At 41.0% G+C, this 121,896-nt stretch overlaps 2 protein-coding genes and 1 non-coding gene across 3 annotated transcripts; 2 read left to right on the top strand and 1 right to left on the bottom strand.

The window, feature by feature from the left end:
• Positions 1-5,266: 5,266 nt before the first annotated feature.
• ADSS2 (adenylosuccinate synthase 2) lies at positions 5,267-37,370 on the top strand. Its single transcript, XM_055419726.2, has 13 exons — positions 5,267-5,581; positions 19,193-19,295; positions 20,113-20,181; positions 22,051-22,101; positions 22,986-23,052; positions 23,333-23,440; positions 24,470-24,551; positions 27,263-27,389; positions 28,564-28,718; positions 30,098-30,222; positions 31,459-31,556; positions 35,126-35,275; positions 36,578-37,370. Exons 1-13 carry the CDS (start codon positions 5,399-5,401, stop codon positions 36,628-36,630), a joined length of 1,371 nt encoding a protein of 456 aa, XP_055275701.1. The 5' UTR covers positions 5,267-5,398; the 3' UTR covers positions 36,631-37,370.
• A 2,761-nt stretch (positions 37,371-40,131) lies between these two features.
• Positions 40,132-88,644, bottom strand: SPMIP3 (sperm microtubule inner protein 3). The gene is made up of 5 exons (XM_055418840.2): positions 88,519-88,644; positions 69,024-69,092; positions 59,163-59,258; positions 52,158-52,330; positions 40,132-40,356 (listed from the first exon to the last, which is right to left on the bottom strand). Exons 2-5 carry the CDS (start codon positions 69,077-69,079, stop codon positions 40,265-40,267), a joined length of 417 nt encoding a protein of 138 aa, XP_055274815.1. The 5' UTR covers positions 69,080-69,092; positions 88,519-88,644; the 3' UTR covers positions 40,132-40,264.
• LOC129551836 (U6 spliceosomal RNA) lies at positions 85,254-85,360 on the top strand. Its single transcript, XR_008685150.2, has one exon. It is a non-coding gene; the product is annotated as a U6 spliceosomal RNA (small nuclear RNA).
• Positions 88,645-121,896: the final 33,252 nt, after the last annotated feature.

Genomic DNA, 121,896 nt, shown 5'->3' with positions numbered 1-121,896 from the left:
TCTGATTAAATTTATTCTTTGTAACTTCAGTTCAGTTCAGTCACTCAGTCGTGTCGGCTCTTTGCAACCCCATGAATCACAGCACGCCAGGCCTCCCTGTCCATCACCAACTCCTGGAGTTCACTCAAACTCATGTTCACCTAGGGAAGGCAAAGTGGAGGACATACAAGGGTGAGATCCACCCCAGAAGGCCTAACAGGGTCCTGCTCAGTTACACTGGGTATATGTCATTCTTACAAAGGTTTAACAAGCACAAAAATGATTATGCAAAGCAGAGTTAAAAGTAATATAAGATCAGTTTGTATTATGGTTCTAAACCAGGAGTCCAAATTTAAAGGTAACACTAAATAGGTTTAAAACAAACAAAAACAGACAAAAAAAACCTAGGGATCATCAGGTGATATTTATTGTAACCAATGGGCTAGTTTCCTGATCTTTGATGATTGAGTTTTTAATCTCTCCAGAGGTATTTAACTATGTGTAACAGGTAGTATTTGCTACTGAAAAAAATGCCTTCTTGTTCAGCAAGTAGGTAATAAGGGGATATGCAATTTTCCAAAACTACTTTAGCTAATGAGTCAGGTGATTGTTGCTGGGCTGCTATGCTTTGGCGGTGGAATTGACTAGCTCTCCTAATGTTAGGGAGTTTGAATAATGCTTTCATTGGAACTTATTCTGACCCAGAGGAGAAAGTCTCTCCCTATGGAGGCAGACTCAGAGTCAAATAGGTTTCTTTTAAGAGGTGAATGAATGGGAAGCTTCAAATGTTTTACTCTGCAGCTGATGTCAAGTGATTGATGAGTGAAATTAGCAATAGAGCTTGGGGCAAGTGAAAAAATGTGTTACAGGATGGACAAAAGGGTTGTGAATAGATTGATGTCTCTAGGAGCAAACCCAACAATTAGGTAAGTGTCCCCCTTTTGTAGTAGATTGAAAATGTGGACAAGAGCATTGTCTTTCCAAGAAGAGGGAGAGGATAAGGCAATAATAATAGAGGAAAAAGTTACACAGGTCTGGTCCAGTCATCTTGGGAAAAAGATGTGTCCTTCAGCTCTTATCTACTTCAGTTCCTGGTCAATTTGATTCTGTGGTCTTCAGAGCTTGTTATAGGATGGGATGCAGGTGGGGTCTTCTTTGGCTATGAAGATGGTTTATTGTTGTTTAGTCGCTAAGTTGTGTTGGACTCTTGCAACCCAAGGACCGTAGCCTGCCAGGCTCCTCTGTGCATGGGATTTCCCAGGCAGAAATACTGGAGTGGGTTGCCATTTCCTTGTGAGATGTTTACCCAAGGTTCAAGTTTCTGCTGTTTCGGTGCATCTGGGTAGTGAGGAGGACCTTTGTGTCCAAGGAAATTCACAAATTTTATTCTTATTGATTCCAAACCAGAAGGGTTCGAAGATGTTGGAAATGTTAATTTGGAGATTTCTAATCAGATATTTGAGGAAACAAGAAGACTTTAGGATCTAGTCCAGCTTATAGGTATATAACAAAACTTTAAAGAAAATTAACAGGACAAGAATCTAATATCTACAAAGGTGCAAACATAATTTCTCTCTCCGTAATTTTCTCCCTTTGATCAAAAAAATCAGAGTAAAACTAATTTGTTTGTATTATATTTGACCTGATTATTTACATAAATGTAGCAAGAATAGTGACTGACCACATAAGTTCTTTTTAAGATTACTGTGCTGGAAGCTTACAAGCAAGGTGCTAGGCTTAGTTTTTCCAAGCAATTCCTTAAAATTGGTCATATCTGAGTCTATGTATCTCTCTCAAATATGACATTCCAGTCAAAGCCTTGGCAATGTAGTTAATATTTCCTGTTGTATACTGTTATAAGAACAGGTTTTCACTGAATTCATGTGAATAACTACCTTTACTGTCAGGAAAAGAATATTTAAGAGTCCCCAAATTCTGAAGGGACCAGGTGGGAAAAGATGAATATTTCATCTTTGTTTATAAGTACTGTCAGTGACAGATGCTTAAGAGAAAGATTCCTTAAATACAGAAAAGTAAAAATGAGGCGACGAGCATAATAAGTCATAGATTATAATCTTCCTCTAAAAGACTTCATTCAGGGAAAGTAGAACATTAGGGAACCAGCATAAAAATTTGTGTGAATTATAGTCATCCTCACTTGTTCTTTCAGTTCAGTTCAGTTCAGTCGCTCAGTCGCGTCCGACTCTCCGCGACCCCATGAATCACAGCACGCCAGGCCTCCCTGTCCATCACCAACTCCCGGAGTTCACTCAAACTCATGTCCATCGAGTCGGTGATGCCATCCAGCCATCTCATTCTCGGTCATCCCCTTCTCCTCCCACCCTCAACCTTTCCCAGCATCAGAGTCTTTTCCAGTGAGTCAACTCGTCACATGAGGTGGCCAAAGTATTGGAGTTTCAGCTTTAGCATCAGTCCTTCCAATGAACACCCAGGATTGATCTCCTTTAGAATGGACTGGTTGGGTCTCCTTGCAGTACAAGGGACTCTCAAGAGTCTTCTCCAGCACCACAGTTCAAAAGCATCAATTCTTCAGCGATCAGCTTTCTTCACAGTCCAACTCTCACATCCATACATGACCATGGGAAAAACCATTGCCTTGACTAGACGGACCTTTGTTGGTAAAGTGATGTCTCTGCTTTTTAATATACTATCAAGGTTGGTCATAACTTTCCTTCCAAGGAGTAAGCGTCTTTTAATTTCATGGCACTTGTTCATTCAGTCTCCTGTAATTCTTGTTGACCCTGGGTTAGTGGCTTTATGAATCAATCAATTTTCCATTAAAGCTTTATAAGTTTTTACCTAGTTCAGTGTTATGATCTTAAAGTTATCAGAAATCTGCATTCTAATTATTTGGCGGCGGGGGGGGGGGAGGTGGTCTTTTCCACGATTATCCTTGAAGATGAAGCATTTTCATAGGAATATTTTTGCAAAGCATCAGAGTAAAACAGTAACTCTCTACGGGGACAAAAGACTTAAATGTCCGTTATTAGAGATCCAATAAGAGCTCATTATAATAGAAAGGACAAGGGAATTTGGTAAGTTCTATGACACACATTTTAAGATAATAACTAGAATTATGAATGGTGCATGTGTGTGTGCTAAGTTGCTTCAGCTGTGTCCGACCCTTTGTGATCCTAAAGACTAGCCCACCAGGCTCCTCTGTCCATGGGATTCTCCAGGCAAGGATACCGAAGTGAGTTACTGTGTCCTCCTCCAGGGAATCTTCCCAACTGAGAGATAGAACCTGTGTCTCTTATGTCTCCTGCACTGGCAGGCAAGTTCTTTACCACTAGTACCACCTGGGAAGCCCTTATGAATGGTAATAATACACCAGAAATATCAGATTTCAAGGAATGTTATATTTATGAAGCATTTATAACACAAACCTATACAGATGCAATATAAAGAAGGTTTAGTACTGTTTACTTGACAATGCTTCCCATGTAATTTCCCAAATAAGTTAATTAGTTTAATATCTCCCTTTTTATAAATAGAGAGACTAGATCCTCTGAGATGCTCCAGGGGCCCTCCAAAAAAATCCCAAAGTTAGTTTAAGGTCAAAAAGACTTCAATTATAGCTTGATTTGGGGAAAGTTCTTCAAAAATATCAAAAATTTTGGACGTGACTAAATTGGATCACAGATCATTATAAAATAATATTTAACTATTCATTTAACTAAAGTGACAAAAAGATTTCAAAGGTTAGAGCATTGTTGCTGGGGCAAAGGAGGAAACTGCCTTCCATTTTTTAAAAGCAGGAGATAAAATTCCTATGTGAAAAATGTCTTCCCTTATCCCAGAAGAAAAGTAATATCCTTATCTTCCTTCTTCCTTGTTAGGCAATCTGCTCAGAGTGGGTCCCGCATGAGAGTTTTCCCCTTTGGGGCTTCCTGATTCCGTTTAAAATGAGCTTTATTTTTATAGTATACTTGCGAATCTAATGGCAACTGAAACACTAAACACTACAAAAAGGACCTGGGCTCTGGACTTGACCATCTAGGTACCAATTCATTCCTCACTAGAGGTAGTAAAGTCACTCAGTCGTGTCCGACTATTTGCGACTGTATAGTCCATGGAATTTTCCAGGCCAGAATACTGGAGTGGGTAGCCATTCCCTTCTCCAGGGGTTCTTCCTAACCCAGGGATCGAACCCAGGTCTCCTGCACTGCAGGCAGATTCTTTACCATCTGAGCCACCACGACATTGAAGTCGCTCAGTCATGTCCGACTCTTTGCGACCCCATGGGCTGTAGCCTACCAGGCTCCTCCGTCCATGGAATTTTCCAGGCAAGAGTACTGGAGTGGGTTGCCATTTCCAACTAACTTTTAAATCCTGTAAAATAAGGATAAGATAGTATTACCTACCTCATACGGTTGTTACTGTATTCTGGCATACACTATAATGACATCGGCATTTAATTCTAACAAGAAGGTATAGGACTCTACGTGTTCTGTAGATTTTCAGGCCTAATGACCTCTTCATTACTGCTTTACATTCGAGTTTGCCCTTTTTTGATGCCTGTTGGGCTTCCCTGGTAGTTCAGATGGTAAAGCGTCTGCCTACAATGCAGGAGACCCGGGTTCAATCCCTGGGTTGGGAAGATCTCCTGGAGAAGGAAATGGCAACCCACTCCAGTATTCTTGCCTCGAGAATTTCATGGACCGAGGAGCCTGGTAGGCTACAGTCCATGCGGTCTCAAAGAGTCGGACACGACTGAACGACTTCCCTCCCTCCCTCCCTCCCCTTCGCATCTCTGTTCTTACTTTCAGACCTTTACTTTCCAATTCTAAATCTATAGTATGTTCCAATTTCATCCCATTTGTATTTTGAAATTCCACTCTTCGTATTTTGTATACCGTATCTCATTCCTTAATAATAGCAAATTAAGAAACAACTTAAAAACAAACATTTTTCACAAACTGAAACGTGCAGATGGCAGACACCAAATCACCGGAATACTCCACTCTGACCCGAGCGCTGCCGGGAGTTGTAGTCTGACGCACTGGCACGTACCTCCCCGCCTCTCCAGTTTGAAAAGCCCGAGAAAGGGCTGGGGGGCGGGGCGTTGAGGTCGAAGCGCGCTCGAAGCCCCGCCCCCGTCCTTTCCGTTCTGGGTTCGCACTGGAGGGGCGCGCCCGGCCGCGGAAGGGGCGTGGCTTTCTCGTGGGGCGGTGCTGCCAAGGCCGGCGTGCGCGGGGAGGCCCTGGTGCTCCTCTGAGAGGGCGGCGGGCGCGCGGGGCGGGCCTGGCGGGAGGGTGGCGACCCGGCAGGCGGGGCGGGGGCGGGCTGGCTCTGGCTCCTTCTTCCTCCGCATGTGGCTGGCGGCCGCAGGGCAGTTCAGTTCGCGCACTCCAAGCTACCCGCGTCCCCTTCGGGCTCACCTCGTGTCTCCGGAGCCATGGCGTTTGCCGAGACCAGCCCGGCGGCATCCTCCTTGCCCAACGGCGACTGCGGCCGCCCCAGGGCGCGGCCTGGAGGGAACCGGGTGACGGTGGTGCTCGGCGCGCAGTGGGGCGACGAAGGCAAGGGGAAGGTGGTGGATCTGCTGGCTCAGGACGCCGACATCGTGTGCCGCTGCCAGGTGAGGCGGCAGGGCTCTGACGGAAAGCCGGCCCCTGAGCTCGGGCCCAGAACTCGCATCCACCGTCCGAAATAAGGTGTCACCTTGAGGTTCTTTCCTCTTACTACGAGCTGCGGCGACGTGGAGAAATGGCGGGAGGTCGGAGACCCCTGACCTGGGTCTCGGGCTGCGGGCTCGTGATGGTTCAGGAGGAAAATGCGGCTTGACTCTGGGAGCCTTTGAGATGCGCTGTGCCTGGGGAGTTGCAGTGTTCGGTCCGAGGACCAGTGCTCAAACCCAGGACTGGGGTCGGGGTGGAGATGGGAGACGGTTCGAGTTTGAGGAGCTACCGCCCGAGGCCTGCTGGCGACTCCGGTCAGAGACCCTAGGGGGCCGCAAAATCGTCCCCGTCATCACCCATCCGCCCAGGGGATACCAAGTGGGCCGAAACGCCCAGAAATCGAGACTGGCCACTCCCCCACCTGCAGGCCGGAGCTTGCCGAGCTTTGCCTCTTCGGGTCCACTTTGTTTACAGGAGAACCCACCTCTGGGCTTTAGGGCGGTTTGTAATGGCCCGTGTAATGGCCCCGTTTTTTACCCGGTATACTAAGGAAGGTTAATTTTACTTGTTGGTCCTAAAGGTAGAAATCCCAGCTCTTTTACGAGTGAGGCAAGTGAAAGAACACAAGTGTCAAGTCTAGTATTTAGAAATATTTACATTGTTAACGCTCACACCTAGAGTGAACTTTCGGGAAATGGAATGGTAATATACTTCCTACCGGGAGACACGTGGTTTTCAGTGTAAGCTTTCTTCCTATTTGTCCTTTGCTTTGAAGCAGCGAAGAGCCTAGGCCTTTCTAGAGGCTCATAGGTAACTGTACGAATTTCGAAATTCGAAATAGTTGAGCAGTAAGCCCTTTCAGAACGAATGGTAATGTAATGTGTTAAGTTAACTGCTGTTTAGGTTGCAAGAATGTTTCTTCTTCACGAACTGTGTACATGGCATAATATAATAATGCTGTGTGCATTCTAACAAGTTCGTAGGCCTGCTTGATTAGAAGTGTTCTACCTAAAATTGAATACCATTTTGGCAGGCAGAAAAAAGTAATCATAGGTACATCAAAAGTTAAATGTGAAAATCTTGTTTTTTGCATGAGGAAATCCATCCTGCCTGTTTCTGGGTTAAGAAAGCTGTTGCACCAATTGCTTCTTAGTATTACCACTAACACCACTACCACTTCTCTTCCAGTCTTTTATTTTTCCACCTCTCTGGCTATGCACATAGGTTACTTCATGACACTCCTAAAGGTGTTGCCTCACACTGCTGTAGGAGCTGCTCCAGAGGACTGACCATCACCTTCCTTTTCTCTTAAGATCCTATATTGCTGTGCTGTGGCAAAGTATGGGAATACCTAACTCTTTCTGGGCGGGAGGAGAGGTTGAGACCCCTTTATCTACTCACTGTCATTTCTGATATCTTCCTTATACAGAAATGGTTGTGGTTTAGTTGCTAAGTCCTGTCCGACTGTTGCGAACCCGTGGACTGTAGCCCACTAGGCTCCTTTGTCCATAAGGTTCTCCAGGCAAGAATACTCCAGTGGGTTGCCATTTCCTTCTCCAGGGGATCTTCCCAACCCAAGAATCGAACCCAGGTCTCCTACATTGCAGTCAAATTCTTCTATACAGAAATAGCTAACATAAATAACAGAATAAATATAGGTTGTAAGAAGTTTTGGGGGATGTAACCATTTTGCGTTTATTCTAAAAGATCCTCAATTTTAATAATCACTTTGAAAAGAAGTAGAACTCGCTTATTGGTTGGAGAGGGTATTACCATGTTACTGTAAAAAGTAGTCTTGAAGGAGGTCATGGGCTGATCTGATCTGATGCCCTTGGAAAGTCTGGAGAGAAGTGATTGAGAAGGAGCCAAGTTTGGCTTTAAAATGTTAGCTGAAGATAGAGGAGAAACATGAGCAGAGTTGTTAGGCAGAATTGACTCACCTGTAAAATTTTGACTTACTACCTTCCTTATATAATTTTAAAAATTTATATTCTTCTAGTGTTTTAAGAACCCAAAGGATTCTTATGTCTTGTTAATGCTGATTGATAAATAATGAATAAATTTAAGAATATCTTAAATTTATCTTGATTCACTTTGGTAACTATATAATTTGGTCAGTCCCAGTAAAGTGACATCTCTTAGTGAAGTTCTCCTGACATTTAAAACTGATAGTTATGGACTGTTGAAATTCTTAAGATGTATAGAGAGCTGGGAAAAGTCAACTTTTTGAAAGGACATTTTGGACTTGAATTGCTCTGTTTGATTGTTTAAGTTTTGTGTATTACTGAAAATAATATGCACTTTTTAGACTTTAATAAGTATATTTTGTCATATCCATGCCATAAACTCAAATTTTATAGTGTTTCTCCAGAAGTGGTATACACATAATATGTCTCTAATGGAATCATAAAATAAGGAATTTCTCCCAATAAAAATACAGTTTTTTAAAAGAAAAGCTGACATTGCATTTAACTATTTTAAATATAAAATGTCTTTTTGGAAAGAATAGGTGCAAAGCTTGTGGCATTTTCATCATCATTTTAGATTTGGGATTTATAGGAAGTTATAACTTGTTAGATACTTATACTTTAGATCCTTAAATAAGGACTTGCATGGAAGGATGACTTAATAGGTCTTGTAAGAAAAAGAGAAGAATTAAACATAGGACCAATTTCTGGCATAGTTCATTCATCCAATAATCGCATAATAAATATCTATAGGGAACCACTTAGCCCCAGAGCTTTAGCTGACAAAGGCAGGGCTTGTGCTCACAGGGAGTTTACAGTCTAGTGGATAACTGTTACTTAGAAAAGTATTGCCAGGGTGGGGATGGAGAAGGGTGTTAGTGTGGGTTTTTCATAAGGTTAAAATATGAGAATAGGAAGGTCTCTTCCTGGCAACACAAAAATAGTTTTATTAGAAGGTCTATTACTGTCCTTCCACCCCAATTCCCTCAAAGTAAATTAGTCTTTATTTTCTTTATTTCGTCAAATAGAAACTACAGAGATTTTGACTATTGTACTTTATATCAGGCCTTAAGCATGGGCTTGTTTATTGTTCTGGTGAAAGTAAAGCTTGGTAGTCTTGGCTATGACAGGCATGAGGTTAGTTGCCTGTGATCGGGGTAGCTAGAACATAGAACAGTGTTTCCTTTCTTTGTGGTTTTCCCCAGGGTTTTAATGTTAATATAAAGAGGAAATACTAAGTAAAATTAATTATAAAGGGAAAGTATGTCCTGTCACATGCTGTGTGTAAAGTTGGCCATAAAACTAAGCACAATGAAAAAAATGTAGCTAGATGTGGGTATCTGCTGAAGGGTCTGAAACCAGCTATTAGCAAGTGATAAAGAAATGCAAAAGACATACCAGCAGCAACTGAGACTTTCTCCTTGAAATACTCAGAAAGGTTGAGAGATAATTTAAAAGAAAACAACTTCAGTGTTTTTTTTAATGCCTTAACCTTATACAGCTAAAGTTATCTTCTAAACCACCTTCCATAATTTTGAAGCTGGTGGAGAATTAGCATTTAAGGTAAGCCGTTCTTCCTGTTTTATAACAATTGCTGTTTCTTTGTCTCATATCAGGATTGTTTTCTGTATATAGTATTTATCAAGATCGTACATAAGTGATTACCACTGTGTGGTGTACTTGGTTAAATCTTACTTTCTTAAATTATTGTGCTTTCCCTAATAGAATGTTTTCCAGGTGGCGCTAGTGGTAAGAACCCACCTGCCAATGCAGAGTCGGACACAACTGAAGTGATTTAGTACTATTAGAATGTAGGTTTCTCAGAAAGAGGACTCATTCCCTTTTTGTTTTCTTCCTTAGCACCCAGTACTGCATGAGGCAGTGTGTGCTTAGTCGCTCAGTTGTGTCGACTCTTTGCGACGTCATGGACTGTAGCCCGCTAGGCTCCTCTCTCCATGGGATTCTCCAGGCAAGAATACTGGAGTGAGTTGCCATGCCCTGTTCCAGGGGATCCTTTCCAACCCGGGTCTCCTGCATTCAGGCAGATTCTTTACCATCTGAGCCACTAGGGAGTCCATGTGAGGCAGAGACGAAGTAAATACTCAACAAATATATATTGGGTGACCTGGATCACCCTTAGAAATTTCTTTGAATTCCGTAGTTTAGCCCTTTCCCGTATTATTTTAATCCGTGCTCAGTCGCTTTAGTCGTGTCTGACTGTGACCCTGTGAGCAGTAGCCCACAAGGCTCCTCTGTTCATGGGATTCTCCAGGCAAGGATACTGGAGTGGGTTGCAATGCCCTCCTCCACAGGATCTTCCCCACCCAGGGATTTAACCCACATCTCCTGTGTCTCCTGCATTGCAGGTGAATTCTTTGCTGCTGAGCCACTGGGGAAGCCTTATTATTTTTAATATATTCCTGGGCAATTTAATTGACTATTGATGTGAGCTTAATGTGGAATCCCCAGTGTTCCTTGGATTAACATTTGTTACATAGTATTTTTAGCTAGTATTTTTTTATGTTGTACTGTTTTGTTCAAAGGCTTCACTCCTTTAAAGTTTTATCTCCTGTATCTATGAGAAAATAGATAACTGATAATTGTATAATTTTTGTTCATTTCCTCAACAAATTTCAGTTGACTGCCATGTGTTTCTATTCTTTGCTGAGGACAGTAGATCTCAAAGTTTGGTCAATGAGGATGTCCCAAGTTGTTCACTATTTAAGCTTACTGTATTAGTATAGATAGTATGGTTTAATTTTATTTTTGAGGCATAAATTTTTTAATTATATGAAATTATCTTCAGTAATCTGACCAATATTATTCTGTTTCTTTAATTTTGGTGAGAAAGGGTGGATTAGTTTGGTAGTTTTAAGTATATTTAGGAAAAATTGTTGCCTAGAACAAATCTAGAGTGAACTTGTAAATTGATAATATACTTAATAGCTTACTTAACAGTAATTGGATAAAAGTCTGCGTATGTTTTGGGGACTAAGTCAGTGTTGACACCAGAGATTAATGTGGATTAGCTACATAACAAACAGTAAGTGAAGATTGGTGATGTTAGAATCTTTTTTATCAGTGGAAAAAGGGACGTTGAGGTATTCAGTATTGTCTGGGGAAACCTTTTGAAAAGAACAATAAAGTGTGTATAGCACAGGGAACGCAATGTTTTGTAATAACCTATGGGAGGAGACAGGGACGACAGAGAATGAGATGGCTGGATGGCATCACCGGCTCGATGGCCATGAGTTTGAGTGAACTCTGGGAGTTGGTGATGGACAGGGAGGCCTGGCGTGCTGTGATTCATGGGGTCACAGAGAGTCGGACATGACTGAGTGACTGAACTGAACTGAATAAGGGAAAAGAATCTAAAAAAAAAGGTATATATGTGTGTATAACGAACCACTTCACTGTCTACCTGAAACTAACACAACATTGTAAATCAACTTTGTGTTGTTGCTAAGTCGTGTCCAACTCTTTGTTATCCCTGAACTGCAGCACGCCAGGCTTCCCTGTCCTTCACCATCTCCAGGAGTTTGCTCAAACTCATGTCCATTGAGCCGATGATGCCATCCAACCATCTCATCCTCTGTCACCCCATACTCCTCGCGCCCTCAATCTTTCCCAGTATCAGGGTCTTTTCCAATGAGTCAGCTCTTAGCCTCAGGTGGCCAAAGTATTGGAGCATTAGCTTCAGCATCAGTCCTTCCAGTGAATATTCAGGGTTGAAGATTCCAGCTTGTGCTTCATCCAGCCCAGCATTTCGCGTGATGTACTCTGCACAGAAGTTAAATATACAGCCTTGATGTACTCCTTTTCCATTTTTGAACCAGTCCATTGTTCCATGTCCAGTTCTAACCATTGCTTCTTGACTTGCATACAGGTTTCTCTGGTGGCAGGTAAGGTGGTCTGGTAGTCTCATCTCTTTAAGAATTTCCCACAGTTTGTTGTATGCTTCAATTAAAAAAAAAAAAAAAGGGACAGTTAATAGAGGACAGTTCCCATGGCTACTCTGGCTCCAAGATGGAATGGTTCTTTACGTTTACATTGAACCAACGTTTAATTATATTTAATTCAATGTAATAAAATTCCTCTCTAAAAAATAGGAGGTCCCATGGCATTTTTTAAAATGGGACTTTTGTCTGTATTATGTTTTAAAACCCGATTAAAGGAAGGGTTTTATTTACGAGAGAAGATTTTTTTGACTTGAAATCTACAGTTCAGTGTCAGTGTGTTTTAAGAAAACATCTCCGTAAATGTTTTAATGATCAGGGGAGTTTTTATCTGGCCTGTGTAAAGAGCTGCATTACATTGGTTTATGCCTGTTGTGGTTGCACGTCTGATCCTCCTGTCTATGACTGTGGTTATCTCTGACCCTTGTTAAGTGTGTGTGTTAGAGCACGCACACGCACCTGGAATCTGGAGCTTCTTAATCAGGAACCTGAGATCCTCCAAGTCTATTCCTCTTTCCATTTTCCTTGTGAGTTGTTTTATAATGTAATTTAAGGTACAGAATACAAGGTACCTGAGATTTTTGTCATCCATGTGACACTTATCTGTGTATGAAACTGGAAGGTAAACGTAATACTGTAAGGTAAGGCAGATATCTTAAGCCTTTAAGAGATAGCTGAGCAGTGCACTTGGATGTCTTTGCTAAATAGAAATTCAGATACCCTGTATATGTTTTCCTATCTAGCGTGTCTGGTTACTGTTGAATAGTTTAATTTGATCAGCTTACTGCTGGTAATTTAAACCTGTTCTACTTTGGAATCACAAGCTAATTGCAGTTAATTGAGTGTTTTTATAAAAGAACAGCCATCCTTGTTTATAATACCTTTATTGCTGCAGATTGCTGTGTTTTAGTTTTGGCAAATAGTGAAATCAACAACGGGACCCAGGCCGGAACAGTCTTTACCGAGAAAAACAGCACAGGTAATCGGGACCAACTCAAAGCAAGACTAGGCTTCTAAGGAGGTTGAAGACTAGATATGAAGTGGGAACCCTTTTTTGGTTGCTAGAATAGTTCAAAGGCATGGGTCTGAGGCATTGCTACTCTCTGCTGTAATCCATAGTGTTTATTCTGACCTTTTTTGCATTGATGTTCATTTTGAGCTCTGTGATTACAGTATAGTATTCATGTATTCAGAGGAACAAGGACAAAGAGAAGACACAGACTATTTTGGAGGCCAAACCAAGTGGCCTGAGTAATGCCTCTGGGCTGTGTGCATGAAATTGTTAGCCCTTAACACTGTTGCTATTAGATAGAAAAGAGACACCATTGTTTCAGGTTTATGACATTGACTGTGTCCATCTCCTCTCACAGCAGAGACTCAGTTGGAGTGATTTTGGAAAGAGGAAGACCTAGTAGCAAACTAAGTCAACACTCAGGAGTTAACTTGTGCAGACTAGTGTCATTTCATTCCAATCTTACAAGAAATTTTTTTTTCTTTTCCTTTCCTTTCCTCTCCTGGACCTTAGAAACTTACATATAACATTTCCTGATCCAAACTTATTCTAGGCTTGATAGCCTCTGGTTCTGAGGAACTATGGAAAGAAAATTAAAAACACTTGTCTTCTGACTTTCTTAAGTTTAAAGTCAAATTGGGGGGAAAAGTATACATGAAAACAGTATAAAAGAGCTAAATATTTTTATTTTGAAATATACAACCTAAGACCTCAAGAAACAAACCAACCAGTGGAGCCCCAAAGTGGCTTCATATTGTTTGGCAAGTCTCTTTGAGGAAAATCATGTTTATAATGCCTTTTATGATATTTAAGAGAACAGTTACAAAACAACTAAATAATGATATATTATCCCTGTGTCCTCCAGTACCATGTTTTAGAGGTTTATTCTTGACGGCATAGATATTAAAATTTAGAAGTTAGTTTTTAATTGAAGTATAGTTGATATACAGTATTAGTTTCAGGTGTATATAAGTTAATCATCTTATACCAGTTGTTACTAGTGCAGGATGTGAATTTAGAGAATGGGCTGTATACATACCATCTTGCAGTGACTTTGTTTTGTAAATAATTTGGATTCTTTACAAACAATGGAAAAGGGACTGTCTTAAGCAAAATGGGGCTATGTTTAAAGGAAGACCTAGATGGCTAAACCTTGGAGTGGCCTGGCCTTAGGCAGCTCCTTGGATCTCAGCAGGCAGAACTGGCCGTTTTTCTCTTTAGGATGCTGTCTTAGGTGATAGGCATCGCTCACAATCAAATTCCTGAGAGAAGCATGATTGGCTCAGGCCTGGATCAGGTTTCCTTGTCTGGGTCAATTACTGTGGCCAGAGGGGATGATTACACACTACCATTTACAAAGTAAATGGTAAGGGGGAGGGGAGGCAGAGGGACTCAATGTACTGAAGTATAACTGCCCTTCAGTTCATTTCATATGGGAAGATAAGAAATGAGGAAACAGTTCAGGGTTATTCTCATTTGTAAGTTGTTTTCTAATATATTGAAGACCTTTCATGCTTTTCTGGAGGGAAAATGTTTGGTGTTAAATAGGTTTTTATTATTTTAACTATAATTAAAATAATGAGACTTAGCTGTATTGGTTTTTAAACCCTAAAAGTGTATACAGGAAACTTTGCTCTTCATCTTGGAGAACATAGAATTTTAGTTCTGCTCTCCCCTACCTCCATCATAGATTATTTCAGTGAGGTACAGTTTTGGGGTTTTTTTTGGTCATTAAGAAGCTTGTTTAATATTTACATACAATCTTAATGTAAGAGTCAAAGAAAATCAGTAAAATAAACACCAAATTCGAGGATGTTTTTGTGATTGTGCTGAGTGCTGATTGGATGACTGGATTTTTTCCTTTTACATATTCTTCACTTAAATATTGTTAATTTCCTTTTGTTTTGAAGAGGTGTTAGAATGACTTTATTTTCAAAGAATTGTAGAGTTTTACTTTTCTAAAATTATCATTGTTGTTGTTGTTCAGTTACTAACTCTTGTCCAACTGTTTCTGACCCTAAAGCACACCAGGCTTCCCTGTCCTCCACTGTCTTCCAGGGTTTGCTCAATTTCAATTCCATTGAATCGGTAATGCTATCTAACCATCTCATTAATTAGTCCATATCAAATAAGTACTAATAGTGTCTAGGACTTTATTGGTCACTGGGGGGGAAGCAAAGAAGTACTGCTGCTGCTGCTAAGTTGCTTCAGTCGTGTCCGACTCTGTGTGACCCCACAAACAGCAGCCCACCAGGCTCCCCCATCCCTGGGATTCTGCAGGCAAGAACATTGGAGTGGGTTGCCATTTCCTTCTCCAAAATTGAGCCCTTATATTTAAAGAGTTTATATTCCTCATCTTATATCCCTGCTGAATTTTACATTTGTTCTTGTTATTTAATGTAAGAAAAATATATAAGGCATTATAAACTTATGTTTTTCCTCAAAGAGACTTGCCACACAATATGCAGCCACTTTTAAGCCCCACTCATTTGTTTAATGGGGTTTTAGATGGTATATTTCAAAATTAAAAATGTTCAAAAGTGAAGACATCTGAGATTCATTAAGAAGTATTTTCTCGATTGATACGGTTGATCTGCAAAACAGCATTAATTACTGTTCCACAGCTCCTTGTTTCTATAACAATTGAACATATTCTGTTTTTTTAGTTAAGTAGTATAAAATATACAGCTGTGATATTTAGAAGTATTTGTTAAATGCTGCATGAGTGAGTGGGATCATAAGTGTTACGGGAATTTAGCAAAGCAACAAGAGGTAGTTACATATAGCTATTAATATAAATATGTGGTTAATGTTGTATCTGGAGGGATACTTTTCCAAATTTGCTTTGAGGCATCTGTTAAAAGTAGAACGAAAGATATATTTATCTTCCATCATTTATCTGGCCTTCCCAGCGCTAGTTAGGAGAAACATTAAACATAATTAAACATGTATGTTCTTGCTACTTATCTAGCTACTTACTACAGAGAGTTGTCCATCTGAGAAGCTGTTCCATCGCAAATGTGGGAGTATGCAGTTCAGAATACAGTTGGCCCTCCATATCCATGGGTTCTGTATCCAAGGATTCAACCAACTGTCAATCAAAAATAAATTGAAAAAAAAGAAAAATCCAGAAAGTTCCAAAAAGCAAAACTTGAATTTGCTATGCTGGCAACTATTTACATAGCATTTATGTTGTATTGGATATTATAAGTAATCTGGAGATGATTTAAAGTATCCCTGAGGGTTTGCATAAGTTATATGCAAATGTTGCACTATACAAGGGATTTAAACACTTGTGGATTTTGGTGTCTGTGGGGGTCCTGGCACCAATCTCCTGTGGATACAGGAGGACTGTATCTACCCTGGTAATGTGGTCATGGGTGTTGGTGGTTGGGTGAGACTGGCAATGGTAGTTCTATTGAAACCTCTTTGTTTTGCTGTCTGCTGCTAACATGTGACCCCTCCTTGGACCTGTGTTTCAGAACAATTTCCTCAGCTCCCAAGAAGAATTTTGTATATTCCACACAATTTATGGGCTTCCCTGGTGGCTCAGGTGGTAAAGAATCTACCTGCAATGTGGGAGACCTGGGTTCGATACCTGGATTGGGAAGATCCCCTGGAGGAGGGCATGGCAGTCCACTCCAGTATTCTTGCCTGGAGAATCCACATGGACAGAGGAGCTACAGTCCATGGGGTCACAAAGAGTCGGACACAACTGAGCGACTAAGCACATTGCACACAAAATTTATACATATTTTAGGTTGGCATCCAAATAGGCATTTGAAATTTGAAGCTTCATCTGAGGCTTTTTGTGAAATGACCCTATACTAAAAGTTTTATCATATATAGATTTGTCAAAAAATGCCTTATGAGTAGCTCTGTCTCAGTTCACCTCAGGACTCTTCTGCACAGCAAGTGTTTCAAGATTAGAAGCTTTTATACCCCAACCCTCGCAGGGCACTAGTGACCAAACATAACTAGCTAATACATGCATTTTCTCCCTTAACTCCTCAGCAGGATAATTTAGGGTTATTCTTGAATATATTTAACCATATTTTCCTACTCAGTCAAACAATTTAAGTGGAATTTAAATCATATAGTAATCCTTAACAAGGCATTGGTTATTGAACAATCTTGGTTAACGTTTGAATGAGCAAGCTGTTCACGAAAGTGTGATTTCAAGCCTTTTGCAGCTGAACTTTTCCAGCCTGAACCACCACCTGTGTGTAAACTTGGAGAACTCAAAGAATTAAACCAATATATCGCCCTAAAGTCATTTATCACCAATCACAATGACCTGTCTCAAATATATCAGCCACTATCTTTCCATCATTATGTCCTGTCTTACTAAGATATTATCTGAGAGTAGTAGGCTTTGTTATACACAAGAACAACTGAGTTAAAAATTATTTCTCCAAATTACTATATTAGTATATCTTTAAAAACAGCTGTGTTAAAAAAAATGTGTAAAGAGACTTATTTTAAAAGTTCACATCAAAATTACAAAGTAGATAGTTTGTTTTATATTAAGCAAATGATGAATTAAAAAGAAAACTGGTTCTGCTTAAATAATAACACTTTATTGTTTGTTTCAAAGTCACCAGTACTTTACAACAGTTTAATATGAATTCACTAAATTTAGTGTTTTATAACAATTTAGAGTAAATAGTTATAGTAACAAATTAACATTTTCCTAAGATTTGAAGAAATTTTAATGATTTTTCATACTCTGAAAATATTTTTTCCTGTAACTTGGGGGAAGTTTCCTAAATCACAAAAAGTTGTGATAAAAAGGCTAATATTTGTATGAGGGAGGGAATGAAAGAAAAGCCATAAAAACCAAGTAAGAATTGTCCTATGGGTTTTTTAAGAATGACTAAGATCAATATGTTTTTTTTTTTTTTTCAGTATATTCTTTGGTTTATGTAATACATGTTTTAGGATTCTGTCAGAGTTGGTGATAAACTTGCCAAGGGTAAAATAATAATAAAGTATGTACCAGGAAGTAGATTGAACATTGTTAATAAAAACAAAAGGTTGGAAACAACCCAAATGCCTTTCTGGGACCAGTTTAATAAATTTATGTGTCCTTATTAAAAAGAATGCAGTGTTGCTGTTGAAAGGATGAGGTTTTCTCTTTGCAAGGTTATAGAATGAGCTTTAATATTTGTTAAGTAGAAAAGCAATTTGCCCAGGTATATATCTTTGCTCCTATTTGCATAGGTGGAATATGCAAATATGTGTTTGTATATGCAGAATTACTTGGGGAAGGACGCAAAGCTGGTGGTAACAGCAGCCTTGTAGCAGGGAAGTGCAGAGTATGAGAAAGACTTCACTTTTTACTGTGCATCCTGCTGTGCCTTTTGTATCCATATGCAGATGTTGCCTACAAATAAGTAAATAGTAAAAAAATATATTCACCTGTTCCTTTTATGGTGTCAAGTAAAGGAGGTATTGCTTAAATCTCTGCTTCTGTCTTCCTGTGTCTTGTCACCTACCTGTTATCTGGTAGACTACAGGCTACCACTGCCAAGTCTTTTTTTTCTTTTAAACATACGTGACATAACTAGTCTTTAAGCAAGGAATTCTTTGTACAGTGCAAAACACTGTAAATAAATATTTGCTTTGTTGAAGATTTTTTTTTGCAGAACCTATTTTTCTAGCATTTTTGTGAATTCATGATGACGGTAAAAGTACGTAATTTTGGTAACTTGTGATCAAGTTAAACTAGTCGTGTCCTGCAAAGATGTTGTTAAACTTTTTGTTTGTTCAGATATAGTCCTAGTTTGTTGTTTATTTTTAAATTATTGTTAGTGTTCTGTAGATATTTAAACATAATCAAACTGATTTGTGTCTTTTCCTCATGCTTTTTAAACTTAGAAATTAGAAAAATTGTCTGGTCAGTTAATACTGTCTCATTTGTACCTGATTTTTATAATTCAGTTTCATATTTTGTTTCATAGAGTAGAAATTTCACCATGGATTTGTACTATGATGCTCAGCTTTAGAATTTCCAGTGTATTACTTTAGCCAGAGACAAGCAGATTCAAGAAATTGGTCACTAATCAAGCTCACAAGACTGATTTTAAAATTTTAAAATTAGTCTTCAGGATAACTAATAGTTGAGGGAATTACTTGGGTGATATCATAGTTGATAAATCCATATAAGAATAATAATTTTAGTTCACAGAGTTGCTTGTCACACTTTTAGGACAATGAGAATTATATGAATATTTCTACCAAGTTAGGATAGATTACTTTTTCTATTTTAAAGGTCAGTGTCATGGATAATTAAGTAGATTGCTACATGTTCCACATAGTGCCAGAAACAGAATAACATGCTAAGTTCCCTGTACTTTGTTCATATTTTTCTTTCTTTTTAAGATGGGATGTATCTTCCAGAAATCTGAGTTCTCCAATTTCTAGATCCTATTAGGAATAATCACTCAAGTAGGGAAAGGAGAGAGGATGACCAAACTGTTGTAAGCCTCTAGAGAATAAGTATTCGTGACAAATACTTGGGTTGCCTCAAGTAACATTGTCATTTTAGTAGGAGATCTTTAATTCACTTTGGAAGGAGTTATATTGCTTGTCATATTCATTGTTAGGTTTAGTTTTCCTAATCTTGTATTTCAGGGAGGAAATAATGCTGGCCATACAGTTGTTGTAGATTCTGTGGAGTATGATTTTCACCTTTTACCCAGTGGAATAATTAACCCGAATGTTACTGCATTCATTGGTAAGTATGTAAACTGAACTTAGGGATTTTCTTCCCCCAGTTGATAATAGTGTTTATTTTTCATTAAACTTATTTAATCTCTAATCAAATGATTTATTGATTGCTTATTAATCCTGACAGTGGTACCTCCTGGAATATACCTGACTTTGACTGTTTAACACATCTTTTAGATCTTTTAGCCCTAATACTTTTTGGAATGATTACTTTGCATTTATTTCTTATTGGCATTCTTAACTGTGTAGCAAAGTGTTGGATCATCAAATCAGGTTTCCAAGCACTATGAAGCATAGTAAGAAAAGCGAGAAGTCTGTGTTTCATGGATGGATTCTGAATGCTTGAAACATAAGATGAAATCTGACATTTTCTCTTCTAGTCTTTTGTTTTTAAAAATGCTAATCACAACCCAGTAAATTGATTTTATGGCCACTAATTGGTTTGAATCCCCAAGCTGAAAGACTGTGATCTGGTTCAGTTTGCCTAAAACTATATAACTGGTTCCTTTCAAAATAACAGTTTCACTTCATTTCAAAGAAATTTCAAAGTTTATCGAGGGTAGTTTTAAGTGTTTCATATTATGTGTATTATATTCTATTGTGTATTTACATTTACTACTGTTTAAGACTTGGCATCATTTCTGTGGTAACTCCCTGATAAATTAGAATGTTTCACTAATCAAAGTGTGTCACTCTTCTGCTATTCTAGATAAGGGTTATTGTAAATGTCTTTGTTTAAATATCATTATGTATTACAAATATAGATGTTTAAAGTTGGGATTTGTTTATTTGTGTGTATGTGTTTTTTTTTTTTTTTTTTTAAGGAAATGGTGTGGTGATTCATCTACCTGGATTGTTTGAGGAAGCAGAAAAAAATGTTCAAAAAGGAAAAGGTATGAAAGAATGAGTCTGCTTTCTCTGGTAACCAGTTATTTGGTTTTTTTTGTAGGGGGTAAAGTTTTAAAGGGACTCTCATTCCAGAAAAAACTTCACATTTTTATCTTCTACTTTAAAATTGCAGGTTATTGTAGGACATAATTTTTATTTATTTTAATAAATTTTTATTAAATTTTATTTATTATAATCAGTGTTCTAAACAAAAGACAAGCATAGCAAGTTCATTGTGTAAGTCCTGATTTTTTACACATTGGTTATCTGCAAACCTTATCTTTAGGTAGCTAGAATTACTGTATGTTGGTGACACGACTCTAGGAAGTTCTCAGGCTCATTTTGTCACTTGTGCTTGCTAGCATCCTCTTCTGCACAAACCAAAATTAGCTTAAGGCAGTTTTAGGAAGCCACTGTAGCCCATTTTGTACACCATTAGCCTAATTTCCTAGAGGATCTAGAAGTCCCTTGGTTACTACAACCCAGGACAAAAGAGGGTTATTTGGATCCCACCCTCCACTTCCACCTTAAAAAAAGACTTGATTTCTTGCCTTCTCTCATCTTTTCTGGAGTTTTGGAAGTCTGTTTATGTTCAATTTGGCTGCCTTTCTAGGGTTTGAGGGGACTGTGACAATACAAATAAAATATAATTGAGAAAAATCTTTAGTGTAGTTTCCCCTTAACTCATATTCAATGTACTAAGTCCTAATAAATTTTTAAAGTTTATCTTTCATGCATAAAAGTAGCAGTCCATCCATCCTTAAGTGTTCCTGACAACTAAATCTGACTTAGAAGGATCCTGTCTTGCTTCTGTCTCTAGCCTTCCCTGAAATTGTGCCTGTTTGTGTGTCTGCTGTCTTTGGTTGGTTGGGTTGAGGTTCCCATGCTGCTCTCCACTGTTCTGCACCCTCCTTTACAGTTTTGCCCTACTGTCTTTCCTTCTGCCCTGCCTAACCCAGCTGAATCCGCCTGACTGAATTTCTTTGTAATGTTTACTTTATAATATTGCCTAAGCTAACTTTCAAATACATATGTGTTTACATGTCAACAACTTTGGGGGGGCTTAATATCTTCTTTATAAGGAATATTTTTAAAACAAATCTTGGCATATTATCAAAAGTAATTAATTTTTTACTATTCAAATACTAATTTTGAAAATTAGTATTTGGTGGCTTATCCTTAGAATACATATAACCTGGGCTGGGTGGCTAATCCTTAGAATACGTATAACCTAAGGTTCTGTCTTTAAAGAAAAATATCTAAATTCATTTATTTATTCAATCAACAGTCATTTTCTTTGAACATTTATTGGATGCCAGACCCCGTGCTATGAAAACTCATGACCCCTACTCTGAGGCATTCACATTTAGATGGGAAGATACATGGATCTTCTTATAATTCAGTGTGATAAGTGCAGTAATAGATAGTACTTTGGAAGAATTAGTGAGAACATTTTATTATTTTGTTTAATCACATTTTTTGTAATTGTCTTGGGAAAGGGCATCATTCCCAAAGTTAACTCCCTTTTCTCAAAATTCTCCCCATGCTCTGCTCCTCACCCCCCACTGCTGACAAAATGATATTTTGTACCATTTGTGTTTTTGGATGCTTAAAAGTATTTTATGTGGCTATGGCTGGCTTGAGTTTGGAACAACTTAGAGCAAAACATTTAGAAAGATAGAATTTGTGAATGAGTTTATATAATGACAGATGAGAAAATTCTTGTTAAACATAGTTCCTATGCAGAAGAAAAGATACTAAAATGATTACTTCAGTGAAAAACACTTTAAACATTGTATTTCTAAGGAAATTAAAATTTAAAAATTATTATACAAATGTTCAGTTAAGCATGTCTATTCTTCCCTTCTTTCTAGGTCTGGAAGGCTGGGAGAAAAGGCTTATCATATCTGACAGAGCTCATATTGGTAAGGGGGATGTAGTGCATTTATATATAACTGTCTTTTTTATCAGAAACATATGAAAGCATTTAATAGATGATTTGATCTTTAATTTTATTGAAAACTAAGTAGCGTGAATTGTAACAATTGAGTTCAAGTACATGAAATATTAATTTTTTCCTTCTGTTTCTGATAAGGACTAGGTTAAGATTACCTATTTCTGAAGAATTAGCTAATTAAATGAATAAGCTGTATTTCAATAGGCTTTGCTACTACTTTTTGAAAATAAACCATATTAAAATACAAAGCATTTATTTGCACATATTATTAACCTCTTTATATCTTTATGGCTCGTTTATTGTCAACAAGTACATTGGGACCTTGCTTTTTATTCATTGTGATTATGTTCCTTTTAATTGGAGTGTTTAAACTATTTACTTTTAGTATAGTTAATTAGTGGTATGGTTGAATTTATATTTACTCTTTGTTTTCTATTTGTTCTTTGTCTTTTTTCTTCTCTCCTGATTTCTTTGGGATTTGATTTTTTTAATAGTATCTCCACTATTAGCTTATGAGGAAGAGAAGAGGGAGATGATCAACATAACCCCCAAATTTCTAGAGTCCAAAACTTGCAGAGAATATCTTAGTAAAATGAGTTTTATAGAATTGTAGGGTAGGGTATTCCAAAATTACTGTCTTAAGGAGTCATTTGTAAAAATAGGATAGATTTCAATAAATAGGAATGAATGATCAGGCATATTTTCATAATAATATACCACTTAGGATTGTATTTGTCATAAAGAAGCTAGGCTGAAGGGATTTGTAACTTAAGTAATTTAAAACAAAATACATTTTGCTTTCCTACATTACTTTTGATTCAGTGACAACTGATTTTGTTTTTCCTCCCTCAGTATTTGACTTTCATCAAGCAGCTGATGGTATCCAGGAACAACAGAGACAAGAACAAGCAGGAAAAAAGTATGTTCTGTTTTTTGTGGGTTTTTGTGGGTGGGTGTGTGCAATTTTAAGCATATCTAGTCTTTTTTTGTTTCAATTCTAGGCCAGAAGTTTAAGAAAAATAACTATTAGACTATCCTGTTTAGATTTCAGAGAAAATCAGTAAGATCATGAAAATAAACGTAAAGGAAATAGCATAAACAGAAAACACTCATAGTAACTTAATTCTTTGTGGTCAGCTGATCATTAAGAACTGGATCTTTCTTTTCTAACTCAGAGCTTGTTTTGATCTATTTTTAAGTTTGGGTACCACAAAAAAGGGCATTGGCCCAGTTTATTCTTCCAAAGCTGCTCGGAGTGGACTCAGGATGTGTGATCTTGTTTCTGACTTTGATGGCTTCTCAGAGAGGTAACTATCTTGTATTTCAAAATGGAAAGAGCAAATGGATTTTTAGAATTTTTAAAACTCAATATTCAAATTGATAAAAATCTATATTCTAGTTGATTCGTGGTGGTTGGCTTTTTCGTTTCTTTTGAAATACTAAAGTTATTTTTTATTACATTTGAATTGGTCCTTAATTTGAGATTAACTTCATGAAAATAACATGATGTCGATATCATATGAGTACTCCCAGAAAGACAAAGCCAAAATTATATTACAGGATTGGAATTTAGAATGCTTTACTGAGAAATAGACATGTTTCCAGGGGGATGTGGCAGTGCTATGGTGTGGTCTCCATATCCTAGGGTCTTGATCCTCAGATTTTCAAGTTTTAAGACACTGTTGTGTCCTTTCACCTAGAAATAATTAGGTTATCAGGTACTTGTGAACTAACATGTGTCAAGCTCAGCTTGAAAAATAGGAATGCCACCTTGACATTTAATCACTGTAGAAAAATCTCCATGGGAAACCTAATAATTATCAGTAAACTATATGGTGACTCAGTGATGAGTTAGTTGGTTGCATCTAATAACAGCATCAAAGATCACTTGCTGTATCCATTTTCAGTCAGCAGTTTGTCTGTCTGCATTGTTAGAGCACCTCCAGTGAGAATATTGGAGACAAGTTGCTAATGTCTGTCGCCGACTCTCCTGAAAACATCATTTTAGACCATTCCTTTTTATCTTTCACAGAGTATAATATAATTAATTCATATTTAAGTCTTGTGGTTACAGATTTGAGTCATTCCCTGCTCCTCCTGCCCCTCACACACATCACCTTAATTATATTGTTGATATTCCTATCAGTAAAAAATATTTTGAGTGTATCATTTATTCATATGACTGACCTTAATTAGATTCTGTTTCTCAGAGTGTAACTTCATTTTGGGGATTGTTATTAAGACCACTTAACTCCAGAAATCATTTGAATAGAATGAAATTATTCAGAATATTTTTAAACAGAGATAAGGTCTTGATTTATCTCTTTTTTCCTCAGGTTCAAAGTTCTGGCTAACCAGTACAAATCTATATATCCTACTTTGGAAATAGACATTGAAGGTGAATTACAAAAACTCAAGGTAATGCTTTCTGACATTTATAATGTCCTTGTTAAAACTTGTTTGCCAAAATAGCATCTAGATCTTTCATTCATTCAGTCTTTGTATTAGGAACTGAAAATACGAGATTGAAGAACATGTGGTTAATAAGTGCCACACATATATGTGTAAAGTATTTTAGGTAAGAACTGGTAAAGTGAATTTGTATTTTTAAGACTAAAAGCATACAGGCCTAAAAGGATGTGGCATGTTTGAGTAACTTTACATGATGTGGCTTTAACAAAACATCCAGTGGGGACCAGGGACAAGAAATAAAGTACTTGAAAAGGAGCCTGACAGGCTATAGTGAATGAGATCACAAAAAGTTAGACAAGTAGGAACCAAATCATAAGTCTTGTGTTGCTCTTATATGCAGTAATAGGAAAGTTAGCTACTCAAAATTTTGAGCAGAATAAAAGGACTAACTTTATATTATATAAAAATCACTCATAAGCATTTGGAGGATAAATCAACTAAGGGACAAGTGAGAGATGATAACTTTTAAAGCTAACCAGCACATTTAGGACTGATACCCCAAAGGTTCAGTTAAAGGGACAGCTCTAAAGCATTGTACTCTTTAGAGACATAGAAAATGATTGACCAACGATTAGGACCACAGTTGGTGCCTAAGTTATTCAGTAATCAAGTTGCCTATCCTCTCCACCCTTCCATTCCTCCAAAATCTTTGGAGTTTCGAGCTGCTTCCTTTGTGTCTCACTATTACTCTTTCTTTCCTGTGAATAAGTATGACATCAGTTCCAGAACTGAATAGGAATTTACATACCTTGTATGTCATTTTAGAATTGAAGCAGACCTTAGGTCTACGTACTCACTGAATTTCTTTTGAAAAAGTGACCTTCAAGGGACATTGTGAATGTTAGGTATTTGGATTTCAGTATATTGATTGTTGCTTAGAATAGACTGCCACTTTGTTTTCTTTCTGTCATGAACAAATATTTTAAATTTATTAGTAGCAACTTGAAAATATTTACATGCTAATATACAGGTGTATCTTTTCAATTCTATTTTATACATATTCCATATGAATGTGAGGTAGATGAATAATAATGACCAGAGTTAGGTAAGAAGATTTTTAATAGGTAATGAACAGTATTCCCCCCTTATCCTTGGTTTTGCTTTTTGTGGTTTCAGTTTCCTATGGTCAACTGTGAAACAACTCTTAAGTTTTAAATTTGAGTAGTGTGATGAAACCTCTTGCTGTCCTACTCCATCCTGCCGAAGACATCTATCATTCCTTTGTCCAGTGCAAACTGCCCATTAGTCACTTACTAGCCATTTCACTTGCCAGATTGAGTGTCCTGATAGCACAGTGCTTATATTCAAGTGACCCTTTTAACTTACTAATGGCCCCAAGGTACAAGAGCAGTGATGCTGGCAATTTGGATACACCGAAGAGAAATCATACAGTGAAAGTTCTTGACTTTAATAAGGAAAGAGAAAAATATGCTGTGGTTGCTAAGGTCTACAGTAAGAATAAGTCTTCTATCCATCAGATTATAAAGAAGGAAAAAGAAATTTGTGCTAGTTTTGCTGTTGCAAAAGTATCAGTGTGTTACATAATTTTTATTACAGTATATTGTCATAAGTGTTCTATTTAATTATTGTTTATTGTTGATCTCTTGCTGTGCCTCATTTATAAATTAAATATTATCATAGTTATGTATGGATAGTAGAAAACACAGTGTATGTGGAGTTTGGTGTTGTCTGTGGTTTCAGGCATCCCCTGAGGGTCTTGGAACATATTCCCCTAGGATATGTGGGGGGACTGCTGTATGTTGAACCAGGACTTTAAGGAACATGATGAATGGTACAGTCATTTCAGGCATTAAAAAAAAAAAAAGACTAAAACAGGAAGAAGCATGAGACTGGGGACTAAGAGCCAGAGGGAGGTTATATGTCCATCAATAGGTATAACATACTCAATGAGTTCATGAGTGGATCTTGGAATTTCCATACTGGTCTGGCTAAACATTTAAACATGGTTGAAACTAGATTTTATTGCAGTAATACTATAGGCCTTGGGGGAACTCTTGTTTATATTTTTAATTGAATTTCTAGAATTAAGCAGTATTATTAATACTTTAAACATATTTTGAGAAAGTTTTATGTTTATGTGAGTTAGTATTTGATATTACTAGTAATACTGCTAAGGTATTTTACTGTAATGGAATACAGTGGGAAAAGAATATTAGTAATCAATTATTGATACTTGCTTGCTTGACAATGTCACTGGTGGCCCTCACAACATTTTGAGAAAGACTTTGAGGCACTTATGGTTATATGGACTCTAAGTGCTGCTTTTTTATTACCTGCAAAATATAAAAGCACAATATTCAGTTCTTTTTATTTTCCTAAAAGCTGGTTTATGAAGTATGAGTACTGGGCTGTTCAGAAGATTGTTATCATCATTTGAAGTGAGGTTGAAGTAGAACCTTTGAATTTCATTGTATCTCTACTTTTCTCCAAATAGTGTCTCTTTTCTGGTTCTGGAGAATCAGCATGAGAGACCAAAGCCAGTCCAAATGTTGCAATAGGGTGAGCATTGTCACCAATCCCTTTCTCCTTTCCAGTTGTCAGTTTTCACTGTCAAAAGTTGGGTAATTTTTACTCAGATAGTTTACATTGTAAATTTATTAGTATACATCGAACTTGGATTTTGTCTTTGTATATAGGGTTATATGGAAAGGATCAAACCAATGGTGAAAGATGGAGTTTATTTCCTGTATGAAGCTCTCCATGGACCACCAAAGAAAATCTTGGTAGAAGGTGCAAATGCAGCACTGCTAGATATTGATTTTGGTAAGTGAGACACACACTTATGGGAAGCATAACTGAGTCCTGAATTGCTTAAGATATGCATAATTAATGTTAGCATTAAAAGATTTTAGAATAAGGCTTTTTGCTTGTATATTCAGGAATGATAAAAGTTTGTCATCTTATCCTAACCCTTTCTTTAAAAAAGGAATAGTTTGTGTTTTGCAGTTCATTAGAAAAATGAAATCACTCTTTGGGTCAAGGGATTTTTGTTGTTGTTTGGTTTACAGCAATTCCAGACTGTATTTCCTTGGAACTGAAAGATGATTAGGTGAAAGAACCTATAATTCAACCTTTTAAAAACTATCGAGAGCTAATAATATATATTGTTACTAAGCATGCACATCCTAAGATCCATGGAAGTCTGTTTAATTAACTCCCTGGATGTGAGATTCTGAGTTTAAAAATCTGATGCTTATCATCTTCAAACTACTGCCTTTGTTGGCCTTTCAAGTTAAACATTATCTCTCAGTATAAGAATGATTGTTCTCAGCTGTTACTAACATTTCATTGACTTTTGACTCCAAGTAAGCCAATTAAAGTGTATTTCTGTACAGTAGTTACATATTCTTGATACCATAATATGCCTATCCAATCTGGAAAGAAAGCAGTGTCTAATTAGCATAGGGGATAGTTCAAGAATGAAGAAGATCTTGGGGTCAGGGTTGGAGGGGTAGGAAGTACACCTTTGCTTACTCTTGTCATTTCTGGGGTTTATTCCCTGAAGAGAGACCAAAAGGTCATAAAATGTGGAATACCACAGAATTCTTAGTGTACTCTTGTCACTCCAGGCTGCTGGGGTATCCGTATCAAGGGAGTAAAATAAATTTACTCTGGTTTAAATTAACAGAAAAGTATAAAATATAAATCTACGTAGTAGGATAACACCAGAGTTTTGGCATTAAATTAGGTGAGTACCTCCTGGACGGAACCGAGTAATTGCATCTACTCAAGGAGCGTCTGTAGTATAGCACTGCAGCGATAGCTTAACCACCTATGTTTTTATCTCTGCAGACAAAAAGAATCAGGAATAAAACATCGAGGCTTTGAAAGGGTGGTTCCATAAGTCTGTCAAATACCTAGAATATACTCAAATGCAGAATTTTAAAAAATAACGTCTATCACTTGTGTATATTTTACTGTTTGTTTCTGTTTTTAGGAACTTATCCTTTTGTGACCTCTTCGAACTGTACAGTTGGAGGTGTGTGTACTGGCTTGGGTATGCCCCCTCAAAACGTTGGAGAAGTGTATGGAGTTGTGAAAGCTTATACAACTAGAGTTGGTATTGGTGCCTTTCCTACAGAACAAGACAATGTAAGCCTGTTTCTCAGTAAATCTGATTCAAAAGTTTGAAAATGAAAAATCATGCTTTTTTCTTAATTATTGTGTTTTATGCATTTCACTTAATTTGCAAGATAATCAGTGCAACTTTAAAGAAAATTACATATACCTTTATTGTTAGTCCCAACAGATTGGCAATAAAAGGGGAGAGATTAGTGGGCACTTAAAGGTAACTGTAATTGCAGACAAGTGAAGGTGAGTTACTAAGGGGATTAAGATAGTAGAGGAAGGAGAATTTTAAAATAACAGATATCTTTCACCAAGAGCTTATTAGGAGTCAAGGTTGAGGGAAGTGATCTCCAGACATTGTCTAATCATAGCCCACTCTTTACTTGGTGGTGACCTCAGGCCAGCCACTGTTTAATTGCTGTAAACTTAGAAGCTCTTTGTATCCTCACAACAACTCTGGGAGCTGGATACTGTTAGCATCCCCATTCTTCATATGGGGAAACTGAGGCCTGGAGAACTGAAGTAACTGCCCCAGGCCACACAGATAAACAAGACTGAAATCCAAACCTGACAAGGCAGTATTTTACTTGTAATTGCATCCAACTATGTGTGATAATGAAATGATGGCTTTAATCAGAAAGGTGTAAATTAAGGAATAGATAGATGATAGATGGGAAAATTAGGTTGTAGGGAATGGGCTTCCCTGGTGACTCAGAGGTTAAAGCGTCTGCCTCCAATGCAGGAGACCCGGGTTCGATCCCTGGGTCGGGAAGATCCCCTGGAGAAGGAAATGGTAACCCACTCCAGTATTCTTGCCTGGAGAATCCCATGGACGGAGAAGCCTGGTAGGCTACAGTCCACGAGGTCGCAAAGAGTCGGACACGACTGAGCGACTGAACAGAACAGAACAGAACAGGGAATGGCTGTACCTTAGAACTTTGAGCATTGTTTTCACCCTTAATTTTCTTCGAAAGGACATTGTGGTAGCAACTACTAGATGGGACTTTGCCTTATGGTTTTCAGGAAAATCATCAAATTACAGTTCTTAGAACAAATTGGCCAAATTTATCTATTTTAGTAAATATTTATTAGCAGCTTAGTTTTTAATATGCAATATTTATATATGTTAATCTAAATTTTTAGAAGTTACCTGTATAATGTAAAAAAATATTGGTCTTAAAATAGTGGTTAAAAAAGTCAAAAGTAGATGTATTTCAAATAATGCCTCCTTCACATAAAATCTAACTCTGTGAAATTATACCGTCCAACTTAGTTATTTTTTCTGAAAGATATTTATCTTAAGAAACTTTATGCCTTGTTATATGATCTATAACGTGTTATATGATCTACTAGATTTAGAGTATTGGTATTCTAATCCTAAAGTTTTATTTTCTGTTCTTTAGGAAATTGGAGAATTATTACAAACAAGGGGTAGAGAGTTTGGTGTAACAACAGGAAGGAAAAGAAGATGTGGCTGGTTGGACCTTGTTTTGCTCAAATATGCTCATATGATTAATGGATTTACTGCGTGAGTATTCTTAGAAACACTTCATAAATGACAGTTCATGACTACAAGTTAAATTTTGTGGAGTGCAAACTTGAGGTCGTGCACTAATACAAAAATTTCACTCTTTAGACTCCAAATGAAATTGCAGTTCAGAAGTGGACCAAAATACAGGGGAGGGGTGCATAAGGAGAGAGACCCTAGTTTTTCTCCCTAGACATCCAAGGTTTGGGAGAGAAAATCTTGATACTCTTACATGCATGTAAGTTTAGAGGGAAGTAAGACAGGCAGGAAGAAAGGTGAGTAGGTAGATAGATGGAGCAGCATAGAGTATGTATATCAGAGGGGCGGCAACGTAGCTGAGTTAGTGGGTAGGTTTGATTGACATCTAACTTTCTGGATTCAAGTATCAGATCCATACATGATGCTGTGTGACTTTGGGTAAGTTAATCTTTCTGTGCCTTTTTCATCATCTTTAAAATCTAAATAATAGTACTATCTACATCAAAGGGGTATTTTGAAATCTAGATGAGAGTATATAGCATGCTGCCTGGTACACTAAAAATGCTCAGCAAAAGTTGCTATTAATATTGATGCATACACATAATAAATGTAAAGATGTACTCATGTTTGTAATAATCTGTGGACAAGAATCTCAGACCTAGTGTTTTATCTAATTTCTATAGATTTTCCTAGAAAACTGTTTTCCAGCCAATTTATTGGGAGATTTTGATGTGTTATGAAGAGATCCTCACTCTCCTTTGATAATTTCTGACCAGAAGGGTAGTGTTAAAGGAGAGTGAAGAAATGAGGATTGATCGCATATGTGTATGTATCATACATGTATCTTGTCATTCACGTGGAATAGTCAGTTTTGCTGTGTCAGCCACAGAATGCATCCTTTACTCCAGGCAGCCCTCTCTGGATATGTATTAGTTGATCCTGAGAAACTAAGTGAAAGGATGTGGATCAGTGAAAATCTGTTACAGTTATTAGAAAAGTGACTCACTAGTAGATCAGTTAAGTCATTGTTTAGAGGAAAATATATCCGTATATTGCCCTGTAGTGTTTTATGTGTGGTGTGCTTTAAAATATCATTCTAACCAGTTTTCAGAATTGCTTTGGAACTTTTAGCTTTGTAATTTTTTTTTTTTAATTTTTCAAAATTTTTTATTAATAAAAAATTTTGAAAAATTAGCTTTGTATGAATTCTCCTTTACTCCTTCATCAAGTTGTTGACATCTTTTCTTCCAAAATTAGGTTGGCACTTACCAAATTGGATATTTTGGACATGTTTACGGAAATCAAAGTTGGAGTTGCATACAAGTTAGATGGTGAAATTATACCTCATTTTCCAGGTACTCTTTTATTAGGTGTATGTATCAGAGCAATTCATAAAACTCTTCTGTATAATTTATGACGTACAGCCACAGACTTGAAATGCCCTTTGCGAACACTGCAAGTATACTTAACTAGCATTTGTTTCATAGTTGCTATGGATTTGGGTGCTGTGTCATGACAGGCTTGTGTTCACACTTGAAATAGGAAAGAAGAGACATGGTACCAGTGGGCCCATTTATGCTGCTCCTGAGTCTTATCTTCCCTACTTTGAAAGTAACCTCTCTATAGGCATTCCTTGAGAAGTTTGAGATAGGAGAAAAGAGCCCTGCTTGTCAGGGTAAGCAGGCTCTTAATACATTAACCCACTGTGTCCTTCAAGCTACAGGAATGATTTTTTTCTAACTTATGTGTCTAAAATAGATGGATGTAAGGAGATTTCCTACTAGAGCCAGTGGATTTCTTCAGGCATATCTTTAGTTATATGAGTTCTTCAGTTACTCAGGAAGTTCCAAAAATGTTTCCATTTTCCAGAAATAGAAACTGTTAAATTGTTTAGTCATCTTGGAAGACTAAGAATATGTCAAATGAAGGAATATTGACTAGCTTAATGGGACTTGGTAGACTGGTAGGTTTTTGACCAGTCCTTGGGAATTGAGAACTGCGAGTTCTTACAAGATGTTTAAAGTCATTATTTGTTAGCTGACATCTGGGCCATCTCCAGTTTGGCTTCTTCTGACTATTCTTTTCCTTGATTGTGGATCACTGTGTCTGTGTCTCGTGACTTTTGGTTGAATATTGGACATTGTGCATAATGTGTTGTAGAGCCTTGGATTCTTTTGTCTTACTCTGAAGAATATTGGGTTCTTGTTTTAGGGGATAGTTGAATTACTGGCTTGTCATCCTGAACCTTGTATAGCTTGGTGTTTTATACTTTGTTCGTATAGTATATGGAGAATGCAAGGTGTTCCCAAATCTCTCTAACCTAGTGTGAGACAGTCTCCAGATTGTCTCTGTGGGTCTTGGCAGAGCTTAGTTTTAAGCTTTGTTGAGGGATGGATGTGGAGGGATGGGGGAGCGGGCAGGGTGAGGGAGAGTATGTGGTAGATTTCAAGCTAAAGTTTGGTTTTTACTTTTAGTGAACAACCTTTCTGTTGTCTCAGCTGGATGCCAGGAGAATTAACAAGGTGTAAAGAGATCTTTCCAATCTGGCAGTGCTGGAGCTCCAATGTACCCTGTCCCTTCCCTTTCACCAGCACTGCTTGACCTCTAGAATTTTTGTCCCACTCAGCTATGTGACAGCTGCTATCCGGTAAGCCTTCCATGGGACCATGCGTGTATGGTTGAGCTTTAGCCATGGTACCTTCACACCCATTTCTGGGGGAGGAATACCCTCTCTGTAAAGCTCTCTCCTCTCTGTTGCTTGCCTTTGATGATTCTAGGTGCTTCAGCTTTCCTGAAATCTGATATCTATGTTCTCAGGTCAGTGGGACCACCATTCCCTACTGACTCCAGTGTCCTGACTTGCCTTGATCAAGGAATTGTCCCTGGCAGAGAGTTAAGTAGTTTCAGGAATTGCTTGAGTTTTCTTCCTCTCAGAGACCACAGTTTGTGCTACCTATTGACCACTGCCTGGAAAGAGTTGTCATGTATTTTGTCCAGTTTTGCAGTTATTTACGCTAGAAAAGTTCATCTAGAACCATGTACTCCATCATGGCTAAAAGGAGAAGCCCCACTGAGTCTCTTGATTTCTTCTATGGTCTGTCACAAGCAATGTGACTTAGTGTGGTTCATCACTTTCTCTAAATGTCCACGAACATTCCTAACATGATACATTTTCATTGTATCATGGATCTAGGAAAGACTTCTCATATCCAGATATTCTCTTATTAAACTTTTTATTCCACCACTTGAAGAATCCTTTCATCCTGTACCTTTAGGATCCAGTTCTGTACATACTCCTTTTGCTCCTACTAGTAAATATTGGCTCAGTCCTACAGATCCTTCAGAATATATTTCCTCTCCTCCTTTAGCAGGCCCCATGACTCTTTGGCCAACTTACGTTTGCATGTCAGGAGAGGAGACCCTGAGAGTCTTCTGCATCGTCCTCAAGCCAAGGGAAGCTTCAGCCATTCTGCAGGCCATCAGCAAATCTATAGAAGGATTCAGCCAGATGTTTCAAAAGTCTCAGGGTCCCACTTTTTTCTCAAACAGGATCTGGCCTTGTCATAGCAGATTTGCTGGATTTGAGAGTTCAGCTTTCTCTGGAGCTCTGCCGTCTGTATGATTGAGTCCTAAGCCTGATCCTCAGCTCTTCCTGCTCTCTACTGTAAGAGATGAGATTCTCTCTAGGTGTTTTCATTAACCTTTCATTGTCTTTGTCCAGTTCATGAATGGTATCCATCTAGAGCTGTTCAATTCCATGTTTCCCTTGTGCTCATTTCTCAGTATGTCAGCTATTGCCAGTGCTTTACTTCCCACCGCAGCATCCCAGTTCACCTTCTGTGGACAGTTGCACTACTCAAACATGCCAAAGACTGTACTCTCTCTACCACTAGCAATCTTCCTTATTGCAAGCCAGCTGGCCAATGATCCAGCTTCAAGGTCCTATTCTAGAGCCTTCTTCCTCAGACCACTCCTGGCACCAGTTGTCTTACTTTTGGTTCACTGGGAAACAGACTGTGATACAGAGATGTATGTGTAGGTAATTTGTTCTCGAGCTCTGAGCAGCAATGTCTGTAAGGGAGCGGGGGAGAGAAGTAGTAGGATTAAGCGGAAGTTGAACTGCCAGAAGTTCATGAAAACCCTCAGTTGGTCCCATGGGGAACTCTGGGACTAGAACAGTCCTCCAGAATAGTCCCAAGTTAAGGTAAATAGGCAGGTCCTTCGTATCCCCATTTTGATTAGTCATTGGTATGGGCTGCTCCAGGAAGACCGCTGAGGAGATTGTGAACTGTGCTTTCTCAGCAGTACTCCCATAGCTGGGGAATTAGCATGTGAATCCTGAAGAGGGAAGTCTGTACAGTGTACCATAGCACCCACCATACTACCTCCAGTCAAAGACACTGTTCTTGTTTAGTACATTTTCGGCTTCTATTAGGGAGTACGGAGAAACTGGTTAGGTGAGATAATGAAGAAATTTTCCTGCTCAGTCTTTGTGTACAGTCACAGAAACAGTAGAGGATTTCCCGGGTGAGAGCACGTATGCAAACCTCCTTTCTGTGACGTTGCAGCCATTATACAGATCCATAGCCCCTAGTCCGCTGTATGGAAGCCTAAGAAGCTCTGAAAACTGAAAGTTGTAAGCTTGGCACCAAAACTCATTTGACAGCAAAGCCTGACTTGAACTGATGTTAGAATTAAAAACACTACCCACTTAGAGTGAATAGTCCTATTGCTGCAAAAATATATTTGATTATGAAATACTAGATGGTGTACTTTTCTACCTCCCTAAATTCTGAAAAATTATAAATTTCAAAACATTACTTGGCTCCAGTGTAAGAGATTATGAACCTATGATGTATTAAAAACTCATTTGACAATAGGCAGTGTACACCATGGGCAAATATATTTATTCTTTAACTTTCAGCAAACCAAGAAGTCTTAAATAAAGTTGAAGTTCAGTATAAGACTCTCCCAGGATGGAACACAGACATATCAAATGCAAGGACTTTTAAGGAGCTACCTATTAATGCACAAAACTATGTTCGATTTATTGAAGATGAACTTCAAATTCCAGGTAAATATACTTTATGAACAACTATTTTTTCTGCTTTTGATTTCAGCTATCTTTGAAATAGGATAAAAAACAGCTTATTTCTCTGTGGAGTGCTTATGATTTGCACAGATGCCCAGGAAAAGATAAAATATCTTTCTGTAATCCTTCAAGACAATATATTACCTCTTATCCTTTTTGACCCTGTTTTTAATTCTGTTAGTCTTTTTGTTTTCTTTTTGCCCTATGACATTCATTCTTATTCCTTTCTCCCTCTTAATAATAAATCCTTGTGTCTTTACCACCATCAAAACTGGTTTGTGATTTCTTTTCCACTTGAGGTTAAGCCACCCTTGAGAGTTGGTGAAGTTTCTTGACTAGATATTTGGAAATAACAGATGCAGAAAATAGTAAATCCAACTTGAAAAAACTGAAAGAGTAAAGAATAAAACTTTATTTTAAAAAAAGTAAGCTGGCCAAGGAGTTCATAACTAAATTATGGTTATGAACTAGTTATATGAAATCTGTCTTTTAAAACATTGCTTTTTTCCCTTTGGTACTGTTGGAGATTTCAAAGACAAAAGGTAGAGTGGAAAATATCCTCTGTATAAAATCTGTTATGCACTTAACCTGATTTTATATTGTTGATTATATTTGTGGTTCATCTCCGAACATGAATCTTGTTTTCCATATTGCTTGCTGTATCTCCCAGCTTGATATTAAATCTTGTAAGCATGTTTGCTCATTGTACTTAGTCAGTGTCTTCTGAAATATAAAAACCAGTGAGTTTAACAATGACATCTGTAAAATGCCATAAAGGTTTGCCCATGTAGTGCCGATGAGGAGAGATTCCCCTAGACTGCTACAGTAGCCGGCTTCTCAGGCTGTGCAAATTAAAACAGTATTCTCTTGCAGATATTTCTACGTTTTGTGAGATGTGGAAGTTACAGTGTCACTTCAGTGTCCTCTTACTGTCATCCATTTATTAAAGATGCCTATCTTTTCTAGTTAATTAGGAATTTGACTAAAGGTTCTTTAGGTCTCTGCTGGTTTGGACCAATATTTTACTAATCACTAGAAACTGAACAGTTGTAAGTATTGTTCAATTAAAACAGGAAAATTTTAAGGCATACTACCCTGTCCTGGATGTTGACTGCACATTCTGTTTAGAAATTGGCATAACTGCTAATAGAGAAAAAAGATAGTGAAAGACATGGGGGGAATGTTAAATGGTAACACTGAGAAAAATGGGGGGTCTGTTAATGCCAAAGATTGAACATTATACATGGATTAATACTATTCTTACACTCTTTTTCTCCCTCCCAGTTAAATGGATTGGTGTAGGTAAATCCAGAGAGTCTATGATTCAGCTCTTTTAAGGATTTCCAGTGATGCAACAAACACTCCTGGAGAGGCGGGGAAAGGACTTTTCTTAAATATTGCGTTTATGATCTACAAATTCCAAGAATAAAGACATTGAAGTGAGTTTTAAGCCCTACAGTTGTTTCCAGTCTTTTGAGATGGATGGCTGGTGTGGAGATACACTTTGGCATTTTCCAGTGTCAGCTTCCTTAGCTGGCATAATTGCCGAATCATTTGTTGCTCCTGCTGCTCATGGTGCCATGTTTTCTTTTAATGTTTAGTAATAATATAATCAATGTTGTTTGAAATCTAAAATAGAATTACTTTCAGTGTAGTTTTTCTTCATTATTGTTATTGTGTGTTCATAGGTTTTACCTCTTATTGAATGGTAAGAACAATTAATGCAGTTTTGCACAAATATTTTTACATTCTGATCATTCATTTCTGTCACTGTAACCTTTGTTGTTTGAAAGAAAATGATAAGAGAGGAGTCCTGTAAATTTTTGTAATGCTATAAATTCTGTTTAAATTGTGAACTGTTTATTTTCTGCTGAAACCATTGCAAATTTGAGCTTTGGTGGTGGGAGGGGATTATATTCATGAGTCCTCTAATTTGTACAGAACACAAAACTTATTTCTCTTGTGTAAATTATTTAACATATTGAACATTTAGTTAAATGTTCAAAGAAAAAAAGTGTTCCCTAAAATAACAATTGTAATGTTAAAAAACTTAGTCATTAAAAGATCAGTTGTGATATTTGGTGGATATTTTTCTTTAATTTCAGACATTAATTCTGAAATGTATAGCTTTCTTACCATTATTTCTAAAGTCAAATGGATTGATATTTGAACATTGTGCCTGCCAAATTTGCCTACAGAGTCATCTATAAGTGTCCAAATGAAACCAACTTGTTGGTCATAATTTTGATCATGCCTTTATTTCTTCTTTCTTGGAAAAAAAAAAAAGGTGTTATTTTGACTATTTGGCTTAACATACTGCATTGTAGATTATCCTTCAATGAACTATTTTAAATGTTTAAATTAGGTGCCACTTAAATTTATTTTATTATACCATCAATAGCTGATTAAAAAGAACCAACTATTTCTAGTATGTTTTGTGTATTGTGTTTTTGTTCTGATAAGAGAAATAATAGTGATACTACTAGTACGTATAAGACAGAGTTTTACCTTTATAGTCTGTGGGGGTAAAGTGAGGAAAACTCAACAACAGAATCTTTGAAAGGCTCTGAGTGTCTTTTATCTTTACTAAGTGTATCTTTATTAATAGTTTCTAGAGTCCGTTATCTTGGCTGTAAGCATCACATTATTAAAACGTGTTTTTAGTAATGGTTCAGAAGCAAATAAAGTGAGCTGTTTGGGGACTTCCCTGGTGGTCCAGCGATTCTGCGTTTCTATGGCAGTGGGTGCAGGTTCAATCCCTGGTCAGGGAACTAAGATGCCACATGCTGTGCAATGCAGCCAAAAAGTTAAAAAAGTGAACTGTTACTAATTACATTGGTTGAGAGAATATGTTCTTCAGATACAGTTAAGTCTTTAAAATCATAGGCAACTGTATTAAAATAATCTTTGTTGATCAAGTATATATGCTAGGTATTAGGTATGTGATAAGTAAGTATACAGTCTTCCTAAAGTTTATTGTAGTGGGGAGAGCATGCTAAACAAACATATGCTAGGATGGAAGAGTACCGGAGTGCTGTGCAGGAGAACCTAATCTAAATTTGGAAAAGGTCAGAGAAAGCCTTTATAGAAATAGCATTTAAACGGACCAAAAAGATAAGTGGCTGGAGTACAAAGTAGTCAATATGCAAAGACCCAGAGACTTGAAATAATTTGGAAAGTTTGAGCAACTGAACAAAATAGCAAGGGACTGGTGAATCTGCTGAGGCTGGCAAGAAAAAGCAGAGGAAGGTAAAGCCAAACAACCAAACCATGTTTTATATGAGGACTGTAGGCTAATGTGTATATACTTTAGGAGGCATAATGACTGCATAGAACAACTGCTAAAACAAAACTCTGAATTGTAAAATAAATAAATGACAGAACAAGATATTTCAGTGTGGAGAGGATCTGCCTAGTATGTATGTTTATATATATTAATACAGTTAAATGGGGATGCCTTCCCTTCACAAATGAGTATATGAATTTAATGCCATTCCAACCAGAATCACCATGGTGTTCCTTGTAACTGGACGAAAATTATTGAAGCTTAGGTGAAAAAAATGAATATGTAAGAATGTCTAAGATATTTTTGAAAAAGGAATGTGTTGAGAGAGGAGGTTTTTACTCATCAGATACCAAAGCAGTATAAAGCTACTAAAATAAAAGTATGTGATACTGTCATGGGAAAGAACAGATATGTAAGGGAAGTGGACTAGACATTCCAGAAATAAATGCAACATATGTGGGAATGTAATGTAAGTACTCCATTTCACTGGGAAAAGAATACATTAAAAAGAATGAGAGCAAAACAATCTCAACATAGAATAGAAATTTATAATAGAATGAAAAAGTTTATAAAAGTAATATCAGAAAATATATACTCTTAGAGCCTTCTAAAAAAAACAGGAAACTTGGAAACCCTAAAGAAAAAAATGTACAGATGTGACCAAATTAAAATTTTAAAACACTATAAACAAAATTTTTAAAAAACAACTGAGAAAAGTAAATGTTTGGAAAAAGTTAACATATATCCCTAAAACACAAAAAACTGCAACAAACAGACCACTGACAACCAGTAGAAAGATAAGCAAAGCTTTCATTTGGAAGGCTTCTTGTCCTAAGTTCTGTGGAATATTTCTTTGAAAAATACTTCTAATGTTTATTGTTTTGTCTCTGGCATGCTTGTTAGATGATGGACCTGATTTATTACTTCACAGCTTAAGACTAAGGCAGTGGAAATGTATGTATATTAATACATGTGTGTGTATATATACATATATATTTGTGTGTATATATAACTGTTCTTGGGGGTAGTTTGTTAACTGGTAGACTTCACTTTGGGGTGATGAGCAGGGGACTAACTACTATGCTTGGGGAGTGCCTAGGAACAGAGTGTTTAAGATTGTTTTCTTTGGGAGCATTTCTTTAGAGAACCTCTATCGTTTTGCCTAGGGAACTGTTGTCAGGCTTTCTTCTTGTCAGTATAGGGATATTAATTCTTCTCTATGGAGACTTTCAGTTAATCCTCTCACTGTAGCCCTCTGCTGTACCGGGTTCTGCATCCAAAGCATCTTCAGGGTCTGATGCCAGGAATCTTTCTCCTTGGCTACATTTTTAGGTTCTTCTCTCTTTTTTTTTTTCCTAACAGTGATGGAGTTATTGAACAGATGCAATTGTCTCCTTAGCTGGTCCCACATGTAACCACTGTGAGATGGTTTGACAACAAGACTGGTAGTGGGGCCTTAAGAACAGGTGACAAACTCTTAAGGCTGATCTTGATTCCCTGCCCTAGGCTGGTCAACTGATTGGAAGAGAATTTGCAACGTGTAAATATTTTTAGGATTGTAGCCATCAGGATACACACTTAAAAGTAATTCTGTTAACCATTGTTTTCGTCTAAAGGAGCCACTTAAGAATGCCAAATATTTTGTTCAAAATGCCATGGTTACTTTAGTTTTAAAAGCCTTTCTTTCAAAGCCACCTCCCTTCACAACAGTAGTGTTCTGGCAGTGAATTGAGTGGTCTAGGATTCGATGAAACTGTGGCTAATTTCCGGTCCCAATCTGGAAAATAAAACAAATTAATGATTTATTTTAAGACTACTCAGTTTTAACACACTGTCTTTTCAGCAACAATTGTGTGCAATAACAAAGTGATTTATAAGGTTTAAAGCAAAGGAATATATTTAAATAAGATGTGGGGGAAAAAGGGCTTAGTCAAAAGGTTGTTTTTGTGGTTCAGTCTCTGATTGAGGCATGTTATTAGATTATTCCAAAATGTAAATAAAATGAAATGCATAAGTTTGTATTCTTACATTCTAATTCTAGATACCCGCTTTACCCTTTAAACCCTAATAGGTCACTTTGTATCATGTTTGTATCAATATGTAGTTGTTCAGTTCAGTTCAGTTCAGTTCAGTCGCTCAGTCGTGTCCGACTCTCCGCGACCCCATGAATCACAGCACGCCAGGCCTCCCTGTCCATCACCAACTCCCGGAGTACACTCAAACTCATGTCCACAGAGTCGGTGATGCCATCCAGCCATCTCATTCTCCGTCGTCCCCTTCTCCTCCCGCCCCCAACCTTTCCCAGCATTAGAGTCTTTTCCAGTGAGTCAACTCGTCTCATGAGGTGGCCAAAGTATTGGAGTTTCAGCCATCCCTAAATTCAGACCCATTGGAGTGCCCTCATGTTTTATATTCCCTTGTCTACAATCACCAGCAGTTCTGCTTATCTAAAGGTATGGGTTCAAGGAGTCTGGGTTGGATACTGCAATCATTGCACCTATACCTAATGGACCAAAGACTAGAATGTTTCAGTGGTAGTGGAACAAAACTTTATCAGGTACAGTGCTATTCCCTGTGTTAGGTGTTTTACTTACGGATAAAGAGGAGAGTGAAAAGGTTGGCTTGAAGCTCAACATTGAGAAAACAAAGATCATGGCATCTGGTCCCATCACTTCATGGGAAATAGATGGGGAAACAGTGGAAACCGTGTCAGACTTTATTTTTTGGGGCTCCAAAATCACTGCAGATGCTGATGGCAGCCATGAAATTAAAAGACGCTTACTCCTTGGAAGGAAAGTTATGACCAATCTTGATAGTATATTAAAAAGCAGAGACATTACTTTGCCAACAAAGGTCCATCTAGTCAAGGCTATGGTTTTTCCCGTGGTCATGTATGGATGTGAGAGTTGAACTGTGAAGAAAGCTGATCGCCGAAGAATTGATGCTTTTGAACTGTGGTGTTGGAGAAGACTCTTTGAGAGTCCCTTGGACTGCAAGGAGATCCAACCAGTCCATTTTAAGGGAGATCAATCCTGGGTGTTCATTGGAAGGCCTGATGCTAAAGCTGAAACTCCAATACTTTGGCCACCTCATGCGACAAGTTGACTCACTGGAAAAGACTCTGATGCTGGGAAAGGTTGGGGGCGGGAGGAGAAGGGGACGACGGAGAATGAGATGGCTGGATGGCATCACCGACTCTATGGACATGAGTTTGAGTGAACTCTGGGAGTTGGTGATGGACAGGGAGGCCTGGCGTGCTGTGATCCATGGGGTCACGGAGAGTCAGACACGACTGAGCGATTGAACTGAACTGAATATTAATAATGAATAACATTTCATTTACTCAGGAAATATAGCTGGAAATGCCATCTCTGGAAGATTTTAAAAATCAGATTTAACTAAATGTGATGCTGTCCGTAGTTGGTAACCATATGACTTCTCAAAGCTTACTATTGGATTAAATAATAACTCTGACCTTCTTAAGGATTACATTGTATTCCAGGAAAATACATTAATGATGTTTAGAAGTGTTAGGAATCCTACTTGATAGCCTTAGTGATCTTTGTTATGAGAATTATAATGGAGCTGAATTAGGTACATTTAACCAGGTAAATTTGACAGTAAATGTTTTAAGAACACAGTAACATTTTGGGGGGATTTCTCCTGCTATTCCACTTAGTGTGTATATGCCTTCTGACAGTGGGTGCTATCAAGTCTGAAATATACTATACAAATTTGGGGGTAGGGAATACTATGGACAGAACTGAAATGATATTGTAGATTTCTATATCATTTGACAAAGTCAAATTATTGTTCGTGTGGATTTGTGTGTGATGACCGCTTTGAAATTCATTACTGAAAAATGAAGTGAAAAATTAGTTGAGAACCACAGAGAAAATTTAACCAACTTGCTGAAGAATCCCATGTATTCCAAATGATTTAGTATTTAATATTATCACTTTGGGCAATTAAGAAATTTTAAAGGATAACCTTGATTATATATGATTATTACTTTATGCCCTAGTTTTAGAAATCCCAGTGAAAGATGTCATTCCAGTGTATTAGGTTTTTTTAAAAACAAACAGTTATTGTGGCACATGTTTGTCCTTGATCATTAGTAATAGCTAACAGTTTTGGAGGTTTCTTAATGTTATGTACAGGCATGATGTTAAATTATTTATATGGGTATCACAATTCTATTAGGTAAATACTATTTTTATCCTTTTTGCATGTGAGAAAACTGAAGGTCAGAATCTAAGTGTCACACTGCTACTAAAAGAATATATTTTATTTTGGAAGAATGAGGTTTTTAAATTATTTGGCACAAAGGTGCATAAAACAAGGGCAACTTTCATCTGAGGGGCCATCTCACCCTCCCAGGCTATAAATGCCATAAGAACAGAATCTTCTCTTCTACTGTGTCGTGCACATAGTCAATGCTTAATAACTATTTCCCAAATAAATGAACCCCCCTATGTGCTGAGAAAGAACTTTTACTGAGGAGGAATTTCTTAGTCAATAACCATAATCTGTCATGGTCTGTATGTAATCTGTTCTTCAACTGTTCCCAAATCAGAGGTAAGAACTGACCATGAAATGCAAATTGCTAATCTAGACATGAACTTGGCCCTTAAACTGATGACCAAGACTGGTCACATGGATAAGATTTAAAAAGTCTTCAGTTCAGTCGCTCAGTCTGGTCCGACTCTCCGCGACCCCATGAGTCACAGCTCGCCAGGCCTCCCTGTCCATCACCAACTCCCGGAGTTCACTCAAACTCATGTCCACAGAGTCGGTGATGCCATCCAGCCATCTCATTCTTGGTCGTCCCCTTCTCCTCCCGCCCCCAACCTTTCCCAGCATCAGAGTCTTTTCCAGTGAGTCAACTTGTCACATGAGGTGGCCAAAGTATTGCAGTTTCAGCTTTAGCTTCAGTCCCTCCAATGAACACCCAGGATTGATCTCCTTTAGAATGGACTGGTTGGATCTCCTTGCAGTACCTTACACCTTGATAAACACTGCAATAGTACTTTCTCTTATTCTGTGAAAGGCTTTCCAGCAAATACTCCTTCAAGGAGTCAATTTCTTGAATTAAAAGCTCGATTCAATCAGTGCTAAGCTTCGTAATAATTCTCTGTTAGGTCCCTTGCAAACCAGCCCTTTGCCTGCCTCATAGTTGTTTATAAAATAATTGCCACCTAAGTATCTCTCAAATCCATGTAAGGTAGTTCAGTTCAGTTGCTCAGTCGTGTTTGACTCTTTGTGACCCCGTGGACTACAGCACGCCAGGCCTCCCTGTCCATCACCAACTCCCAGAGTTTACGCAAACTTATGTCCATTGAGTCGGTGATGCCATCCAACCATTTCATCCTCTCTTGTCCCCTTCTCCTCCTGCCTTCAATCTTTCCCAACATTAGGGTCTTTACAAATGAGTCAGCTCTTCGCATCAGGTGCCGAAGTATTGGAGTTTGAGCTTCAACATCAGTCCTTCCAACGAATATTCAGGACTGATTTCCTTTAGGATTGACCGGTTGCATCTCCTTACAGTCCAAGGGACTCTTGAGAGTCTTCTTCAACACCTCAGTTCAAAAGCTTCAATTCTTCCGCGCTCACCTTTCTTTATAGTCCAACTCTCACATCCATTAGTGACTACTGGAAAAACCATAGCCTTGGCTAGATGGACCTTTGTTGGCAAAGTAATGTCTCTACATTTTAGTATGCTGTCTAGGTTGGTCATAACTTTCCTTCCAAGGAGTAAGTGTTTTTAAATTTCATGCCTGCAGTCACCATCTGCAGTGATTTGGGAGCCCAAAAAATAAAGTCTGGCACTGTTTCCACTGTTTCCCCATCTATTTGCCATGAAGTGATGGGACCAGATGCCATGATCTTAGTTTTCTGAATGTTGAGCTTTAAGCCAACCTTTTCACTCTCCTCTTTCACTTTCATCATGAGGCTCTTTAGTTCTTCTTTGCTTTCTGCCATTAAGGTTGGTGTCATCTGCATATCTGAGGTTATTGATATTTCTCCTGGCAATCTTGATTCCAGCTTGTGCTTCATCTAGCCCAACATTTCTCATGATGTACTCTGCATATAAGTTAAACATGGTGAAAATATACAGTCTTGACATACTCCTTTTCCTATTTGGAACCAGTCCGTTGTTCCATGTCCAATTCTAACTGTTGCTTCCTGACCTGCATACAGATTTCTCAAGAAGCAGGGCAGGTGGTCTGGTATTCCCATCTCTTTCAGAATTTTCCACAGTTTATTGTGATCCACACAGTCAAAGGCTTTGGCATAGTCAATGAAGCAGAAATAGATATTTTTCTGGAACTCGCTTGCTTTTTCGATAATCCAGCGGATGTTGGCAATTTGATCTCTTGTTCCTCTGCCTTTAAGGTGGTGCTAATAATAAAGAACCCACCTGCCAATGCAGGAGACATGGGTTCAATCCTTGGTTTGGGAAGATTCTCTTAAGGAGAGCATGGCAACCTACTCCAGTATTCTTGCTGAGGAATCCTGTGGACAGAGACACCTGGCAGGCTACGGTCCACAGCATCACGTAGAGTCAGACACGACTGAACGACTTAGCACACAGGGACGCATGCACTCTGCTGCTACTAGACAGACTGGGGACCTGGGACCCTTTGCTGCAGTGCTATTAATGCTTACACCTGGAAAAACTTCTCCAGTGACAAAATATCAATACAAAGAAATGAAAAGGGACTAAGAATAACTGCATGCAGACAGCTGGGGGAAATTAGGGACAAGAAAATATAAAAACTGCAAAAATCCCAACTGCCACTTTTGAGGAGCTGGAAGCAAAAAGAGTGTCTCGGGAGCTTTGGCTCTGCATACGCCACTGCCAAAGAGGTGGGCAAAACACCTAAGCCTGATCCCTGAGCACACCTCGACTCACATCCCATATAAGGAACCGGCTCTACCATCTACCAAACAAGGGAACCTGTTACTTGTTCTTGCTCCCTCCTGCAGCTAGCATAGGAGCCCCCAATAAAAGCCTGAATTTCTTGTCTGGCCTCTAGTCAATCTCTATTGCTTGGGGAAGGCCTAGCACCCTGGTCAGTTTCACTGCCTCCCATCATCAGCTGCCTGAAGCACTGGTTCCCAACCTTGCTGTACAAAGGAATTATCTGGGGAGTTTTACAAATTACTCATGCCTGGGACCTTCTTCCTCCCACCAGGAGATTCTGACTTAATTGGTATTGGGTATATCCTTACCATCTGGATTTTTCAAAGTGATGTAGCTGAAATTAAAAACCTTCAGCCTAACCCCTGCAATGGCAATGGCAAGCCACTCCAGTACTCTTGCCTGGAAAATCCCATGGATGGAGGAGCCTGGTGGGCTGCAGTCCGTGGGGTCACTAAGTGTCGGACGCGACTGAGCGACTTCACTTTCACTTTCCACTTTCACACATTGGAGAAGGAAATGGCAACCCACTCCAGTGTTCTTGCCTGGAGAATCCCAGGGATGGGGGAGCCTGGTGGGCTTCCGTCTATGGGGTCACACAGAGTCGGACACGACTGAAGTGACTTAGCAGCAGCAGCAGCAACCCCTGCAATCATCTCCTGACCCTTCTTATTCCATCTTGGCTCCACTCTACTCCCCATCCTATCCCTTTTTCTTCTCCATAGTTGGAGTAATCTTCAAAATGCAATTGTAACTGTGTCACCTCCATCCCTTTACAACGTGGGGCTTCCAAGGTGGCCCTAGTGGTAAAGAACCTGCCTGCCAATGCAGGAGACATAAGAGATGCAGGTTTGATTCCTGGGTCAGGAAAATCCCCTGGAGAAGGAAATGGCAACCCACTCCAGTATTCTTTCTGAAGAATCCCATGGACAGGGGAACCTGGTGGGCTATAGTCCACAAGGTTGCAAAGAGTTTGACACGACTGAAGTGACTGTGCATAAACACCTTAGAACTTTTCAAAACTTTCCCAGTAATCTCAAGTTAGAGGCCCCAGCCTTGAAAATGGCTCATAAAGCCCTCCTTGTTCTTTTTTTAAAAAATATTTATTTATTTGGCTTTGTTGGGTCTTAGTTGCAGCAAATGAGATCTTTGATCTTCCTTGTGTCGCGTGGGATTTTTAGTGGAAGCATCAAAACTCTTACTTGCATCATGTGGGATTTAGTTCCTTGACCAGAGACTGAACCCAGGCCCCCTGCATGGGAGTGCAGAGTTTTAGTCACTGAACCACTAAGGAGGTCCTCAAGCCCTCCCTGACCTTGTCATCTCTTTAGCCACATCCTTCTTGACTTCTGGGCTCCAACACACTCATTTAGTTTTTAGTTCTTCAACCATGCCATGCTCTTACCACGGTGCCTTTGCACACACTGTGCCTAGTGAAGCTCTTCTCCCATTCCTTGCCTAGTTAACTTTTAGCTCATCTTTCTGCTGTCAACTCATCATTTTTCTGACCTGTTATATGCTCTTATAACACCGCATAAACCCTGCTTCATAAGACTTATGGCCAGTGAAATTTTATGCTTATTTCTATGCTGGTTCGCCCATTGAAGCTCTTTGAATGTAGAAACTTTGGGTCTATTTCTGCTTCACGTGGTGTTGCTAAAACCTTGCACACTGGCCTATAGTTATACTCTCAAATTAGTTACTGAAGGAATATGTATGAATGAATGAAAATATGTCTGACATCAGATCTATCACCACGTTCAACTGATGTCAGCTCCAAAATATCTCCAGGACTCATTTATTCCTTTTTGTCTTCCCTGCTGGTCCAAGCCACCATCATCTTTGGTCTCAACTACTAAACAGGTTCCTCAGTGGTCTGCAGACCCTCCCTCTTGTTCCTCTCCAGTGTCCTAACAGCAGGCAGACTGATTTTTTTAAAACCCCAATAATATGCTACTCCTCTGTTCAAAGTTATTCCAAGTCTTTCCATTGTTCTCAGAATAGAATCCAAGCATCTTATCACTCTCACCCTCAGCTACACTGGCCTCGTTTCTGCTCCTCAAACATGCAAGCTCTTTCCAACTTTCAGGCTTTAGCACTTACTGCTGTTTATATGATTCATTGTTATTTTCCAGGGCTCAGCTAAAATTATATACAGATTCCCTGACTGAAGTATTAAAAGTAATCTCCCTTGGCTACATTCATGACTGTTTACTTCCCTAACAGCACTACTACAGTCTAAATGTACTTGGTTATGCTCCGTATGGACTTTCCAGGTGGTGCCAGCAGTAAAACAAACAAACAAAAATGCCACCTGCCAATGCAGGAGACGTAAGAGACAATGGGTTCGATCCCTAGGTGGGGAAGATCCCCTGGAGGAGGGCACAGCAACCAACTCCAGTATCCTTGCCTGGAGAATCGCATGAACCGAGGAGCCCGGCCAGCTACCGTCCATTGGGTAGCAAAGAGTCAGACGTGACTGAAGTGACTTAGCTCATGCTCCATATCCCCCATTAGAATGTCAGCTCCATGAAAGCAGATGTTTTGTTTATCCTGGTCACTGTACCCCCAGCAGACAGATAGTTTGTACTGGGTGTTCAACCAGTAACTGAATCATCTTACGGCTGCCAGTTTCCAAGATGGATCCCAAAGATTCTTGCCCTCTGGTGGTATCCATGCCCTTGGGTCTGACTCCCTTCCCACACCGCTGCAGGGCTGACTGTAATATGACCTTCAAGTTTAAGCCATAAAAGACATTGCAGTTCCCACCTTCATCTCAGATTACTCATTCTAGGGGAAGATAACTGTCACGCCATCAGGATGTCCAGCATGGAAAGACATCAAGACCCCAATCCCCAACCAGACTGTGACAACCGTGTGAGCCGTCACACTTGACAACTATATGAGTGAGCCACCTTGAGGGCGGGTCCTCCAGCCCCTGTTGAGCCTTCAGACGATGAAGCTTGCACTGTCACAGACAGCTACCCTGAGTGACTGGGCAAGAACTGCCCACCCGAGCATTCTCAAACCCTACCCCACCGGAGCGACGAGAGGCGTTAATAAAAACCATCATTATTGATGTTTTAGTCACTAGGTTTTGGAATGATTTGTTGCTCCACAATAGAAAACTAACATACACTCAATGAATGATAAACGGAGCCCTGAATATTTCAACATAAATTATCTCGAATCGGTCAGGCTTCAAACCTCACTAAGCAGGGAATGATCCTAGGCCACCCTTTCAAGTACCATATTTTCCATATTTCTATCAGAGGCTTTAACAATCTTTCAATACAAGTGGGACGCTGTGCAATTAGCTTTAATTGCTCTCCTGTGAATTCTTTATTCAGTACTGTCTTTTCTCTCTCCTGAGGCTCTACCATGTGAGTCTTCTTCCCATTTCCCATGAAACTTCCTCAGTTCAATTTAAGAGCAAGTTTTGGGAGTGTGACATCTCTGCACATGACCTAGACTGATGACTTAGCAGCTGCTTGCTTGAACAGGTTTTTAAGTCTCTAAGCCTCTGTTTCCTCTTCTGCTAAACGGAGTTAGTAAAAATACCTACTTTGTGGGGACAATACGACTCATTGCAACAGTGAGTGTGACACAGTTCAGTTCAGTTCATTCGCTCAGTCGTGTCCGACTCTCCGCGACCCCATGAATCACAGCACGCCAGGCCTCCCTGTCCATCACCAACTCCCGGAGTTCACCCAAACTCATGTCCACAGAGTCGGTGATGCCATCCAGCCATCTCATTCTCTGTCGTCCCCTTCTCCTCCCGCCCCCAACCTTTCCCAGCATCAGTCTTTTCCAGTGAGTCAACTTGTCGCATGAGTGTGACACACATATGAGTAAATCACTTTGCACACTTTGGACACATGACATTTTAAATTTTAGCAATTATCCTCAAGTATGGACTTTGAATCTCTATTTTACAGACAGAAAGGTTCAGAAAAGTCAAGTGTTCTGCCCGACACCACACAGCTAGAATGTGCCAGGCCTGTAGCACTCTAAGGCCTGAATTCTGCTCACTGCCTCGCACTGCTCCATCCATGCTTCTGCAACCACCTCCCTGCTGCTCTTCTCACCTGCTGGCTGTGTCTTCTGCCCGTGCTAAGCAGTCCGGCAGACTGATGCTAAGTTAATTATCCGATAGAGGATGCTAAGCTAACATCCTCTGAAGCTGACTGGGTTGCCCCCTTGACTCTGATCCTATAATGGCTCTGATCATGCAAATTCAACTTTCCAGGCTCCTGTAGCTCCTCTTCAGTTCCAGGCACTCTCGCCCACTCTGCCAATCTGCATTTTACTTCCCACTTCTGTTCTACCTTGGAGTGAGGATCCTGGTTGGCTACAGTCCATGGGGTCACAAAGAGTCGGGCACAACTGAGCGACTTCACTTTCACTTTCTGTTCTACCTTGCTCAATCAGGCCTGGTCCTCTTGGGGTTCCTCCCTCCTCCCCTACCCCACCCCCCCACAAACCTCCCCCTTCTTCTCATTCACTGCCTCTGGTATGTCCCCCTGTTTTGTTTTTTTTTTCTACCTTCAAATCTTATCCATCGAGATCAAGCTTAGTTCCCCACTGGTGCATTCTGCTTTCCTGGCTGTTCTAGGCCCCAGTGATCTCATCTTTCAACTGCTGCTCCTCTACTCGGTACTTTTTCCCAGGGGGCTCAGTAGTAAAGAATCTGCCTGCCAATGCAGAAGACTCAGATTTGATCCTTTGGTCAGGAAGATCCCCTGGAGAAGGAAATATCAACAAACCCCAGTCTTTTTGCCCGGAAAATCCCATGGACAGAGAGGCCGGGTGGGCAACAGTCCATGGGGTTGCAAAGAGTCGAATATAATTTAGCGACTCAACAGTAGCAGCAGCAACCTCTGATAGGTTCATTATTGCCTCATCTTCCCAGTTAGCTTGTGAGCTTCCTGAGGCTGAGATCATAGTATGGACTTTCTTTTTACCTCCTCCCATGGCACTTAGCCTGGGTGTTTTCTTTGCTAATCATTCACCTGATTCTATAGGTTTGGAAAGAATTAGGAATCGTCTTCTAAAATAAGCAAGAGAGAAACCTCTTGTGCCTGTCTAACAAGACTTCCTTATAGCAGAGAAATGGTAAAGCAGTGTTTACCATCACTTTGGAAACTAGAGGTCACCTAGATTCCCTCATACAAAGGAAATAGATTTCACACTTAGTCAGCCTCCAAAAACTGCTTCTATGGGATGGGAGCCCCACTGATGCTTCCCAACCACCCCTTCTCTTTTCCAATCCCACCTCAGCCCCAGGTAGCGTCCTCCGCCCAAAGCTGACTTTCTTTAACATGACCCTCCCAAGGTCCCCTGATCCCTGCCACTCCATACCTCCTCCTCCAGTGACCTATCTCAGCCCTCACCCTCCTCCCTATCCCCTCAGCTCCCTCTCTTCTTAGGCTCCAAACTTCTCTCACCTCCCAGAACCCGGATTAGCCTGCTTGCAGCTTTTTATCCCAACTCGTCCTGTTACTCTCTGGCCCCAATCCCAGCTTCATCCATCACCACCCCTATGCCTGGCTCCACTCCCTGGTTCTGGTTCTGCTGGGTTCCCACTCTTCCCAATTGCTGTTTATTCCTGTCCCCTTGGGACTGAGTCTCAGCCCAGCTCTGGCATTCCCTCCGGGCTACAGCTCTTTGTTCAGGGGAGAAAAAAAAAGGGGTAAATTCTTCCCATCCCCATCCCATTCCTCTCACCATCCTTCTACTAGTTTTGTTATTTTTAATTTTAAGATTTAAAAAAAAAGTGCCTCGTTTTAAAGAAAACTGTTGAATAGACAGTAGTACAAGTGATGCTCAGCTGTGACAGAGGAAAATAGCTTAAAGATCCAGCACAGACCTTGGGCTAGGGCTGAATTCTGTGTCTGAAATGGCCTGGGTCTGGGTTTTGCTTCTCCTATTTCCTGTGACTTGGGGCTGTCTCTGCAACTTGGTCACTGTAAAGTGGGGGAAATAAAGCATTTACTGCAGAGGGCTGTTAGAAGGACCAAATATATGCTTGCCACCGTGTAAGAGCTCCAGAAGTATTGGGGTTTACTCATTTAGAAAATCTGTCAATGGAGCAATCGATGCTGTGACTAAAATCCAAAGTGTCAGTGATTACAGGAATACAGTCAAGTTTAAGGTCATATCCACGTACTCCCCAGGGTCTCATCTGTGAGCGGCCTTGACCCCTCAGCACTCACACATGGGCTGCAGCATGGAGAAATACTACAGAGGGAACTTAGAATATTTGAAACATACCTGCAAATATTAAATAATTGTCATAAACCCATTTAAAATAGAAAGAGGGGAAGAAGATCCTCTCAACAGTATGGCACAATAACAAATTTGTCAAGTGACAAGGGGCTCCGAGGAGTGGTCAAACTTGAACTTGCTTTCTACCAAGGACATTTATGAATTTTCAGCCTTAAAGTCTCCTGTATGAGGAGCTAGGAAAGAAGGATGTAGCCCAGGGGCAGCTCCATAATTCTTCTTCCTGCACCAGACACAAGTGAATACCCCTCCCTGCCAATGTGACTGGTCCCAGACATGCTCCCTGAGACAGCAAGCCCACAGGAGATACTCAAATGTGGCCCAGGCAAAGTTGCTCTCGGACACTAAGAACTCTTGATCTGACTTACCCATCTTGTAAAATGGCAAAGAATAGTCTCTTTGGTAAGAGGTTTCTTTATACCATGGTTCGGCAGGCTTTGAACATCTTCGAAAACAGATGTACTGAATGAGAGTTTGTTGGTCTAATTGAGGCTGATACTGACTTTTCTTCTTAGATGGAATTTCCAAGTCTATGAGAGGTCTAAATGAAAATAGAAACAGCTGGCTAAATACCCACCCAGTAGAAGAAAAGCATTGCATTTTCTCATCAGCTGAAATACATTACCTAAAAGTGGCCCAGAGGCTACCAAGATAGTATTGACAAGACTCTGTAACTCCAAGATTAGCCCTAGCAAACTTGTCAGTAGACGGTTCAGGAATTCCAGACCCTTGTTCTTCCCTTTAGCATTCCTCCTCCTTTCTAATCACAGGTCACGGAAGGTGCCCTGCATCAAAACTTCCTCTGGATCTGTTCAGGCATGGCTACTTCCCAGTGCCCTTTTGAAATGTAACTTTTGCACGTATATTTAGTTCCCTCAAGGCACTAGTGCTTTATTTTGACCAGACTAACCACTATGGTCCATATTGGTGTTTGATGAGCCTGAAACTGGTTATAACCCTCCTGTACCTCCAGATGAGTATAATGTGAGCTGTGGGCTTGTCATACATGGAATTTATTATGTTGAAGTATGTTCCCTTTATGCCCAGTTTGTTGAAAGCTTTAATCATGGTGGTCAGCATCACTAGTAACTGCTGCTGCTGCAGCAGTCGTGTCCGACTCTGTGTGACCCCATAGACGGCAGCCCACCAGGCTCCCCGATCCCTGGGATTCTCCATGCAAGAACACTGGAGTGGGTTGCCATTTCCTTCTCCAATGTGTGAAAGTGAAAAGTGAAAGTGAAGTCACTAGTCACTAGGGAATTGCAAATCAAAACCGCAATAAGATATCACCTCATACCTGTCAAAAAGGCTATCATCAAAAAGACTCAAAATGACAGTTAGTAGCAAGGACGTGGAGAAAAAAAATTTCCTCATGCAATGTTGCTGGGAATGTAAATTGGTTGCATTGACTATGGAAAGCTGTATGGAGAGTCCTCAAAAAAACTAAAAATAGAACTACCATCAGTTCAGTTCAGTTCAGTTCCTCAGTCCTGTCTGACTCTTTGCGACCCCATGAATCACAGCACGCCAGGCCTCCCTGTCCATCACCAACTCCTGGAGTTCACTCAAACTCATGTCCATCGAGTCAGTGATGCCATCCAGCCATCTCATTCTCTGTCGTCCCCTTCTCCTCCTGCCTCCAATCCCTCCCAGAGTCAGACTCTTTTCCAGTGAGTCAACCCTTTGCATGAGGTGGCCAAAGTATTGGAGTTTCAGCTTTAGCATCAGTCCTTCCAATGAATACCCAGGATTGATCACCTTTAGAATGGACTGGTTGGATCTCCTTGCAGTCCAAGGGACTCTCAAGAGTCTTCTCCAGCACCACAGTTTAAAAGCATCAATTCTTCTGCACTCAGCTTTCTTCACAATCCAACTCTCAGATCCATACATGACCACTGGAAAAACCATAGCCTTGACTAGACGGACCTTTGTTGGCAAAGTAATATCTCTGCTTTTTAATATGCTGTCTAGGTTGGTCATAACTTTCCTTCCAAGGAGTAAGCGCCTTTTAATTTCATGACTGCAATCAGTATCCACAGTGATTTTGGAGCCCCCAAAAATAAAGAACTACCATATGATCCAGCAATTCCACTTCTGTGTGTTTATCCAAAGGAAGCAAAATCACTATCTCAGAAAAGATATCTGTTCTCCCATCTTCACTATAGCATTATTTACAATGGCCAAGACATTGATGTAATCTAAATGTCCATTGATGAGTGGAAAAAAATGTGTGAAATGTATATACTATGAAATACTACTCAGCCTAAAAAAGATGAATAGCCTGCCATTTGTGACAACACATATGAGCCTCGAGGACGTTATGCTAAGAGACAAAGAAAGACAAATACTGTATGATCTCACTTTTATATGGAATCTAAAAAAACTGAACTCATAAAAATAGAAAACAGCATAGTGATTGCCAGAGGTGAGGTTTGGGGCCTGGGGGAAATGGATGAAAATGGTCAAAAGATACAAACTTCCAGATATAAAATAAACAAATTCTGGGAATATAATGTACTGCATGGTGACTATAGTCAGCAATGCTATATTGTATATTTGAAAGTTCCTAAGAGAAATAGATCTTAAAGGTTCTTACCACAAGAAAAACATTGTAACTATATGAGGTGATGGATATTTATAAACATTATAGTAATCATTCTGCAATATGTACAGGCTTCCCTGGTGGCTCAGCTGTAAAGAATCAGCCTGCCAATGTAGCAGATGCAGGTTCAATTCTTGGGTTGGGAAGATCCCCTGAAGAAGCAAATGGCCACCCACTCCAGTATTCTGGCCTGGAGAATCCCATGGACAGAGGAACCTGGCGGGCTGCAGTCCATGGGGTCCCAAAAGTTTGGACGCAACTTAGCAACTGAACAGCAACAATGACATATATAAAATCACTATGCTGCATACCTTAAACTAATAAAATGTTATATATAAACTATATCTCAATAAAACTTGGAAATATAGGGTTTCAGAATACCATCTCATTCTATTTTGTGTAGATCTGGAGGATTCTATGTATTCTCTGGGTAATGACATTATGGATAATTACAAAAAATTTGATTATCAGTGTTTTCAGATATTCTTTTTTTTTGTTTTGTTTTCATATATTCTAATGAACACGTGTATTTTTTGAACTGTAAAGTAGAGAAGGTGAGCTACTAGAGATGTGAAAAAGATTAAATGTTGGGTGAGATTTAAGAACATCCTAATCCAATCATTTTGAGTAGGATGTCGTCTTAACTTGATTGTATAACCGTCAATAATCACACTGATATGGGTGACTGACACTATTTAATCATAATGCATTATGTTTATATACTTGGGTAAAACTTGATTCTGATGTGCCTTCTTTAAAGAGAAGAGTTTGTTAGTAGAAATGGGATGCCTCCACCTGAAGTTCAGGATAAGAAAGAGCAAGACTCTGACTGTGTGTGTGGTACTGGACAGTGGAGTGATGCTGGATGGGCGAGATGTTCTGTTGAGGACAGGTGTGGAGAAGCACCAAGAATTCCTTCCCACCTCTCCTTGCTTCTGTTTTGTGCTTAAAAGGTTCTTGGTCCAAAAAGTGGGTACCTTACATGGTGGGTGGGAGCACTTCTTTTCCTATGAAAGCGTGTCTCCTGCTGTCAAGCAAAACATTTGCTTTGTGATGAATGGGTCAGTCTCTTATGAGTTTGTGTTCTGCCTGTTACTGTCATCTGGTCACTTCTGTGCCATTGACAGCTATGGATGGCTCCCGAACCGGATCCTGGTAATTGCTCCTACACCCACCCTTGCTAGACTGGCAGCCTGTTCTGACTTTGCCCTGGATGTTTTTATGGAACCAGAATCATCTCTGTTTTCAAGAATACTGATGGTGTTCTAGAGACAAGACTTTTACTCAAAAGGGGGACTCTAATTCTGAAAACATCACATTGGTGGGAGAATATATTTGGGGAAGGTCAGCCATAGGCATCTGTCTGTTTAAATTATGAGTATAAAGAAATTAGGCCTGGTCCGAATCATTGCATGATTTCCTGTCTTGTTTATTTGTTTTGTTTTTGCTTGTCTTTTCCTTATTCTTAACCAGAAGTTTAATAAAATCATTGGTTGACAAAACATTGACTAGATTTTTCCCCTAAGACTAATCTTCAGTTCAGTTCAGTTCAGTCTCTCAGTCGAGTCCAACTCTTTGCTACCTCATGAACCCCAGCACTCCAGGCCTCCCTGTCCATCACCAACTCCTGGAGTTCACTCAAACTCACGTCCATTGAGTCAGTGATGCCATCCAGCCATCTTATCCTCTGTCATCCCTGTCTCCTCCTGCCCCCAATCCCTCCCAGCATCAGGGTCTTTTCCAGTGAGTTAACTCTTTGCATGAGGTGGCCAAAGTATTGGAGTTTCAGCTTTAGCATCAGTCCTTCCAATGAATACCCAGGACTGATCACCTTTAGGATGGACTGGTTGGATCTCCTTGCAGTCCAAGGGACTCTCAAGAGTCTTCTCCAACACCACAGTTCAAAAGCATCAATTCTTCGGTGCTCAGCTTTCTTCACAGTCCAACTCTCACATCCATACATGACCATGGGAAAAACCATAGCCTTGACTAGACGGACCTTTGTGCAAAGTAATGGCTCTACTTTTTCATATGCTGTCTAGATTGGTCATAACTTTCCTTCCAAGGAGTAAGCGTCTCTTAATTTCATGGCTGCAATCAGCATCTGCAGTGATTTTGGAGCCCCCAAAAATAAAGTCTGACACTGTTTCCACTGTTTCCCCATCTATTTTCCATGAAGTGATGGGACCAGATGCCATGATCTTAGTTTTCTGAATGTTGAGTTTTAAGCCAACTTTTTCACTCTCTTTCACTTTTATCAAGTGGCTTTTTAGTTCCTCTTCACTTTCTGCCATAAGGATGGTGTCATCTGCATATCTGAGGTTATTGACATTTCTCATGGCAATCTTGATTCCAGCTTATGCTTCTTCTAGCCCAGTGGAGAAGACCAAACCCACCATGGCCACTGTCCATCACTTTCACCTGAATGTGTCTATTAGAACTTTAGAAAAGCCTGTATTCATGTGAGTTTTAATTCCAAAACAAACCCAGGCTCAAGTCTTGTCAGAGTCAAGGTTCACTTTGCCTGAGTGTCTTGTGGTAGGAGGAGGGGCAGATAATGGAGCCGAGGGAATGGTCAGAGTCCACAGAACACACGTGGAGAGTGCCCTGTGGAGCTGACTTCTGGAAGAGGGTTTCAGTTGTTTCCTTCCTTGTTTATCCTCTGGCAGAGATCATGCTCCTAACAAGATTTTGATATAAGAATGTATTTGAGTTAGAACAAAGAAACTTGAACTGGGAATCAGAAAGTGTGGATCATTTCACAACCCAGCTTTTATACTAACCAGCTACATGTCAGGCAAGACATGTCATTTCTCTGGCTACATCTTATTTATCAAATTGAATAAGAATTTTAAAAGCTAAAGCTACTTCCAGTTTGATCATCTATTAATTTTAGCCTGTGTGCTACTTTGTCGTTGCGATGGCTCCCTTTTCTTTACTTGAAGAATAATCAGGAGTTGACCATATCAAAGTTAAGAGAAGAAAAGAAGTTTCTAAAATATACTATGATGATGAACTCAAAATAATAGCAATCGTATTTTGAGTGCTTACTATGTTCTGGAATTTTACATCAATTATTTTATTTAACAGGTAAGCCTATTGATATTCAGAATGGATGAAAACTGCCTAAGATCAAACATTTCATAAGTTACTCAAATTGATGTTTGTAACTGGATCATCGAAAAAGCAAGAGACCTCCAGAAAAACATCTATTTCTGCTTTATTGGCTATGCCAAAGCCTTTGTGAGGATCACAATAAACTGTGGAAAATTCTTCAGGAGATGGGAATACCAGACTACCTGACCTGCCTCTTGAGAAACCTATATGCCGGTCAGTTAGAACTGAACATGGAACAACAGACTGGTTCCAAATAGGAAAAGCGTACATCAAGGTTGTATATTGTCACCCTGCTTATGTAACTTATATGCAGAGTACAACGTGAGGGACGCTGGACTGGAGGAAGCACAAGCTGGAATCAAGATTGCCAGGAGAAATATCAATAACCTCAGATATGCAGATGACACCACCCTTATGGCAGAAAGTGAAGAAGAACTAAAGAGCCTCTTGATGAAAGTGAAAGAGGAGAGTGAAAAAGTTGACTTAAAGCTCAACATTCAGAAAACGAAGATCGTGGCATCCGGTCCCATCACTTCATGCGAAATAGACGGGGAAACAGTGGAAACAGTGCCAGACTTTATTTTTTGGGGCTCCAAAATTACTGCAGATGCTGATTGCAGCCATGAAATTAAAAGACACTTACTCCTTGGAAGGAAAGTTATGACCAACCTAGATAGCATGTTAAAAAGCAGAAACATTACTTTGTCATCAAAGGTCCGTCTAGTCAAGGCTATGGTTTTTCCAGTGGTCATGTATGGAGGTGAAAGTTGGACTATAAAGAAAGCTGAGCGCAGAAGAATTGATGCTTTTGAACTGCAGTGTTGGAGAAGACTCTTGGGAGTCCCTTGGACCACAAGGAGATCCAACCAGTCCACCCTAAAGGAAATCAGTCCTGGGTGTTCATTGGAAGAACTGATGTTGAAGCTGAAACTCCAATACTTTGGCCACCTGATGCGAAGAGCTGACTCATTTGAAAAGACCCTGATGTTGGGAAAGATTGAAGGCAGGAGGAGAAGGGGACGACGGAGGATGAGATGGTTAGATGGTATCACCGACTCAATGGACGTGAGTTTGGGTAGACTCTGGGAGTTGGTGATGGACAGGGAGGCCTGGCGTGCTGTGGTTCATGGGGTTGCAAAGAGTCGGACACTACTGAGCGACTGAACTGAACTGAACTGAACAGCCTCCCAAAACTAGATAGTAGCATTGAAGTGCCTGCTTTTTTCCCCTTTCTCTTAGAATCACTGCAGAAAGGCAGAAACTGGTTAGGCCAGATTTGCGATTTTATTGAGAAGGAAAATGAGTGTCAGGAAGATTAAGTTATTTGATTTAGTCAATATGTTAAACCAATGGTATTTCTTACATTCCTTTGATGATTTAAATAATTTTATATTTATTGCTAATTATAAAAGTAGTATATGTTCATCATAGAAAATCTGGAAAATAGAGAAAAAGATAAAAAATGAAATACAAATATCAATAATCTCACTATTCATGAAAAACCTGTGTCAACAGTTTGCTGTATTTCCTTCCAAATTTTTCCATCCATTGAATAATAATTATTATTGTTATTATTATCATTGCAAATTGTGATTCCCAGTTTTTCATTTATTAGTCTAACTTTAGTACATTAAGATTTAGGAAAGTGTCTTACCTGGGAGATCTCTTCACACTATAATCATAATGGACTCTTGCCAGCTGCCCAGGGTAATAACCACGGAGATCCTTTCCTTGGTGAACAATGAATATACTAGTGGGGACAGGATGGAGAGTGAAAGAAAAGGAATTAGTATGGTTAGCTCTTTACAGAGGAAAACCAGCTGTGGTATAGGAAAAAAATATATTCAGTCTCTATCCTCAGTTCCTGGCACACAGGTTCTAAAACCCTTGGAATCTCTTGATAGGAGTGTTTTTGTTATCCATTTTTCAGGATTCATAAAGAAATATTTGACTTGTCAGGTAATAGTTTCAAAATATCAAGAAAAAAATAAGAGAATACATAAGGCCAGTGGGGCAAATCTTGATAATTACTGAAAGATGGAAATGGATAAATGGAGATTCTTTATACAATTTTTTCTACTTTTGATATTTTTATGAACTTTCACAGTGTTTAAAAAGAAACTCTAATAATTAAATATGTAGGGGCTAAAAATGAAGAAGCACTGTGAAGGTCAAAGCACAAGATACTTATAAGCCTGGAGGAGGGGCGCCAGCCTTGCCTCGGTGGGTTGGGCTGTGAGGATGTTTAGAAGCACAAGTGTAAGTGAGTAAGCTGGAGAGTAGGGGGAAATCTTCTGGGGCGTGAGAGGGGCTGGGTGTATACAGCCGAGACACAGCAGTGTCGGGAGGAGCCGAGGGCTCATGGTGTCCAGATCTTACATTTTGAAATACATCTTCTTTATAATTAATTACTTTTCTTTTAGATGATAGTTATAGCATTATGTTGTTGTTGTTTAGTCACTAAGTTGTATCCAACTCTTCCTTGACCCCATGGACTCTAGCTCACCAGGCTCCTCTGTCCATGGGATTTCCCAGGCAAGAATATTGGAATGGGTTCCCATTTTCTCCTCCAGAGGATCTTCCCAACCCAGGGATCAAATCCATGTCTCCTGCATTGGCAAGTGGATTCTTCACCATTGAGCCACCAAAGAAGCCCAACAGCATTATACTGACACCTTAAAATTATATGTAGTTGTATTATGTTATTTACAGATTTTATTTCAGGAGAGTATCAGGGACATTACAAAATATTTATTATAAACCACGGGAGTGTGTCATTTGAAAAACTGAGAACCATTGATATAGGTAATAGGGAATCTTTGTAGGATTTTAAAGAAAATCCATGATGAATGCAAATTTTGTTGAAAAGAGATTCTGCTGGTGGCAATGTGGAAAACAAATCTGAAGACAATCTGATTAGAAGTACAAAGATTGATCAGGAGGTAATCATATCCCATGTATGTGGGACATAGGGAAGCTTTGAACTCTGTGGTGGAAAGTTCACTTGGGGAGCAGAAAGGCCTGCTAGGATGACTGCTAAGATGACTGCTAGGAGAGAAGGTTGAGGATGAAAAAGGAGAATATCAAGACAAGGCTTCAGACATTGGGAAACAGGCTGCCACTCACCAGGAAACAGAATGCAGGAAAGTGACCCTTCTTGAGATGATGACTGTAGAGTTTGTGGTATGTGGGGTCTTTGGGGACCTTCCATAGGTTCTTACTCAGTAGGTGCCATAAGAATTCAAGAAGAGTGAGTAGAAGGTAGTACATAGTTTTGCATGAAGAAGCTCATCAAGTATGTGTTGAATGATGAATGGAAACTTAAGCTATGCCTCCAGTTTGACCAGAATTTATTAATTATGCATAATGTATCCTACAGCGAACACAACCATCCCAAAGAAAAAGAAAAGCAAGAAGGCAAAGTGGTTATCTGAGGAGGCTTTACAAATAGCTGAAGAAAGAAGAGAAGCAAAAAGCAAGGGAGAAAGGGAAAGGTATATCCAACTAAACGCAGATTTCCAAAGAACAGCACAGAGAGACAAGAAGGCTTTCTTCAATGAACAGTGCATAAAACAAGAAGAAAACAGCAAAAGGGGAAAGACTAGAGATCTCTTCAGGAAAATTGGAGATATCAAGGGAACATTTCGCCCAGAAACGGCAGAGACCTAGTAGATGCTGAAGAGATCAAGAAGAGATGGAAAGAATACATGGAAGAACTGTACAAAAAAAGAGCTTAATGAACCGGATTACCACAATGGTGTGGTCAGTCACCCATAGCCAGGCTGTTGGGAGAGTAAAGTCAAGTGGGCCTTAGGAAGTACTAGTGTTAATAAATCTAGTGGATATGATGGAATTCTAATAGAACTATTCAAAACTCTAAAGGATGATGCCATCAAGGTGTTGCATTCAATATGTCAGCAAATCTGGAAGACCCAGTAGTGGCCACAGGACTGGAAAAGGTCAATCTTCAACCCAGTTTCCAAGAACGATGGTACTAAAGAATGTGCTAACCATCACACAATTGCACTCATCTCCCATGCTAGTAAGGTCACGCTTAAAATCTTGCATTCTAGGCTTCAGCATTATGTGAACCAACAACTTCCTGATATCCAAGCTGGGCTTAGAAAAGAAAGAGAAACCAGAGATCAAATTGCCAACATTTGCTGAATCATAGAGAAAGCTATCGAATTCCAGAAAAACATAGTTGTTTCATCAACTATGCCAAAACCTTTGACTGTGTGGATAGTTATGAACTCTGGAAAGCTCTTGAGGTGATGGAAATACCAGACCATCTTACCTGTCTCCTGAGAAACCTGTATGCGGGTCAAGAAGTAAGAGTTAGAACCCTGTATGGAACAAATGATTAGTTCAATATTGAGAAAGGAGTATGACAAGGCTGTCTGCTGTCACCCTGTTTGTTTAACCTATATGCTGAGCACATCATGAAAAATGCTGGCCTGGATGAGTTACAAGCTGGAATCAAGATAGGCAGGAGAAACATCAGCAACCTCAGATATGTGGATGATACCACTCCAATGGTAGAAAGCAAAGATAAATTAAAGAGCCTCTTGATGACGGTGAAGGAGGAGAGTGAAAGCACTGGCTTAAAACTAAATATTAAAAAAAAAACAAACTAAGATCATGGCATCCGGCCCCATTGCTGCTGCTGCTGCTGCTGCTAAGTCACTTCAGTCGTGTCCGACTCTGTGCAACCCCATAGACGACAGACCACCAGACTCCGCCGTCCCTGGGATTCTCCAGGCAAGAACACTGGAGTGGGTTGACATTTCCTTCTCCAATGCATGAAAGTGAAAAGTGAAAGTGAAGTTGCTCAGTCATGTCCTACCCTTAGCCCCATTACTTCATGGCAAATACAGGTGAAAGTAGTGACAGATACCCTCTTCTTGGGCTATAAAATCACTGTGGATGGTGACTGCAGCCATGAAATCAGAAGATGATTGCTTCTTGGGAGGAAAGCTATGACAAACCTAGACACTGTGTTGAAAAGCAGATACATAACTCTGCCAACAAAGGTCCATATAGTCAAGGTATGGTCTTCCCAGTGGTTACGGATGGTTGTAAGAGCAGGACGGTAAAGAAGGCAGAGCACCAAAGAATTGATGCCTTGGAACTGCAGTGCTGGAGAAGACTCTTGAGAGTCCCTTGGACTGCAAGGAGATCGAACCAGTCAGTCTTAAGGGAAATCAACCCTGAATGCTCGTTGGAAGGACTGATGCTAAAGCTGAAGCTCCAGTATTTTGGTCATCTGATGCAAACAACTGACACATTGGAAAAGTCCCTGATGCTGGGAAAGATTGAGGGCAGAAGGAGAAGAGGGCGTCAGAGGATGAGATGGCTGGATGGCATCACCGTGCAGTGGACATGAACTTGGACAAACTTCGGGAGATGGTGAGGGACAGAGAGGCCTGGCATACTGCAGTCCATGGGGTTGCAAAGAGTCGGACATGACCAGGTGACTGAATAATGACAACAATGTGCCCTGCACACTACTAGGTTCTGCAGATACAAAGCTGACTCAAAGGCAGTCCTTGTTCTCATCATGCTCTTTATGTGCTGAAATCATGATCTGAATAAAGGGTCAGTGGGGCACAAAAGAGGGAGGGCTGTCTAGGGGTTGAGCAAGTCAGTAGGAGAGGGAAGAGATTCCAGGAGAGGGAATGAAAGAACCCAACTCTCAGACAGAGTTGTGATCAGGGTGGAATGTGTGAGGGCCAGTGGGGAATTTGCTGTCTCAGTTCAGTTGCTCAGTCATGACCGACTCTTTGTGACCCCATGAATCACAGCACGTCAGGCCTCCCTGTCCATCACCAGCTCCTGGTGTTCACTCAAACTCACGTCCATCGAGTCGGTGATGCCATCCAGCCATCTCATTCTCTGTCTTCCCCTTCTTCTCCTGCCCTCAATCCCTCCCAGCATCAGAGTCTTTTCCAATGAGTCAGCTCTTCTCATCAGGTGGCCAAAGTATTGAAGTTTCAGCTTCAGCATCAGTCCTTCCAATGAACACCCAGGACTGATCTCCTTTAGGATGGACTGGTTGGATCTCCTTGCAGTCCAAGGGACTCTCAAGAGTCTTCTCCAACACCACAGTTCAAAAGCATCAATTCTTAGGCGCTCAGCTTTCTTCACAGTCCAACTCTCACATCCATACATGACCACGGGAAAAACCATAGCCTTGACTAGACGGACCTTGGTTGGCATAGTAATTTCTCTGCATTTTGATATGCTATCTAGGTTGGTCATAACTTTCCTTCCAAGGAGTAAGCGTCTTTTAATTTCATGGCTGCAATCTCTATCTGCAGTGATCTTGGAGCCCCTCAAAATAAAGTCTGACACTGTTTCCACTGTTTCCCCATCTATTTCCCATGAAGTAATGGGACCAGGTGCCGTGATCTTAGTTTTCTGAATGTTGAGCTTCAAGCCAACTTTTTCACTCTCCTCTTTCACTTTCATCAAGAGGCTTTTCAGTTCCTCTGCACTTTCTGCCATAAGGGTGGTAGCTGATGCAAAAGGCAAGTGCTGTCAGCAGGGTGGGTCTGCCTGTCTATGGAAACAGGGCCTCAGGGAACTCTGATTTTCAGAAACACCGCAGTCTGTCTGGGCCTGCCCAGTGGCTGGGATAATATGACTGAGCTGTGAACAGTAAATAAGAGCAAGGGATTAGGTCATAAGGAGAAAGAGGAACTGGCACAATAATAGGGAACAAATGACATTCCTGAGGGCACAGGAGTGGGAGACACACCTTTCTTAGGTGCCTGGCCAGTCTCCAAGCCCCACCTTGGGAAGATTATCTCACTGGATGCTCTGTCAAGCATCCAGCTGGAGTTCCAGAACAACACTGATTTCTCACGGTTGCTATACCATTTGCACTAGCTTGTGTTTCCCTGGCATGAGTCCAGGTGAGCAGCCTAAGCACTGCTCCTAGAAATGGTCTGTACAAGCCATCTGAGACTGGAGAAGCCCCTCACCAGCACTAGGTAACGTGCCCACCCCAAGTCCCTAGTTAGTCTCCCTGGGTAGCTTTTTTATTTTTTTAATTTGTTTTATTTTGGCTGCAACACGTGGCATGTGGGATCTTAGTACCCTGACCAGGGATCTCACCTGCAGCCCCTGCAGTGGAAGCAGAGAGTCCTAACCAGGCCCTCAGGGAAGTCCCTCTCTGGGTAGTTTTTGAGGTGGAGAGAGTAGGAAAGAGTGTAAGCAGGTGAGTGTTAGAGGCAAGACTGGGTGGGGTTGTGGAGAGGTTTGAGGAATGAAGGTGTGGTATGCTTTTCTTCCAACTCCTTGGGTAGACTTTCCAAGTTCCCCCATGTGGTCTTCACCTCAGAGAGGAGAAAGCTCTAGATGAATGGGGTAACATGTCAGCAGTTTGGAAGAGAATTTTTATCTCCTAAGAGATAATGCCTGGCCTGGCCTGGCAGTCAATCCTCCCAGAGGCTGCACAGTACCTGTCCTCTCCCAAGGAGGGGCTGGGTGTGAGGAAAAAATCGATTAATGAGTAGGAAAGCAGGGCTGGCCTCCAGACCTGGTCTGGGAGCCCTGCCCTGGACTCTGCTCAGACCCACTTTATTGACTTGGCTTGTAAGATTCTTGAGTCAGCTGTAGAAAGGCCTTTTCTCCTCCCTGGGTGGGAGTAGGAGTCCAGGCACAGTATTTACCAGTCCCTGACGGCTTGGCTCTTTGAGGTAACACATTCAGTCTAGACAAGAGCAAACCCGTTCCCCGGGAGGGTGAATGTAACCAGAGCAGGATCTGTGCTTCTCCACAGGCAAAACTCAACACCCAAAGGGGAGGATCCCTCTGGGGCCTGAGGTAGTCTGGGCCACTGTGATGGTGCAGCCCCGTGTCTGTGCTGGGCCTCATCATTACAAAGCTTCGCAGAGATGATCTCATCGAACTCTCACAGTCATGTTGCTAGGTAAACATTGTTAACACCCTGTTACAGAAAAGGAGACCAAGGCTCACAGAGGTTAAGTGGGCTTTCTAAATAATACCCAGCTGATAAATGCCAGAGGCATGAGTCAAACCCAGTTCTCTGAACTCCGTATCACACCCAGAGTCATCTCTGTGTTTTTGTGATGACCTCTTCTTCAGAAGAGTTCAGCGTTACTTTTGTGTGAACTCTGTGATTCACTGTGGGCAGACAGGAAGTGGATGTCCTGTACCAAAGCAATAGGAAGAGAAATAGACTCAGCAGTGTAACTGGAGGCTGCTTTCAGTTCAGTAAAACAAGTGCTTATTGCAGGCTCTGAAGTGTGCTAGATGCCAGGGCTACAGTGATGAGAAACACTGTCTTTCCACCTAAGAGTTCACAATCAGGTAAGGAAAACCCTCCTCAGCCTAATCATATAGGGTGGGGGTAAGTGCTGCACCAGGCAGGAAACAAAGGCTCAGGGGGAATAAGTCTCTTACCAAGGGCAGGAGCTGATAAGTACAGAAGATGGGAGACCACCATTCCCACATCCTCATGCTTTCATTCCCCAGACTCTACTGGCTTCACAGATCTCCTCAAGGAAGAGGGAGCCTCAGTTTCCTCATCAATAAAATGAGGTGGGGAGGGCTTCCCTGGTGGCTCAGTCGTAAAGAATCTACCTGTCAATGCAGGAAGCGCAGGTGTGGTTCCTGATCTGGAAAGATCCCACATGCTGCCGAGCAGCTAAGCGTGCTACAACTAGCGAGCCTGTGCTCTAGAGCCCAGGAACCACAACTACTGCAGCCCTCGTGCCCTAGAGCCCATGCTCTGCAACAAAACAAGCCATGGTAATGAGAAGTCTGACACCACAACTCGCAAGTAGCCCCCACTTGCCACAACTAGAGAAAAGCCTGCATAGCAACAACTCCGCAGCACAGCCAATAATAAATAAATAGATAAATGAAATTTTAAAAAATTATAAAAATAAATAAAGTGGGGGTGATGCTATCTCCATTAATGACTACATGAGAGTCAACAAGACCTGTGTGAACGCCCTTGGTGACTGAAGTATCCCATAGGTGTTGCTGTCTATCATTCAAGGCAGGATGATCTGACCTTCCCAGCTGCCCCTTGATGTCTCAGAGATCGCTTCAGTTGATGTTTTTAAAGTTCATTTAAGACCAACACAAATTCTTTGTCTTTTGCACACCACAGTGAGTTTAATCCAACCTAAGTGATCTTTCCAGGAGCATCTTAAGCCCCACAAGTCAACACAATACTCAGCCCTGCCCCTGAGTGGCAAGGCTAAGATAATTTGTATCTAATGTAATTCTTTTACGAGAATTTTGTGTTGTCACTACTACTTGTGAATCACTTAATATTTAACTTTATGAGGTGCCCCTACTGGTTTGCAATTCAGTTTTCCCTACTATAGCCCAAGGGTTAGGCATTTAAGGATGAATTAATTGGGTGAATGCTTACAGAGAGGAGCAGCAGAGGGCAGACCTTCTGTGGATACTGTCAATCACCAGGAGGCCAAACCTCAAACACATACTAGAATGAGTTTTTCTCTTTGATTCATTCATTTTAAGTTTTCCAACAAAGGCGCACAGAGGTCCTACCAAGTGTGGCGGTCTGTGGGGCAGAGTGGCCTATGAAACAAGCCCCGCCCTGGGGGCTGACCCGGAGATGTCACGGGCAGTGACCAAGAGCGCAGATGTTGGCTCCAGACTAGTGGGTTCAAATCCTATTCCTGCTAGCTCACTACTGTGGAATTTCAGGACAGTCACTTAACCACTCCTTGCCTCAGTTCCCTCCCATTCACTGTGAAGATTAAATGAGTTAATATACACTTAGAACAGTGCCTGCCACATATTCAGGCTGTATAAGTGTTAACTATTATTCCAGTGGGTGATCTAGACGGGAAATAGAGAAACGAGAATAAATGAAGGTTATGATCGGAGTCATACAGGAAACCAAAAAAGGTGTGAGAAAGAGAACTAACAGAGGTGGGAAGGTAGGTGGAAGGAGGAGACCTCCCCCAGCCAGGATGGTACCATCTTCTGCTCACTGAGCTGCTGATAACAGTGGAGACATGCTGAGTGAAGGGGGCTGGTTGAACCCAGTAAGAAGAGTAGCAGAGAGTTGAGAAGGCAGTGATGCGGGGAAAAGGAACATGTCCCAAAACCCTGAGACATGAAAGAGTGCGGGCCTGCTGAAGGAACAGAAGAAAGATCACGGGGCTAGAGCTAAGAGGAGGCTGGAGAGATCAGCAGGGTCTGTTTATGTAGGGCTTTTGCAGGCCCTGGCAAGTGTTGAGGCTTCATGCAAAATGCAATAATTGCAGGGTTGTTTTTTTTTTTTTTTTGACTTTGCTGGGTCTTCATTGCAACACACAGGATCCCTAGTTGTGGAGTTCAGACTTAGTTGCCCCCCAACATATGGGATCCTAGTTCTCTGACCAGGGATAAAATCTATGTCCGTGGCATTGGAAGGTGAGTTCTCAACCACTGGACCACAGAGAGGTCCCAGATTGCACAGTTTTATGCAATGGAAGGCTGTGATCCCATTTATGTTTTATGGGGTTCTCTCTGGAGAATGGATTGGAGGAGGACCAGAGTGGCCATTGTTGGAGGTGAACAGGGGAGAGGCAATGGTGGTCTGGACGAGGTTGTGGCAGTGGAAGTGAAGAAAAACACTCCGATGGAGATACACCCTAGAGGCAGAATTGAGGAACCTGCTGATGGACTGGGACACTGTGGCAAGGCAGGAAAGGCACACAGAAGACTTGCCCCACAGGGAGCACTCAGGTGGTGAGTGGGGGCCCCAGTCTAGTGCAGGCACAGTGTGACTCTCTGATGGATGAGCCCAAGAGAGCTGAATGCAGCCCTGCCTGAGGACATCAGCGGCCCAGTACCTTCTGCTCTGTGTTTCACCCCAACCCTCCAGCTCCCCATGGGCTGCCTTAAGTCAGGTCCAGTGATTCTGACTTGGTTCTATTTAGCTCCAGGAGGCAGCAGCCAATGGAGGATTGTCTCCATTTTCCCCAGGAGATGAGACCACAATTAAACAGGCCCAACAGTGGTGGGCAAAAATCTCAAATACACACACGGAAAGCCAAGGGCATGTGGGGAGGCAGAAATCAAGTAAACCTGGAACCCACCCCTTTCTCTCCACCCTGCTTCCTCCTCATGTGCATTTCAGGGAGGGAAGGACAGGCACTATACTTTCTTTAAAATAAGACTTTTTTAGAGAAAGAACATCTTTTTAAGAACAAAGCATCCTTCCCTTCCTCCTTCAGTGATTTCTGGAAGCAAAAGGACATATCTTTGATGACTAAACATTGTGGAAAATAACTAAATACTAAAATTTGGAGTTGCCAGTTTGCTTGGATGCTGCCATAAATGTAGGATTTTTTTTTTTTTTAAAGCAACTTTTTCGAAACCCAAAGAAACTTCAGTAGAACCTCTGGCAGCAGTCATCTCTAAATCAGGGAGCAAGCGGCAGGGCAAATAATTCTAGTCTCCCAGGAGTCTGTCTTCTGCACTGCAGCTCTGGAGGTGTCTGCATTTGGAAGACCATTACCTGGGTGGGATTGCTGGGCGGCGGTCAATAAATTCTCGTAGCCGGATGGCAGTCATGATGGATAAGATTCTGAAAAAAAAATTAAAGTGAAGTCTTATTGCAAGTTTATACACGTTTCCCAGGCATGACTGCCTAGTACTACACAGTCTGTCTTGAAAGCAGAAGGACTATTCATAGCTTCTGCTAGACTATTTAGGGAAGGAAATAGACTCTTTTTTAAAAAATTTATTTATTTATCTATTTATTTCTGGCTTTCTTCAGCTGTGGTGAGCAGGGGCTACTCTTCATTGCACTGTGCGGGCTTCTCATTGTGGTGGCTTCTCTTGTTGAGCACGGACTCTTGGATGGTCGAGCTTCATTAGTTGCAGCACATGGGCTCAATAGTTGTGACTTCTAGACTCTAGACCACAGGCTCAGTAGTTCTGGCACTTGGGCTTGGTTGCCATGCAGCACGTGGGATCTTTCCAGATCAGGGACCAAACCTGTGTCTTCTGCATTGGCAGGCAGATTACCACTGAGCCCAAGCCCCAGCAAATAAACTATAAAAGAAGCAAAAAGAAATGGAAAGCATAAGCCAATACACAGAGGCATGCTTTTCTTTAACAGTAAAAAGTACTGTGTGAGTTGGGGATGTAGCCTCCTTTCTCACTCTTCTTGAGGTATCTTCCTACTGCACCTGCTTGCAGGCTAAGCACTGCGTCTTCCACACGGCCTCCTAACTAGAATTCTGGATATGAGTTAGGATCCTCGAATCAGATTTAATTGAATGAGATTTGGAAGATGAAAATGAGACAGGGGCTGATTTCTGCTTCTTTGCCTTTTTCCACTGGCAAAACTGGTTAAGACAATGTGATGTTTCTTTCTGCAGCAGAATGCCAGTGTCCAGTCTCCAGCTTTGAGGGTGTAAGAGGTGATCATGTTGAAGCAATGCTGAATGCTATGTTTAGTGTTCAAACACCAGCTTCTTGAGGGCAGAGAGGCAGCTGGAGTGGCAGTGCTGTTAGCTTTGGGACCAGGTTCTTGAACTCAGCTGTCTGGAAGCAACTTCCTGATCAGGGCACAGGTAGCTGCTTTCATGATGGTCAGTTTTGTTAAGATGTTCTAGAAGCTTCCTGGAAGCCTTCCCCAGAGCCTACCCTTCCAACACTTCCAATGATTTTGTAACCATCTCATTATCTACATTGAACTCTTTCTGTTTCATATTCTGGCTCCAGTTTAAACATATAATATATAATGTTTCTAGTCTAAAATTTCATTTTGCATCTGCTTATGTACTGGAGAGGACTTGCCATAGAAAACCACTGCATCTAAGTATTCACTTGAGAAAGAGTCTACAATGGGGAGGACACTGAGTGCCTGGGGGGACGGAGGTGGGAGAAAGCCTTAATTTTTTACACTTTACCTTTGGTGTACCTTGTGAATTTTGTACAAGGTGTATATATTATGCATATACAAAGACAGCTGGGCTTCCAACTTGCATTAACATGGGGTAGCAGAAGAACATTGTACTGAGACCCATGTGACTTGTGGTCAGTCTTTGCCTCGCTAGAGTGGAAATGTGTGTGAGTGGTTGTGGCCTCCCTGAAAGTCATATATTGAAATCCTAATCCCACTGTGATGGTATTTGGAGGGTGAGCCTTTGGGAGGTAATTATCTCATGGGCATGGAGCCCTCATGAATGGAACTAGTGCTCTTATGAAGGAGACCTCAGAGTATTCCCTGGCTTTCTTTCTGCCATATGAGAATACAAGAAGTCTGCAGCCTACAACCTGGAAGAGGGTCTCATCCGAATCTTACCATGCTGGCACCCCAATCTTTGACTTCAGCCTCCAGAAATGTGAAAAAGAAACTTCTATTGTTTACAAACCACTCAGCCTCTGAAGCTTGTTACAGCAGTTGAACAGACTCAGGCACCAGATAAGTACGTTGATGATTATGATATGTTTCTGGAGAGTTATGTGAGACAATGATGCATGTGTGTTTTCTAACCTAAAAATCACATTATAGAAAGGACACTATATGAGTTTCTATTTATGAGCATATATTATATGTACAGTAACACATATTAAGGACTTTCCTGGTGGCTCAGTAGTAAAGAATCTGCCTGCCAATGCAGAAGATACGGGTTCACTCTCTGGGCTGGGAAGACCCCCTGGAGAAGGAAATGGCAGCCCACTCCAATATTCTTGCCTGGGAAATTGCATGGACAGAGGGGCTTGGCGGGCTATAGTCCATGGGGTCACAAAAGAGTCAGACATGACTTAGCAACTAACTGCCACCACCACCAACACGTATTAACTCCTGTCAGCCTTCCAGTGATCCTATTGGGCTTCCCTGGTGGCTCAGAGGTTAAAGCGTCTGCCTCCAATGCGGGAGACCCGGGTTCGATCCCTGGGTCGGGAAGATCCCCTGGAGAAGGAAATGGTAACCCACTCCAGTACTCTTGCCTGGAGAATCCCATGGACGGAGAAGCCTGGTAGGCTACAGTCCACGAGGTCGCAAAGAGTCGGAGACGACTGAGCGACTCAACGGAACGGAACGGAATCCTATTAAGTGTTTATCACTGCACTTTACTGACAAGAAAACTGAAATTCTGAGAAGTAAAGTAACTTCTGAGGATCCATGGTTAGACTCCTCTAGCTCCAGAAACAGTTGTCTTAACGACTGTGCTTTATCAAAACAACCACGGGGCACCCTGACCATCAGCCAAAACAAAACTGGGATAATACAAAAGAAGCGGTAACCAGGAGGGAGAAAGAACTGGGGAAAAAGTGTGATACCTCCCTCTTTTCCTTGTGTAACTTGTTGACTTCTGTCCACAGGTCAGCTGGATGCTTTACTTCACCTCTGTGTTTTTCAAGCAACTTGAAAAGTTTCAAACAAGATCATCATAGAACAGTTTGGCTATTCAACAGAATCTGTTCATTACAAAGTGTGTTTTACGTTCAGCACTGGTGTGCTTATTTAAAAAAAGAAAAAAGAAGGCAGAAAGAATGAAAGAGAGAATCTGAGCAAACACAATTGAGCTCTCTCTTAAACTCAGAAAACATCACTGCTGGGATTTCAGTTCACTAGAAGTGACATGCCGGAGAAGAATGCAAGATATTTAGGACATTTGTGCTCCTAACCAAGACAACACCAAGTGTGCCATTGATGATGGAGTGATTGCTCAGTGCCTAGAAATTCTGAATCAGCACCACAGGAACATCAGTCCTGGGTGCCTGTGACTTGGCTATGTGGTAGAAACCCTTTCAGAGGAATACATTAATAAATCACTTTGAGTCTAAGCCTAAGCTTTCAGAATAATTAGAAGACCTTGTCTGGGAGGGTGACCTTGACATTCTACATCTTTAGAGAATGCCTCTACCATGCATATAGGGCGCCAAATCACATTTTGTGTGATTAGCTATCATCTCTTGAACACATAGGAAAATGTGGCTTGCAATAGATATGTCAGTGCATTTTATTTTAGTTAATCTTAAAAAATAAGAGTCACCCACCAAATCAGAATGTGACTTAGGTATGAACATATGTTAAACTTGCCATCATTTACAAACTCACAGCCAACACTGCACAGCTGTTGTTACAGGCACCACGAACAACATATCTTTTATCACCTTTAAAATGTATCATTTCTTAGTTACCTTATTAGAAGATTCTCCTTCAGATGTGCCCTTAGTAAAATTCTTCCAGAACAAATATGAGTTCGGTCTATACTGTCATCCTACCTTTCATTCAAACTCACGTTAATTCTACAAAACCTTAAGCTTTTTTCTTTAAAAAAAAAAACTAAAATACAATATGCTCAGACTGAATAATGCTATAAAATAATTTAAAACCACCCATAAACAACTATTTAAAATTTTTATATTTCATGTATGCACCTATATATACATTTATATGTTTTATGTGGGACTTCCCGGGTGGCTCAGTGGTAAAGAGTGTCCCTGCAAGCAGGAGATGCAGGCTGTATCCTTGCATTGGGAAGATTGCCTGGAGGAGGAAATGACAACCCATTCCACTATTTTTGCTTGGAACACTCTATGGACAGAGGAGCCTGGTGCGCTATAATCCATGGGATCACAAAAGAGTCAGACACGACTTAGTGACTGACCAACAAAAAATGTGAATATTATTTTCTTGGGCTCCAAAATCACTGTGGATGGTGACTGCAGCCATGAAATTAAAAAATGTTTGCTCCTTGGAAGGAAAGCCATGACAAACCTAGACAGTGTATTAAAAAGCAGAAACATCACTTTGCCAACAAAGGTTAAGCTAAAAACCATAGTTAGAGCTATGGATTTTCCAGTAGTCATGTATGAATGTGAGAGTTGGATCATAAAGAAGGCTGAGTGCCAAAGAATTGATGCTTTGAACTGTGGTGCTGGAAAAGACTCTTGAGAGTCCCTTGGACAGCAAGGAGATCCAACCAGTCAATCCTAAAGGAACTCAACCCTGACTATTCTTTGGAAGGACTCATGCTGAAACTGAAGCTCCAGTACTTTGGCCACCTGACTCGAAGAGATGACTCATTGGAAAAAACCCTGATCCTGGGAAAGACTGAAGGCAGGAGGAGAAAGGGGTGACAGAGGATGAGATGATTAAGTGGCGTCACCAACTGAATGGACATGAGTTTGAGCAAACTCCAGGAGATAGCGAAGGACAGGGAAGCCTGGCATGCTGCAGTCCATGGGGTCGCAAAAAAGTTGGGCATGACTTAGCAACTGAACAACAACATAAACAGCATATATACTTAAAAACTTGAAAACATAGCAGGCATTCTGTTTCATATTTTTTTGGTTTTCATTTAACTATAGTATGTTAAAATTAATACAATATATTAAAATTTTCTACACTGCTACAGAATATTCTTAATTCTAATATTTAATGTTCTTTTGTGTTGTTTAGTGAGGCTCACCTATTGCTCTATTTAAAACAATATCCTCTTCACTCCCTGGACTCCTCATCCATGTTCTATGCTTGATTTTTCTCCAAAACACTCATCACCATCTGCCATACTGTATGTTTACTTAGGTATCTTGTTTGTGTCTGTCTTCCCCATTGGAAAGAGAGCTTTGAATGTTGTGTTCACAGCTGTATCTCTAGGACCAAAGATGATAACTGACCCTTGGTAGACATTTAACAAATATTCTTTGAACAATTGAATGTGCTATAATTTATGAAATCCAGCTCCCTAATGTTGGACATTTTGGTCATGCTGAGTTTTTATATGTTTGATACAGTTGAATTAATTTCTTAGGATACATTCCTAGAAGTGAGTCAAGGTTTGGGCATCTTCATGGCTCTTTCTTAGGAGGATTTTAGTCACTTTCAACAATTAATTTTGGTACCTAAATCACTATGGATAGACCCCTAGGGCCTAGGAGTTAAAATTTAGTAATAGAATTTTTTATCATGCTGATGTTCAGGAGGTGAACTAAGGTAAATGTATATGAGATGCACATTACAAGAAGCTTCCTCAAAGTTAATATTCAACATATTCAACATGCTGACTTCAGGATTTATTTTGGCAACTTTCTGGTATTGTATATTATGGATCATACCAAAATTTTATAAAATATAATAGCAGTCAAAAGCCTGATAAATTCTGCCCATTTATGGTAGTATTTCTTAGCAAGTCTTGAAGGAACTTTCTCAGCCTGATAAGAAACATCCATAAAAACCTACAGCAAACATCATACTTAATGGTGAAAAGCTGCTTTCTTCTTAAAATCAAGAACAAAACAGGATGTTACTCTTACCTCACTACTCAACATGCTGCTGGAAGTCTTAGTGCAATAAAGCAAGAAAATGAAATAAAAGGCATGCAGATTGGAAAGAAAGAAAATTGTCCCTATTTGCAAATGACATAATTGTCTCTGTAGAAAATCTCAAGGAATCTACAAATAAAGTCTTAAACTGATAGCTGTTTTTAACAAGATCATAAGATACAAAGTCAACACATAAAAAATAAATATACTTTAAGTAAAAAAAACAAACAGAATTTATAACGCAACTATTTACAATAGCACAAAAAAAAAAAAAGAAAGGAAAAAATACTATGTATAAATCTAACAAGACATGTTCAGGTTCTATATGCTGAAAAGTACAAAATACTAATGAAAGAAATCAAAGACCTGAGAGACACTGTGTTCTTGGATTGGAAGACTCAATGTTGTAAAGATGACAATTCTCCCCAAATTGATTTGATTTCTCTGGTTGAACTTCCCATCAATATTTTTGGTAATAGATATAGACAAAAGTTTTTTCTAAAGTTTATTTGGAAATGCAGGGGAAATATTAATAAAATAGTTGAAGTAATTTTGAAAAAGAGCAATCATGCTTTGGTAGAAAGGGGATGGAAAAAAACTAGTCCTCAGCTCACATCTATTATCAACTAGACATTTCACATGTGTTATTTCACTTGGTCTTCATAAGAGTACTGAGAGCTGTTTATTGGTATCCTGAATTTGTAGAAGATGTTAAATTACATGTTTAAGGTCATATATTCCCCAATAGCTCAGTGGGTAAAAACCCACTTGTAATGCAGGAGATGCAGGTTTGATCCCTGGGTCAGAAAGATCCCCTAGAGAAGGAAATGACACCCCACTCCAGTATGCTTACCAGGGAAAACCTATGGACAAAGGCTATAGTCCCTGGGGTCTCAAAGAGTCAGACATGACTGAGTGACTAAACACACATGCACATACTAAGCACAGCCAGTAAACAACAAAAATCCAGATCTGCCTGATTCCAAAGCCTGTCTGCCTTCTCCTCTAGTGCCACTGATTCATTGATTTACTCAGCAAACATTTAGTGATCAACTACCTTCCTGTGGCATTGTACCAGGTACTGGGAAAAGCATTTAGACAAAAGTATGTGGTTTTGCTTTCCTGTTATGTGGTAGAGGAGATGAAGTCAGATATGAATCAGAGTCACACAAGGCAATGTAAAATTGAAGCTCGGTAACTGCTGAAATAGATCCTCTGATGTTAGCTTTTAGGTAGTTGAGGGGCTGCATCCCTCCTCCCCTCTTTCAGAATTCTAAAGGAAAAGACTCTAAGAATGGATAAGTCACATTTGCTTCAGGACATTTTCCCTGATAGGAAACATTTGAGAAGCTCTCCTCTTGGAGATGTGCTTTCCGAGATTGAGAAAAAGTTTGTAAAAACTGACACCAACTTTTATGGTAGGAAAGAGTTATAAATAAGATTTGTTAAATCAAAGGTTTACAATGTCAAAAGGATCCAGCAGCAATTACCTAGTAAGTTAATCAGCTTGTGGACCTTAAGCATTAATACATGATAACTAGCAAGTTATCAGGCTTCCCTGGTAGGACAGCTGGTAAAGATCCATCTGCAATTCAGGAGACCCTGATTTGATTCCTGGGTCGGGAAGATCCTCTGGAGAAGGGATAGGCTACCAACTCCAGTATTCTTGGGCTTCCCTGTGCTTAAGAATCCGCCTGCAATGTGGAAGACCTGGGTTCGATCCCTGGGGTTGGGAAGATCCCCTGAAGGAGGCATGGCAACCCACTCCAGTATTCTTGTCTGGGGAATTCTATGGACAGAGGAGCCTGGTGGGCTACAGCCCATGGGGGCTGCAAAAAGTCAGATGCGATTAAGCACAGCAGAGCACAGCAAATTATCATTTAATTCATCTGTCCAAAGAAGGGCAGAGGCAGGATATTAGCGTCAGGGTCCCCAGACTCTGATGTTTATCTGGTACTTTTTGGAAATAGAAGGGAGAGGCATATAATCCGGTGCACACATGGCAACAATTTACTTTCGAAATTGTACTGCTTAACACCAGAGTCCTGGGTGTCCCCTTTCCTTGAGGGTGTGGCATCTGTACTCTTTGTACCAGGGGAAGTTGGGCCCCTGGGGAAAGCCAGGTGCTAGTAATCTGACAGCATGGAAGATGTGTGAGGCAGCCGGCTTCCTCAGAATTCCTTTGACCCACCCTTGCAAGGAGCATGACGGTAGCCTCGCTAACTGCCGAGTTACTCTGTGGCCAGGGCAATTGCTCTCAGCTGCTTTTGAGCTTGTGTCATAAGAGGACATTTAGAAAATGGTTTTGAGTAACTGAGTTACTTGCTTCTGTTTCCTCAGGAAACCAGGGTTCCTAGTTCAAGAAGGTTGGTTACCCACTTGCTCTCTTCCCCTTCCACATTCCTGCATCCAACCCCCAAAATCCTACCGTGAATTTTGCTGCCTGAATGTTGTTTCCTTCCTCCTTTTCTAACCTAAATTCCACCCATCCTTCAGGGTGTTCTTCAGGTCCTTTACAATCTCTTACTAGAACTCTGAGTTCCAAATGGTCTCTTGTCTGCCCCTGAATTCCCAGAGCCCTTGATTAATTCTATGATGCACTTTGGTTCTTATTGGTTCATTGATTTCTGAACTCATTTATTCATCATTTAAGAAAATGTTTAATGAGAGGCAGTTTTGTGCCTGGCCTTGAATAAGGCTCTAGAGATTCTTCAACGAGTAAGATAATAGTTTCATACAATGTCTTGCCTCTCAGCAAGTTATGTAAGCTCCTGGATGCTGGAACCATGTTTATTTTTTTTTTAATTAATAAATTTGATTGTGCTGGGTCTTAGTTGTGGCAGGCAGGATCTAGTTCCCTGACCAGGGATTGAACCTGGGACCCCTGTGTTGGGACTGTGGAGTCTTAGACACCAGGGAAATCCCAGAACCATGTTGTTCTGATGGTCTTTATCTTCCCTCTCCTCGTCCTCCTACCTCACTGTCTTGCAAAGTGTTCCCCATCCAAGGAAATGCTCAGTGCATACTTCAGAATGAATAAATAAATGAAAGAATCAGTCAGTCAGTCAGCCCACTCAGTAATCTGGCAATCTAGTTAATAGGTTTTAAACTTTGTTCTTCTTGTATCATAAAGAGCCAGTTGCCTTAAAATAGGTATATCCCATTTCTAAGAAAAAAAATGTTGATCTAGAAAAAGCTCTTCAAATAATTCAAAATTGAGATATGAATATTCAGTTTCCAAAAGAATTCTTCACTTTACAAAATGGTTTGCCACAAAGTTTCTTTATATTGTGAGCTCTCGTCCCTAGAGCATTCAAAATGCAATCAGCTATTCAGTAATGCAACAGCTAAGTGAGAAGAGAGAGGTTTGGGCAGTAATTGGTGTTACCTGCTTAGGCTGAAGTGGGAAGAGACCTCCTTGTTCTTAAAAGCAGCAGTTATTTTATCTGTCTCCAAGTACTGCCAAGGATAACTGCAGAGTTATAGGACTTGATCTTTTTACATCATTCAAAGGGTATTGTGATGCACTGTGAGTTAGAAAATTTTGGTAGGTAATGCCTTTCAAGTCTTGGACTTATTAAAAACAGAGATCCTTTGGTCTCTATGAGAGCCCAGCTGTACATGAAAGAAAGGATAAAAATTGGTGTGGAAAGGAAAACCATGTGGCAAGTAACCTGGACTGTTTAATCACTAGAATTTTCTATAAAGATTATTCCAAAGACAACATAAGATCAAAGATCTGACAGGTGTTGTACTGCAAGCACTACCCTTTGCAAGCTAAAATTGAGGAAGTAGGGGTTGGCCCCTAGAACAAATGAGTCTAGCTCCGCTTGGTCCAAGACTAGATTAGGCTCCATCCTGCTACTACTGAAGGTATCAAAGGAGACATTTAATTGGCCCTCTGTATGTCTTCTTTGGAAAAATATTTCTTCAAGTTCTCTGTCCATTTTCTAATCAGTTTGTTAGTTTTTTAGCTAATGCATTATATAAATTTTTAATGTATTAACCTCTCACCAAACATACCATTTGCAAATAACTTCTCCCATTCAGTAGGCTGCCTTTATATTTTGTTGACAGTTTCTTTCATTGTGCAAAATCTTTTTGGTTTAATTTACTCATTTGTGTATTTTTGCTTTGTTGCCTTTGCCTGAGGATCCAGAAAAATATTGCTAAGACTGATATCAAAGAGCATGCTACTATGTTTTCTTCTAGGAGTTTTATGGTTTCAGACCTTACATTGAAGTATATAATCCATTTCAATCTTTGAATATGGTGTAAGAATATGACCTAGATTTGTTTTATCATATGTAGCTATTCAATTTTCCTGGCACCATTCTTTTTGAAGATACTATCTCTTCCCCATGTGTATTCTTGCCTTCTTTGCTGTAGATTAACACTAAACCTACAATATCTCTGAGGTATGCCTGTAGTCATTTTGAGAGCTATAAATTGATATCTGATTATGGCTTTGATCTGCATTGTCCTGATAATTAGTGACGTTGATGAGTTTATTTTTGAGCTCTCTATTTTGTTCCATTGATCTCTGTGTCTGTAATTTTGTCCAGTACCATGTGGTTTTGATTACCATAGCTTTGCATAGTTTTAAATCATGGAGTGTAATACCTCCAGGCTTTTTTCTTCTTTTTCAAAATTATTTAGACTATTCAGGGTCTTTTGTGATCCCTCCCAAATTTTAGGATTGTTTGATTTAGGTCTGTGAAAAATGCCATTGGTATTTTGATAAGAATTGGGTTAAATCTATAGATTGTTTTGGGTGGTATGGACGTTTTAACAATATTCATTCTTCCAATCCAAGAACACAAGATATCTTTCTATTTCTTTATATCATTCTCAAATTCTTTCATGAATATTTTATAGTTTATCAGAGTATAGGTCTTTTACATCTTTGGTTGTTTATTCCTAGATATTTTATTCTTTTTGATGCAATTTTAAATGAGTTTGTCTTCTTGCTTTCTCTTTCTGACAGTTCATTATTGGTGTATAGAAAAGCAACAAATTTCTTTGTATTGTATTCTGCAGCTTTACTGAATGCATTGATTAGTTCTAATAGTTTTGTATATAATATATATATATATATAATTATTATCTCTCTATATATTATTATGCCATCTGCAAATAATGACAGTTTTATTTCTTTTCCCCAAATTGGATGCATTTCATCCTTTTTGTCGGAGAAGGCAATGGCAAGCCACTCCAGTACTCTTGCCTAGAAAATCCCATGGATGGAGGAGCCTGGTAGGCTGCAGTCCATGGGGTCGCTAAGGGTTGGACACGACTGAGCGACTTCACTTTCACTTTTCACTTTCACACATTGGAGAGGGAAATGGCAGCCCACTCCGGTGTTCTTGCCTGGAGAATCCCAGGGACGGGGGAGCCTGGTGGGCTGCCGTCTATGGGGTCACACAGAATCAGACATGACCAAAGTGACTTAGCAGCAGCAGCATCCTTTTTGTTATCTAACTGTTATAGCCAGGACAACTAATACTGTGAATAAAATACTAATACTTTGAATAAAAGTGGCAGGAGTGGGCATTCTTGTCTTCTTCTTGATCTTAGAGGAAAAGCTTTCAGCTTTTCACAGTTGAGTATATGTTAGCTGTGGGTTTACAATATATGGCAGTTTATCATATATATCATATATGTGCAGATATTGTAGCTTCCTGGGGATTTCCTGAGATGCTTTGAGAAATTATTGATAAAGGCATGTACTTATCTAGCAGGTTTTCTTTTCCTGGGGAAATGGAGTTTGTGGTCATCACAGGAGTCCAGTGAGATGGAAGGGGCTTTCCTCTCAATAATTCATTCATAACTTTAATGCATGTTTAGCAGATTTATAAATTCATGTCTGTTACATTTGACAACAAGGCTTCACAAAATATTTAAGTAGATGAAAGCACAGCTGAGTTTCCAAAGGCTGTAGTGTGGAGCAGAAAGAGGACTTATTTGGACAGAATTCATTGTATCTCGTCAGCATCTGGTCATCCTTAAAGAAATGCCTGGCCTTCCAAAAGGAATTTTTAAAAAATTCCTAAACCTTATCGGATTCTTCTAAGGTAGTAATGTATCTGTCCTTCCTTTTCAAGCAGTGGTTCATGGCATCTCAAAGCATGTTGATGCCCAAGCTTCTAACTTAATGGGCCAGGGGTGGGGGAGGAGGAAGCTGTGGACACCAACATTGTTTAAAAACGTCCCAAATGACTCCAGCAAATTGTTGGCATTGAGAAATTTGGTCCTCAGGGTTCTCAGCCTTCCTAATCTCATGTGTCCTCACTAATGCCCTTGAGGTAGTCCCTGGGTCAGGCAACAAGCTCTTCCATGAGATAAGAAACTAAGGCACAGAGAGGTTCATAGGCTTCTCTGATGCTGTGCAGCCAATGAATCAAGATTGGAATCAGTGACTCCAAAACAATAACATCACCTCCTTCCCCAGAAACTGGTGACATGAACACAGACTACACGTATGAAGACCAGCTGGGAGCGAGGTGTGACCACCTGTGTCAAGGATATCACAGAAGCAGTTCTGAGCCAACTGATCCTCCTGATCAGACATGGATGCACAAAATGGATACTTACTTGAAACCATGCAAGGAATGAAGCATTAATTTCCTCTTTAAAGCCTTCCTTCCCTCACATTTATTGCTATTGATCCCATTTTCTTAGAAAATCCATCAAGATCCACAGACTTCCTACTACCTGGATTCTTAGCTCTGTCACTAAAAGACACTGGAAAATTCTCAAATGTCCCTGTAATTTAGGTCCAAAAATCACTACAAACCTGCATTTGCATGTTACAGGACTGCAAAACTTCCCTGCTTGCTTTTTTTCTTTTTTCTCTCTATTTTTTGGCTGCACTGTGCAGCATGCACAGTCTTAGTTCCCCAACCAGGGATCGAACCCGTGCCCCCTCTAGTGGAAGCTTAGTGTCTTAACCACTGAACGGCCTGTGAATGTGTGTGTGCTCAGTCGTGAACGACTCTTCGCAACACCATGTACTGCTGCCTCCCAGGCTCTCTGTCCATGGGATTTTCCAGACAAGAAAACTGGAGTGGAAAGCCATTTCTTACCCTAGACAAACAGGTTTTTTTTTTTTTTTTTAACGTGGCTAAGACATGACTGTAATGGAAAAGGATGCCAGACCAAAGTTACATCAGTAAGGAGGAAAAGTTGATGCCAGCCTATAAAGTGGCAAAGGACAGGCTGCTTCTGTTGTTTGGTGGCAATGCTTCTGGTGATACGAAGATGAAGCCTCTCTTTGTTACCATGCAGAGAACCCAAGAGCTCTTAAATGGAAGAGTACCCCAAAAACTGGGTTACACAAGTCATTTTCCAGGTCTGATTTTCCCACCACTTTATCCCTGAGGTAGAGAAATATTGCCTGGAGAAGAACATCCCATTCAACATTCTTTTGCCAAAAATTGTAATGACAAATCCAGAGATTACAAGCAGCCCAGCTCCACGGGCCCTGTGGAACCAATTGGCTGAGACTGAATTGCTGTGTTTGAGCTCAAGTTCTCCCTCTATCCAATCCAGCTCACTTTGTTCTATTACAGAGTTAGTTCCTGAGACTGTTTCCCAATAAACCCCCTTCATACAATTCTGTCTCAGAGTTGTCTGTTTCTCAGTGAATCTTAAAAGAGTTGGTTCTGTGAGTTGTCTAAGGAAATAGACTCTGAATTGAATTTTGGAATTGCATCGTCCAAGACTATTGGTGAAGACATCACCACTGGTGGCCGGTGGAGCAGGGAGAGCCGCTGGCATTCTATAGCAGAGCAACTGTTAAGACTTTCACTTAGAGGAGATGAAAGGAAGGAAACCCATGGGCAGGTGCAGTTTCTCAGGCATTGGAGAAGCCAGAGAAAGAAGTAATTATTAGAGCAATGGAATTAGATGGCTTTTGATGAGTACCACTGTTTTGCAATAAGACAGCGAATGTATGAGGGTGATTAAGCATTAACTTAGGCAAAATGTGAAATTGAGTACCTCCCTTTGTAGCACATGGAAAGACTCTCATTTGTTGTGGCAGGAAGGCAGAAACTGATTCTCATCAGTTTCAGGACTTAGGCATAAGTGTAGTGAAGTTCCAGAGAATAGTCAACAAATTTGCCATGCCAACGTCAACGCCATGATTGGAAAGGAGTTGCAACCTAAGATTTGGGATGCAGAGGAAGAGGTCAATGTTCTTGGGAACCTTGAAAACAGACTTATCTGAATTTCTGGACCTGCAGAAGTGATATACTCCTCTCTTTAAAGGGTTATTTTTCCTCTCTTGCTTGAAGATCATGCAGAGTCCATCTTCCCTCTTTAGAATCTACCCATTTTACCTCTTCTGACCATCAGACAGACCAAGTAACAGTATAACCTGCAGGAAAGTGCTGGACCCGCTTAGAGAGGAAAGAAATTATGAGTCAAAAAAATATAACCTGAATTCTAATCATAAGGTAAGTTTAGACAAGCTGAAATATTTCTACAAAATAACTGATTTGAACTCTAAAAATGACAAAAGAAGATAAAGAAAAGCTAAGACACTCTTCCAGATTGAAAACCTAAAGAGATAAGACAAATAAAAGCACTCTGTAATCTTGGACTGGATCCTGGCTCAGGTTGTAAAAGGGCTCTGCAGCCCACCCAGACTCCACCTGCTGGAGTTCCAACTGGAAGTATTCAGTCCTTCCCCAAGAATTTCCCATGACTGAAAAGAGTGGTTCTTGAGGCAGACCACCTCCAGTGGCTGGTTAACACAGGTATACAGAAGTCCAGTCTCCTGGCTCCAATTTGGGACGTCTCTGAAATTCCATTCTAGCTTTGGAGCTCTCCGTGGCATTGGCTGAGGCCTCTGATGCAAGTGACTTGCAGTTCAACTGATCCTTTTGCTACAGGTGGATGTGTCTTCAGTTGGATCCAACTCTTTGTGACTGCATGGACCATAGCCCGCCAGCTCCTTCTGTCCATGGAATTTCTCAGGCAAGAATACTGGAGTGGGTTACCATTTCCTCCTCCAGGGGATCATCCCCACCCAAGGATTGAACCTGCATCTCCTACATTGGCAGGTGAATTCTTTAGCACTGAGCCACATGGGAAGCCATTTCTATAGGAACATACCCCAAAATCTCCACTAAGCAAATTTCTATCACAGAGTGTTTCCCAGGAAACTTCATGTGGGAGACCCACTCAGAGCTAAAAGACCTCTCTCTTTTAAAGAGCTGCAATTCCTGCTTTCTCCATCTGTTTCCAGTCCAATGCTGGGGAGGGGAGGAGGAAGTAGTGACTAAAGTGTATTCCATGAAAAGAAAACTTAAAAGAAGAAAAGAAAGAAAAAAGTTTCATCCCTGATTTAAAAAGTTATTCTCAAGTTTCTGGTGTCATGAAACCTACTAAAAAATCTAAAAATTTGAGAACTATCTAACGCAATACTTCTAATTTTAGATTAACAACTGAAAAATTTCTCTTTATCTAGTAAATCCTACATGAATATTCAAAGAACCTGCCAGGTGCTCATCATTGCACTGGCCACAGGGAGTGAGGAAAGCCTAGGAGGACCAGAATCAAACATGGGCCAGAACTGCAGCTCTGCTGGTCAATTCTGCACCTTTGCTGCAAAGTTGGATTAAAAAAAACAAACCTACCACATAAGAGTCATTCACATTAGGCTTACAGGAGATGATGCCTGTGGCAGCAGCTAGTTAGTTATTAAAGGTTCGTTATAATTATATAGGGCAGTATAGACCTGTTTCACTCTGATTCATGAATCTGTCCTTTAGGACAATTGCATATAGTACACTTTTTCAGATATTTTATTTAGAAAAACTGCAAACTCATAAAGTTGAAAGAACAGTACAATTAGCATCTATATACCTTTTACCTAATTGGGGCAGTTTTTAAATAATTTATGAAGTCATATAAATTTTTTTGTGAGTCATTTGACAGTAGATGACACTACTAAACATTTCAGCATGTGTTTCCTAAGAATAAAATTATTTTTTATTGTAAAAAATGAATGAATAAAAAAGATCAGTTAGAGTCAAAGCACTAGAAGGGGAAGCTCTCACTCCCTTCTAGGGTAGCAGAGCCTAGCAGAGGAAAAAGAAAAACTCCTCTTCTTTCCTGGCAAGAACTCAGCCAATGAAATCCATGGACAGTTTGTAGCCCTCCCAACTTCCTTTTCCCCACTATAAAAACATTCTCCTTCCCTTGTCATGGGGTGACTTACATGGCTTCCCATGGCTGCAGACCCAGAAATGTAATTCTTGTTGATCTTGAATAAATCATCTTTTTTGGAGAAACAACTGTGTCTGTTTCAGGTCAACACTATTAACTTCAGTACATTGTCTCACATAAGTGACACTAAAAATTCTATAGTATTTACTCATTTACAGTCTAAATTGACTCAGAATTGTTTTTGAAAGCTGATTTTTTAAAAATAATTCAAAACCTGAAGTTAGTTCTGGCTTCAGCAGCACATATACTAAAATTGGAACGAAGCAGAGAAGATTAGCCTGGCCCCTGTGCAAGGATGACATGCAAACTCATGAAGCATTCCATATTTTGCACCCTTTCCCACATCAAGACTTGAATCACAAGCTGGAATCAAGAAGACTGCTGGGAGAAATATCAACAACCTCAGTCATACAGATAGTATCACTCTAATGGTCGAAAGTGAAGAGGAACTAAAGAGCCTCTTGATGAGGGTGAAAGAAGAGAGTAAAAAGCTGGCTTAAACTTAATGTCAAAACAAACAAACAAAACCCAAACCCAAAGTTAACACATCACATTTTGCTGTTATGTCTCTGGTTTCTGCTAATCTATAACAGAAGCCCTCAGAATTTTGTTGACTTTTTATGATAATGATTTGCTCTAAGGGTCCACACTAATTGTCTCATAATATGTCTCACAATCTATTATTTTCTCATTTCCTCATAATTCAGTTCAGTTCAGTTCAGTAGCTCAGTTGTGTCTGACTCTTTGCGACCCCATGAACCGCAGCACGCCAGGCCTCCCTGTCCATCACCAATCCCAGAGTTCACCCAAACCCATGTCTTCATAACTAAATTTTATGTAAATATTTTTGGCAAGACTATCACATATGGGATATTGTGGCATATTATATACTTTTAAAGACTTGATCAAGATGTATGTCAATCATACCTCAATAAAGTGATTTAAAAAAAGACCCTACTGAAAAGTTGGATAGTTCTTTTGCTTGTAGGTTACAAAAACAATTACTATTAACTTAATGGAAAATATTAATTTCTTAGAAGGCTATTAGTGTAGACTATAAAATGAAAGGGAGGGGGACTTCCCTGGTGGTCCAGAGGCTAAGAATCTGCCTTCCAATGTAGGGGATGCGGGTTCAATCTCTGGTCCAGGAAATAAGAGCCCACAAGCTGCAGGGTAACTAAACACTTGTGCCACAACCACTGAGCCCATGAGCCGCATCTACTGATGCCCTCACATCTAGAGCCTGTGTTCCACAAGAGAATCCCCTGCAATGAGAAGCCACTGCAGCAAAGAGTAGCCCCTGCTTGCCACAGCTAGAGAAAGTCTACGGGCAGCAGCAAAGGCCCAGAGCAGTCAAAAATAAAATAATAAATAATGATTTTTTGAAAATTGAAGGAAGAATGAGAATCACTAAGCCTCAGGAAGGCAAGCATTAGGACAGGTCTTGGGATCCCATAAGCAGAGGTTCCTGGACCACTGGATACTGAAATTGATATGACAGTGACACAGCCCATCTGTCAGAGGATAGGATCACATAGCCTGTCCAGAGCCACTAGGAAAATAGGACCAGGCAGCCACTCCAACTGCTTTCTATTTACATGATGCTGACAATTTACTGTTATACAAAGCTTACGTAAAAAATGCTTTTACTTGCTTTAATTGACTGTCCCATCAGACCAAGAGATAGGAAAGTCTGCAAAGGATCCCAAAGCAATAGAATGTCTCCTGAGTCATAAAATCATTTTATGCATGCTACAGACTGAATGAATGTGCCACCTGAAAAATGTATATGTAGAAACTGTATTCCCCAGTGTGATGGTATTTGGGGTTGGGGCCTTGAGAGGTAATTAGAGTTCAACTGAGAGAGGGGCCCCTTTGATGAATATTTTGTTGTTCAGTCTCTCAGTTGTATCCAACTCTTCACAACCCCATAGACTGCAGCACACAAGGCTTCCCTGTCCATCACCAACTCCCAGAGCTTGCTCAAACTCACAACCATTCAGTCGTGATGCCATCCAACCATCTTGTCCCCTGTCATCCCCTTTTCCTTCTGCTTTCAATCTTTCCTAGTATCAGGGGCTTTTCTAATGAGTTGACTCTTTGCTTCAGGTGGCCAAAGTATTGGAGTTTCGGCTTCAGCATCAGTCCTTCCAATGAATATTCAGAGTTGATTTCCTTTAGGATTGACTGGTTTGATCTCCTTGCAGTCCAAGAGACTCTCAAGAGTCTTTTCCAACACCCCAGTTCAAAAGCATCAATTCTTCAGTGTTCAGCTTTCTTTATAGTCCAACTCTCACATCCATACATGACTACTGGAAAAACCATAGCTTGGACTATATGGATCTTTGTAGGCAAAGTAATGTCTCTGCTTTTTAATATGCTGTCTAGGTTTGTTTCTTCCAAGGAGCAAGCATCTGTTACTTTCACGGCTGCAGTCACCTCTGCAGTGGTTTTGGAGCCCAAGAAAATAAAATCTCTCACTGTTTCCACTTGATGAACATACTGTCCTCTTAAGAAGATGAAGACAGAGAGAGAAACTCTGCATGTGCATGAAGAAAAAGCCATGTAAAGACATAGTGAGAAGACAAATCAAGAAGAGAGCTTCCCTCAAGGAACAAATCACCCAGCACCTTGATCTTGGATTTTTTTAGCTTCCAGAACTATGAGAAATAAATTTTTATTGCTTTAGCTGTACTGTCACATAGAGAACAGACTTGTGGACACAGCAAAGGAACAAGAGGGTGAGAAAAATTGAGAGCATAGCATTGAGCATATACATTGCTGCTGCTACTGTTAAGTCACTTCAGTCATGTCCGACTCTGTGCGACCCCATAGACGGCAGCCCACCAGGCTCCCCCATCCCTGGGATTCCCCAGGCAGGAACACTGGAGTGGGTTGCCATTTCCTTCTCCAATGTGTGAAAGTGAAAAGTGAAAGTGAAGTCACTCAGTTGTGTCCAACTCTTAGCCACCCTACCGGACTGCAGCCTACCAGGCTCCTCCATCCATGGGATTTTCCAGGCAAGAGTACTGGAGTGGGGTGCCTTTGCCTTCTCCAGCATATACATCACCATGTGTCAAATACATAGCCAGTGAGAATTTGCTGTATGGCGCAGGGAGCTCAATTCAGAGATCTGTGATAAACCAGATGGGTAGGATGGGGTGGGAGGGAGGTTCAAGAGGGAGGGGACATATGTATACCTATGGCTGATTCATGTTGATGTATGGCAGAAACCAACACAAAATTGTAAGGCAGTTATCCTCCTATTAAAAATAAATAAATTGCTAAAAAAGACCAAAAAAAAAAAAAAAAAAGCTGCCCCGTCTGTGGTGCTTTATTATGGCAGTCCGGGCTGACTAAAACAATACATCCTGTTAGTTTGCCTTCCAGCTATAACCCTCTGCTTCCTGATTATTTGAGTCACTGACAGCCCAGTCACCCAAGCCGTAAATCTAAACACCTAACAATCCCGGCCTCTCAGCTCTCACCTCCAGCATCTCACTAAATGATTTCAGTTCTTCCTCTCATTCGTCTTGCTGCGTTGTTCTCACCTCCCCCTGGACTTCAGTGCGCAGAATGGTGACCCGAGTCCATGCGCTGCCTGCCTCCCCACCTCCCATCCCCGCTTCCTTCTTGGTCAACACGACCTCGGTTCTGTTAGTGCTGCAGTGGGCCCAGCCCCAGCAGATGATTCATGACTAACCACAGGCAATGTGACTTTTCTGTCCTTCTTCATGGCTTGGAGTAGTCTTTGACATGGTCTGGCCAGTGGGACACAACAAAGTCTGTCGGGGAGCTGCTGAGCAATATGTTCCTCACTAATCAATGAGACATCTTTTCCCACCCACACCTTCCTGAGGGAGAACACATGTCTGGAGCCCAGCAGCCACTTTGTGGTCAATGAAGGCTGTCTCATAACATCTGTTGGCTCCTGGATCTAGAACACTTGTCCGTCTTTGTCCGCCTGGCTGATTTCTGTTCATTCTTCCTCTAGGGAGCCCTCACCATGCACCTGACCTTGTAGGCACCTGGTCACTATGTACTGTTTACTTGCCTCTCGGCCTCTATATGCCTGATGTTGGCATGTATCTTCTCTCTGTGAGAAGGATAGAGTGAGAAATCTGACCTTTCAAAGCCTTGGATTCAAATTCTCACTGTGCTACTTTACCAGTTCCATTGGTCATCTCTTAATCTCTTTCTTTAGTTTGAAAAGTGGCAATAATCATATTGTGTATATCATAGGATTTTTGTGGAGGATAAAGAGATGCATATAAAATGTGTAGCGTGTACCTAGTGCATGGTAACATCTCATCAGGCATTAATTTCTGTTGATATTTCTGTTCTGGCACCTATACAAAATCACTCACAGGATGGCTGAACTCTGATTCTTAATTCAATTCTGAACTCCTGACTCCAAGTCCGGTGCTCTTTTGAATGGACTGCAGGAAGTTAAAGAAGCAAATGCTTTGCTAATGTCTTGGGCTCAAGTGTGCCTCTGTCGCTGGCTGTGTAGTGACAAGTACATACGCATCCCTCAGTTACATCCAGATGTCACTGGTGGTCTGGCCACTTAGAATCTAGATAAGATTGCCTCAAACCCACAATGTTGTTCCATGAGGAAGTGTAAGACCCTCTCAAGGTTCAGCAGCCCTGGGACCACATGGTGGAAGCCATGCATCTAGGATGATAGAAGGGTAAGTCTGAAGCAGCTCACTCCTTCATGATTTTGGAGCCAGCAAACAACACTTGACTTTGGACTTTGCTTAGGTGAAAGCACACTGGGCTTCTGTCTTTTTTTTTTTTTTTAATTTTGTTTATTCATTTATTTATTTTTGGCTGTGCTGGATCTTTGCTGCTGCATGCGAACTTTCTCTGGTTACAGAGAAGGGGGCTACTCTCTAGTTGCAGTGCACAGGCTTATCGTTGCAGTGGCTTCTCCTGTTGCAGAGCATGAGCTCTAGGGCATGTGGGCTCAGCAGGTGCGGTGCATGAGCTTAGTTGCCCCACAGCGTGTGGAATCTTCCTGGGCCAGGGATTGAACCCATGTCCCCTGTATTGGCAGGTGGATTCTTAACCATTGGACCACCAGGGAAGTTCAAGCTTCTGTCTTTTTAAAGCTCATCTCATCACAGCTAAAGCCACATATGTGCTGAGCAGGACAAGAAACATCTTCCTCAAAGGTAATCTTGTTTTTAAATAGGATTTTCTCACCCCCTCACTCCGCTTCATTCATTCGTTCTTTGAAAAGTGTTAAGTATTATGCACTAATGCTTCCTTCACTTCATACTTAGGAAAGGGCAGGAATTTGAGTACAAACAGAAGGGCAATGGGAAAAAGCTAAATGGTTATTATGACTAACATCCTTTTTTAGTTCCCAAGTCTAGTGTGGCCTGTAGGAAGCAACAATTGACCAATAACACGGTTGTCACAACACAATCAAAATTTACAGTCATGTTTTTAAGAGCTAACAATAACCACGGTAGGATATGAGTATCTGTACTGTTTTCTTGTGGAAACTTGTTTTGTTTCTCTTCCTTTTTTTGCAGCTCCACAGAGTCTAGCAGACGAGTGTAAATATTTCTCCTTGTCTCCTCCGAGGAGGCTTTGAACTCTATGTCTGATGTTTCTGATGTTAATAACTTGGACTTTGGCTCCTTGCTATAGTGTCATTGGAAAGTGGCAAGGTCCTAGAGAGAAGTGCCTCAGATGGGAACCTAGAACATAAACCACAGTCAAAATTAAGTTTATGGAAAAGAAAGAAATGCAAAAAAATTTTTTTGTTTATGTAGATTTTGGAAAAAGAGTCATATTTGCTCTGTAACTTCCATTTGTTGAGAACTTACCACAAGCCTGACAGGTTGTAAAGGACTTTGTAATATTACTTTTTTCTTAATTCTCACAATGATACAAGGTGAGGAACGCAAAATTCATTTTACAGTGGAAGCCAATGAGGCCTGGAAACTGTCAGCAACTCGTCCATAGTTACACAAGCAGTAAAGGTAGTCTTTGAACCCAGGTCCTCGTGACCCCAGCGGTCTGGCTTTGAACCATCATTTTTCTCTGCTCCTATTGAGCATCCTGTGAGCACAGTGGGAAGAGTGGGTCAGAAGACCTGGCTGGGCACTCAGTAGCACCCTGATTTTGGGTGTTTAAACACTCTGGACTTCTGATTTCTCATCTAACAGCATCGTTTCCTTGTGTGCCCAGCAGCAGCAGCAAATCATTGTCCCACAACCCCATCCTTCTGTTTCTGTGATTTCCCATTTTCTCTCATGTGGTGACTGATTAATGTGGAGAAAACCTCTGGGAGGATTTTATTGGGCGATGGATTGGGTGGTTCCATTGGGAGGTTCCTGCAGAAAGAAAAGGAACTGCAGGTAAATTACGATTCCTCTCCCACTCAGGCTCCCTTGGACCACAGCCCTTGTCCTGGAAGTGAGTGACTCAGCACTTGTGATGGGAAACAAGGCTGAAGTTGCCAGAGGAAACCAAACAATTCTTATTTACGGAACTGTCAAAATCCTATCATTGCAATTAAGGAGATAGGCAATTAACTGTGTCTTAATTACAGCAGCTGCCACTTCATCTGAATGCTGTAATTTGCACAGAGAATGGGAGGAGACTTTAAATTAATGTGTGTCTTTAAACAACGAAAAACATTGATGGAGCCTAAAGAAAATTGTCAGCAGTGGTCATGGAGGCCCCTCCTAAAAAGAGGCATTGTTACAAGATATGCTTACAGAACGCTGCAATTTTCTTCTGCCTTTGTTGCCTAATGGCTGTATTCTTAATAAATGCCAGAAAGACATTATTATATCCTATTTTGTCTACAATGCAATTTAGTGATTTCAATAGCAATATCATCTGTGAAATCCTCTGCAAGTGTCATCTTTTCTTTTTTTTTTTTTCTTAACTCAGCTTTAAAACAAAGATTTTAAAATAATGAGTCCAGACTCATGGACAGCGAAACAAGCTTTTTTTTAAATTTAGGATTTTAAAGGGTAGTCAGACTCGCATCTGTACAACTGTTCTCTGAGGTGAGTTTTTACATCACCCCTTACATACGAGGAAACTGAGGCTCAGAGTAGTTAAGAAACTTACTCAGGGTCACAGAGAAAGCTCTGAAGCGCCAAGCCCAGATGTGACTCCAGAGTTTGGTTTTTTCCGAAAGGCCGGTTAACAGCATGAAGTCAAGGTACCACAGAGGGGAACCAGGGAGTGGACAGAGTTGTGGCAAATCTAAGGTGAGTAGCACTTAGAAGTTGCTGGGTGTCAGAGAGCGGGCTGGCAGGTCGGGCCAGACAGCTGCATTTAGAGCTGGGCTTCGGTTACTGGGAGGCCCCAGGGTGGAGGGGTAAGAACATAAAGCTTTCAAGCCAAACTGACTGTGCTTCAACCTCTGTTCCTCCATTTAGAAGCCAGGCGACCTTGGGAAATGTCCTTATTGTGTCTAAGTTTCAGTGACTTCCATGCTCTTCATCTATATTTGGGGACTAGATCAGTTTTGCACAAGTGCTGTGAGAACAGAAAGGGATAATGCAGGTACAGGGAAGCCATCAGCAAATGTTAGCTCATCCCTCCTCTTTCCAGAAGGGATCCCAGCTCAGATCTGGGAGGCATGGGTGGTGGTGGTGATAGGGAGGGTGTTCTGGGCAGTTGCCAGATTAATTAAAAATATCCAGGAGCCTATGGTAAGAACTAGGTCATGTGTTGGGGAGGAAGAGTCTAGGAACAAAACCATGATGCCTGGTCTCCAGGACCAAACCAATGTGGACAGCAAGTACATCAGACTTCACGTTGAGTCTGGCGGTTGAGTTCAAAGCCCTCCTCCTTCAGGTTAGAGTGAATCCTAGGACCTGTGTGACACTAAACGGCTTAGCTTTGGGGGAGGGGGAGATGCTGAGCTGTGGGGGTGGACAGGCTTGCACATCAGAAAACCAGCCGTGTGGCCCTGGGTCCTGTTTTCCTCCAGCCTCAGTTCTTGCAGCAGAGAAACGACAGGTGTGGTAGAGGAGAGCACTGAGTGAGCGGCAGGGCTCCGTGGCTGCAAGCTACCATCTTTGCCAACTTGGCGGGGACAGTCACTTCTCTTGTCTGGTTGAACTTTGACCTCTCTTCCAGAAAGCCAGCATTTTCAATACAATATAGTAATATAGAGATAAAACTACATAACAGTACAGCTGATGCCATAAGTACCTTCACAAGAGGAGTTGAGAGTTATAGACAGGAGTCTCCCTGACCTTGCTGACAATGACCTAACTCTCCACTGCCTTCCCTTGCTTTCTTCCTCACTCCTCTGACCAAGGTCAGCACCCGGGAAAGGAGCTGATGTTTATCATTTGGATCCTAATGTAATCTGAGGTTTGGCTTGCCTCTCGCGGAAGAATGAGCATTTTAGCTTCTCCATTTGTAACCCACATAATTGCAGAGGCATCACTCATCTAACCACCAGTAGAAGTGCTTAGCCAGGAGACCGTGATGCTCTGTCTTAGAGAGCTGCTAGTAGCTTCCCAGAGAGCAGGGCAGAAGACGAAAGAGCACAGGTGGTGGTGGACCAGGGGGCTGCAAGACGGAGGAAGGGTTGGGGGGGATCATCCCAGTGAGCCTTACTGTCTCGATGACTGATATCCTTATTCTCTAGTGGCAGGAGGTTGCCATCATAAGGAAGGCAGATTCTGCATCTTATAAATCTTGTGTATCTAGATTTAGCACAGAAGCAACAAATGTTTACAGGCTCCAGTCAACTGGAATTTACATTTGGCAGACTTTAGGATCTGTGCCCATCATCCTGTCATTCAGCCATATGAAGCCACCTGAAACTCTCCTTTGCCCTCACAGGATCACAGAAAGTAGAGCTCAATGAACCTTGGAGACCATCTGGTTAAGTGAGGCAACTGATTAAGACCATAGTAAGGTTTGTTCATTCATTTGAAACTTCTTACTGGAGCACCTAGTGTGTGCTGGGCACGGTGGTAGTTACCAAGTGTAAAGTGAAAGTGTTAGTCGCTCAGTTATGTCTGACTCTGTGACCTCAGGGACTGTAGCCCACTAGGCTCCTCTGTCCATGGGATTCTCTAGGCAAGAATACTGGAGTCAGTTGCCATTCCCTTCTCCAGGGATCAAACCGAGGTCTCCTGCATTGAGGGCAGATTCTTTACCATCTGAGCCACCAGGGAAGCCCAGTTACCAAGTGTACTACGGTTACAAAATAGGCTGCAGGCAGATCTCGAGAAAATCCTCATTTCTCTTAACCTTGTCTTTACTTTTTCGTAACCCATGGGAGGCCAGCAAGCCCCCTGAGAGTTCTATCTAAGGTGTTTTGTAGAAGTAATTTAATGGGATTCTCAGGACTAGAGGACAAGAGGCAGAGTCAGACGTGACTGCTTAACTAACACTCTTGCTTGCTGTGAGTGAAGAGCTTGGAAAGAGATCAAGAGAAACCTTCTTCTTGGAAATAGATGAAGGTTTGAGAAGAGTTAAAGAATCTGTTAAACAGGGGTCAGGAGACTCAGAACCCTAGGAGCGAGGAGCCGGCAGATGGACAGAAGTGGATGGAAGCCCTCAGGAGCCTACGGAGGGGCTGTGGGTATGGGGGGGCTCCCCGCTCTGCAAGGGGCGACTGCTGCTCAACCCCCCACTACAGCTGCTGTTGTGGGAGGGGGGACCCAGGGAACGCAGGTCTTCCAGAGTTTTCAGAGAAACAGGTTTCTAATGGAATGTTTCCGACTCTCAGTACCCTGAGCAAGCTGAACAAAGCATGTGGTTGAATTTATCGTATTAGCCTTTCATTCTTGTTCTTGCCCCTGTGAGTCTCAAAATTAAAGAAACTACTTACAGGCATCAAAGTAAAACAGATTACCTCTCCTCTTTTTTAATCTCCTTCTTCATATTCTTTGCTTTAACAAAGGTCCCCAAATTAATTATTCACAGAGCTGTAAATGAAAAATTTAATACAGTGGTAGAACTCCAATAGTTGAATCCTTTCCAGGGGGTACACTAGGGGTGCCTTCAACAGCTTAAGATGCGGGGCCTCACATACCAAGGAGAGCCTGCCTTACTGGGACTCTTGTTCCTGTGAACAGTGTTGTCCTTTCCTGCTCTGTTCTCCTCAGGCTCCTGCATCGCCTCTTTGGCAACGAAAGAGTATCCCACGAAGCTCTCTTTTCTTAGACGAGGAAACTTCAGCTTCTTCAGAGCTCTCTCTCTGCCTCTGGAGACTGGCACTCCCAGATGAACCCCCAGGGCTCCCAGGGTTAGGGTGTGGTGGGTTTTCTGGTGCCCCAGGAGAGGTGATCCTGGGGAATAGGTGTAGCCTCATCAGTCAAGCCAAAGAATGGGTCTTGTCCAGGGCATCAAGGATTTTAAACATTCTCCAAGTGGTGCTAGTGGTAAAGAACACCTGCCAATTCAGGAGAAGTAAGAGATGCAGGTTCAATCCCTGGGTCGGGAAGATCCTCTGGAGAAGAGCTTGCAACCCACTTTAGTATTCTTGCCTGGAGAATCCCATGGACAGAGGAGCCTGGTGGGCTATGGTCCATAGGGTCACAAAGAGTCGTACATGACTGAAGTGACTTAGCAGCACTCATTCTTTATTTGTGAAGCTAAGAGTATAATTTTTAAAATAACTTTTAACTGCAGATGTGGAATTTAGGAACACTACTAATTTGGGAATTACTTGCTTATAGTCACTCCTTACAAGATGCAGTGGGTGCTTAGAGAGGACTGCTTCTGTTAACTGACCTGCTTCTATCATTTTAACATCTTTTTTGAGCCCTTCACTGTCTGCTGAATAAGGACCAGACTCCTTCCTCTGACATTCTTGGTCCTCCATCAACCAGCCGCCATCTCATTTAGGCCAGCTCTCCACACTCTAATCTCCCTAGACTATTTGCAGGTACTCCCTGAACACTTCGTAAAGTTTACTTCAGTGCTTTAATTTCTCCAACCTGATATGCCCTTTGCTTCATTGTCCAGTTATTAAATTTCAATTATTTGCTTCTTTAAATGATTATTGTGCATTGGAACTACAAATATAATATGAAAAAGAACTAGACCTTGTCTTACAAAAGTTTTGAATCAAAAAAGGGAAACAGACATAGAAATAAATGAGCTCTAAGCTCTCTCCACCTGGCTAACTCATCCTTTTCCTCAGGGCTCCTATATTCCTGTCCACCGGAAAGCTTTTAATGACCAGTAATGGTTGGGTCATGCACCACAGTTATCATGGTAATTGCCTAATTTCCCCCACCTAAGCTCTAGGCTTCTCAAGAGAGGAGACTTTTTAAATTCATAGGGGCTTTTTCAGTGCTGGGGAGTTTGGTTATTCAGTAGACATTTATTGGACGGAGGAATGAATGAATTTTTAGGCAAGAGGAAGCACACAGTTCTGGGAAAGCAAGTAGAAGGTGCACTCATCCCAGTCATTAAAGCCAGAGAACGTTGTCCAGAGACTGCCTAAATTGAGTTCAGGGGATTAACAAAAGTCAGAACAATCAGTGAAGGACTTTGAGTTTCTGATTCCATATGTAAGGTGCTTGGAAATTGCCACTCACTCCACTGTGGCATCAAGTGAAAAGCTGAACAAATTGAAAACGTGGCTTCTTAGACATGCAAGAGACGTGAAGTCACAGGACTGCTGCCTCCAAAACGGGAAAGACAGAAAGATGAATACAGAGAATCACAACTTACTGGAGCTGAAACTCAGGATCAGAAACTGCATGAGAACCAGTGTTAGGGTAGGAAAACTTAAAACGTTATTGACAAATCACTGAAGGCTCAGTGTGGACAAGTAGCAGAGACAAAAACTTCAGGGGGACCCAATCATAAAGGGGTTCCACATTTTTGTGAAAGTAAAAGAAAGATCCCCTCATGCTTTCAGCAGGGGGATGGGAAAAGGAAACATTTGAAACGCACCAGAGCATTTTGTTCTTCTTAGCAAGGCTGGAGAAACTATTTTACCAGAGTCCAACCTGCTGGGTTATTACTGGAGCCTAAGTGACCTAGAGGAAGGGAAGGACCCTACTCCAGCCCACCCTAGCCATCCTGTCCCACCGGGACTGAGAAGCACTGGTGAAGTTCATAATCCAGCAACACAGGCTCATTGAAACTACTGAGACCAATCATAGGGCTTTAGGCTGCCTTCCCTTGCCCCACACTTCACCACCACATGACTAAAGTCTACTTACAGCAGTTTCTTTGAACTGGTATATCATATCAGATGTCAAGGGAGAAAATGACAAAACATATTAAAAGGCAAAAAACACACTCTGTGGAAACTGAACTAGTATCAGAAACAGACTCAGACATGAGTCTATTAGGGTGGTCAGACCAGGAATTCAAAACAACTATAGTTACAGTGTTAAGGGCTCTAATGGATAAAGTTGAGAGCATTAAACAACAGATAGCTATGTAAGCAGAGAGGTAGAGATTTTGAAAAAGAACCAAAAAGAAATGCTGGAAATCAAAAGCCCTATAACTGAAATGAAGAATGCCTTTGATGGACTTATTAGTAGACTAGATCTGTCTAAAAGAACCTCTGAGCTTGAGGATATAGCAGTAGAAAGCTTCAAGACGAAAAAGCAAAGAGGAAGAAGACTGAAAAAAGCAGAACAGAATATTCAAGAACTGTTGGACAATTGTAAAAGGTAATATATGTGTATTTAGAACATCAGAAGGAGAAGAAGGAAAAGGACAGAAGAAATATTTGCAAACTGATTGAGAAACTTCCCAAATTTATGTCAGATACCAAACCACAGATTCAGAAAGTTCAGAGAACACCATGCAAGATAACTGCCAAAAAAACTACACATAGACATATATTCAAATTACAGAAAATCAAAGATAAAGGGGGAAAAAGTTACAAGATAAAAAGCCGGTGGGGGGTGGGAAACACTTTACCTATAGGGGAACAAAGATAAGAATCACATGCAACTTCTCAAAAATTATGTAAGCAAGAAAAAAATGCAGTAATGTATTTAAAGTATTGAGAGAAAAATTCCAACCTAAAAATATGTACCCTCTAAAATTTTCCTTTAAAAGTGAAGGAGAAGTAAAGAATTTTTTTTCTAACAAACAAAACTGAGAAATTTTTGCCAGTAGGTCTGCCTTGCAAGAAATGTTAAAAAAAGTTCTTTAGAGAGAAGGAAAATTATATAGGTCAGAAACTTGCTGCTGCTGCTGCAAAGCTGCTTTAGTCGTGTCCGACTCTGTGTGACCCCATAGACAGCAGCCCAACAGGCTCCTCTGTCCCTGGGATTCTCCAGGCAAGAACACTGGAGTGGGTTGCCATTTCCTTCTCCAATGCATGAAAGTGAAAAGTGAAAGTGAAGTCGCTCAGTCGTGTCCGACTCTTAGCGACCCCACGGGCTGCAGCCTGCCAGGCTCCTCCGTCCATGGGATTCTCCAGGCAAGAGTACTGGAGTGGGTTGCCATTGCCTTCTCCGATAGGTCAGAAACTTAGACCTACATAAAGAAAGAAAGAGTATTAAAGAAGGAATAAGTGAAGGTAAAATACAAGTATTTACTTTTCTTATTTTTTTATTGATATAACAATATTTTGAACAGTTTGTTCAAAATAATAATAGCAAAAATGTACTCAATTATATATGCCTATATATGCATATATGTTTATGTACATATGCTTGTATGTGCTTATATATAAGTGAAATAAATGGCAGCAATGACACAAGGAATGGAGGAATTAGGATTATGCTGTTATTACCAGGTACTTGCTCTCACCCTGAAGTTATGTAGTGTTATTTGAAAGTAGAGTTGGGATATTTGAAAATGTATATTCAAACTATAGAACAACCACTAAAAAAATTTTTATAAAGAAGTATAACTGAGATGCCAATAAAGAGAGACAATGGAATCTTATAAAATGCCCAGTTTAAACTGCAAAAGGTAGAAAAAAGAGTGAAGGGCAATAACAGGAACAATGAACAAGAGCAACCAATAGAAAAGAGTAAAAATCATGCTAGATATTGATCCAACTATATCCATGGTGGTCTGGTCGCTAAGTTGTGTTCAACTCTTGCAACCCCATGAACTGTAGTCCACCAGGCTCCTCTGTCCATGGGGTTTCCCAGGCAAGAATACTGGAATGGGTTGCCATTTCCTTCTCCAGGGGACCTTCCTTACCCAGGGGCCGAACCCATGTCTGTGCTATTGCACGTGGGTTCTTCACCAACTGAGCCACCAGAGAAAGCTATATCCAAAATCACTTTTAATATCTTTAGTTTAAATACCCAAATGAAAGACAGAGTTTGCCAGATCAGAGCAAAAACAAGACCCAGCTATATGTTGTCTGTAAGAAACCCACTTTAAAGTCACATATAAATTAGAAGCAAATGAATGGAGAAAGATATACCATGTTAACACTAATAAAAGTAAAGTGAGACTACCTGTATTTCAATCAAAGCAGGATTCAAAGCAAGGAGGATTATCAGGGCTAAATAGGGGCATTACATAATGATAAAGGGGTCAATTTTCAAAGAAGACATAACAATTCTTAATGTGTATGTGCCTAATAACAGAGTGTCAAACTACATGAGTTAAAAGAAACTAATAGAACTGCAATGAAAAATAGATGTCTCCATTATTGTAACTGGAGGTCTCAACACCCCTCTATCAGAAATGTACAGATACAGCAGGCAGAAAATCAATAAGTACATAGTTGAATTCAACAATACCATCAATCAACTGGATGTAATGGACATCTGTAGATTGCTTTATCCAACAACAGCAGAATGCACATTCTTCTGAAGCTCACATGAAACACTCACCAAAATAGGTCACATTCTGGGCCATAAAACACACCTTAACAAATTTAAAAAATGAAAGTCATACACTATCTCCTGTCAGACTACAATGGAATTAAGCTAGAAACCAATAACAGAATGATAGCTGGAAAATCTCCCCAATACATGGAGATTAAACAGTACATTTCTAAATAACACATTCATCAAAGAAGGAACCTTGAGAGAAATTAAAACATATTTTGAACTAAATGAAAATAGAACTTAAAATCCGTGAGGTGCAATGAGAGCAGAGCTTAAAGGAAAATTTTTAGCTGGGAATGCATATATTAGAAAGAAGAAATATTTAAAATCAAGAATCTAAGTTTTCAACTCAGGAACATAGAAAAACAGCAAATTAAATCCAAAGTAAGCAGAAGAAAATAAATAGTAAAATTTAGAGCAGAAATCAATAAAATTGAAAACAGAAAATCAACAGAGGAAATCAATAAATTCAAAAGCTAGTTCTCAGAAAAGATTAATAAAACTGATAAACCTTTAGGCAAGCTAAAAAGAAATTAAAGAGAGAGAACACAGGTTACTAATATCAGATAATAATAACAATAATATATGAACAACTCTATACCCACAAATTTGAAAACCTAGATGATATGGACCAAATCCTTGAAAGGCACAATCCTCCAAATTTACACAAAAAAATAACAGATAATTTGAATAGGTTTATGTCTATTAGCTTTGCTGGTGAAGAATCCGCCTGCAATACAGGAGAACCTGGTTTGATTCCTGGGTGAGGAATTTCCCCTGGAGAAGGGATAGGCTACCCATTCCAGTATTCTTGGGCTTCCCTGGTGGCTCAGATGGCAAAGAATCTGCCTGCGATGCCAGAGACCTGGGCTCGATCCCTGGGTTGGGAAGATCCCCTGAAGGAGGGCATGGCAACCCACTGCATTATTCTTGCCTGGAGAATCCCATGGACAGAGGAGCCTGGTGAGCTCCAGTCCATGGGATCGCTAAGAGTCGGACATGACCGAGTGACTTTCACTTCACTTCTTCATGTCTATTGAAATTGAATCAATTTTGGTGCCTTCCAAAATAGAAAGCATCAGACCCAGGTGAGTTAACTGGTGAATTCCACCAAACATTGAATGAACAAATTAGACTAACTCTCTATAATATCCTCCATAAACTATTAAAAGGAATTCTTCCTAATCCACCTTACGAGGTCAACATTGCCCTGATATCAAAACCAAAGACATTACGAGAAAGAAAACTACTGACCAATTATCTATCATGAACATAGGTGCAAAACTCCTCAACAAAATACAAGTAAACTGAATTCAACATGTATAAAAAGAATTATACACCATGATCAAGTGAGATTTATCCCAGATATGTTAGTCTGATTCAACATTTGAAAATCAAGTAATGTAATCATCACTTCAGTTCAGTTCAATCACTCAGTTGTGTCCGACTCTTTGCAACCCCACGGACTGCAGCATGCCAGGCCTCCCTGTCTATCACCAACTCCTGGAGCTTGCTAAAACTCATGTCCATTGAGTCAGTGATGCCATCCAACCACCTCATCCTCTGTTGTCCCCTTCTCCTCCTGCCTTCAATCTTTCCCAGAATCAGGGTCTTTTCTAATGAGTCAGTTCTTCGCATCAGGTGGCCAAAGTATCGGAGTCGCAGCTTCAGCATCAGTCCTTCCAATGAATATTCAGGACTGATTTCCTTTAGGATGGACTGGTTGGATCTCCATGCAGTCCAAGGGACTCTGAAGAGTATTCTCCAACACCACAGTTCAAAAGCATCAATTTTTTGGCACTCAGCTTATAGTCCAACTCTCACATCCATATATGACTACTGGAAACATCATAGCTTTGACTAGATGGACTTTTGTTGGCAAAGTAATGTCTCTGGTTTTTAATATGCTGTCTAGGTTGATCATAGATTTTCTTCCAAGAAGCAAGCGTCCTTGAATTTCATGGCTTCAGTCACCATCTCCAGTGATTTTGGAGCTCAAAAAAAAAAAAAAAAGTCTCTCATTGTTTCCATTGTTTCCCATCTATTTTCCATGAAGTGATGGGACCAGATGCCATGATCTTCGTTTTTTAAACGAGTTTTAAGCCAACTTTTTCACTCTCCTCTTTCACTTTCATCAAGAGACTCTTTAGTTCTTCTTTGTTTTCTGCCATAAGAGTGGTGTCATCTATGTATCTGAGGTTATTGATATTTCTCCCAGCAATCTTGATTCCAGCAATCTTCAATGTTTCATTATTGCATTGATTCCAGCAATCTTCATCCATCCCAGCATTTCACATGATGTATTCTGCATAGAAGTTAAATAAGCATGGTATATAAGACAATATATCCTGTATACAATATAACCTTATTGTATATAAAACAGTATACAACCTTGATGTACTCCTTTCCCAATTTGGAACCAGTCTGTCATTCCATGTCTGGTTCTAACTGTTGCTTCTTGACCTTCACAAAGATTTCTCAAGAGGCAGGCAAGGTATGTATCTGGTATTCCCATCTCTTTAAGAATTTTCCACAGTTTGCTGTGATCCACACAGTCAAAGGCTTTGGTGTAGTCAATTAAACAGCATAGATGTTTTCTGAATTCCCTTGCTTTTTTGATGAGCCAAAGGATGTTGGCAATTTGATCTCTGATTCCTCTGCCTTTTCTAAATCCAGCTTGAACATCTGGAAGTTCACGGTTCACATACTGTGAACCCTGCCTTGGAGAATTCTGAGCATTTCTTTGCTAGCGTGTGAGATGAATGCAATTGTGCGGTAGTTTGAATATTCTTTGGCATTCCCTCTTTGGGATTGGAATGAAAACTGACCTTTTCCACACAGACTTAAAGAAGAAAGTCTGATTATGAAATCAATAGATGCAGAAAAATCATTTAAAAAATCCAATACCTATTCATGATAAAACTCTCAGTTAACTAGGAATAGGGGCAAACTTTCTCAATTTGACCAGGACTATCTACAAAAAACCTACAGCTATCATACTTAATGGAGAAATTAGAAGTCTTCTTATTAAGATCATGCACAGGGCAAAGATGTCCTCTGTCACTGAAGTGAAGTGAAAGTCGCTCAGTTGTGTCCAACTCTTTGTGACCCCATGGACTATACAGTCCATGGAATTCTCCAGGCCAGAATACTGGAGTGGGTAGCTTTTCCCTTCTCCAGGGAATCTTCCCAACCCAGGGATCTAACCCAGGTCTTCTGCATTGCAGGCAGATTCTTTACCAGCTGAGCCACAAGGGAAGCCCACTAATCTTTTTCAATACAGTATTGGAAGTCCTAGAGAAGGCAGTAAGATGAGAAAAGGAAATAGAAGGTATTTTATTTCCTTTTTAAAATAAAAGATATTTATTTCCTCTATTTACAGTGAGATAAAGTGATCAGTGACTGAGGGTAAGGAGAGGGGAGTCAACTGTAAAGACGATACAAGGAAGTTTTTGAAGAGAGAGACTACCATATACGTAGACAGTGGCGGTGGTCACCAGCTTTCATATCATTACTAAAGCTTACCAAATTGCTCACTTAAGATAGATAAATATTTTTGTATATAATACCTTGATTAAAAGAAAACAGACATTTTAAAAGTGCTTGTACAGGAGTTTGCCCATAAAAATTCTGGTTTGACTCATTAGGTGTGGGCCCTGAGAAAGCTGTTGACCCTCTGACAGCTCATTCTCCAATTCTGTAAGACAGCGAAAAACGTATCTTAGGATTACTATGATGAATCCATGGGGTAAGTAATGTGCCTGTCACCAAGTTAATGCTCAGTCCACATCAGTCCTGATGATAAAGGTAGGCCAGCAGGAGAAGCAGAAAGCTTATCTTAGGCTAAGCAGGCACAGAAAGTATTCTTTGCTCAACTGTGAGACTTGCCCCAAATTCCTCCAAACAGGAAGACAGGTGACATTTTGAAGAAAAGTGACATTTTCTGTGGGGCAGGAAAGCTGCTTTATCACGTTTCTGGAAGCTGGCTCAAGGTGACTCCTCGTTAACCAGACTGAATTGTTTTTTCTCTCCTGAGAACTGAATTGTTTTTTCTCTTCTTCAACTGGTCAGGGAACTTTGAGTCAAGACTGAGTCACAGCTGTGCTATGTTCTCCAAGAAAACAAACCTTGTTTTTTAAGCCACCAAGAAAATGTTTGAGTAAACTAAATGTACTTCTGTAGTTATATGTCATCTCCAGTTCACGATCTTTGAATGGTTCACTTGAAAATGGTTATTCTGCTTATAGCAAAGTTGGTACACTGGATATTCTTTACACTTAAATTGGTCTTGTACTGTCTTCCCCAATCTGTCTTGGAACCACTCTTTTAGTGTCTTCATAAGAAACAATACAAAATTTTCTAATTACTCCAAAGCTGGGCAAACCAGTTCAACGGCCTCAGTGCAAGAGGGAAAAGGAAGAGAATCAAGTGAATGATTGGTTTCTTTTTTCCCTGGTTATTTATCCCCCCGCCCCCCGCCCCCGATTACTGATATAAGAGCTGTGGCTCTACTTTTGGTCTTTTTGAATTGCTTCCAAAACCCAAAATTGTCCAACCAGAGACAGAAAATCCAGTGAAAAAAGATCAAAACTATTTCTATTAAGACTTTTGTTTTTTGTTGTTTTCCCAGACTCAGCAACATTACCCAAGTATGTTAATGATAATGACAATGTTTTAAACAAAAATATTGAGCAGCCCTGTCTAAATGTCAACTAGACCATCAAACAATGCACTTTTAGTGATTATAGAATCACAGAGTCACTTGTTAGAAGCAACCTCAGAGAGCCCCTGGTGCATCCCTTGCATCTTAGAAGAGACAGAATTCAAGGAAACAGCAGTAACCTGTCAGGGTCACAGAGCTTAATCTGCTGAATCAAACTCCATACTCTTTTATGTATTGAATGTCTGCGATTACATGTGATGGTGGGGTACAGATTTACAAACAACAAAAGCTGGGGTGTAAGGTATTGTCTTTTTAAAAATAGCATGTTTATATATCATTTTCTCATTAGAAATTTGTCAGAACTGGGGACACTCTTGAGCCTTTGAGGGTTTTAGCAATCAGGGAAACCCTTGATGTGTTTAAATATGCAATGGCTATATACTGGCTTAGGAAGGCAAGTTTAAGTCTCTAAGGGTTTGTAGGTTGAATTTCGTGATTGCTTTCTTCAGGGCTGTCATTTCTATACATGTCTTTTATATTCTTCCCCTCATCTGCCCACTTCATGGAGTCACCGCCCCCTGCTCTTGAAGCATCAAATCTAGAGGTGACCCTGTATCTAGAGAAATGCTAGGGAAAGTGGACTCTCTGGAAGTTACTTCCAGGATCCGATGCCCATTGGGAGCGTTTTTTGTTTTGAGGAAGATAACTACTCTGATTTTAGATGACCAAGTAAAAGACAATTATGTTAATCTTCCCCAAGGGAATCAGTTTCAATTATTTTTGTTCAAATGGTGAGCCAATTGTCCCACTGTCATTGAGTGAGCACTTTATGCTTTACTTTTATCATATGATCACATCACAAAGACTTTTAATACTATTTCTTTCATCTCTCAATTCTGCAACTGTTGTATACAGTTTTAATTATTGTAGCTTTAGGGACCCCTTAATTACCTAAATAGGCAAGTAGAGACAGAATTTGTTGCCCTGAGAGACCTGTGGGCACTTGACATTTGGCACTGATCTTCAGTGCAAAGGACCCCCAGAATCCCTGGATGCTTTGTTGTTCTGGTTAGACAATGGCCAAAGGATTTTCCTGCCAGATCTCTCCATGGAGAGTGAGTTAATCACAGTGGAAGCCTTCCCTCCCTCTTAAAATTCTAAAACCACAGGTCAACATTAGCATTCATTTCTCACTGGAAATAAGCATGGCAACTGCCATTATGCCACACCCCTACTCCTCTTGGACTGCAAACCAGTACATGCTCATTGCAGCAGTTATTTGCTCTTTGTCTCACTTGTTTGCCAAGCCAAGTCTGCTGATCTAGTTTGGCATGTAAGATCCATTAAAAATTTATTTTTATTTAATTGGACAGTCCAATTTTGTTTGGCTGTCTAACTCAGTTTTAGTTTCCCCTTTGTCACTTCTTTCATGGTTCAGCTCATTTCCTTTCTTTTGTCACGGGCAGTCACTTTGTTGGTCCTATTCACCTTGCAAATCCCCAAGCATAGCCTAACAGTTTTCACTTGAAAATACAGTATGGTTGCCAGGTAAAACACAGGATGTGTGCGTGTGTGCTAAGTTGCTTCAGTCATGTCCAACACTTTGCAGTCCTATGGGCCTGCCAGGTTCCTGTGTCCATGGCATTCTCTAGGCAAGAATAATGGAATGGGTTGCCATGCTCTTCTCCAGGGTATCTTCCTGACCTAGGGATTGAACCTGATTCTCTTTTGTCTCTTACATTGGCAGGCAGGTTCTTTATCATTAGCGCCAACTGGGAAGCCCCAAATACAGGATACAATGGGATATAATTTATAGGGTGCTATGGAACATTTGGGATATACTTGCATGAAAAATTATTTATCATTTATCTGAAATTCAAATTTAACTGGGTTTGACTTCCTTGGTCATCCAGTTGTTAAGAATCCCCCTGCCAATTCAGGTGACACAGGTTCAGTTCCTGGTTTGGGAAGAGCCCGTATGCCTCTGAGCAATTAAGCCTGTGCGCCCCAACTACTGAGTCCACGCCCCAGAACCCGTGGTCCTCAAGAGAAGCCACCACGATGAGAAGCCCACACACAGCAACTGGAGAAAGCAGTGAAAACCCAGTGCAGCCAAAAACAAGAGGAAATTCAACTGGCCATCTGCATTTTTATCTGCTAAATCTTACCGCCCTAAAAGCAACTACCTCTGTGCATCTGAGGCATAATAATGTACAAGGGGGGCCCAGATCCAACTCATGAACTGGCCTCCCTTCCCTTCTCTATCCCCCAAAACCAGCGTCCTTTCACTATTAAGAATTCTGGTGTCTGTGTTGTAAGCAGGGGAAGGGGTACAACAAGATAAACCCAAACATAGTTTATTGTTACACTGTTGATATGAATAAAAAATTTAATGATAAAAGCAAAAAAGAACCCCATAAACCCGGGTCTTCCCTTTCGGTTCTCCTATCCACTGCCTCTGAGCACCTCTGAACCATCACCAGTTCTTGTGGACCGTGAACACACCATGGCCACCATACATATATCATTTCAGTCTTGGGAGTCATAGGGAACTCCTGCTGGCTTCTCAGTCCTTGTGTTTAGTCTGAACTTGAAACACTTCCTTTTTATTCCCACCTGAGGTGGCCTAGCTCCAGAGAAACCAAGGAACCTCGACACTGATCAGTGGCTATGGAAACATAGGTCAAATTTCTTTGTGGCAAGACTTCCTGTGAAAAATATCTTCAGGACGTAGCCAGTGATTCCCTCACACAGAGAAAAGTTTTGTAATAAATGACCTCTGTGTCAAGAGGGAATACTTCTCCTCGCAAAACTCTTTTAAAGAAAACAACCAGAATGGTCAAAGGGTGGTTTCATTCACATTTTGCCTACTTTCAAAACCTCAAATGGCAATTAACTTAGCAAGTGATTCTTGTATCTACGCAGGTGAGCTGTTAATGTAACGTCACACTGTTCTCATAGCGGAAAGCAGACTCTTGGGGGATAGCGTTTCCAACAATCTCTTTCAAGTACTTCAAAGCAAAATTATCAGTCTTCTATGTTCTGAGTTTCCAGATCCTGCTCTTTAAATAAATGTAAGAAATATTCGATTTAGGTTAACACATCTGTCTCCAGAAAAGTTACCCATGGGAAATCGATGCTCCCATTCCTATTCCTTGCCTTTCAGATGTATTACAAATCCAGGCATTTAAGGTCCTACTGCTGCTGCTGCTGCTGCTAAGTCACTTTAGTCGTGTCCGACTCTGTGTGACCCCATAGACGGAAGCTCACCAGGCTCCCCCGTCCCTGGGATTCTCCAGGCAAGAACACTGGAGCGGGTTGCCATTTCCTTTTCCAATGTGTGAAAGTGGAAAGTGAAAAGTGAAAGTGAAGTCGCTCAGTCGTGTCCGACCCTTAGCGACCCCACAGACTGCAGCCTACCAGGCTCCTCCATCCATGGGATTTTCTAGGCAATAGTACTGGAGTGGCTTGCCATTGCCTTCTCCGATTTAAGGTCCTAAAGTTAACTAATTCTGTCATGGAGAAGGAAATGTAAATACAAGTTATATAATCATAAAAGAGAGACCATCTGTGTCAGCAGATAGCATGTACCTTGATGTGGAATAAGCATGTTGAAATAAGTTATGTCCAGGGACTTCCCTGGTGGTTCAGTGGTTAAGACTTCAACTTCCAATGCAGGAAGTGTAGGTTCCATCCCAGGAACTAAGATCCCATATGCCTCAGGTACAAAACACCAAAACATAAAACAGAAGCAATATTGCAACAGATTCAGTAAGACTTTAACAATTGTCCACATAAAATTAAAAGATGCTTGCTCCTTGGAAGAAAAGCTACAACAAACCTAGACAGCATATGAAAAAGCTTGAGAGTTGGACTGTAAAGAAGGGTGAGTACTGAAGAATTGATGTTTTCGAACTGTGGTGATGAAGAAGACTCTTGAGAGTCCCTTGGACAGCAAGGAGATCAAACCAGTCAATCCTGAAGGAAATGAACTCTGAATATTCACTGTAAAGGTTGATGCTGAAGCTGAAGTCCCAATACTTTGGCCATCTGATGAGAAGAGCTGACTCACTGGAAAAGACCCTGATGATGGGAAAGATTGAAGGCAGGAGGAGAAGGGGGAGACAGGATGAGATGGTTGAATGGCATCATCAACTCAATGGACATGAATTTGAGTATACCCCAGGAGATAGTGAAAGACAGGGAAGTATGATGTGTTGCAATAAATGGGGTCATAGAGTCAGACATAACTGATAGACTGAACAACAATAACAACATTAAAAATAAAAAAAAACCTTAAAAAAAATGATAGCTCATGTCCAGACTGCAAGATGCAGGATGGTCCAGCCCTATCCCTGGTCCTTTGTGGATCTGAAGGACTCTGGGAGTGTTGCTGCCTGAGAGCACTGAGCTATTTGCCTTCTCCAGAAATTACCCTTGGCTGCAGATGTCCATCCTGCTCAAGGTCACATCCGCTTCTTGGGGCAGACTGTATCCAATGACCGTTATTTGTGAGGGTTCAGTTCAGTTCAGTCTCTCAGTCGTGTCCGACTCTCTGCAACCCCATGAACCACTGCACGCCAGGCCTCCCTGTCCATCACCAACTCCCGGAGTTCACTCAAACTCATGTCCACAGAGTCGGTGATGCCATCCAGCCATCTCATTCTCCGTCATCCCCTTCTCCTCCAGCCCCCAACATTTCCCAGCGTCAGAGTCTTTTCCAGTGAGTCAACTCATCGCATGAGGTGGCCAAAGTATTGCAGTTTCAGCTTTAGCATCAGTCCTTCCAATGAACACCCAGGATTGATCTCCTTTAGAATGGACTGGCTGGATCTCCTTGCATTCCAAGGGACTCTCAAGAGTCTTCTCCAACACCACAGTTCAAAAGCATCAATTCTTCGGTGCTCAGCTTTCTTCACAGTCCAACTCTCACACCCACACCTGACCACGGGAAAAACCATAGCCTTGACTAGACGGACCTTGGTTGGCAAAGTAATGTCTCTGCTTTTTAATATACTATCCAGGTTGGTCATAACTTTCCTTCCAAGGAGTAAGCGTCTTTTAATTTCCCGGCTGCAATCAGCATCCACAGTGATTTTGGAGCCCCAAAAAATAAAGTCTGACACTGTTTCCACTGTTTCCCCATCTATTTCCCATGAAGTGATGGAACCAGATGCCACGATCTTTGTTTTCTGAATGTTGAGCTTCAAGCCAACCTTTTCACTCTCCTCTTTCACTTTCATCAAGAGGCTTTTGAGTTCCTCTTCACTTTCTGCCATAAGGGTAGTGTCATCTGCATATCTGAGGTTATTGATATTTCTCCCAGCAATCTTGATTCCAGCTTGTGCTTCTTCCAGCCCAGCGCTCCTCATGATGTACTCTGCATATAAGTACATGTAAGGCTGTCTGAGGAGGCCTTACAAATAGCTGTGAAAAGAAGAGAAGCGAAAAGCAAAGGAGAAAAGGAAAGATATAAGCATCTGAATGCAGAGTTCCAAAGAATAGCAAGGAGAAATAAGAAAGCCTTCCTCAAGTGATCAATGCAAAGAAATAGAGGAAAACAACAGAATAGGAAAAACAAGAGATCTCTTCAAGAAAATTAGAGATTCCAGGGGAACATTTCATGCAAAGATGGGCTCGATAAAGGACAGAAATGGTATGGGCCTAACAGAAGCAGAAGATATTAAGAAGAAGTGGCAAGAATACACAGAAGAACTGTACAAAAAAGATCTTCACAACCAAGATAGTTACGATAACGTGATCACTGACCTAGAGCCAGACATCTTGGAATGTGAAGTCAAGTGGGCCTTAGAAAGCATCACTACTAACAAAGCTAGTGGAGGTGATGGAATTCCAATTGAGCTATTTCAAATCTTGAAAGATGATGCTGTGAAAGTGCTGCACTCAATATGCCAGCAAATTTGGAAAACTCAGCAGTGGCCACAGGACTGGAAGAGGTCAGTCTTCATTCCAATCCCAAAGAAAGGCAATGCCAAAGAATGCTCAAACTACCACACAATTGCACTCATCTCACACGCTAGTAAAGACATGCTCAAAATTCTCCAAGCCAGGCTTCAGCAATATGTGAACTGTGAACTCCCAGATGTTCAAGCAGGTTTTAGAAAAGGCAGAGGCACCAGAGATCAAATTGCCAACATCCACTGGATCACGGAGAAAGCAAGAGAGTTCCAGAAAATTGACTATGCCAAAGCCTTTGACTGTGTGGATCACAATAAACTGTGGAACATTCTGAAAGAGATGGGAATCCCAGACCACCTGACCTGCCTCTTGAGAAACCTGTATGCAGGTCAGGAAGCAACAGTCAAAACTGTACATGGAACAACAGACTGGTTCCAAATAGGAAAAGGAGTACATCAAGGCTGTATATTGTCACCTTGCTTATTTAACTTATATGCAGAGTACATTTGTGAGGGTATAATGCCTCAAATGCCTTGCCCCAAATCATGACAACTCTGAAGGGGCATCCCAGTATTAAAGTTCCCCATGGGGTCAACTGAGGCTTTTGTTGAGACCTCAGCACAGTTCAACTTCTCCTTGCAGTCATTTCCCTCTCTTTGTCCAGGGAGGTTAATCCCAAGATTAACTCTCTAATAAGCTTCCTGCTTGTTGATCTCCATCTCACAGTCTGTTTCCTAGGGACTCAACCTGTATCTGTCACTACCAGCAAAGGTCCAAGAAGAGGATGCTAAGATGGGATTGTGCAGCTGAAGCACCTGTTGTCCAGTTGGCAAAGTTAACTTCATAACTGGTAGTTGTGGACCATTTTAGCCCTGGTAGAAGGTAGCAGTGCAAATGACAAAGCTTTGACCAGTAGTGAACTGGGATGATAAGCCAGTGAAATGAAATGCACTCATAGGTGAAACGGATTACACATTTAAGAAATGAGGGGGAAAAGGAATTAGAAGGACAATGGATTTAGATGGCTATTGCTGGGAGGCAATTTATGCTTTGGAAAATGAAAGGCTGACAGTGATTGCATAGATTACGAGGTAGTTACAAAAGTCAGAGGCTTTCTTGGCAGCACATAAAGGAATCTGTAGCCCCTGTAGCCAAAGGGCAGAAAAGCTGAAGACCAGCCCAGGATTTATAATTGAAAGAGTAGCAGATCTCTAGAGAGTGTAGAACACTCAGCCTAGATAGGTTTGCTCTGTCCAAGTCAGGACTCTCATGAATAAAGAATGGGATCTAGAAACACAAAGTGCAAACGTCTGGGTTGATGCTCTTGAATATCCTGATTCTTCTGTCCGCAGAATCAGTTCCCTTCTCCATATTAAGGTCTAACATCTATCCTGACAAGCCTTGAGACACTTTAGGGGCCATTCCTGTGTATGACAGCAGGCACCTTCATCAGGATCTGCCCTCACCTGTCCTCTTGGTTGTTAGGCCAATAACTAGCATGAAGAGAGAGCATTCTCCAGCTGGGAAAGAGCTAAATTTGCTAAGAGAGAAAAGGAATTATACACTGAAGGGGCTGCAGGGCCTGGCCAACATCTCCTGGAGGGAGCCAGCAGTGTACAGAGAGGCCAGGTTCTCAGAGTGCTGAGTTTGAGAATGGGGTGCAGGGGGACAGTGGGGGATGTATTGACTATATTTTCTTATTCTCTGTATTCTTAGTGCTCTGGCATCTGGGTCCTTGATCTTGAAGCTACTGCTACTCCCAGGGCTACTCATTCCTAGAGAGAGCAAATGACTCCCACGCGAGTGCGCTTCTCATATGCACACCAACCCATCTTAACCCCATAGTCCCCAGCCGTCTCCTTTAAGATACTCCCACATACCAAGCCAATATTTCCCTTGCTGTAAGACATCACCCCAGGGCTGGGTATGGGACAACTGTGGACCACTCTTATAGTCCAGAACCTGGGGAAATTATTCAAACTATGCAGTCTTAAATCTACTCAGAGCACTGTTGCAGGAAGTTGGGGGGGTGCCCTTCCAAGGCCTGAGAGTGGGCTCTTGTCTAACACTCAGAAGTGAATCGTCTGAGGAAGAGACACACGAAATGACAAAGCAAGAGCCTTTACTGGGAAGGGGCGCCCACGTGGAGAGCAGCAGGGTAATGGAACCCACATGCCTCACAGTCTTGGGTTTTATGATGATGGGATTAGTTTCTAGGTTGTCTCTGACCAATCATTCTGATTCAGGGTCTTTCGTGGTGGTACACACATTGCTCAGTCAAAATAGATTCCAAAAAGGAGGATTCTGAGAGGTTGGTAGGACATGTGGCATCTCCTTTGGACCCTTTCTGAATCTTCTGGTTGGTGGCAGCTTGTTAGTTCTGTGTTCCTTACCAGGATCTCCCACTGTAAAATACTCAAACAAATGGTTACTATGGTACCTGGCCAGGGTGGGCAGTTTCAGTCTGTGTTTCCCCTAATAGTACCTGCCTCACTTATTCCTTTCCAAGAAAACCCTCCAAAGGCTCTGGGTCACACTCTCCTCTTCCTTCTTCTGACTCCAAGCCATCCCTTCTCTTTCCCCATGTGGTTCTGCTTGGGTGTCGTGCCTCCTGTGTCTGGGTATCTGTGAGTATAAATGTCTTCCTTCATAACAACCATTTCCATGTCTGCTGTCTTACCAAACCCATTTAGACAAATTCTGGGTATATATTTATATTGCTAAGTTGCTTCAGTCGTGTCCGACTCTGTGCAACCCCATAGACAGCAGTCCACCAGGCTCCCCTGTCCCTGGGATTCTCCAGGCAAGAATATTGGAGTGGGTTGCCATTTCCTTCTCCAATGTGTGAAAGTGAAAAGTGAAAGTGAAGTCGCTCAGTAGGAGGTAGAAAATAAAGTTGGACAAGGGAAATTTTATAGATACTGGAGCATTCTCCTTAGATACAAGTTTTAACTCTCTGGCAAAGATCCCAGGAGACAGAGCAAAGATAGCTTCCAGAAGATTGGAGGAAGCAATGGCCCATGTTAAATCAAGTAGTTGTGCCTGAAATATTGTGTCAGGAAGTGGAGGGAAAGGTCAGAGGGTCAGAGAAGTGGGCCACAATATATCTGTACAGTATAAGGCTGGAAAACTCACCCCAATGATCACATGCTGCAGGAGGTAGAAGGTGACTGGCAGGTCAGTTGGTCAGCCAAGGGACCAAATCTACCCAGTTATGGAGATGGTTAATAGAACACATGTTGCAAAGACACTACAGATGGGCACCAAACACGGGCAATATTTACAACCAAAAAAGTAAAGGATAGATAGGGGCAACTGCCACAATTAAAAGTCACAATCCTTTTCCCATTTTCTGGTCCTGAGATAGTTTTCAGACCCACTGATTGTGGGTTATTTCAAGGAAAAACCCCACAACATCACAATTGTATGTAGTAATATTTGTCCCAGTCTTTCTAAAGTGATTGTTTGGTTGTTTTCTTGGGTAATAACATTGATCTCCCTCAGAGCTAGAAAACATGATCATGGCACCCCTGTTTGAATGGAGACATATGAGGACCAGGTAATAAATGGTATTCTGGCCTGAGTCTGGTTTACAGGGCTCGCCTACCCATCTGGTGGTCCTTTCCCCAGAACCTGAATGTACAATCATGATGGACACACTTGGCGCTGGTTTTACCCCTACATTGGTTCCTTGGTCTTTGAGATAATCGCTACTGTAGTTAAGCAGGAAGAAAAGGAGTCTTTGAAACTCTCCTCTTCTTCCCTGGATTGGCGAAGACAGTAAAACAAAACCAATAGTCCTGTCTGATTCTTTGTGAACCTATGGACTGCAGACAACCAGGCTCCTCTGTTGTCCATGGAACTCTCCAGGCAAGAATACTGGAGTGGTCCAGGGCATCTTCCCTACCCAGGGATCGAACCTGAGTCTCCTGCATCTTCTGCATTGCAAGCAGATTCTTTACCACTGAGCCATCAGGGAAGGCCATTCCATCCTGGAGGAAATGGCAAAAGTCAGAGACAGAGATGTAGGAGTAGAGAATAAGAGATGTTTTAAGATATGGAGAGAAAATCAGACTCCTATTCATCTCTTGTTAAGATTTTCCAAGTGCATCTGGAAGGTACAGAATGGATCCTGATAATAAAGGTTCACCTTGGAAAGAATTGCATTGTTATTTTAAAAACTCATTTAGAATAATCTCCACATTGGCCAGTTTTTCCAGTCTTTGGAGGGAAGCCTGGAAGACCACACACCCCGCAACCTTTCCTGGCCAGCCTGAAAGGAAGGTGACACACCTTGGAAATAAGCATATTGGAAACAGACAGGAAAACAAGTCTTGTATGGGCCTGATGACTGTAACTCTGCAGAATTCCTATCCAGGGCTCAGGGCCAAATAGGTCAACCACATCCAGCCAGGCTGCTGTGACCTCCTTGACCCTGTTCTTTCACCTTGTGAAATGTCACAGGTCACCAGCACATTTCATTCAAAGTTTGGTTAGATATTAAGGATCACTGACTTTAAAACACAGATGACTGGATGATGTGAGATGCAAACAATATTTTTAAGAAAACCATAGCCCTGGAGTGGATGAAATTTCTGAAGACAGGGCAAGGATTCTGTGAGGGCTATGGTGGGAACCACACTGGAGGCTTGAGAGACAGATGGAGAAGACAACCTGCAGGGTCAATGCTCTGAATGCCTCACACCCTAGGGACCATCCTCTTAACGGTCACCGTCAAAGCCAGTCCTTGAAAGGAAGAGCAAGAAAAGGAAAAGAAGGAAAATTAGGGCAGGATGATAAAAGTCCAATGGAAGTTTGAAAGATCAAAGGTAAAAAGTAAACATAAGAAAAATAAACAAGAGCAGTCAACAGCCCGCTAAATCCGAAAGGTAACGAAAAACAAAGGGTAAAGTGTCTGAGATTTCAAGTAGAAAAATAAAAGGCAAAACCCTTTTATGGGCTAGATTAAAAGGTTAAAAACACACAGAGACAGATTTTAGACTGAGAGTAGAAACATGTGTGATGGGCAAAAAGGAACTGTATTTCTCTTTCTTTGATAAAAGCTTCCCTGGTAGCTCAGCTGGTAAATAATCTGCCTGCAATCCAGGAGACGCCTGTTTGATTCCTGGGTCAGGAAGATCCACTGGGGAAGGGAATGGCTACCCACTCCAGTATTCTGGCCTGGAGAATTCAAAGAGTTCTGGGTCGCAAAGAGTTGGACAGGACTGAGTGACTTTCACTTTTCTTTGATAGGAATTAAAAAAGAAAAGAAAATCAGGAAAGACAAAGTAACAGCAGAAAGGCTAAACATGAGTCTAAAGTCAAATTAAAAATCAAACCCGAAGGCACACAGCACATGTGGCACTGGGTGATCCTTAGGCCAATGCTTGGGTGCCCAGCCCTGAAGGCAAGGGCACAGCACCCAGTCTTGTGAACCAGATGAGCCCCTACTCTCACTCTTAGGTTTTGCTTGAAAAAAATCCTCTTATGTGTGTTAGTTGCTCAGTCGTATCTGACTTTCTGTGACCCCATGGACGGTAGCCCTCCAGGCTCCTCAGTCCGTGGAATTCTTGAGGCAGGAATACTGGAGTGGGTAGCCATTCCAGAGTCTGGGGGAATCTTCCTGGCCCAGGGATCGAACCCAGGTGTCCTGAATTGCAAGCAGATTCTTTACCATCTGAGTCACCAGGGAAGCCCCAAACTTCTCATGGTTATGACCAAATTCTAAATCAGTTCCCTCTGAAATTTGATCTCTTTGACCCCAAAACAGTATTTAAAGCCCTGGAAAATGCTGAAAATGTGAAAGGGCAAGACATCGAGAGGAATGGGGGCTCTCATGCTCTTGCCTACCCAGTCAAGGAGGGTTGTCCCCAAACTTTGAGACCCTCAAACAAGATGACAAATGGTGACCAAACCTGTGGAAGCTTGAACATCTTGCCTTACTGTTTCTTGAACATTACCCCCTGAAAACCTTCAATAAAGGTCAAAGGCAGTTTTTAAAAAATTTAAATGATTCATTTGGAAATAATTTCAAGTGTATAGAGAGTCGTGAGAATGTTCCACAAAGAATTCTTGAGTCCCTTGTTATCACTATCTGAACTATTTGAGAGCAAGCTGCATTCACAACGCCCTGTCACCCCTAAACACTCCAGTGTGTGTTTCTGGATACAACCCTATAGTGGGTTGAATAGGGTTCAACCTCACTCAGAATGTGGTCTTATTTTGAAATAGACTGATGGAATTAAAGGTCTCGACATGAGATCACTTGGGATTAGTGTGGTCCCTAAATCCAGTAGACTGATGCTCTTATAATAAGAGAAGAGGACAAAGAGGGACCCAGAGACATACAGAGGAGAAGGCCGTGTGAAGATGGAAGCAGAGACTGAAGTGATGCTGCCACAGACCCGGGAATGGCAGGGATTGCTGGCACCCTTCAGAAGCTAGGAGAAAGGCATGGGGCAGTTTTGCCCCCAGTCTTCAGAAGTGAACCCTGACATCTCAATTTTGAATTTAGCCTCCAGGTGGGGCTAGAGGTAAAGGATCCACCTGCAATATAGGAGACACAGTAGATGCAGGAGACGCAGGTTTGAGCCCTGGGTCAGGAAGAGCCCCTGGAGTAGGAAATGGCAACCTGCTGTGTATTCTTGCCCGGGAAATCCCATGGACAAAGAAGCCTGGTGGGCTACCATCCATGGGGTCGCAAAGAGTTGGACATGACTGAGTGACTGAACACACACACTCCAGTGAATAGATTTCTCTCATTTTAAGCTCCACTTGGGGTAATTTGTGATGATAGTCCTAGGAAGCTAATGCAAACCCTTCAAATGAGGAACTAACAATGGCACAACATTAACATCCAGTCTACAGACCTCCTTCAAAGTTTGCCAGCTCAGCCAACTCTCTTTTCCTTTTGGTTCAGGATCCAGTCAATCCTGGAACACACATGGCATTCAATGGCCACATGACTTCAATCTCCTTCAACTTGGAGTAATTTCTCAGAATTTTTCTGTCATTAATGTCCTTTAGATTTTTTTAAAAAATTTATTTTGTATTGGGGTATAGATGATTAACAAACAATATTGGATAGTTTCAGGTGAAGAGTGAAGGGACTGAACCATACATATATATGTATCCATTCTCCCCAAAACTCCCCTCCCATCCAGGCTGCCACATAACAATGAGCAGAGTTCCCCGTGCTATACAGTAAGTCCTTGTTGGTTAATCCTTTTAAACATAGCAGTGTGTACATATCCATCCCAAACTCCCTACATATCCCTTCCCCCATCCTGCACTCCAGCAACCGGAAGTTCTTTCTCTAGGTCTGTGAGTCTCTTTCCGTTATCAGCTCGTTTGTATTATATTTTTTTAGATTCCACATGTAAGGATGTCATACGATATTTATCCTTCTCTGTCTGGCTTACTTCACTCAGTATGACAATCTCTAGGTCCATTCAAGTTGCTGTAAATGGCATTATTTCACTCTTTTTAAAAGCTGAGTAATATTTCATTGTATATATGTACCATATCTTCTTTATCCATTCCTCTGTTGATAATGTCCTTTGGTTTTAAAGAGTATAGGCCTTTTATTCTGTAAGATGACCACAGATATGGTTTTATTTGACATTTCCTTTTGTTCAGACCTCACTATTCATTCTTGGTAGTAACACCATGGAAAAGAATCTGGACTTTACATATAACGACATATGATGTCACCCTGTCTAGCCGTGGGACACTGATCTTGATAGCTTGGTTATGCAGGCATCTTCCAGATCTCTCATCAAGTTACTACTTTCTCTCTAGTAATGGTAAGCATTTTGTGGGGAGATTTTCTGAGATACCAAGATCCTAGTCCTTATAAACTTCCACTAATCCGTTTTGCATTCATTGTTGACCCTTACCTGAATAAATCACTGCAATAGTGTCATCTGATGGTTTTCTATCTTCATCATTTTGTTTCCATTTACAGCTTGGCAGTCTACTATAAGAAAGAGCTTTCACACACACATCCCATTAACTTATTTATTCATTTATCAATATAGATTCTTATTTCATTTAATAAATGAAAGTAAGATATTAGCAGATCATTTTGATGTATAGATTGTCCCAAATTTAGCCAGTGGGATCTCCTTCAGCTTGTTCCTGTGTCCTTTTGACATGCCCTAGCCATTCTTTAAGCATTTCATTACTTTCTGGCGTAAGAAGACATTCCAGGCTTATTTTATTCCTGGTTCCTTTTAGTGAAGAATGGTAGGGAGAAACCAATGTTAGATGGTCCATATGCTCATGGCTACTGGGTTGTTATAATTTCTGGGCCCTCTCAGCTGATAGGGCTAGAATTTGTTTATATTCCTTTGTGCACCTCTCTCTATATATCTGTGTATATCATCTATATCTATGTATGCAGGTTTATATATTTAAAAACTGTGAACTTATACTATACTTCCAATTATAGCCCAATACCTCAACAATACAAGTTCCTTTTCAGTCTTTCCTTTTCCCCGTCTGTCATCTCTCCAGCCTGGTTCTCACGGCCCTCCCTACATTTACTCACGTGCTCAAGTTACTTATTTGCTCAGTGTAACCCATTCCAAGCTCATCACGGCCTCCATGGGGGACAGCTACCTTCCCCCCACCTCCATGCAGCTCAGTCCCTCAGCACTAAGCCCTCTGACAGAGGACAGGAGGGAAGAGAAAGCTTGAAAGCAATTTAAAAGAAAAACATGGAAAAGATAACTCTCCTGGAAGCCAGTTGTAGAAGGTGAACTTTGATTTTATAGCACATGTTTTGCCCTTAATGAAAGGAGGAAGTGAAAGGTTTTACATTATGCTCAGTCAGAAGAAGACAGCCTGAATTTCCCGAATCCACCATGATATCCACAATTAAGTAAAACTGATAGAAGAAGAAAGTGGGCTGGTGTGAGACCAGAGAGAAGAAAAAAGAAGAAAGGGGTGGAGAGAACCTCAGTGGCAGATATAAGGCACTGACACTGGAGGCAGAATTCCCTCCCAGGGCTTCTTCCTTATCATTTGCCATTGGGGCCACCCCAAATCTGACTGTTACCCCTCCTGGGCCCAGCCTTTCTTTGTCCCCAATACCTCTTCTCTTGGACCGCCAACTCTGGGGTTGGTGGTCCACCCTCAACATAGCCCCTCCCCGTGGGTCCTGAGACCCAACACATTTTCCTTTCGTCCTTAGGATTCACACTGCCATCTTTAGCACTTTGGGATTTCCTCTGCCTAAACTCCTATGCTGTAGATACCAAGTTGGCTCTGAAATCAGGCAGCCCTAGAATTAAAAATCCTACTTCTTCAACTGTCTAGCTTTGTGTCTTTGGGCAAAGATACTTTGACTATCTCTGAGTATCTGTTTCATCACCTTTAAAATGCACATGACAATATAAACCTTACAGGGCTGCTTGAGTATTATGTGAGTAATTTAGCTTTCCTTTTCTCCTTGCACAAATCAGGATGACTGATTTTAGGCTGCTTGTAAGTTCCTATTCGTTCAGAACCCAAAGTCCAGTGCAGTCTTGGCAAAGACTCAGAGAAATGACCTTGTTTGTCTACAATGAAACACTTTCTTAAGAAAACATTGCTATGAAAAAGGAGACAGAGCTAATAGCAAAAGAAATTTTAGCCATAAAAAAACTTCCATGACTCAGTAACCTGGAGAAAATTGATAAGGACTAATTGTTTTGAAAGAGAGGAGAAACAAGTTACGTAATATTATAAGAATTATATACTGAAGTATGTAATTCAGTTGGTTCTGGCAGAAAGAATCTGGGATTCAAAGATTTAGGTCTAGTCTCCCTTCTCAAAACTGCTTCATTACAATCCTAGTATTCCCTCTTTGTTATTTACTTCCTGGGTTGTGCTGTAAATCAACCACAGGGCCATTAGGAGAAAAAAAAACAGTTACTGGAAAAACCTGCGCAGGCTCACAGGGCGGGCTCTTGACTAACACCCTCCCCATAACAGCCTCTCTACTCTCTTTGTCCAAGACACACTTTCTCCTTCCAGTGTGGGTGAGGACTTCTAAAGGAAGTGAGCCCAGCCACCTGGAATGAATGTGTCACTTGAATCAGAAGTGAGTCCTCTTCCTTCCTCTGAGCAAGGACCACCCTTTATTTTGGCAAAGATGCTGATTTGCAAATCTGTTGTAAGGGACTGGGGGTGTGTGTCTACAGCCCATCCTGGGAGGCTTCAGCATTGAAGTAACTCAAGAATCTCCTTATAAATCAGCCTCCTTGGAGGAAGGCACGGAGGCCTAGTTGGCTCCTAGAGCCTCCAGCATAGCCTCCTCCTCGAGGCTTTGTTCCTTTTAGCCTGGTCGGTACCAACAGGCCTATTCTCCGGGCAGCAATGAAAAGTTGCGTTGTGACTTTCTGATGTGCAAATCTGGCTTCAGAACTCAGCTCTCAGGAAACTGTTTCTGTAATTGAGGCTGGCTGCCTCCAGGTGGCACCAGAGTGCCGTCATCCTGAAGCGGATCCGCCCTGGGATAGAAGCAAGAATAGTTTCTCTCCCCCACCAGTTCATTTGCGGAACTACTGCCAAGATGAATCTTCTTAATGATGAGGTTCCTTCTCTGCTCAAAGCCCATCAGAGGCTTCCTGTTGTCTGCTGAATAAAGCCAGACTGTCAGTGGTCTGGGCTTGAGATCAAGCTGAGATTCAGTCTTGTCTGAGCAAGCAGGATGATGGAAGAGGCTAGAGTAGACGGAGGAGGTTGTTTAAGTCTGGGGAAAAGAGTTGAAGCAACAAAAACAATGAGCATGAGGAGGAAGCCCTGATGACCATGTCTTTGTGTCTTTGCAGAATGGCACTGCAGGCAGAAATTGCAGGCTCTACTTTCACACAAGATTCAGGACTCACTGTGTAGGTAATGAAATCCAGGCATGCACAACACCTGTGACAGCGTCTGGTAGCAGCCCTCACCGACCTTCATGGGCAGCAAACAATAAAGGGTCAGGGCCAAAGGACACGAGGGGACCCTGTGGACACATAAAACAAACTCCAAGGACCCCACAAACGTTGCGGGGCTTTTGCAAAGTCAGATAGCCTCTAATTAAGGGTGTCAGGGCAAGAGCCAGGGAAACAGGGTTAGGACGGTTGCTGAGGTCTCATTCCCACCTCCATGCTGAGAGACAGAGTGGTGGTTTTAGTGTGTTCTAGCAGTGACAGCAAAATACCACAGACTGGGTGGCTTATACACAGCAGAAACTTATTTCCCACAATTCTGGAGCTGAAAGTCCAAGATTAAAGCACCGGCATGGTTGAGTGGGGTTGAGACCCCACTTCCTGGTTCATATCTGATGCCTTCTCACTGTGTCCTCACATGGCATAAGGAAGAGTGGGATCTCTTCTGTAAGGGCACTAAGCCCACGCATGAAGGCTCCACCCTCATGACCTAAGGCCCCATCTCCTAATGCCATCACTTTAGGGGTTAGGATTTCAACATGCGCATTTTGGGGGGACACAGACATTTGGACCATAGCAGTGGCC

The sequence above is a fragment of the Moschus berezovskii genome, chromosome 17, assembly GCF_049115385.1.
Source record: "Moschus berezovskii isolate FMDL1 chromosome 17, NW_MosBer_1.0, whole genome shotgun sequence".
In the NCBI taxonomy this organism is placed as follows: domain Eukaryota; kingdom Metazoa; phylum Chordata; class Mammalia; order Artiodactyla; family Moschidae; genus Moschus; species Moschus berezovskii.
This window is presented reverse-complemented; position numbering and strand designations above follow the sequence as displayed.

What these genes read in the sequence shown, in the direction of transcription:
- ADSS2 (XM_055419726.2), top strand. Translation starts at nt 5,399, where the DNA reads ATGGCGTTTGCCGAGACCAGCCCGGCGGCATCCTCCTTGCCCAACGGC. An exon ending in GTGAATTACAAAAACTCAAG is followed by an intron (nt 24,552 to 27,262) that starts GTAATGCTTTCT and finishes CTTTGTATATAG; the next exon opens with GGTTATATGGAAAGGATCAA. An exon ending in AATTATACCTCATTTTCCAG is followed by an intron (nt 31,557 to 35,125) that starts GTACTCTTTTAT and finishes TTTAACTTTCAG; the next exon opens with CAAACCAAGAAGTCTTAAAT.
- SPMIP3 (XM_055418840.2), bottom strand. Translation starts at nt 69,079, where the DNA reads ATGACTGCCATCCGGCTACGAGAATTTATTGACCGCCGCCCAGCAATC. An exon ending in CGCCCAGCAATCCCACCCAG is followed by an intron (nt 59,259 to 69,023) that starts GTAATGGTCTTC and finishes TGTCCCCACTAG; the next exon opens with TATATTCATTGTTCACCAAG. An exon ending in TTTGCCATTTTACAAGATGG is followed by an intron (nt 40,357 to 52,157) that starts GTAAGTCAGATC and finishes TTTATTTTCCAG; the next exon opens with ATTGGGACCGGAAATTAGCC.